This window comes from Cetorhinus maximus, chromosome 10 (genome assembly GCF_964194155.1).
Source record: "Cetorhinus maximus chromosome 10, sCetMax3.hap1.1, whole genome shotgun sequence".
NCBI classification, from domain to species: domain Eukaryota; kingdom Metazoa; phylum Chordata; class Chondrichthyes; order Lamniformes; family Cetorhinidae; genus Cetorhinus; species Cetorhinus maximus.
The window spans coordinates 19,513,637-19,657,815 of NC_135888.1; the positions used below are offsets into that span (position 1 = coordinate 19,513,637).

The 144,179-nt window shown below is 41.5% G+C and overlaps 1 protein-coding gene across 1 annotated transcript; it reads right to left on the reverse strand.

Moving 5' to 3' along the window:
• Positions 1-1,108: 1,108 nt before the first annotated feature.
• LOC144685505 (nucleus accumbens-associated protein 2-like) lies at positions 1,109-111,514 on the reverse strand. Its single transcript, XM_078550093.1, has 6 exons — positions 111,370-111,514; positions 43,791-44,702; positions 18,458-18,634; positions 7,029-7,134; positions 6,814-6,911; positions 1,109-3,590 (listed from the first exon to the last, which is right to left on the reverse strand). The coding sequence occupies exons 2-6, from the start codon at positions 44,644-44,646 to the stop codon at positions 3,097-3,099; spliced, it is 1,731 nt and encodes a 576-aa protein (XP_078406219.1). The 5' UTR covers positions 44,647-44,702; positions 111,370-111,514; the 3' UTR covers positions 1,109-3,096.
• Positions 111,515-144,179: the final 32,665 nt, after the last annotated feature.

The following is a 144,179-nucleotide window of genomic DNA, read 5'->3' on the forward strand; positions in this document are numbered from 1 at the left end:
AAGTAGAGTAGAAATAAAGGGCAGGATTTTCTGACTCCTCCCGCCAAAGTTAATGGAGATTTGAATGGCTCGCCGCATCTGCTGCGGGGGGGAACCCGCCATGGGGTGTGGGGGAGGGGGGATGGTGGCGGCTGAAAATCCCAGCTAGAAGGAGTTAAAGAAAGACAGGCAGGAAAGAAAATCTATTCTAAAATAAAAATGAAATGCTGGAAAAACTCAGCAGGTCTGGAAACATCTGTGGAGAGAGAAACAGAGTTAATGTTTTGAGTCCATTATGACGCTTCTTCAGAACCCCTAGATCTACTCCGTCACCACTGTGGATTTACTGTTCCAGTAGCTGACATTTCCATTGCAAGAAAGAGAACTGTGCCACTCCAGCCTGAGAAACTGTATAGGGAATGCTGAGGAAGCTCGCCCCATCCCAGTCACTAATTCATAACGTTAGGATTACACAGTGAATTCGTGCTGCAGAATTCAATACCACCCACTGTATAGCTCCAACAGCCTTTGGAATTACTGCAAAAATTGGAATACAAGTCAAACTTTAATATATCCTTTAAGCAGGGCATGCTTAGGGCTTTTAGTCAAAATGTAGTGGTAACTTAAGAGGAACAAATTGCACAATGAGTTTTGTTCAAGCCAAAACATGCTAACCAGTGGATAAATTCAAAACAAAAACAAAAATACCTGGAAAAACTCAGCAGGTCTGATAAATACAGTCAGGTGAAAATTGCACCCATCTGGGAAGAGAATGTTCAGCTACAGAGTGGACTTGTCCAGAGTGCTCTCTGGTTTATCCTCTCCAAATAACAAGGACATGTGAAAGCACAGCATTGAGAATAATCAAAGAAGGCACCTGTATTTGTCCGCTGATTTTCCAATGGAACCTTTTACGCTTCCAAACAGTGCGTTTAATACAGAGCCACTTCATAATCACCAAATAGGCAGTATGGAAATATCCCTGGTGGCTAGACGAAATGCTGCTGCAGTGATTTACAACATGAACACCAATTTGGCTCTAAAAAGAAGTAGAACCAAAGTATTGGGCAGCACAGTCACAAAAGTAACAAGACAGGATTGGGCAGATCAATTTCCCAGTGTCAAGGCTGCAGGAGCTTCTGAAGCTATGGGAGGAGGATCATAAATTGAAACATTTTTAGTTTTGAATGGTAGCTGTTGCCTCCCAAATGGGGCCAGCAAAATAAGGCAGCACTAGATCAATAATAGCTAACCATCGATCCTCTGAACAGAAGTTAACATGGATTGAACAATGGGGATAGGTTGTCTCTGAGTAAAAAGTATAGTTTTAAAAAAAAAACGAGCATTGATTACATGCAGGAACAGTTAATGGATCTTCTACAGGAAGAGAAGGGAAAGGGGAGAGGAAATTATATACTGGATTTAATCCACGATTCTACTCAGTAACATGAATTGGAAGAGAAAGGAAGGATCTTAATCACGTTAGTGGACCAATGGCAAAGTCAGCATTCTGAAAGCACATTTCAGGCAATGACATCACTGTTACTCTTGGAGGAACGTTCCTGTTTTAGTAATGCAGGTAGAAGTCTAGTTACTGCTTAATCAACTTGGCAATTCCTCCACAAAATTAACAAGTAGGAAAATATTAACTATATTAGAGGATTTATAATTGACGAGGATTTTTCATAACCTTCTAGCATGTACGATAAAGTGCATCGTTACAGTGTATCACGAAATGTTCAAGTTGTAAGGGTTATATGGCCAAGTTTTTGAATGGCACTTTCAACTTCTATTTAAAAATCTGTCAAGGGAATGATCAGTTTGGTCAGAAGAAAAACAAAAATATTTTCCGCAAAGTGCATTTAGCTAACAGTCTTATTAACAGCACTGTTTTTGTACCAGCATTGCTGAAACAAAGTAGGAACTATTTGGAAAATTCACATACTGGTGAATAAATCTGTATTATACATAAATACTGTTAAGTCACTTAAATACTATGGGCGCTCTTTTACACATTCACAAAAATAATTAGCTCAAATAGAATGGGATTTTTCTTTCCAAGGAGGAGGGAATAAATCAAATATCTAAGGCACATGGTTCTGCGTGTTTACAATCTATGAAATATTTTATGATAATCTACATCTCAAGCATGATCAACAATGCTCAGTCTAGTCACAGCATGCAAAAACCCTTGGTCACGCAAGTATTAGCTCATTCTAAGATTTTGTTTGGACTTTTTTCCCCCTACAGTAAGTATTTCTTACTTTAAGAAACAAATGAATGCTTAAAGCCCAAACTGCTTTCCTGAAACTGCTGCCCTCTGACCTGTAAAATGCCCAAAACATTACCAGCAAACATGAGCAGAATAATATCAAGACTTCTTACCAGGTGAAAAACAAATGCTTGCTTCATAGTCAAATATAAATCATATAATATATATAAATCATATATAATATATAAATCAGACATTATATATATATATATGCACATATATATATAAAATCTATATATATATAATATATATATAGATTTATATGTCTGAAAAAATTTCATCAGTCAGATTATGCTAAATATTAAATTCTAGCTAGATAAGCTAGCACACACTAGTAGTTTACTTGGCCATGGCGGTATGGGAAGAACTGAGCCAGGTTGACACAAGGATGAGAACATAATTTTTCTTTTAAAAAAAAAATTACACTTTGCGATCCCATTTTCCATCACAGTTAGTGTGTTTTTGTATATGCAGGTCAGTTCCATTTTAAGAGTTTGTTAATGGGCCAACAGTGCTAAAATGATCTGGACACTATTTACCATCACGAAAGGCAACTTTCAAATCACCCCAGTTGCTCCTCATTCCGGCCTTTCGATGGGAAGAGACTGCAAATTCTGTTGTCGCCTCCATAAGACGAGTTGAACTGGAAAGATCTGTTTCAGTGTTATAAAGGCGTCTTCATTTCTTCATGGCATACTGTATACAGGTGGGATAAAAGTTACGTCTTCAGGCAACGGGTACAGGTCAGTGGCTTAAGTAACACTGCCAAATGTTGAGAGTGTTAGTATGCATGCAAGCCATTTCAAATAACATGATGCGCTTCCTTCTGACCACAGTGAAAATCTTCACAAGGTCCCTGCATACGTTCCATCCAGTTTGCGCATGGGTGTTTCAGATCTATTGTTAGAGGAAGCTTCCTCTTGATCAAAAGTGTGGCCTGTGCTGGGTGTGTCAGGGGCCAAAATATTAGATCCAGCAGCTTCTCTTATTACCGACTCCATCATTTCATTCTGTTCACAGGACTGGTCGGATTTGGGGGACTCCACGTCTATGCTCACAGGATTTGTTCTTTCTCCAAGTACAGTCCCAGGGTCATTTCTCTTCTCAGCTTGGCTGCTTTGCTCAAATGTCGACCCAGTTCCATACAGCTCTGGGTCCAAGTTGCCTCCGCCACCCGCATCGCCGATAACTGTACGGTACACTTCCATCCCGTCAGGCAACATTGATTTGATCTTGGGAAGCCAGCGCTTGCGAACCCTTCGAGCGTTAGTGCACATGTCAGCAGCGATCACATTCATCTCACTTTCTTTGAAATTGGGAGCAAAATTCTGACAATATACTGTATAAAAAAACAAATTCAAACAAAAATTAACCATAAAACAAAATATTACCATCTATTAGAGAATTCCGCCTACAGAGTGCCAATAGCATTTATCACAATGCTAAGCACTAAAGCCTACTGGGATAAAAAGTTATGATTAAGTGACCAATTTAATAAGTAAAGAGGATTCACATTGAAAAGGTGAAAACTGCGTCAATTCTTGCAAAAGCGCAAAAAGAACTAGAATTTACATAGTATTTTTTACAACTTCAAGGCATCCCAAAGCACTTTACAATCAGTGAAGTACATTTTGAAGTGTAGTCACTACAAGTGTAATGCAGGAGGAGCAGAAGCCAATTTGCACACAACAAGATGCCACAAATAGCAATATGTAACAATCAGATAATCTATTTCAAAGATGTTGGCTGTGGGATAAATATTCTTCAGGACGCTGGAGAGAAATCCCATGCTCTTTGCAATAGTGGCATGGGATCTCTTACGTCCACCTGACAAGGCAGATGGGACCTCAGTTTAGCATGTCATCCAAAAGATGGCACCTTAAACAGTGCAGCTCTCCCTCAGTACAGTACTAAACTATCAGTCTAAATTATGTCCTCAAGTCTGTAAAGCAGGGTTTGAACGCAAAACATTCTGACACAGAGTTGAATGTGCTGCCAACTGAGCCAATGTCATTGGCAGGTAAAGCGGTTTCAATCTAAAATGTTTCTCTATAAAGTTAAAGACTTGCATTTATCGAGCACTTTTCATGGTCATCCCTTTACAGCCAATTAAGTACTTTTTGAAATGTAGTCACTGTTATATGTAGGAAGTGTGGCAGCTAATTTGTGCACAGCAAACTCCCACAAAAAAAGTGATAATGACCAGATAATCTGTTTTTGTGATGTTGATTAAGGGATAAATATTGGCCAGCAAGGTGGGGATAACGCCCCTGCTTAACTTCAAAATAGTGCCATGGGATCTTTCGCATCCACCCAAGCAGGCAGATGTGGACTCAGTTTAATGTCTCATCTGAATGGCAGCCCCTCCAACAGTGCAGCAATCCTTCACTACTGCAGTGGAATGTCACCCTTAATTTTTGTGCTCAAGCCCTGAAGTGGGACTTGAACCCAGAACTTTGTGACTCAAAAGCAAGTGTGCTATGAACTGAGCCACAGTTAAGACGGTCAAGTTCGAAACAAATTTATTTCTTCACTTTCTTCAAAGATTTCCACAGTTGAGCACCCTGTAGAGGCATCGATGGTTTTTTAAAATTCACATATATAGTCTTCATTGGAAATTGGTAGATTGCAATATTTCATTACCAGCCTCAATTAGGGTAATGCCTGACCTGATGTTATCATACATTTATGATAACAAGAGTACTTACGCCAATCATAGCATTGCATTCAAACAAACTGAACTCATTATTCCACTTGGGGAACTTCTGCCTGCACTTGATTCAAATTCCAGAATAAAAGTTAAATACATTTACTGATCACATGTCCATTCTGAAGGGCACGACATTCTAAGAGCCATTTTCCAATTTTCCATCTCTGCAGTTTATAGTTTATATTATTTAATAGATAGATATTACATATATATGTATATATATTTATATTTTGATGATGTGGCAGTATGAGGAGTCGGTCTCATATGTTTACGGTCTGAGACTCTCCCACTATAGTGCAGAATTCAACAAACTTGCAGAGACCAGCTCTTGCAAGCAACAGTAAGACTGCGGCACACAGAATCCTGTTTTAGAGGTTTGAATTCTAAAACTTGATGAAGAGTTAATGTACTTGGTACTGGTAAGGTTTCCATCCATGGTCTTCCACTAGGGAATTTTCACAGGAGTTGCACAATGAGTGCAGCCAATGGCTGCATTAATTTAAAAAGTTCAACAGATTTTCTTTAATTAAGTCCTTAGAGGGCATGGAGATTAAGCTTTGTGGAAGGTTGTTCCAGTCCTTAATTGGTCTTGGCAAAAAGGAGTTAGCAAAGGGAGCACATTGGGCGTATACAGTTGGATCTGCTGGTTATGAACTTTTGGGCTTAATGTTCTGCTTAGAAATATTTGATTGTCCATTCAAAATTTTATAAATGTAGAAGTGTTTTCTAATATTTGCCAGGAGGTGCAAGAGCAATTTCTCTACTTCTCTTCTGATTGAGACAGCTTTCCTTTGGATCATTTGGTATAACTGAACTTAAATTTCTCCATTTTGATAACCTGTTATTTTCAATCACCTTTGAACAGTGATGCCTTGCCAGAATAAACAAGATTATAAAACTGGTTTGGGACTATTCAATGCAGCAATAATGGAAGCTCAATGCAATTTTAGTTCTTAGTTTCTTTTATATGCAATATTAATTATTTTGTTCAAGTCACAAAATTACTTAAGCTTGAGAACCAAAAGGATATGCTTTTTCATCAATTTTCCTCGTTATTGTTGCTGATAACCAGTAAAATGCAGGCATTACCCTCACTTTAGTCACCACCAGGCTGGTATACTATCATGGTCATCCTCCCATCCACCAATCACCATAAAATCAGCTCATCCAAAAATCTGTTGCCCACATCTGCCCAGCTCCAAGTTGAAGTCCCACTTTTCAATCACCACTCCAGAATCCTCACTGGCCAATATTGGTTCTGGGTCACTTCAAATTTAAAAATGTTAGGCTAATGTTTACATTTTTCCCCAGTCTTTACCTTTTCCAACCTCTGAAACCTTCTTTAGACCTACAAGCCATTCCTCAAATTCTTCGTTCTTCTGATTCTAGCCCACCTCGTCTTCAGCAAACCAAATCCCACGCCCTGGAATTTCCTCCCTAGACTCCTTTACCTTCCTCTCCTCCTTCAAGGTTCTTCTTAGAGCCCATCTCTATGGCCATGCTCCTGGTCACCCTACCTCATCTCTCCTCCTTTGCCTTGCTGTCAGTTGTGCTCACATGTCTGAAATGCCTTGGCATGATTTACTACATTAAAACGTGCCAATTAATGCAAATTATTGGTGATGTATGTTTTCATGTTCATGATGCCAATCATCCTTTAGCTGTGGCCTAGAAATGTCTAGCACCGATTATGGTGATGGGAAGATTGCTAGGCGCCACCATGTTGTCTACATATTTCTCCAAGATCCTCAGGTGAACAGTACATTCTTTCTCATTGATTATCCTACAACTTCAGGACATGTGCAAAACTTCACTCTTCATCTATGATAAGAATAAATCACCTACAACTCACATTTTACTGCATTCAGGACCCTGCTATCCAAAGGCTTTCTGCTGGGATCACTAGTGGAGGAACGAATTCCAGTGCCACAGCTATTTGCCAAAGTGTTGCTGAAAAGATAATGAAAAGCATCATTATTCTTTGTGGACCCAGAGCACATTAGCTGAGCAAAGGACGCAATTTAAACCCAACTGGAACACTGCATAGTCAAGGCACTTGCCACTCACCGGTCAAAGAATGAGGCAAGTAGGCGGCGGAGGAGGACCTTATGTTTGACCCCTGCACAGAGGTGGCAGTTCATCAGCTGACCTCGTGTGATATAAACTCCTGAACCTGCAAAAGGATGAAAGCATTAAATGCCTGTGCTTTACAGTTGTACTTGTGCTGTATTGTTTTCACAATAGACAATAAAGATAATAGTTTAATTAATGGTAGACTATCTTTGACTGCTTCAGATGACTTCTTGAAGGAAAATTAGTGCCTCCTACATTGAGGGGGGTACACATTTTAATAACTGAAAAATATACATGTAAAGGAGTACCCTCCAAATTCCTGCCAGGGACAGCTCATTGGTTATATGTGGATACAGCCAGAAATGAGGTAGCAGAGATAGCCATCAGGTCAGGTTGCAAGGGGTGCCAGACTAGCAGCAGAAAAGTCGTCATTATAAGATGGGAAACAGTGCTTATTTTTATATTCTAATTCAAGCTGCTATGTTAGTAAAATCACAGATTTTCCGTTTTTAGCTGCTTACCAGAACATTCTCTAACATTTTCTAATATGTCGCATTTGCTAATCCCAATTCGAATACTCAGTTTTATTGCCACCTCTCCATCCAGATTCAAAAAGTACTGATTTTATTTGAAGTGAGCTTCATGTCTATAGAAGTACCCATACACACTAAAAATCAAATAATTAATAAATAAACAAACCTTGGTACATTTTTTTCAACATATGTACTTTACATTGTCTAATCTTTTGCTTGGCACAGAATCCATCACATCTCTGGAGGGATTGGTTGGACATAGAAACCCTTAAAGATTTGCGTTATTAGAGCACACAACTAGTCATGAATAAATGTAATTTACAAAAATGTTTATTCATTAGAAACCCTTTCATTTGTTCCATTGAGGAGCTATGTATCAACACTAGTTATGCAAGGTTGAGCATAAAGGACATACTGAAAGAATTCAGCATATTTTCAATTTTGCACATTGATGCGAAATGTTTTGAAACAAAAAAGATTATTCAATAGTAATTGATTTTCATGTGCAGAGTTTATGCATATTTAAATTGATGCATCAGATAACATGCTTAGAAAATCTGAGATCCATCATGGAGTTTCTTGTTAAAAATTTGGTACCAAAATATTCACAATGCTGGTTCTCAATTTATTTTATCGCCAGCAGTCCCATGTCTCCTGTATGAATTGAGCCTCTGAGCTCGGATTTTAGGTGCAAGGGTACAGGTATCTAAAATTCAGAGAATACTTCTTTTCTGTGGGAAATTTGAGGGTCAACATGCTCATAAAAATGCATTCAGAACTATTCAATATTTTATCAACAATCCATTAAAAGAAAAGTCCTCAGCATGTGGGCTTCTATGCCAAGGCCAGCATTTGTTACCCTTGTGAAAGTGGTGGCGAGCTGCCTTCCTGAATTACTACAGTCTATGTGGTGAAAGTTCTCCTAATAGTCCTGTTCGGGAGGGAATTACAGGATTTTGAATCAGCAACGTTGAAGGAATGGTAATGATATATCTTCAGGGTCAGGATAGTGTGCGACTTGGAGGGAAATTTGCAAATGGTGAAATGGGAAGATCATCTTCTGACCTTGCCCCCTAGATGATGGCAGTCATGGGTTTGAAAATGCTATGAAGCCCTGGCAAGTTGCTGTATTGCATCTTGTAGACAGCACACCTATGGTGCAGGGAGTGGATGAACTGATCAAGTAGACAGTTTTGTACTGTCAAGTGTAGCTGCAGCTGCACCCCTCCAGACAAGTGAAGAGTATCCCATTATATTAGTAATGTGTGCATTGTAGGTGTTGGCAAGGCTATGGGAAGTCAAGAGATAAGCCACAAGCTAATTAAGTTGTATTAGCATATGCATGTTGAAGAGATGCTAACCTGTTTAACCCTGCTTGAAAAGAGTGAACAAGGTAATGTCATATGAATTATAAGACTTCAGGCTGCAATGTAAGTAATTATCTACTTAATAGAATTATAAAAATGTCCTATTAGTAGTGTAAAACTTCAAAATATCCTTTTCTAAACTTCTCAAAGACTGTATTAGAACTTTAAATTAAACATAAGTTTTGCCCCATTGATTTGTGCGCTTTACAGGGAGTCACTGGTGCATATACCCCTTTACATAAACTACTGGTGTGGATCTAACACATTCTCAAAAACCAATAGGTCACAATGTCACTGATGGAGTGAGTACCAAAAAAGGATCATTGCTGAAATGTCATGCCTCCTTTAAATCATGAAAAATGTTGGTGGTGAACATTTGTGCCCAGGTTGCAAGTGAGGCAGAAAATGCAGTCATGTGTCAGGTCAAAAGGGGCAGGTCAGTAGCAATCTGCAACTGAAAACTGCAGAGTAAATTCCAAACTTCAGAATCAATTTATGTCATTCCAGCATGCATTAAACCCCAGAATGGCAAGTGTCTCTCTACCACCATTCCTACTCAAAAACAAACTGCAAAATGCTACTGGCAGGTAGAACAGCACATTGCAGTAGCAAAACCCATTTCATCGTGCTTTCACCACTGAATTCCTTCAGAGGAAAACTAAAAATGGGGGTTTGATCAAACAGATGACAACAGTGCAGCGTTATAATGTATTTAAAATTGCATTGAGCATTTTCTCCGCTTAAGACTACCATACACAAGTACCAGCAGAGGGAGTCTAGGAGAATAAAGGAATCCATGTTTTAACAGCATGTGTAGTTCTGATTCAGTATGTTCCTTACTGAATCTCATTCGTCCTTCCTAAGAACTTCACAATGGTGATGAATAGGGTGAAATATGAAACATTACTTTCAGGTATTAAATTTCTGGAAGATGTTTGTCTACTTTCTGGAGACAGCATTTTAAGTTCGGGATTTAGGGAACACGTTGCAGCTGTAGCCTGTTATTACAGCTCGAGATCAGCAACACACTGATCTTGCAAAAATAACCATCCAAAGAAATATTAATCTCAGATCAGTACAGAGACGTTTTTCTTTGAAAGGAATGTGATCCCAGATCCTTATCACGCATTATTGCTGCGCTGCAAATCAAGATGGCATTGCCCATTCCTAATCTACCACATTTTAATATGCATTTGGAACCATTGTCTGTATTCCCCCAAGCGGTTGCGATGTTTTGAAGGTGCAATGGCAGATTTTTCAGTCACAGATGACCAAAAAAAGAAAAGGTGGAGAATTGGAAGGTATATTTTGAGACACTTACACCTGAGCTATGGCTCAACCAAAAATGCACCAAGAACCTATTTCACATCCAAGAAAAATACAACATACAAAACAATCATCTCGCTACCCAGCAAAATGAACTACTAAGACCAATACCACCAAAGGGGTGCCACAGAACAAGGGCAAGAGGATGCAGCTCCTGTAGAAGCGATGACCCTGTATATATTTTTGTGCTCTCTTTTGGATAGAGCAGCCAGCCACGTGTGACAGTGACCATTGGCTGCTCGGGACGTTGCTGCTCTCATTGACAAATGCTCCTGTATCTATGTCATGGAAAACAAAATGTTCAACAAGCTTTAGAATTACCCCATTCTCTGCAAACCAGGCAGTACTAAAATTACCCTTACAATAATGACAAACCACAAAGTTCTCAGGACTTTTGAAATACCAGTCTCATGCAAATAAACTAGAACAAATGCTGTTTACTATGTCATATCTGGCAAATGTGACACTATTATCAGTTTCCAAATGGCAATAGATATGCACAATTACAGTCACGTACACGATTCCTATGGATACCAACAACATTCTAGAATGGTAGGCTGACCACTTCATCAACATCTGCAAACTGAAAGATGTTACATGCAAGCTGCATGTATACCTTAATGTTCCCCGTCACACAAAGTAGATGAATACCTTTGCATGTCAGAAAGCAGACAGAGAAGGAAAGAACTTCAGCACCTACTTGGCCTTGACATTATGAAAGAAAGTTGGGGGATAAGCCTACCCCACCCTTCGCTCTCACTCATACAAGTCATCAAGAAACCCAAGAGTGAGAACCAGGTTAGAATCTATGCTGAAATTTAGTCACCAAACCAAGCCACACAAGACAGACATCTCACACCAACAATCGATAATATCAGAGAGAAAGTAAATGGTGCTAACACTTTGCAAAACTTGACCTCAACGCAGGCCATCATCAAATCAAGCTTGCAGAGAGATTGATGTATCTTACAGTATTCTCTACTCATCAGATTTTTTCTATACAAAAGGTACAACTTTGGAGTCAACTCAGCAGCTGAGGTATCTCAGCAAACGATCCAATCTGCACTGCAAGGACTTGAAGGAACGCTGAACATCAGTGATGACATTCTCATCTAAGGTCGCCTGAAAGTGAACTCGAGACACACCTACATGTATGCCTACAATGTTTGAGAGAATGTAACCTCACCTTGAACAAAGGTAAGTGCTTGCTCAATGAAAACAGAATTGAATTCTTCGGTCAGCTGAGAAGGATATGACCTGATCCACGGAAGGTTGAAGCTATTGCAAACACTGCAGATCCTACAAACGTTCAGGAATCGTGGAATCTGCCATGACTCATCATGTACTGTAGTCGCTTCATTCCTGACCTTGCAACATCATCTGCCCCCTATATGATCTGACAGAAGAGATCAAATTGGGGTGGACTAACTCTCACAAAACAGGCTGCACACCAGATCAAACAATGGATGTCAGCAAGTTGCACAAATGCCTATTTCGATACTGAGAAAATCATCCTGCTAGTTATGGATGCAAGCCTGTTAACTTAGATGCAGTTCTCATGCAGAAAGACAAGATAGGCAGCCCATCAATCCTTGCGATGGCAAGCAGATCGCTAAAACCTATACAGCAATGTTATTCATATATTGAGAGGGAAGCACTCAATCACATGGGCATCTCACACTTGCATCTCTCTTTCTCTGGGTGCGAGTTTAAGGTAATAAATCATAGGCCATTAGTAAGCTTGTTTAACAATCCATATAGCGCCCACTGAATAGAATGAATACAAGAGTATGAGCTCCACGTTGAGCATCAGCCAAGCAAGCTCAACCCAGCAGCTTTTCATCTCATCTTTTAGAACCATAGAAAAGTTACAGCACAGAAGGAGACCATTCGGCCCATCTTGTCCATACCAACCTGAGGACATCCAGGTGCCCTTTCTAATCCCATCCTCCTGCACCCAGCCCATAGCCCTGCAGCTTACAACACTTTAGGTGCAGATCCAGGTACTTTTTAAAAGAGTTTTGAGTTTCTTCCTCTACCACCAACTTGGGCAGTGAATTCTAGACACCCACTACTCTCTGCATAAAAAAGTTCTTCCTCATGTCCCCCTACACCTTCTGCCACTTATCTTGAATCTATGTCCCCTGGTTCTAGAATTCTCCACCAAGGGAAACAATTTTATCCTGTCCACTCTATCTATTCCCCTCATAATTTTGTTCACCTCAATCAAGTCACCTCCCAGCCTTCTTTGTTCTAAGGAAAATAACCCCAACCTATCCAATCTCTCCTCATAGCTACACTTTTCTAACCCTGGCAACATTCTTGTAAACCTCCTCTGCACTCTCTCCAGAGCTATTACGTCCTTCCTGTAATGTGGTGACCAGAACTGCACACAATACTCCAGTTGTGGCCTCACCGTGTTTTATATAATTCCAACATTATATCCTTACCTTTATATTCTATACCTCTGCCAATGAAGGAGAGCATTCCATATGCCTTCTTTACAACCTTGTCTATGAACTGCTGCCTTCAGGGGCCTGTGTACTTGTACGCCAAGATCTCTCACTTCATCTACCCCTCTTAGTATATTCCCATTTATTTTGTAATCCCTGTAACTGTTTGACCTCCCTAAACGTATGACCTCACACTTCTCTACGTTAAAATCCATCTGTCACTTTACCGCCCACTCCACCAACCCATCTATATCGTTTTGGAGATTATGGCTATCCTCTACATTATCCACTACTCGGCCAATCCTTGTCACCAGTCAGTCCTACTAGTCGTGAAGAAAATATTGCCAAACACCATCTTAACTAGGTAAGCCTAAATACGATGCCAAAGTAACTAAAATTAGTTGACAAAGTGGCAACAAAACAAGATGAGGCATTGTAACCATGTATGACAGTCATGGAATCTCAAAACTGTAAAGATGAGATCAATAGAGTATCTACAAACAAAATTGCTCACACACTACAAGGTCTTTACAATGCTCGAAATGAGTTCACTTTTGCAACCACATCGGGTCTAGTGTTACACAACAACTGCATTGTCATTCCACAATTATTGAGGGAATGTGTTGTAGATATAGCACATGAAGGACACCAGGGAATTGGCAAAACCAAACGACTCTTAGAGAAAAGGTATGGTTCGCAGAAATTGACAATGGTAGTGCATAAAAATCAGTGTTTGCCACATCAAGCAATTGCAATGTCAAATCTTCATAATCCTCTCAAGATGTTTGAACTACCTCCAGGACCATGGATTGAAGTTAGCATTGATTTCACAGATTTGCACGCTGGTGAACACCTGCTTGTTGTCACTGATGACAGCAGCAGATTCCCAATCGTGGAAATAGTTAACGTCTACTTCAATGAAAGCAGTCATCCCAGAGCTTGACCAGGCTTGTGCTTTGTTTGGAGTCCCTCAAACGGTCAGAAGTGACAATGGGCCTCCATTCAACAGAAATACATTGAGTAAATTCTCTAGGCTTCACTCATTGAAAAAAAAAATCACACCCTTGTTGGCTAAGGGCTAATGGAGAAGTTGAGAGATTTATACACACCTTGAATAAAGTGATACGTACAACTACAGCTGAGTTCGTGTTGTGGAAGCAAGAGCTGCATCACTTTCTTCTCAATTAGAGAGACTCCTCACTCGTCTACTGGAAAACCTCCAGCTACACACATCTTTGCACATCCTATGTGCAGACATCTTCCTGAGCTATCCCATGGATCTAATGATTAACATGTATATGGATGCAATCAAGAACAGAAGGATCGAATGAAGTTAATTAAAGAGCGAAACATGAAATTTAGAGCTACACTGCTAAAGCCAGGACATAAACTACTTGTGAAGCATGATGGTAACACTGAAAAGTTTTTCCAGCATTTTCTGTTTTATTTCAGATTTCCAGCATCCGCAGTATTTTGCTTTTATCTGGTCAAATACATCCTTTGTCCAACACCCAGGAGGAGAACTGGGAGGTATATCATATGACCTCCCCAAAGCTGCTAGAACCTGTAATATTGCCGTCTGGAACTGAACCCAGGCAGTCTACCATTTTACCATCTAACAAGCAGCAGCAGAAAGAGCTCTGTCCAAGTAAGTCGCCTGGCCCTCATCTACACTCTGATCCACTGGAACATGTGACTTCTGCATCTGTGCCTTCAAGTCTAATGCATCTCTATGTGTCGTCACCCATCGTGGAAGTCTGCACTTCTGGAAAGACTGATCACCCTGCAACAGTAAGCCATTGGACTTTTCATTCTGGACTCTAGACTCACGTGAAACCATAACTCTTTCTTACTGTGGTCTTGCCCTGCACCCCTTTCTTTCCCTTATCCCTCTTTTATTGAGCGAGTGCAAAAAGGGGCAGATGCTGAGAAAACCCTTTCCCACATTGTGTGTGGGGAATGAAATAAACCAACCCCCTTGTCTTACCTGATCCCGAGTTTGCTGTGGGGTTATTAATAGAGGATTGGATCACTCCAAACCGAAGGGTTGGGGAAAACACACCACCACTTCTAAAGGGCGGAGTCAGAAATCAAAAACACCTGCTTACATACAGGTAGAGGAGAAATCAGGGCTGTTTAAATTAATCCCCCTCCTGTCCATAACACACTGAAAACACCATTTGTAACAATTGAATCAGATTGACAACGACAACTCAGATGAAGAACACAAGTAAAATGAGACTATGCCTGATGTTAGTTGATATCCTACTCGTGAGAGAAAACTCGCACCATACTTAAGTGATGATGTTACGAAGTAAAGGTTAGTGAACAATTCTTACATCTTATTTTGTGTGACTAAGTGCATTGTTAAATTAATACAAAAGTTTGCATATGTAATTGGTGAAGCTGAAGATTCAAGTTATGCTTAAGTTTATCATTTACACAAACCATTGAAACGCATTACGCCTTGGAAGAATGCAGTGTATTGAAAACTGCATTGTGAATTTTGTCCACTAAAGGCTGCCCATAAATACGTACCAGGAGAGGGAGTTTAAAAAGGGAGCAAAGAAATTCATGTTTTAACAGCAAATGCAGTTCAGATTTTGAATACTCCTTACTGAGTCTTACCAAGGCTTGTGAAGTTCTTGGGATATGTCTAAATTAGCCAAAACGCACTGAGATCTAAGCTTATGTTGTGTTCAAGATATAGGTGCCTATATTTCTTAGTATGTAGTTGTCACTTTAATATCAACATCTGAAACATGAAATATTACCTGTCAGATTTTAAATTTAAAATATAATAGCTAAACCCTGTTCTTATACAATAACCTCCAGGCTTAAATGTTTAGATGCAGTAAACCAAATATGTAACAGGAGAAACACCATCAATCAGTACAGTAGAATGAACGAGGCATGAGAAGTTATGATAGTGGACTTCAGGAACCCAGAACTGTGTCCATTAAGATGTACTAGATGAATACAAACTATTAAAAGATAAAAGTAGGGAAGTATAAATGACTGCATAACTTTCGAACATTTATTTCACTGGAGGAAACTTTTTTTTAAAAACAAAAAGGCCTCTTCGGTGTTCTTTTTGGCCTGATCTCAAAACATTTTCTAACAAAATTGAGCCCTGAAATAAATAAGCATTAGCAACTGACGACCTAGAAGTATATAGCATTGGTGTAGGTGCTGCACTAGTGTGGTAGACAGGCTTCTAACTCAGCTCAGCCAGGCACTGGGAGAAATGTGGACTGAGATTATGCAACACCCACTGGGAAGAAAGAAAATTCATTTGAACAATTTGTTGGCTGCAAAGGCGGGGTTACAAACACAAAATTAAACACAGTTAGACAATTGAAGTAAAACAGTAGTCAGATTATTTATACTTTGCAATCTTTATACTTACAGGTGCCACTGGTTATTTCCTTTGTTGTAGCAAGTTTCAGTGGAAGTTGAACACTGTGTTCAGTGCACATTGCAGATATTTTAGAAAAAGTCAAGTGGCTAGAAACAGGTTTGAAACAACGCCTACTTGCATTTATACAGTGCCTATTAATGTAGTAAAAACATTCCAAGGCACTTCATAGGAACATTAGACAAAATCTGACACTGAACAATGCAAAAGGAGATACAAGGACAAGTGACAAAACACTTGGTCAAAAGAGAGACAGGGATACAGAGAGGTTTAGTGAGAGAATTGCAAAGCTTAAGGCCTAGGAGGCTGAAGGCATGGGCACCATTGGTGAAGCAATTGAAAATAATTGGGGTTGTACAAGAGGCCAGAATTGAAGGAATGAAGAGATCTAAGGAACAGAGCGCCATAGGCGGTTACAGAGATAGGGAGGAGCAAAACCATGGAGGGATTTGAACACATCAGTGAGAAGCTTTTTCTACATGGAGGCAGAAACAAAGTAAAGGTTCTACATGGGTAAGCTGGCAGGTAATGGAGTGGAGTTGGACAATAAGCAGAGGTCAACTTGCAGGATTTTGACTTGAAGTGAGGCAGGCCAGTAAATTACAGCATCAAACAGCCAACTGTTTGAAAATAATGATTTTAGCCTGCTGGACATAAAAATGTAAAATGTGTGCATTTAAAATGGCAGGAGTCTAATTAATTGATAAAACTGCTAACTGAAAGATGATCGCCTATGGCTCAGACAAGACTACTCTTGGATGTTGGCTTGGCATGTTACTTTTGGAGCTGCATTATCTCCACTTGCATAGCACGCTCGCGCACACACACACACACACACACACACACACACACACACGAAAGGAGGATACTGAAGGCGCTAAAACACACAATTATTGTTCATCAAGTGAAATAGCATTCTACTGATTGCCGGATAGCTCCAAGTGTTCTAAACCTACTGGTGTTTCTCAGGCAACTACTGTCCCATCATTAAAAAACATATTGAATATCTGTTTAAAAGCTACCAGCTAACGGTAGCTGAAAGCAAACATTTTGCCTTGCAAAATTTCTCTATGACGTACGTACAGGCATACAAGAAAGACAGACAGGAAAAGGCTGGCTAGCTCATTAAGCCTGTGCCAAACAGTTATAATACAACAAAGTATCATAACTCCTAGTATGTTCTCTTACATGTAGTCATGTAAACAAACCGCTTGATATCCATCCTGGTCCAATACTTAGAGCTCACTGATTGTTTCGGTAGGTATCAAGTCAGAGGTCACAGACAAAGCTTGAATTAATGCTCTCATGAATTTGTGTATAGCATAAGCTCCTGCTATGAACCGATCTTGGTGTTCTGAGGTTATAATGCCAAGAGAAAGCGTTTGCCCAACTTCTAGGACATTAACACTTCAACAAGCTTATTACAAAAAATACCAGAAATGCAAAAAAGGCTCAATTGTCTGGACTTTGAGCGCCAGATAATCAGGATCAAGGGGCAATATATCACAGGTCATGGCTTGGACATCCCCCAACTCCAATTAGATGAATGCAGCTTGGATGATGGTGATAGACACTCAAATTGGTTCCAGCACTCAATTGTGCCAAGATAGGAGGCAAAAAGAGAGGGAAGAGAAAAGAAAGGTGAGCAAAATATAAAGATCAGTCAAGGATCCTTGCTTCTCAATTGCCATCCCTGCTGATTGATGTATGTGGACATTGTCACAGTTCAACCTGATCCTAACATTGGATTGTCAACTCACTTAAGGCTATATTTTATTGCACTTCAGAAATATTCTACAGTACAGTATTTAAACCGAGTCAACAAAAGGTGCAGAAAAAGAGCTAGAAGGTGAATCACCACTAGAGCCAGAGCTATAATTTTATAGTGCACATACACATCACCAGTTCAGTGGCATACAGCCATTGACCATTAGGGAATTATTACCAAGGAACAACCCCTCCTTTCCCCATTGGGCTAAAAGTAATGCACTGGGAACAGATGTGTGCCCAGCACAGGATTCTCCTAGCTGCCCTTGAGAACACTATTCTCCAGGGTTTCCACTTCTCAGCTCTCCTGCCCAAGTGGGTTACAGTAAAGACCCATTCATCGCAGGCATTTAAAAAACCAAAATCAAGGAACTCAAATGAGGTATCAATAACACATGCACTTGGCTCAGTGGTTTCCTAGAAAAACTGCAGTGTGGAGAAACCCTCTGAAGTCATGAGTCAGGAGGCCCAGTCCATGGTTCATGTTTATTTTTCAGTAATTCGAGAGCCTTAGGCCTCTTTCACAAGTGACTGATCAACATTTTAAAATTATGTTTACCTGAAACAAGTTCTAGCTTCTCACCAGGATCACCCTCCGAGTACAGCTTCGGGTGACATCTGTAGCCAATCTGACTGATGAGACTAGCAGGAAGTGCGACCAGATCACGACGAACAAGCACACAGGAGCGATTTTCTACTGTCAAGTGGCTTGACAACTGCCCAACTTTCTCTTGTGCTAAAAAAGAGAAATATGTAAAAACAATGAAAACTACAGTAATGTATAATAACACAGCAGACATGACATTCAAATGAACAAACTGGAGTGGCTGGAGAGAAGGAAGTTTGGATTTACATTTCGTTACCTTGGGATGCAAGAAAATTTGGATAATTTTTAACAACTCAATAAAAGCAAGCAGCTGTTTCTCCTCAACAAAATGCTTTAACTGAAAATACCTGTGGTTAAATCTGCTTGTAAGTGGTGACTAATGTTCAGTCAGAAGCCTTTTTGGTCTTAAGTTTGATGTTGGCAATTAAGCAGTTTCATCAATCGTTCAGCACCTCCTGTAATTCACAAGTAACTTCCTTATAATGAAAAAACTGAAGGTTTAACACAAAAGTCTTCCCAGCATTGCTCTGAAGTATGTTACAACTTAAAACTGATAATTTCTGCCAATGCTAAAAAGATCAGATTTAAAACAAATGTGCCAAAAACAAACAAGTGAAAAATCTGACAGTGGAGTGATTCATAGACTAGGAATTGACCAAAGCTTTCATTGTGCCACTCTTTTGTGGAATTACTCTAATTAAAAGATGTGTGTGAAATAATAGAATTATAGAACGTTATAGCAGAGAAGGATGCCATTTGGCTCATCAAATCCCCACCAGCTCTTTGGAAGAGCATTCCAGTTAGACCTACTCACCCGATCTTGCCCCATATCCCTGCAACTTTTTCTCCCTCAAGTGTTTATCCAATACCCCTTGAAGGCTACTATTGAATCTATACCACCACCCTATCAGGCAGCGCATTCCAAATCCTAAAGGCCCGTTGATTAGAAAGGCTTTTCTTCATGTTGCCTCTTCTTTTGCAATCGTCTTAGTTTTACACACTGATCATGAAATTAAAAACTGCATGTTTATTGAATTTGAGGTTTAATTAGGAATTACAAATTTGAGAGCACAGATACAAAGTAAAATAATTCAGTTTAAAGAATAGGAAGCTTGCAATTTATTTCCCCTTGGAATTAGTGTTCATACCTCACAATGTCACTCAGTTATTTCCCTTAACCACTATACTAACATAAACGTGGCCATAATTTCTTTTTTAAAAAAATGAAAAAATCTGCAACATTCTTCCTTTAGTCAGGGCTTCTAAATGGAAAAGCATAAACCCTGCATTTAAATAGAGTCTTTCTCGACCTCCGGTTGTTCCAAATCACTTTACAACCAACTAAGTACTTTTGAAGTTCAGTTACTGTTGTAAAATAGGGATATATGGCAATCAATTTGCATAGTGCAAGGTCCTACAAACAGCAATGAGGAGGAACAATTACTTTGTTTACCGGACATGGGTATTGAATAATGTCACAAAACCAGAAGCCTAGTAGATTTTAAAAGACCACTGACGAAACGTGCAAAGCTACCCGCTAGTGATAATGAATAGATGTTTACAGCATAGGTGGCGACCATTCAGCCAAATATTTCTGTGCCAGCTCTTTGCTAGAATAATTCAAAACTAATTCCACTGTCCTATGCACACGCCATAGCCTGCATCTTCCTCTGCTTCAACACATTCCTTAAAAGATGCAATGGCCACTCTCATATAACTCCCTGCAGCAAAGTATTCCATGCTTCAACAAATCTCTGCATGAAGAAATTTATCTTCACCACAGTGACTTCTCAACCAGAGGAAATACTTTTACTTTTATTAACTTGCACTTACATATGCCTTTAAAAATTAAAATGTCCCAGCCACCTTACAGAAGTGCTATCAAACACAAGAGTTAGGTTTTAAGGAGCATCTTAAAGGAAGAAAAAGAGGTAGGGCGAGAGGCAAAGATGGAATTCCAGAGCTTAAGGCCTAGATAGCTGAAGGCCACCAATATGACAAGACAAAAGAAATCAGGGATACACAAGAGGTCAGATTTGGAGGAATGTAGACTTCTTGCAGGGTTGTAGGTCTAGAAGAGGTAAGAGAAATAGGAAGAAACAAGGCCACTGAGGGATCTGAAATCAAGGCTGGTAATTTTAAATTTGAGGCATTGCAGGATTGGGAGTCAATACAGATCTGCAAACACATGAAGGATGAACAAAACTTGCTGCAAGATATGGACAGCAAAGTTTTGGATAAGCTGAAGTTTGAGAAGGTTGGAAGATGGGAGGTTGGCCAGGAAAGCATTGGAATAGTCAAGTCTTGCGGTAACAAAAGGATGGGTGAGATCTTCAGCAGCATATTGGCTGCAGGAGGACAGAGACAGGTGATATTACAGAGTTGCACCTTGGTGATGGAAAAAATGAGGTTGGGAGCTCAGATTCAAATAGAACTTTAAGGCTGCAAACAGTCTGATTCTTAAGTGCAGTCTGATGTGGTCTAGCAAGCTATTCAGACAGGGTAACTAGGGATGGGTAATAAACACCAGTGATACCCAAAACAGGAGAATGAATTTTTAAAAATGATTAGATAATACTGAGTGAACTTTGTGTCTCAATAGTTTTCTATGGTCTAATAATGCTAGAATTTGAAATGAATTCACAAAGAATATCATCTTTAATTCATTTTTAAAAAATCTAATAGCAAAAGGGTTCAGATACTACACAAACCACCAACTTTACTCACAAGGTTTACATGGTCACCTTAACCTCTTAATTTTCCTGTAAATGATTAAATTGTATTATCCTCCCAAGCAAGCCACACAGAATATTTTTGGGACAGCTCCGAACAATGTGGACAAGCACAGGGCAACCTTCAACTGAAATGTCAGGCAAGGTGAGTGGAAATACTTGCAGGAATACTGTAAGTGAGACCTGGCACTCAGTGATACTGCATTTAATGCACTGTGGTGTCACAAGAGTACAGAACAGCTTCACAATAATGATTACCAATGCCACACGATTCTGATTGGCAGACAGGTCATTGAGGGACATGCTGAGCAACGGTTAGATATTTTCTTGAGAGAAGAACGTCACACCACAACCTGTGTGTTCCTCCCAAAGGCTACTTGAGGCACTAGCAGAGATCTGAATGACCAAAAGCAGGTTGAGAATGGAGGAGGAAAAATCAAATGGAAACAATCTACATGAAGATATACAATTCTTGGCAACTACAAAATTAAAAACAGAAATTAGTACCATATTCAATATTGTAAGACCATTTTTCCATTATAGGACTGTAGATAAGAGTATTTTTAGCCAAGCTCGTTTCCTTGTGCACGTTAATCCTTATATTTTCACTGCTTAAATTAAAGCAAATTGATTAGAACAGCACTTTCATATAAAAAGAAACTGAGAGATCAGTCTGAAGATTGAAATTAATAAAGCATGTCTAACAAGTATTGTACGGAGTTTCCATAATAACACTAATGAATGCTTGTGCAGTGGAGGTGGGATTAAGTAATCCAGGCCAAAACTACCTCCCTCTGAGTAACTTCCCCAGGTTCTCAATATTCTGACCTACTGAATATGTGAATATCTCTCTTTTAGCCTTTATTTCATTTAGGGCTCCCTTCTCTTTGCTAGATATGGCTAGGGTTAGCTATTAGAGGTCTTTAAATTTATGAAGCTATTTGATAGGGTAGACATGGAGAAAATGCTTCCTCTTGTGGGAAACCTAAAACTAGGGGTTATGAATATGAGATTGTCACTAATTAATCCAATAAGGAATTGAGGAGAGGCTTCTTCACCCCTGGAGCAGTTAGAATGTGGAACAACTTCTACATGGAGCAGTTGAGGCAAAATAGCATAGATGTATTTAAGAGGAAGCGATACAAGTACATGAAAGAGAAAGGAAATGTTGATCTGGTTAGATGAAGGAGAGTTGGAGGAGGCTCATGTGGAGCCTAAATACTGGCACAGACTAGTTGTGCCAAATGGCCTGTTTCTGTGCAGTAAATTCTATGTAATTCCAAGCAAGTCTCATTTTAACAGTTTGGGTAACTTTCTTTGCAATCCAAAATCCAGAGTGATATTTCAATAAAGTAAACTGTCACTCATAAGCTTCTCAATGCAAGAACTTTGCATGTAAACAGACTCTACATACTTACATGGGTGTCCTCGTTGCTTTTTTGCTAGGTCATGTGATAGCAATTTTATTCAGGAGGTTCTAATATCTAGCCACAGTCCTTGAATTAAATGTTATTGGATCGCTGCAACTTCATTCCTGTCAAAGATTCTAGGGCCTATTTTTGTGCCCTCAAATTAGGTTCTTCAAATATTAACTCTCAATTTTGCAAATTTCTTCATCTACTAAAATCAACAGGAATTAATTTCACGCAACAGTTATACATCAATATTCAATTAGTCTAAATTTAAAGCAGTGATGTTAAGGTAAGGGATGTGAATAATGTGGAATTAACATTTTTCCCACTTTCAGCATTGACAGCATTACTTCAACTGTTTGTGTACTTTATACAGGAACAATCCAAGTACAGTGAGTCTTACATGAAATGCAGAGAAGCAAACATCCCTCAAATTGCTTATTTGTAGTTTTCATGCTTTGTAAGTGCAATGTATAAAAATCTTCACTGGGGTTTGATGGCAGATATTACTCTATTTAATTAAACCAATGAGTGCATAGGATACCCATGGTGACATTTGAAACCATGAATTCCTCAACATAATCATTAACAAAACAAGGCTTTTCATTCTGTTAATTAACCTTGCCAGATTAGAAACTTTGTGTAGCTTTGCAATCACCGAAGTGGCTATGTTCAAAAGTTCCCAGGATAAAAGCAGCTAGACTAGAATTTAAATATTTAATAATCATAGAATCAAGTTAACAGTTTAAATCTCAAGTAACTTTCATTTAAAATTCAAGGGTAAAAAGCTCAACCAGGTTGCGGTGAAATGGAAGTGGCTTGGCAGTTTTCCTTGCAAAATAATTTGATCCTTGTGCTGTATTTTGGTTTTCAAAGCTAATTCTACTTTGTGCAGTGATTTATTGTGCAATTATAACTTCTTATGCAAATTCAGTCATTCCTGGGTAAGTGGCCTACTGACATTTTGGTGGTTTTCTGAAGTTCCATTGGGCTCCCCTGGCGAATAAAGGAAATATCAACAACTTGAATTTATATAGTTCCTTTTTCTGCGGTGTGACAACTCAAGGTGTTTCACAGGAGTGCAATGAAACAAAATCTGACTGCCACCCACATAAGGAGATATTAAAGCAGCTGACCAGTAGTTTGATCAAAAAGGTAGGTTTTAAGGAACAAAGGCAAGTGGAGAGATTTAGGGAGAAAATTTTGGAGCTTGGAGCTCTGGCAGCTGAAGACATGAAGCCAATGGTGGGGTGATTAAAACTGCAGCCAGAACTGGAGCATATTTCAACAGATAGGCAAGTGGCAAAATACGTTCTTTTTGCATGGGGTACAATATCCTGAGTGGGAAGATAAAAATAATACGAGAAAAAAGAGACCAAGCCCCGGAAAAAAATCAGCACACTATGCAATGAGATGACAACTTACACAAGACTTTGACGAATAATTATTCTTGCATTTAATTTGGAAGGCTAACAATTGAAATGTGGATGATGGCAGTTCTACGGGATATCACCTGCTGTTTGACAGTAAGGCAGAGTTTTTTTTAGTCATGATCTTTCTTTTGCCAACTGTGGCATGGCTGTTAAAACAATCACAGTGACAAATGACACTGGCATCATGAAGTATAATGCAATGCAGCAGTAGTCAATTGGCTTCAATGAGTTGGCAAATAGTAAGGCAGGTGGTTATAAATGGAAAACATGAGAAAATCCAATCAGGGTGAATGGTGTGACATTTAGAAAGGATTGTGCCATAAACAGAGGTTTAACTAGCTATATGAAACCAAGTTAAATAGATCAGAACATTTCATTTACTGGATCACTGGGCACAATGGGGAAGGCATAAAAACAGAGGTCAAGTAGAAACATCAGCTTTTTGACCTTTAAATGGAATAATTGACCTGAAGTTACTTCTAATTCAGAAGTGGCTATTATGCCCATAGTAAAAACACTGCATGAAGAAATGGAGCCAGAAGTACCCTCAAGATTAACTATAGTTGTTTTTAAAGCTACTGTACAATACAGGTAACAAAGGGTACTTCAATTTAAAAAGTACAATCTGGCCTGATGGTAATACAAGCAGCCAATTAGTGATATCTACACAGAGCTATGCTATTCATTGATGTATGTAAAGTAAACCATGGTCTCATCATTACGTCTGCTGGAATAAAATAGGCATGCAACAGTTAGTCAGTCAGAGTCATTAACAGCACAGGAGGGCGGCATTTGCCCATCGAGTTCATATCAGCTCCCCTCAAAGCAACCCATAAGTCCCACTCCCCCACTTGATCCCCATTGCCCTGGAAGTTTACTTCTTTCAAGTACCCATCCAATTTCCTTTTGAAATCATTGATCGTTTCTGCTTTCACCACCCTCATTACCACATGCTACTTAAAAAGGTCTACCTTACATTCCTCCTGCAACGCTTGCCCAAAATCTTAAATCTGTGCCTCCTTGTACCAGCAGCTAATGCAAAGAGATTTTCCTTGTCTAGCTTATCTAATCCTGTCATAATCTTATGCACTTCTATCAAATCTCCCCTCAATTTCCTTTGATCCAAGAACAACAACGCCAGCTTTTCCAATCTAACCTTGTAACTCAACCCCTCATCCTTGGAACCATTCTCCTAAATCTCCTCTGCACCCTCTCAAGGACCTTCACATCTTTCCTAAAGTATGAGACCAGAACCGGACACAAGACCCTAGTGAGGGCCTAACCAGAAGTTTTATAAACGTTCAGCATAACTTGGCTCTTTTTGTACCTGATGCTTCCATTTATGAAGTCTAGGATCCCATATGTTTTGCTAACCATTCTCGCAACATGTCCTGCTATAGTCAAAGATCGATGCACGTGCACCTCAAGGTCCCCTGCTCCTGCGCACTTTAGAATTTTGTCATTAAGTCTACATTGCCTCTCTGCATCCCTTCTGCCAATCCAGAGAGCCAGGGACCCGAGTTTGAATCCCACCACGGTAGATGGTGAAATTTGAATTCAATAAGAAAAATTCTGGAATCAGAAGTCACTCGATGACCATGAAGCCATTGTCGATTGTTGTAAAAACCCATCTGGTTCCCTAATTTCCTTTAGGGAAGGAAGTCTGCCATCCTTACCTGGTCTGGGCCTACATGTGACGCCAGACCCACAGCAATGTGGTTGACTCTTAAATGCCATCTGAAATGGTCTTGCAAGCCACTCAGTTCTCAAGGGCAATTAGGGATGGGCAATAAATGCTGGCCTAGCCAGCGACGCCCCGACTCCATGAACGAATAAAAAAAAAAAATCCCCTTCAACCTTCTCTGATACTGCATCAAAAATATCAATTAGATTAGTCAAACACAATCTGCCTTTTACAAACAATTAACTCAAACCTCTCCGAGTGCCTGTTGAATATTTTCCTGATTATGGATTTCAAACTTGACCCACCATTGATGCTAAACTAACCAGCCTGTAGTTGCAAGGACTATTCTTAAATGATAAAGATCAAGCAACAATATATGATTCAAATAAACAGGTCTCAGGTGAAAAAAACATCCAAAGATGAACGATTTTATCAGAAAAAGTTTTTTTTAAAATAAAAAGTTGTAACACCACATAAGATTTAGAAACCTCAGTCAAGCTACCAAATATTGGTAATACAGAAATATTGGTCGTGATCATTCCCAACACCAGATTCTAATATTAAGGCACCCTGGCCCCCTTAAGGTTTAAATATTTTGATAGAACAGCTCCTATGACAACTCAACTATAAACTGATGAAAGGCCCACTGAAGTCTACTCCTTTGACAAGGGTCCAGAATTTGTTGGGAAAATAACAGCAAGTTTAATACACACTCCTAGTGGAACATAAATAACCTAGCAATTTGCAGCAAAGAAAAGACACTCCCTGAATTGCAAATTGCTGCAGGATTTACACCACTCAACGTTGCGAAAACTGAAGCTCAGCATCAACCTCCCTGCCATTTAAGCAATTACTGCATTTTCACCATAAATACAGCTTAAAATCATTGCAGAAAGTTAGTGCTGCTCTATCTCACTGCATAAAGCCTCTGTTAATGGAGTGATTTATAGTTTTGGCCTCAACCCTGGAGGCCCAGAAAAGGAACAACTGTGGTGTCTCACTCCTGCAGGTAGTAAACTGTTCCTAGAGACTTATAAATTTTAAAAAGATGCTTTCTTACATCTCCTGATTTCTCTCGCAATTCAAATTTTGCCTGTCTGTCTTTATTTCTCTTTATCTAACTTGACTCCAATTCACCCCCATCGCCTTTGCTGTCACTCAGTTTCTTTCTCAATTCTCATAGGACGACATGGGTTGTTAGCTCCTTTTTGGCGAGAGGAATAAAAAAAATCTAAATTGTAAGAGATTACAGAGCTCGAAGATGCAGAGGGATTTGGGTGTCCTAGTGCATGAATCGCAAAAGGTTAGTATGCATGTAGAGCAAGTAATTAGGAAAGCTATTAGAATGTTATAATCTATTGCGAGGGGAATTGAATACAAGAGTAGGGAAGTTATGCTTCAGTTATACAGAGAATTGGTGAGACCACATCTGGAGGACTGTACACAGTATTGGTCTCCATATTTAAGGAAGGATGTAAATGCATTGGAAGCAGTTCAGAGAAGGTTTACTAGACTAATACCTGGAATTGGCAGGTTGACTTATGAGGAAAGGCTAGGCTTGTATCCGTTGGAGTTTAGAAGAGTAAGAGGCGACTTGATTGAAACATACAAAGATCCTGCAGGGTCTTGACAGGGTGGATGTAGAAAGGATGTTCCCCCTTGTGAAAGAACCTAGAACTAGGGGTCAATATTTAAATATAAGGGGTCACCCATTTAAGCCAGAGATGAGGGGAATTTTTTTCTCCGAGGGTCTTGAGTCTTTGAATAATTTTAAGGCAGAGGTAGATAGATTCTTGTTAAGCAAGGGGGTGAAAGGTTATCGGGGATAGGCGGGAATGTGGAGTTGAGGTTACAATCAGGTCAGCCATGACCTTATTGAATGGCGGAGCAGGCTCGAGGGGCTGAGTGGCCTACTCCTGCTTGTAATTCGTATGTTCGTATGTCACTTATCAAGGTCACAGATGTCACCTCAGCCTCACCTATTAACTTGCACTTCCAACAATTTGTGGTGAAAAACAAAAGATTGGTGCTGAAAGGTGAGGGTGCCTGGCTCCAGTAAATTCTAGGCAATTAAAATAAACATCTAATTTAAAGGGAAGCTGTTGAGAGGATTCAGAAAATCACATTTTTGTTTTCTTCACACCCACTTTTGAAATATTTTTCCACATACAATTATAATTGATATGAACTCGAATTCAGAAAATCATCCAATGTTGCTGGGATTATAGCGTGGCACTATGATAATGAAAAATTTATGCCCAACGACATGGGACTTTTGGCTATGGTATCCAATATCCCATTCTCAGCACCAAGCATTTCATCCAGCACCTCTGTAATTTCCATCTCATTCCAGCAATACAAATCTGAAAATTCTGGATTAACATTAAAAACAGATTGATTTGAAAACAACAGTTTAAATCAAAAATAAACAAATAAGGCTCCCAAATACAATACCCCGAGTCCTTCTATGTCCTACTGAGGGATGTGAATAACGGAAAGGAAAACTACCAAAAGGGAAAAAAATCATTACCATTCTAATCCGGTGAAATCATTCGGGTATTAACCCAGTCACAATCAGGCCTTTTTTACAAATGCAGTCATGGGTTGTTGGCATTGCTGGCTAGGCCAGCATTTATTGCCCATCCCTAATTGCCTTTGAGGAGGAGGTGGTGAGCTGCCTTCATGAACCGCTGCAGTCCATGTGGTGTAGGTACACCCACAGTGCTGTTAGGGACAGAGTTCCAGGATTTTGACCCAGCGACAGAACAGTGATATAGTTCCAAGTCAGGGTGGTGTGTGGCTTGAGGAGTACTTCCTGCTGGTGGTGCTCCCATGTGTCTGCTACCCTTCTTCTATGTGGTAGTGGTCGCGAGTTTGGAAGGTGCTGTCTAAGGATCCTTGGCGAGTTCCTGCAGTGCATCTTTAGATGGTACACATTGCTGCTACTGTGCATCTGCGGCAGAGGGAGCGAATGTTTGTGGATGGATTGCCAATCAAGCAGGCTGCTGTGTCTTGGGTGGTGTCAAGTTTGAGTGTTGTTGGAGCTGCACACATCCTGGCAGGTGGAGTGTATTCCATCACATTCCTGACTTGTGCCTTGTAGATGGTGGACAGGCTTTGAGGAGTCAGGTGGTGAGTTACTCACCACAGGATTCCTAGCTTCTGACCTACTCTTGTAGCCAGTGTTTATATGGCTAGTCCAATTAAGTTTCTGGTCAATGGTAACCCTCAGGGTTGATAGTGGGGGATTCAGCGATGGTAATACCATTGAATATCATGGGGCGATTCAGATTCTCTCTTGTTGGAAATAGTCATTGCCTGGCACGAATGGTACTTGCCACTTGTCAGCCCAAGTCTGGATATTGTCCAAGTCTTGCTGCATTTGGATATGGACTGCTTCAGAATCTGAGTCATCACGAATGGTGAACATTTGCGCAATCAGCAGCGACCATTCCCACTTCTGACCTTATGATGGAAGCAAGGTCATTGATGAAGCAGCTGAGATGGTTGGGCTTAGGACATTACCAGGAGGAACTCCTGCAGTGATGTCCTGGAACTGAGATGATTGACCTTCAACAACTACAACAATCTTCCTTTGTGCTTGGTATGACTCCAACCAGCTGAGAGTTTTCCCCCCCGATTCCCTCTGATTCCAGTTTTGCTAGGGCTCTTTAATGCCATTCTCAGTCAAATGCTTTCTTGACATCAAGGGCAGTCACTCTCACCTCGGGAGTTCAGCTCTTTTGCCCATGTTTGAACCAAGGCTGTAATGAGGTCAGGAGCTGAGTGACCCTGGCAAAATCCAAAATGAGTAATAAATGTGCTCGCTGATGCTAAGCAAATGCCACTTGATAGCATAGAACCATTGAAAGGATATGGTGTGGGAAAAAAGCCATTCAGCCCATCATCTGTGCCGGCCAAAAAGAGAAATAAAGAAACTAGCCACTCATTTTAATCCCACTTTCCAGCACCTGTTTGCATCCTTGGAGGTTACAGCACTTCAAATGCAGATTCAGATTCTGATGAGTTGCACGTTTCAGCCTCAACCACCAAGTTAGGCAGTGAGTTCCAGACACCCACCACCATCTGGGTGAAAAAGGTTTTCCTCATGTCCCCTCTAATCCTACTACCAATCACCAAAAATCTGTGCCCACTGGTAACTGACCCCTCAACTAGGGGAAAACAAGTCTTTCCTGTCTACCCTATCTAGGCCCGTCATCATTTTGTACACCACAATTAGGTCACCCCTTAGCCTCCTCTGTTCTCAGGAAAACAACCCTATATATCCAATCTCTCCTCATAGCTGCAATTTTCAAGCCCTGGCAACATTCTTGCAAATCTCCTCTGCACTCTCTCCACAGCAATTATGTCCTTCCTAATGTGGTGATCAGAACTGTACACAAAATTCCAGCTGTGGCCTAACCAGCGTTTTATAGAGTTCCATCATTACATCCCTGCTTTTGCCCAATAAAGGAAAGCATTCCATATGCTTTCTTGACCACTTTGGCCACCTGTCCTGCTACCTTCAAGGACGTATGGACATGCACTCCAAGGTCTCTCACTTCCTCAATCCCTCTCAATAACTTCCCATTTATTGACTATTCCCTTGCTTTAAGTTTGCCCTTCCCAAATGCATTACCTCACACTTTTCCGGATTGAATTCCATTTGCCACTTCTCTGCCCATTCAACCAAACCATTGATATCACTCTGGAGTCAACAGCTATCTTCTTCACTATCATCTACACAGCCAATTTTTGTGTCATCTGCAAATTTCCCAATCATGCCACCCACATTTAAGTCTAGATCATTAATATATACAACAAACAGCAAGGGCCCCAACCTTGAGCCCTGTGCAATACTACTGGACACCGTTTTCCATTCGCAAAAATATCCATCAACCACTACCCTTTGTTTCCCGTCACTGAGCCAACTTTAGATCCAACTGCCACCATCCCCTGTATCCCATGAGATCTCACTTTCCTGACCAGTCTGCCATGTGGGACCTTGCTAAATGCCTTACTGAAATCCATGTAGACAACATCCACTGCACTACCCTCATCAATCCTCCTTGTTACTTCAAAAAATTCTATTAAGTTAGTAAGGCACGACCTTCCCCTAACAAAACCATGCTAACTATCCCTGTGTCTTTCTAAGTGACAGCTTATCCTGTGTCTCAGAATCGTTTCCAATAATTTGTCTACCACTGAAGTCAGACTGACTGACCTATAATTTCCTGGCTTACCCCTTGCACCCTTTTTAAATAATAGCACAATGTTCACAGACCTCCAATCCTCTGGGACCTCGCCTGTATTTAGTAAGAATTGGAAAATGATTCTCAGAGCATCCGCTGTTTCCTCCCTGGCTTCCTTCAACAGCCTGGGATACAATCCACCTGACCCTGGTGATATATCCACCTTCAAGGATGCCAGTCCCTCCAGTACTTCCTCTCTCACTATACTTATTGTATCTAATATTTTACACTCCACTAACTAAAATGTGTGCACCATCCTTCTCCTTAGTGAAGATTGAGACAAAGTACTCACTGAGAACCCTTCCCAAATCTTCTGCATCAACCCACAAGCTACCATGTACATCTCTGATAGGCCCTAGCTTTTCCTTAGTTATTCTCTTGCTTAATGTGCTGGCAAAACATCTTAGGATTTTCTTCGATTTTACCTGACAATATTTTTTCGTATCCTCTTTGCTTTCCTAATTTCCATTTTTACTTTACGCCTGTACTTTCCAAGTCTTTTGTGACTGTCATAAGCTTTCTTTTTCTGCTTTATCTTGGCCTTTATGCTTCTAGATTTGGCAGTGTTACCCTTTCTCTTTTGTAGGGACATGTCTACACTGTGCCCACAGAATCTCGCCTTTGAATGCCTCCCACTGATTTGACAGTTTTCCATCTAATAGCTGTATCCAGTCCACTCGTGCCAGCTTACCCCTCAGCTTTGTAAACTTCATCTTCCCCCAATTTAGAACTTTTACTCCTGTTCTTTGTCCTTTGCCACAATAATGCTAAATTTAACTGTATTATGGTCACTGTCGCCAAAATGCTCTCCCACTGCTACTTCATCCACTTGCCCAGCTTCATTTCCTAAGACTAAATCTAGAATTGCGCCCCCTCTCATTGGGCTTATTACGTGCTGGCTAAAAAAGTTCTCTTGAATGCAGTTCAAGAATTTTGCGCCCTCTGTGCCCTTAACACTGTTTGTATCCCAATTGATATTAGGGTAGTTGAAGTCCCCAACGATTACTGCCCTAATGTTTTTACACTCAAATCTGTCTACATATCTGCTCTTCTAACTCACTTCCACTATGTGGAGGTCTATAGTACATTCCTAGTGGTGTGGCTGCCCCTGTTTTTATTTCAGTTCAACCCATATGGCCTCATTTGATGCTTCATTTAGTATATCATCCCCCCCCCTCACAGCTGTATTTGATTCCTTAACCTACACCCCCACCGTTTTTATTCCGTTCCCTGTCCTGCCCAAAAACGCAATATCCAGGGATGTTGAACTGCCATTTTTGCCCCTCAAGACAAATTTCTGTTATAGCGATGATATCATGCTGCCATGTATCTGCGCCCTTAGCTCATTGGCTTTATTTACTATGCTCCTTGCATTAACATATATACCTTTTGACACTGCCAAATTCCTGTGCTGTGCACTTTTGAACCTGTGCTGCTTCTGTCTTTCAGAGCCACTCACTAATTCTCCATCTCCTGTTTCCTGCCCTGAATTTGCCCTCAGGTTCCCATTCCCCCTACCAATCTAGTTTAACCACCCCACCTCCCTCCCCAACAGCATTAGCAAATCTCCCTGAAAGGACATTTGTCCCAGTCCTATTAAGGTGTAGATTGTCCAGCTTGTACAGGTCCTACCTTCCCCAGAACCAGTCCCAATGCCTCAGGAATCTGATGCCATCTCTCCTACATCAGCTTTCCAGCCACGTATTTATTTGCTCAATTCTCTTATTTCTATACTCACTTGCACATGGAACTGGGAGTAAACCAGAGATTACTGCTTTTCAATCTCCTTATTAACTCCCTAAAGTCTGCTTTCAGGACCTCACCCACTTTCCTAGCTAAGTCACTGGTACCAACGTGGACCATGACCTGTGGCTGATCACTCTCCCCCAGAAGAATGCCCTGCAGCCGCTCAGTGACCCTGGCATCAGGGAGGCAACACACCACCCTGGAGTCACGTCTACAGCCACAGAAATGCCTGTCAGCTCCCCTAACTAATGAATCCCCTATTACTATTGTTCTTCCCCTCCTGTTCAGCCAAGCTGCCTGTAGTGCCAAAAACCTGGCTCTGACTGCAATTCTCCGAGGAACCAACGCCCTCACCGGTATCCAAAATGGAAAATTGATTGGAGACAGGACCCCAGGGTACTCCTGGACTACCTGCCTAATTTTTTGGACTGCCTGGCAGTCACCCATTCCCTTTCTGACTCCAGGCTCCTAAGCTGTGGTGTGACCACCTCTCTGAATATGCTATCCACATAGCTCTCAGCCTCACAGACACACCACAGTGACTCCAGCCACCGCTCGAGCACCAAAACCCGGACCTCAAGGTTCTGCAGCTGGTGACACTTCCTGCACACGTGGTCGTCAAGGACACTAGTAGCGTCCACAACATCCCACATATTAAAGACAAGCATTCCACACAACTGAGCTGTTCTGCCATGGCTTCAATTTACTTCCCTTGAGTTGAGTTAACTTTATTTTACTTTGGTTTACATAGACAGCTTTATCTTACCTGGACTCGGCTTAAACTTTATTTCCCTATTGCTTGTATTTCTTACTTAAATGTAAGTAGCCCCTTCTTTTAAAAAGGATGTGTGTTTTTCTAATTCTCAGCCAATTGATATTCTCTAACGGCAGCTTCTCACCAACCAATGAACTTATGTTTCTTCAGTGATGTTAAGTGCTAGGTGCTGCTGACTGCCTAGCTTAGGGTCCTCCTCTCGCACTCTCCTCCTGTTGATGGCCCCTTCCATCACTTTACTGATGATTGAGAGTGGACTAATGGGGCAGTAATTGGCCAGGTTGGATTTGTCCTGCTTTGTGTACACAGGACATACCTGGGCAATTTTCCACATTGCTGGGTAGATGCCAGTGTTGTAGCTGTACTCAAACACCTTGGCTAGGGGCACAGCAAGTTCTGGTGCACAAGTCTTCAACAAGAGAGAATATAACCATCTCAATCCCCCACTATCAACATCCTAGGGGTTACCATTGACCAGAAACTGAACTGGACCAGCCATATAAATAAAATGGCTACATGAACAAGTCAGAGGCTGGGAATCCTGCAGTGAGTAACTCACCTGCTGACTCCCCAAAGCCTGCCTACCATCTACAAGGCACAAGTCAGGAGTGTAATGGAATACTCCCCACTTGCCTGGATCAGTGCAGCTCCAACAACACAAGAAGCTTGACACCATCCAGGACAAAGCAACCTGCTTGATCAGCACCCCATCCACAAACATTCACTCCCTCCGCCACCAAAGCACAGTGGCAGCAGTGTGTCCCATCTACAAGATGCACTGCAGGAACTCACTAAGGTACCCTAGACAGCACCTTCTAGACCCACAACCGCTACCATTTAGAAGCACAAGGGCAGCAGATGCATGGGGACACCACCATCTGCAAGTTCACCTCCAGCCACATACCATCTCGACTCCGAAATATATCACCGTCCCTGCGCTATCACTGGGTCAAAATCCTACAACTCCCTTCCTAACAGCACTGTGGGTTTATGTACACCACATGGGGTGCAGTGGTTCAAGAAGGCAGCTTCACCAGGTTGACACCTCATTGTTTGGTATGCCTGGTGCTGCTCCTGGCATGCCCTCCTACACTCTTCATTGAACTAGGGTTGATTCCCTGGCTTCATAGTAATGGTAGAGTGAGGGATATGCCAGGTCTTGAGGTTACAAATTGTGACCAAGAACAATTCTGCTTCTGTTGATGGCCCACAGCGCCTCACGGTTGCCCAGTTTTGAACGCTAGATCTGTTCGAAATCTATCCCATTTAGCACGGTGGTAGTGCCACACATCACTATGGAGGGTATCCTCAATGGACCCACAAGGACTGTGGGGTGGTCACTCCTACCAATATTGTCGTCATGGACAGATGCATCTGCAACAGGTAGGGTGGTAAGGATGAGGTCAAGTATGTTTTCCCTCTTATTGGTTTCCTCACCACCTGCCGCAGGTCTAGTCTAGCAGCTATGCCCTTTAGGACTCGGCCAGCTCCATCAGTAGTGGTGCTTTTGAGCCACTCAATAATGGACCTTGAGGTCCCTACTCATAGTGCATTCGGCAACCTTGCCACCCTCAGTGCTTCCTCCAAGTGCTGCTGCTTGACTAGTCTGTTAGACAGCTCTCCCAATTTTGGCACTAGCCCCCAGATGTTAGTAAGGAGGACTTTGCAGGGTCAACAGGGCCAAGTTTGCCATCGTCTTTTCCGATGCCAAGGTTGATGCCAAGTGGTCCGTGTGGTTCCATTCCTTTTAGACTTTGAGCGGTTTGATAGAACTGAGTGGCTTGCTAGGCCATTTCAGGCGGCATTTAAGAGTCAACCACATTGCTTTGGATCTGGAGTCAAATGTAGGCCAGCCCAGGTAGGGATGGCAGATTTCCTTCCCTAAAGGACATCAGTGAACCAGATGGGTTTTTACGACAATTGACAATGGTTTCATGATCATCATTTGACATTTAATTCTGCCATGGTGGGATCTGAACCCAGGTCCCCAGAGTTTTACCCTGGGTATCTGGATTACTAGTCCAGTGACAATGCCACTAGGCTTCCCAGTGGCATATTGATTGAATATTTCCATTTCACAAATTAAAACATTTCCTTATATTTGAGAGATGACAGTAGTAACATTATTTTTGTAATGTAAAACTAATTTTTTCCACACTTCATTTTGCAAAAATATAACGGTTTGTAGTGGTTCACTGCGTTCCCATCATTTTCTGCGAAAGGTTTTCAAGAGGAACAGTACCTATAATTTTAAAGGAATGGTCAGACTGTGTTCAAACAATATAGAATTAAATGGCACCTTACTTAAAAAAAAGGAACCATGCCTGCAAGAACAAGAAATTCTGAAGTGATTTTGTAGAGGTGTTTAAAGTAATGAAGGGACAGAGTAAAGTGGATAGAAGAAGATGGATTCCAATGGTTGAGAGAACTAGGACAAGAGGGCCAAGATTAGATGAAAAAGCTTTAGAGCAGAGAAGATTGTGAGGTTGTGGAATACATGAACACAGTTATTAATTGAAGCAGAGACCATGTCATCTTTTAAGAATTGGTTAAAATAGGTGATTGAAGCAAAGGGAGATACGGGAGCAGGATAGGAAGGTGAGATTAGAAAAACTGCTTGTTTAAAGGATAAGTACTAACTCATTGGGTTGAATGGCAGGTTCCATGTTTATAATCTCTATGCAATTTCTATTCAACCGAAAGGGCAGATATATTTATACTTTGTTTCATTGGGTTGGACAACTTGTATTAGCCAAAAAAGGAATCCAAACAGAAAAGTTGTGTTATATTTTAAGATGCAGAACATGCATTTAGCCAAGAAGTGCCACAGATGGCTTAGGGGTATTAGAATATTCAATTAACTTTGTTTCAATAATTTATTACAAAATCAGCATTAGAAGTTTGCAAACAGCTTTACACAATTGATATCTGTTTATAGAAATTTAATAACTCTATGAAGTCCAAAGCACATTGGTATTTCTATTGCATTAGTTTTGATAAGCATAGAGAGTAGTTGGCCACAATATTCAAACCTGAACAGACATGGTGTTTTAACTAATTGCCTTGTTTAAACAGGCTTTTCAAAGCTTTTTGCTTGACTTTTAATAGATCATTGTTTTAAAGAATTTGCGACAGCATAACACCACAGAGGAAACTGACAAAACTGTACGTAGTTCATGTTTAGTGTTTGTTAACGGCTATCGGTATAATTTAATAAAATGTTTGAGAATGGATAGGAAATTGACTTAATGGTGCGAAGCCGCAGGTACTTGAAGCACAATGTCAAAATAGGGGCAGGGCCGAATGGAACAGGTTGGGATTGCTGTTGGTATCTATACTATTCCTCATTTACATTATAACCTTGGATTTAGTAGCTTCGTACAAACTGGTCAGATTTGCAGACAATATCTATGAGTGGGGTTGGTGGGACAAGTTGCATAAGAGAAGGCAATGGGAGACCTATAAAATAAGTTAGATATGTTAGCGAACAGAAGTGGTCAATTAAATTTGATACAGATATCTTTAAACAATTGAACACAATGAAAAATGGACTCTCTAAATTATCTTTGAATAGCCAAGGATCAAATTGAGAGAGATCTAGAAATGTTAACAGACCCTGAGTTCAACATGTCCAATCACTGTGAAGCAGCCATTAACAAAGAAAACGGATTACTGCTTCGTCTCTACAATCCAGCAGAGTGCAAGTCAAAGGAAGCCATGCTTATACCTGGATAGTGCTCTACTCAGACCACATCTTGAGTACTATGTCCTGTTCTGGTCACTGAGACACAAAGCCGACCATTGAGCCTTGGAAGTGGTGCACAGTAGAGTCACAGCACTGAGCCCAATTATCAGGGGATGGAGCTTTTGGGGGTGGTTCAAAAAACTTGGGCTTTCAGCCTTTAAAGGGCTGAGGTGGGTGGGGGTGCAGGGGGGGTTTGAAGGTTATAAACAGCAAAAAGGTGAAAGCCACAACACTTTTGCAAATGAACTCATGACAACAGGTTCAAACTACTGAAAGGCAAATTTAAAATTGATATCAGGATATTTTTTCAGTGCTTAACACATAGAATGGACTTCTGCATTTAGCAGTAGAGGCAAAACTCTGGAATCTTCAAGAAAATCTGGATGCTGATATGGTGAGGGAGTAGGAAACTGGAAGCATCATCTAGATAGATAATCTAGGATGGGCCAATCGGCCTTCTGTATGCATCATATCATCAAGAATTTCAAGCAACAAAGTAGTCATTAAAAGGGCACCTAGTGTGGTTAGACCACACCTGGAGTACTGTGAACTTGGGAGACAGTCTAATTAGAGCAAGACCTTTCAGTGGTGAAATTGGGAAACACTTCTACACATAAATCTGGAACTTTTTGGAAAATGAAAATTGATGCTAGATCAATTGTAAATTTTAAATGGGATCAATAGATTTTTGTTATCCCAAGATATTAAGTGATATGGGGCAAAGGCAGGTATATGGAGTTAGGTTTCAAATCAGTCATGATCTCACTGAATGGCGTGAGCAGGCATGAGGGTCTACTCCTGTTCCTATGTTCCCATTAAAGTTTTTTCCTCTGATGCTTCAACTCCTCTGTCACAATATCCCACTAAATCCTTCCACATCAGCTGTCTTTCTGAACTGTAGAACTTACTTTTTTAATGTTTTTCACACTCTAGTTGAGTCTTTTCCTTCTATACCTTTTTTCAATCCATATCCTATATTTTTAATATTCATTGCTGGTGTTAAAGCCAAAGCTGAAAATTATTCGAAGTGTGGTCTGATCAGTGCACTATAAAAGCTCAGTGTGACTTCTGTAGTCTATAATTCTATGATTCTAGCTATACATCCGAGCATTCCTTTGGTCTACAGGATTAACAATAAAAGTAATATATCTATTACCCCCAGATTTGGTTTTAAGTCTCCCTCTGAAAATTTAATTCCGTCAATGTTTTTTTTTACACTGATCACTGTTAAATTCAATTCTGCTCAATTATGTATCACATAGAATTTACCAGCACTGAAACAGGCCAATTGAATCAGAGTCATAAGAGGTCCACAGCACAGAAAAAGGCCCTTCGGCCCATCAAGTCTGCGCCGGTCAAACAAGTACCTAACTATTCTAATCCCATTTTCCAGCACTAGGCCCATAGCCTTGTATGCCATGACATCGCAAGTGCACATCCAAATACTTCTTAAATGTTATGAGGGTTTCTGCCTCTACCACCCTTTCAGGCAGTGAGTTCCAGATTCCTACCACCCTCTGGGTGAAAAAATTCCTCACATCCCCTTTAAACCTCCTGCCCCTTACCTTAAATCTATGGCCCCTGGTTATTGATCCCTCCACCAAGGGGAAAAGTTCCTTCCTGTCTACCTTATCTATGGCCCTCAATTTTAAACACCTCAATCATGTCCCCTCACAATCTCCTCTGCTCCAGGGAAAATAACCCCAGTCTATCCAATCTCTCCTCATAACTAAAACTCTCCAGCCCAGGCAACATCCTGGTAAATCTCCTCTGTACTCTCTAGTGCAATCACATCTTTCCTATAATGCGGATTCCAGAACTGAACGCAAAACTCTGGCTGTGGTCTAACCAGCGTTTTATACAGTTCCAGCATAACCTCCCTGCTCTTAAATTCTATGCCTCAGCTAATAAAGGCAAGTATCCCATATGCCTTCTTAACCACCATATCTATCTGTCCTGCTACCTTAAGAGACCGGTGGACATGCACACCAAGGTCCCTCTGATCTTCGGTACTTCCCAGGTTCCTACCATTCATCGTATATTCCCATGCCTTTTTTGTCCTGCCCCAGTGCATCACCTCACACTTACCCGGATTAAATTCCATTTGCCACTGATCAGTCCATCTGACCAGCCCATCTATATCCTCCTGCCATCTAAGGCTAACCTCCTCACTATTTACCACCCCACCAGTTTTCGTGTCATTCGCGAACTTACTGATCAACCCTCCTACATTCAAGTCTAAATCATTTATATATACCACAAACAGCAAAGGACCCAACATCAGTCCCTGTGGAACCCTACTGGACACAGGCATCCAGTCACAAAAACACCCTTGACCATCACCCTCTGCTTCCTGCCACTTGGGCAATTCTGGATCCAATTTGCCAAATTGCCGTGGATCTCATGGGCTCTTATCTTCCACATCAATCTTCCATGCTAGACCTCATCAAAAGCCTTGCTGAAGTCCAAGTAGACTACATCAAATGCATTGCCCTCATCTACACACCTGGTCACCTCTTCGAAAAATTCAATCAAATTGGTCAGACATGACCTCCCTTTAACAAAACCATGCTGACTGTTCTTGAATAATCCCTGCCTTTCCAAGTGTAGATTAATTCCCTCAGAATTGCTTAAAATAGTTTCCCCACCACTGAGGTTAAGCTGACTGGCCTGTAGTTCCCTGGTTTATCCCTTCCTCCCTCCTTGAATAACAGTACCACATTGGTTGTCCTCCAGTCCTCTGGCACCTCTCCTGCAGCCAGAGAGGTGTTGAAAATTATTGCTAGCGCCCCTGCTATTTCCTCCCTTGCCTCACTCAATAGCCTGGCATACATTTCATCCGGGTCTGGAGATTTATCTACTTTTAAACCTGCCAGACCACTTAGAACCTCCTCCCTTTCTATGCTAATTTCTTTAATTATATCACAGTCCTTCTGCCTGATTTCCATACCCACATCGTCGCTCTCACTGGTGAACACCGACACAAAGTATTCATTTAGAACCCTACCTACGTCTTCCTGCTCCGCACATAAATTATCACTATGGTTCTTAATGGGCCCTATTCTTTCCCTAGTTATCCTCTTACTCTTAATGTACTTGTAAAATAACTTTGGATTTTCCTTTATTTTACCTGCCAATCTATTTTCATGCCCCCTTTTTGCTCTCCTAATTTCCTTTTTAAGTTCCCCCCTACACATTCTATACTCCTTTAAGGCTTCTGCTGTTTTGAGCCCTCAGTGTCTGCCATAAGCCTCTCTTTTTCTCTTTATCCAATCCTGTATATCCCTCAACATCCAAGGTTCCCTGGATTTGTTGGTTCCACCCTTTGTCTTTACTGGAATATGTTGGCCCTGTACTCTCCCTGTTCCCTTCTTGAATGAGTCCCACTGCTCTGACACAGATTTACCTAAAAAGTAGCTACTCCCAGTCCAGTCTGGCCAAAACATATCTGACCTTATTAAAATCGGCCTTCCCCCAATTTGGGACTCTGATTTCTGGCCCTTCCTTGTCCTTTTCCATAACAACCTTAAATCCAATGGAGTTATGATTACTATCTGCAAAACGTTCCCCCACTGATACCTCTACCACTTGCCCAGCTTCATTCCCTAAAATTAAGTCCAGGACCGCCCCCTCTCTTGTAGGGCCTTCTACGTACTGGCTTAAAAAGCTCTCCTGGATGCATTTTAAGAATTCCGCTCCCTCTAAACCTATCACACTATGACTAACCCAGTTAATGTTGGGGAAGTTGAAATCCCCCACTAATACTACCCTATTATTTTTACACTTCTCCGAAATTTGCCTACATATCTTCTCCTCTATTTCTCTGACTGTTTGGGGGCCTATAGTACACCCCCAACAATGTAATTGCTCCTTTTTTGATTTCAAGTTCTACCCATATGGCTTCATTAGAGGAGCCTTCTAAGATGTCACCCCTCCTTACTGCTGTAATTGATTCTTTGATCAATATTGCGATACCCGCTTCTCTTTTACCTCCTTCCCTGTCTTGCCTGAAGACCCTATATCCTGGAATATTGAGCTGCCAATCCTGCCCCTCTTTCAACCATGTCTCTGGGGCAGCAATGACATCATACTTCCATGTGTTAATTTGTGCCCTCAACTCATCTGCCTTATTCGTCAGACTCCTTGCATTAAAATAAATACCATCCAACCTTGCCAAACTCCCTTGTGCCTTAACTGGCCTATAATTTCTATGCATTACAGACTCACTTGCTCGCTCTTCTAATTTTGGCTGTGCATCTCCCCCTGCTGAACCTCTTCTCAGGATTCCATCCCCCTGCCAAGTTAGTTTAACTTTCCCCAATTGGTTTACGCAGTGTTGAAGCTTCACATAAGCCTCCTCCCATCCTACTTTGTCGAACCCTATCGACGTATCCTTTTCAGGTTATTTTTGTAAATATTTAGCTGTATTCCCCATCTCTTTTGCCCTCAATTTGTTACCAAATTTAATCAAGTTATTTTTAGTAACTCATGTAGATTAGGAACACTACAGTTACACTACACTCCCTCCCCAGTTTTATTACATACAAGTTCATTTTTATTAAAAAAGCAAAATACTGATGCTGAAAATCTGAAATAACAAACAGAAAATGCTGCAAATACTCAGCAGGTCTGGCAGCATCTGTTATCAAGAAAACAAGAAATTGTAATATTTTTCTTCTGTTAATAACCCTGTCATATGTCTTCTGTATTGGAAGTCAGGCTGTTGGGGGATGTAAATATGATAATTGGAGTAAGAGCCAGAGTGACTGCAAGAGTTTAGAGCCAACAGTAAGAAGTGGTTTTGATATGTTAATGAACCAAGAGGTTCTGATGAAGAGTCATATGGACTCGAAACGTTAACTCTGTCTTCCTCTCCACAGATGCTGTCAGACCTGCTGAGTTTTTCCAGTAATTTTTGTTTTTGTTTCAGATTTCCAGCATCCACAGTATTTTGCTTTTAACTTCAGAGTTTTACATAAAACAACAACAGTAGTTTTGAATCAAGTTGTTTTAGTTCAAAGGGGGATTATATGCAGGCTATAAAAGATAGGGTAAGTTTATATTTTTTTAAAAGCTTAAGGGCTAAAGTAGAGTCTAATCAAGTCTGGGAAGAAAGCATTTCTAAAGAGACTGGTTGGGACAATAGAGAGATCAAAGGAAAGGAACGCATTCAAGGAAATACTGAAGCCTATGTTGGGGGGTAGCTGCTTAGATCTCCCAGAAGACAGCAGGATAGCTGGTCAGAACTCCCAGAAGACAGTGTGAACAAGGTCAGACCTGAAGACCCAGTTGCTGTCAGCCTCAGAGGACACCCCAAGGGAAAAGGCACTGTGTGGTAAAAATTACTGGAATTCTATAGATTTTGAAATCTTTAAGAATAGTTGCTGAACAGAAAAAGGGACAGTTAGCTCTGAGGGTAGTTAAATTAAGATCTTTTGGAACTGTTTTAAAGTACTGTTTACTGTGTGAAGTCATTCTTACGTTTAAGTGTAATTGTATTTTTTTTTGCTTTATTCTTTAACAAACATTTACTATAAAATCACCACAAGTAGTCGGAGACATCATTTTCTGACTTCAGAACCTCTCCTCATACTAGGCAAATTGCAAAAACCATTTTGGCAACTGGTTCAAGTCTCACTTTGGGAATTGGGCAGCTCAGCATTTGCCGTCAACTGTGCCAAAACACTGTGGCGAGGGAAACGGAGTTAACATTTCAAGCTGTTGATCTTTGCCAGTTCTGATGAAAGGTCATCAACCTGAAACTTTTTAACAGTTTCTTTTGGTACATATTCTATCTCATCTGCTATTTCCTGCATTTTCTGTTTGTTTTTATTTCTTTTTTATTAAATTAGCTTCTTGCTCAGTTGCATGTTCTACCCTAGACTTGTAAGGCTTTCAGTTTAATTAGGTCTTTCATGTCTTGGTTTCTGGAAATCCAAATCAACTACATTACAGTGAGTACTGCTATTTGTCTGTAATGATCTGAAGGAAATCGAGGTGGTTTGTCAACCAAAATCCTCCCTTTCTAAATCCATGTTCAGTGCTTATTAAGTTATTGCTACTGCGCAGGCCCTCAGAATGGATTCAATTACTTAATCCTCATTGATTTTAAATTAATGGAGCTTTAGTTGTTTGGAACAGATATGAAATCCTTTTTAGAACATAGTTTTTCTGCTTCCAGTCATGAAAACTGCTCTATGCTAAATCTGGGAGCTTTCAAAATTGGATTAACACTGTTTGAATTGAAGATCATATTCTTCACACAACCATTTTTTAAACGGACTTTTATTGGAGCAGTGGTGTAAAAATTATGGCCTGGGACTTCTCACCTTTATCCCTCAGACTGCAGCTCTATATGTGTTGCTAGGACTCTATCCTCAACCCAATTCTAGGAAGAGGCTGAAGTCAAATTCAGGGAAGGAGGGCTGGAGATAATGCGAGTGAACAAATGACCAAGGGAAAAATGTATAGTTAGTACTGGATCAACACAAGTCAGCATCTCTTACCAGGGTATCCCGTTGATGCCTTGATATACATCTGTCCATATTGATCTTCTGCCATTGTCTCATATGCTTCATCGTCATCATCCTCTTCCTCGTTATGGTATGAAGTTGGACTGTCTGTGGTTTGATTACTGCTTCCGCCTGGGCTTGTGCGCTCTGTTTGAACATAGGTTACCGGGTGAACAAAAGGTGTGGCGCCCCAAGATCCAGAATAAGAAACTCTGGGTAACTTCAAAGGTGTTGCATAGTTTAGGTGGCTGGCACTCTCACGCTGGCTAGCCTCCAGTGGACGCTTTGTTGCAAGGGCATGAATGCCAGGCATCGTCAGATCTTGCTCACAGTGTTCACTCTTCACCCGAGAAAGCAATGGAATAGGTAATGCTGGAGACACAACTGTCGGGGTGGCAGTTAGCTGTAGGGGGCAAGGACTCTGTGGCGCGGAGCCAGTGTCTTCGATGGAGGTCGTCTGAGAGTCACAGTGTGGGGAGCTCACTTTGAACATCAGTTCAGTCCCTTTCTCGACAATGCGCTGTATTTGCAAGAAGCCTGCTGTGTACATCACCACCAGCTGCTCGCTGGCTGCCATGGTGAGCTTGCCGGTGTAACAAAAGGAGAGGATCTGCTGAAAGCAGGCAGGCGGTACCGTGGCGGGCAACTCAAATGCACTTTTGCTGTTGCCACTGAACAGGTCCCGGAAATAGAGGCTGTTGGCAGCCAGCACGGCACGGTGTGCCTTGAAGGCTTGACCTTTGACCACAATAGAGACATCACAAAATAACCCCATTAGCCGCTGTTCGTTCAGGCATCCCAGGACATTGTTCCCAAAATTCGGAATCTCGAGATGAAGGATCTGAGCCATGGCTAAGATGAAGTGCAGGTCCTTGCAAGAGTCACAGCGACAACATCGAAACACAGCTGCAAACAACAAAATATAAAGGGTGGTGGGGGGGTGTGAGAGAAAGAAAAAAAATCAACAGGTCAGAGCTGGCTCTATTCCACAACCTAATGAAAAGCAACGAGAACCATAAACAAAACTCAAAATCGTGCACATTTGTTTCCAAACTAAAGCCATTAAGAATGTGTCAGCACAAATTACCTGTTTTTTAAAAAAATGCAGGATCAAATCCCTGCTTTAGCCAGCTCAGACTGTACAAGTCAAGTCCCTGTACTGCTGTGCACTGAATGTAAATGAACAGGAGGGACAGCGATTAACATTCAGGCTACACACTTGAATGAATGGAGCTTTTGACTGACGGCCCTAAATGCCCACCAGCTTAGAAACGAGACTTCCAAACACAGTACTGTTATCTTGTTGCTAAAGTGAAGTTTTGCTTTGGTACAAGCTGTAGTTTGATGACTCACTGCAAAGATGGCAGTGTATGCTTTGTCTCACCGTTGAGCAATGCCTGGGAAACGGAGATCGTTTTGAATTATGTATGTACCCAAGAGCTCCCACTGCAGTTTAGTCAATAGAGCCATTCACAATGCTAAAACATTTCAATCATTCCAAGTATTCAGCCCTGTTAAAACTACAGGTTGTTACATTAAACGTTAAAACTAAGTTACAATAGCCGATGTACCCACCTATCAACGAAGATTAATGCCACAGCCTTTTCTGTATTAATGCAAATACAGTATGTGGTCTGACTAAATATTCCAACACACGCTAGTCTACAGCAGTCATGTGTCATGTTAGACAGCAAGCTCAGTGCAGGAAATGTGCCAATAATTTGAACTATTCAGTGACTATGCAGTACTGCAACGTTAATGAAATTGTTTAGACTGAGTTTAAAGCTGAAAAGGCACCACTGGAATTTCGAGGTAAAAATATTTTTAATTTTACTTTTAAGCATATGATCAATAAAATCTTTCAGGACGGGTGGTGGTCATTCGACTAAATACTTGTACTGTTGAGAGGGCTGTTCAATTATTCCTACTTCCTATTCTTTTCCCAGAACCCTGCAAATTTTTCCTTTTAAGTGTACATCCAAACTACTATTGAACCTGCTTCCACCATCATTTCAGGCAGTGCATTGCAGATCATAGGTCGCGGAATTTAGAAATAAAATCTCATCTCCCATGTGGTTCATTTACCAATCATCTTAAATCTTTGTTGTCTGGTTACATTGGAAACAGTTTCTCCTTATCTACTCCATCAAACCCCTCAATTTTAAGCACCTATATTGATGAACGGTCACTGGTCTAAAACATTAACCCTGTTTCCCTCTCCAGAGATGTTGCCTTACCTGCTGAGCATTTCCAGCACTTGCAAAATTTTGCTTTTGGAACTGGGTAAATCATCTTGTAGATGGGAAGGAGAGAAATTAATACACAAGCATCGCATGGTGTCAGTTCACAAGACATAAGTTATCCCACTGAAGGAAGCTCTAAAGGGTGCTTGCAAGTCAGTACATTATCAGGGTCAAATCTCGCATTAACAGAGTAGGTTTAATTTGCAAAACGTGCGAAAAATGTGTAGGTATTTACTGGACACCCAATTTCCTTATAAATCATCAACAACATATCACAAGAGATCATGTAAGTTTTCAGAGTATGTAGCTTTAAATGATCAAACACATTAAACAATTTACAACAGTATATTGTTCCTGTTTCATGTTGTGTACAGCCTCAATGTAAGATAAGTGAGGAGATGAGATTGGAGAGATGAAGTGACCAAATCCTAATGTCCAAAATTTTTTTTTAAAGCATAAAAAAATTACATGGACAATGTTTCTAATTGACATGAAAAACTCTGCTCTTGGGCCTATGGAAACCATGTCTTTTTAGGTTTTTGGATAGGCATTGGCTTTAATACAGAAATTGATGAGTATTTGCCATGCCAAATAGTTTGAGGTTTCCTTTTATTAGAATATAGAAAATAGTCTTCAGCATCACAACAAAGTCATGAATGTTAGAACATTTGTCATACTGATGTAGGGCATCAGTATAATGGCACTGATGCTGGACTTGGAACTCAGATGCAGGGAGTTCAAATCCCACTTCAGCAAGCTGTGAACTTGGAATTCAATAAATTTGGCCATGTATGGACTAGCACCTGGAAAACAGCCATTCTCATGCTTTGATTGTTCTCTGATGTCCAACAGGGAAGGGAAACTGCCACTTCTATCTTTGCCTGATCTACACAGCTCCAGTGCCACATTAGGTGGTTGACTCAATGCCCTCAGTGGCTGAGCAAGCAATCAAATTGTAAACAATCATAACAGAATGGAATTAAAGGCCACAATGGTTGAAGTGGATTCAAAAAGCAGCTTTTCCAGCAGTGCTGAATTTTGCAACAAATTAAATAAAACACAAGCCAAAGCAGAGATTGCAGAGCTTTAGTGAGCTCATAGACAATTAAAGTAAAACTGATCACTGCTTCTTAAAATGGGTGCAACTTCCTGGAGCAAAATGCCTCAGGACAGAATAGTCTCCTCAAGGGATCTGATGAAATAATGTACAATTTCTTTTGTTGGTTCACAATAGAGTTTACATTGCTGATCTGCATTATTTGGTGTTCCATTCTTGCTTCGAGTCAAAGGTTTATCGGGTTCAAGGTCCATTCTAGGACTTGAGCACAAAATTCAAGGCTGACTCTCAGTGCAGTACCAAGGGAGTGCTGCACAGAGTGCAGTCTTTCAGAAGAGAAGTTAAACCAAGCTCCACCTGCCTGCTCAGGTGGATGTAAAAATGCCCATGGCAGTATGTTGAAGAGGAGCATGAGCATTATCCAAGGTGTCCAGGCCAATACTTATCCCTCAATCAACAACACAAAGAGAGATTATTTGGCCATTTTCACATTGTGCACAGCAAACTCCCACAAATGTCAAACTGGCTGCTGCATTTTCCACATTGCAAGTCATTACATTTCAAAAGTACTTCATTGGGTGTGAAGCACTTTGGGATGTCTGTGGGTTGTGAAAGATGTTATATAAATGCAAGTCTCTCTTTTTTACTAGCCTGTCCAGCTAAAACAAATACCATACAGGTCAAGTCTTACCAAAGGGTTTTACAATTATGGTTCTGCAACAGTCCACAAAAAAAAGGATGAAGATCCTAATTAAATTTACCTTCATATTAATTTTAGTTTTTTTTACACCCAAATACCCAGTTTTAACTGGGAACAAGTTAAGGCCACCTGATCTTAGGGCAGTGAAACAGATCTGTATTATATTATAGTTAATTTTTAATTGGATGGAAACCAGTGATACTTCTCAACATGAATAATCAAGAGATGAACATAACGAGGCCACATGACAAAGCTTCAGATTCAAATTTAGTCTCAATAAAATCAATCTGTGAAGCATTTGCAGTTAGTTATTTTGATCTCACTTCTTAATGATTTCTGCCTTTGCCACACAAGAATCAAGCACTAAAAGAAAATGAATGTCTTCACACAATTTTAATAAGCTCTGCAAAGAAAAAATATATTGCCTGCATTCAGTATGATTGAATGGAAAATTCTTCATCCTGAATACTTCTAGCAAGAGAATTACTGTGCTGTTGGATCATACTCAAACTTGACAGCAGCCAAAGCCGTCTCTGTTTCACTTCAATATCAATGAATTCTGAATGTCATGCCACACACGTTCACCTGCTCTTGTCACACTGTTCCCACCCCACCTTGTTTCTCAACACCCCTTGCTCATGTAATATCTGGTATTCACACCACCAGTGTGGTATGAAATTCTGCAAAGAAAATCCCAGCATTGCTTGCTCATCAATAATAATAAAATATCAATGCTTTCTTAACCTAAAACAGTACATCTTGCATGACTCATGAGACTGGTTTCCTAAAGTTAGTTCTAAAATGAGTCAATACCATAAAAAGTCAATTAGTGACTAGCTTCAGTGAATCAGATTCTGTCACTTTCATTGCTTCATTACCATTTATGGTGGCACAGCTTGGTATTTTATTAGCAAATCAGTTCCTGAGTCAGCATTACTCGACATGAGAACATCAGGACAGAGTGCCCATTTATTTTGCATCGAATGTTGTGAAAACAGAGTTTAGCTGGGACATGTGCCATGTACTCATTTCCCCCTTTGTGCTCCTAACAGATTACTGTTTCTGCCAGTTTGCAGATTTACGACTGAAGACATGTTAAAAATACCATTTCCCCTTCGGGCCCGTTTCTCTTCTCAAACTATGCAATGGTCAGCAATGCTGGGGAAAAGACTCTCATGAGCTGGCTGAGCCAATTCTAATCTACAGTACAAGTATCGCCGAGCAGAACACAAAGCAGCCCAAATAAACACTTCAGCATGCTGAATTTTTAAAAAATTACAAGTATTTCAGCTGTGCTAATTATATCATACTGAAGCAGAAATTTATAACAAGGTGTTACTGGTTAGTGACTTATGATTAGTAGGCTTAAATGATACAAGTCACCATTTTACAAAAACTGTCATGCACTACAGTTAATGCCATCCCAATGTTTGCTTCACACAGATTTAACATGCCAGGCCTCCATGAAGTAGCTCTAAATGAAAAGAACTGGCAAGAGTTGAAGAATTCACGCCATGTTTGAACTCTATCGGCACTTATTAATCAAAGAATGGATTCGGACAGAGGTTTATTTTACTCAAATAAAAACAGAAAATGCTGGAAAAACTCAGCAGGTCTGGCAACATCTGTGGAGAGAGAAACGGAGTTAAGGTTTCAGGTTTCTGGCCTTTTACCTATGCTTTGGTCTTCCGATTGTTCAGCTGGAAGGAAGTTAGGGTCATCCACAGCTCAAGTAAAACAATTCTGAAGAGTCATACAGACTTGAAACCTTAACTCTGTTCCTCTCTCTACAGATGCTGCCAGATCTGTTGAGTATTTCCAGCATTTTCTATTTTTATTTCAGATTTTCAGTATTCGTAATATTTTGATTTTAAAAACAGGCAAGTCTAGGCAATAGGACTAGCCAGATCACTATTTTTTCTCTACTCCTTTAGTAGGCTGTAGTTATAGCACTATATGAGGTTCTGGGAAATCTAGTGATGGGTTAAAAAGAAAATCAATAGGAAAGTTGCAGCATAGATTCACTAAGAGGCTACCAAGGATGAGGAGTCAGTCATGAACTATTGTGAAGAAAGCAAATTGGCAAGTTGGGGATCTCTTTTTCAAGTTGAAAAAGCGAATGGGTGGGCAGAGAGCGGTTTTCAAAATTTATGAAGGATTATGATGAGCCAACTAGTGTTGGATTGTTTCCTTTAGTGGACAAGATGGCAGCCAGAAGGCACCAATCTAATATAATTTAAAAGAATTAAAAGGGGAAGTGTTATGTTTTAGATTTCTTTGCCACAGAGATTTTGGAAGCATAGGTAAGCATCAAAATCTCAATATTTAAAAGTGTGTTTTCACACAAGCTTAGAAAAAAGAACAACACAAAAGATTAAAAATATTAATAGAAGTAATTTTCCATTTGTCAGCTTGCCTTGGTAATTGAAAAACACCTTACAACATTCTGCCAGGAAGTCTCTCGTCCAACCTATGAACAGAAGGAATTTTAAAAAAATAACAGAAGCAGATACATGGGCAATCAGCCAGATCCAGTAAACGATGCAAAGTGAATTCGGCTTTTAACAGAAATAAAGCATGTTCATTTTTTTGGAGAATATTACACAAGAACAAGGAGTACTCATTAAGTCAAGCAAGTCAAATCATCTTGCTCTGTACATTCACCAATGAAATATCACAACTTAACTATTTATACCTGGCCTCGCCTCAGCAGGTATTCTCTTAAGTTTGCTTTTGAAAAGTTTAGAGGCACCAATTATTGGCATATGTGAGAGGCTCAAATTTCTGGTTCCAATCACAGCAAAGTACTATTATTACATCCAAGTGTCATGCTATAGTTAGATATCAGGCAGTACAGATGTTCAGACTGTTTTATGGAAGTGAATGGCACTGCTGGGCCCAACAGAATGTCTACAGCAAGCACGTAAGTTGTAGATGGGGAAAAGAACAGAAATTCTTAGAGGATGGCTGAAATGCAGAACCTTCCACCACAGAACATTGCTGAAGCACAGTTCAGAAATCCCTTCAAAACAGAATTAGTTGTTCAGGTTCCTCCAAATAAATATTGGGAAGACTGAAGCCATTATTTTTGGTTCCCACTCCAAACTCTTTGCGAGCCACTGGCTTCATCCTTCTCCTTGGCAACAGTCTGTGATTTAGCCAGTCTGTTAGGAACCCTGGTGTCACAATTGACCCCGGGATGAGCTTCTAACCTCATATTCATACCATCATTAAGACTGCCTATTTCCATCTTTAGAACATCGCCCGACTTCACCCGATCTCAACTCATTTGCTGCTGAAACCCTCATTCATGCCTTCGCTGTCTCTAGACTTGACTATTCTATGTACTCTGGCTGGTCTGCCACATTCTACTCTCACAAATTTGAGGCCATCCAAAACTCTGCTGCCTCTGTCTCAACTCACAGCAAGCCTGCTCTCTTATCACCCCTGTGTTCGCAGGCCTACACTGGCTCTGGTTCAAGCAACATCTTATTTTTTAAAATTTCAGTCTTGTTTTCAAATCCCTCCCTATCTCTGTAACCTCCTTCAGCCCCACAAACTCACGTATCTGCGCTCTGGTTCTGGCTTCTTGAGCATCCTCGATTTTAATTGCTCTGAAATTCCCTTCCTACATCTGTCTCTCTCTGTGACTCCTTAAAACTCTTTGACCAATCTTTTGGTTACCTGGCCTAACAAATACCACCTTATGTCATATTTGTTTTATAATGCTCCTGTGAAGCACCTTGGGGTATTTTATGATGTTAAAAGCAGCTATATAATTTGCTATTGTTGAAAAAGAGGAATTTTAAAAAGAGTCCCAGGATTGACCAGGTGAGCGTGAGTAGACAAGTTAACATGGAGAAAAATGTCAATGTTACTGTGTTGGAACATTCAGGTTCTGGGTTTCCTTGTCATCTGCTCCATATCTGAGAAACACCTTAGAATCTTTCATTGTGCTAAAAGCACTATTTATTCTAGTGGTCCTTGTTACACAATGTTACAGCTTTGGAAGAGGGTTTTTACTGTGAAATTACAAAACCGTAAAGAATCCCATGTAAATATTGAGTCAAAGCCCTACTTGCCAAAGGCTTAAAATACATGCAAGAACTTTTCCAACCACAAATCATCAAAAACGACTGTTGATAATCTCATGATATAACATTAACAACAGGTATGTCTCATGGAAGTGTTCTAAATCCACTGTTCTTTCACTGCTAGGGCCTGGACTGAATCCAGCCGATATGAAATGCTCATCTCTCTGATAATTCCGAATAGGCAGTTTCAACATATTTCCCATTGACAACAACTCAGTTACAAAATGGACAGGAAGAATTGCAAGAATGGGAAATGCAGTGACCCAATGTCACATTTCTCTTCAGAGGCTGGGATGGAGTTATATCCATACAATAGAATTGAGACAGCTCTTTTATGCATCCAGTCATGATAGCTCTGGATATTAAGAGTATTTAAGCAGAGTCAGGGTATAAAAAACACAAATATTTCACTCCAGGGCATAGGATTCACTTCCAAAGTGTCCAAATCTACTTACTTAAATTAAACGTCAAAAAATGTAATACCCAAGAGTTTTCATCATTTTACTGCACAAGTTTAAAATCTAGATGAGAAATGCACACAAGCAGGCAGGTGGAAGAACGCTAACAGAATTATAGAGAAATTTAACCTTTACAACCACAGCACTGAACATGCTTAATGGGATCATTATCAAGGTGGAAACTATTGCTGAATAATTTACTTTTAGTTGTCGCAAGGCTGTAACTGTTTGAAGTACCACAAGAGTACATTTGTAAATATGCCAATGCTTGTTTAAAGTTTGCTGCATTTTTCCCACAAGCATAGTTTTCCTGTAAAAGTGTTCCTTGATCATTTATTTGTGGGAAGCATAAGCCAAAGGAAAACAGCTGCATAATTACAGATTTGGTCAAAATCTGCAGCAACTCTACTTCATAGATTCTGTAAAATGATCTTCAAAAAGGTGATAATTTTCCCAAGTGTGCTGGGCATGGGAAGATTTTTTTCCTTTAAAAAAGTTGCCTCAAAGCCATGAGGAGTTTCAGAGTAAAAACAAATGTCATCGATCCAGTAGCAATAATTCTTAGAAGCATAATAGGAGTTTGATTCTGTTGTTTCTCCAGAAGGCTAGCATGAAATAGCACCGTAGTGTAATTTTTCAGCGAAATACACTAGCTGGTCTCAATTTCCTTTAAAACATATACTTAAATATATTTCATATATTACTAATAATAGATCTCCAGTGAGGCATAAGATCAGCTGTTTTCTAACAATGGGGGTGTTTAATCAATGTTGGGCAGAAGATTGATTTACAGGGACTGCATAAGCTGAATTCCATTTTTATTAAACCATAGGTGTGGGTTTTTAATGGTGCTTTGGGGACTGAATTCCACAAATCAGGCCATCATTCTGTGAAAATGTTTTAAGCCATTACAGGGTAAAAGTTAAAGCTGACAAATATAAAAAGTTGGTATGCAGGATATACCAGTTGAAGGTCAGTAATTTGGTATTGAGTAGTATGAGAGTGGTGAGGTGGGGGTGGGGAGGGAGCTGGGATTGGGGGTTGATTGGGAGCAACAGGGAATAGCAACTAACTTCCCTCAGTGGGCAATCCAGCACTTTGGTAGCATGTGGGAATAATCCTCAGGTTTTGCAGAAGTAGCATGTGTGTCTTGGAGGTTGACACACTAGTGGACCTAGAGATACTTGGCAGCAAACCTGAGGTTTGGCACAATGGCGTGTTGAATGCAAGGTCTGGTGCACTGAGATTCCTGATGCTTGAAGACAGTAAACAGAGGAGCAGGGCACTGGGTGGGGTTGAAACCTAGATCTGGCAGCACTGCACTGGGATTTTCTAAGGAATCGCCATAAATGTTGAATTTTGAAAGCTTTAATTATCACAAGTTTTGTTACAAATTGGTCATTAGAATGCTTACATTGTCCTATAGCTGACAGAGACAGATGCACACAGAACTAAACATAGAATATGCAGATGCTGAAAATCTAAAATAAAAACAGAAAAATGCTGGAAATACTCAGGTCAGGCAGCATCTCTGGAGAGAGAAACAGAGTTATGTTTCAGGTCGATGACCTTTCTTCAAAGTTAATGAGAACTGATGGACTGCGGAGATTCAAGAAGGCAGCTCACCACCACTTTCTCAAGGGCAATTAGGGATGGGCAATAAGTGCTGGCCTAGCCAGTGACGCCCATGAATTTTTAAAAAAAAATCAGTTCTGATGAAAGGCCATCGACCTGAAACGTTAACAGTTTCTCTCTCCACGGATGCTGCCTGACCCGTTGACTATTTCCAGAATTTTCTGTTTTTATTGCGCAGACATAGAAATTGGCTAGAAGTCAATCATAAAACACCAAATTCAGGTTTGGCATAGCTGAGTTTTGAGGGAAAGATGCTCAAAAAATATTCCATCAGTACAGCTGACTGAATAGTGTTAATCTATGCTGTACTAGAAATTTAGCTCAGACTAACAACCCATTTCAGTTTAGAGCACCACAGATGTGGACAAAAATATCAAATGCAGGCTTTACAGAAGACTAAGGCTTTCAAGTAAAAACATAAGAATTAGGGGGAGTAGGCCACTCGGCCCCCTCGAACCTGCTCTGCCATTCAATAAGATCATGGCTGATCTGATTATAACCTCCTGCCTACCCCCGATAACTTTTCACCCCCTTAATTATCAAGGATTTACCTCTGCCTTAAAAATATTCAAAGACTCAACTTTAATGAAGATAGCAAAACACCATAAAATTATGTTCAGTGGTTAAATGTAATCATTGTGAAATACATCATTTTTTTAAATCCTTAAATTTGGACATCAGAAATTTTATTTACTGACAAAAGATAGAGAATGAGTTTTCAGACTAAACATTTTTGAAAGTATCTTCAGTAATCTGCTGGGAAAATATAATCGGTGTCAGGTTGAGTCAGAGTCATCATTATGGCATAGAAAGAAGTCATGCAGCCTATTGAGTCTCTGTAGAGCAATCCTAGCCTGCAAGTTTATTCCCCTCAATTGCCTATCCAACTCTTTTTTAAATCATTCAGTCTCTGCTTCCACTACCCTCATGTGTCATATCCAGGGCATTATCATTCTACCCTGCATCTCTTACACAAAAATCTTAAAGTTGTGTCCCCTAGTCCTTGTACTATTTTTTGTCTACTTTATCTAAACATGTCCTAAACCTGTCCACTTCCATCAAATCTCTCCTCAACATCTTCTGCTCCAAAGAAAACAAACCCAGCTTTTCCAACCTAACTTTGTAGCTAAAGTCCCTCATCCCTGGAACCATTCTGCTGCATTTGTCTTGATGATTTGCATTCTGAATGTAGACACGCTAACTTACAATGGAAGCTGACTTGAAAGTGTGACAAAAGGTGATGAAGAATTATATTTTAGGGAGAGAACGTGCAAATAGAAGCTGGATTTTTCATCAAACACTGATAAACTCTCTGTAGTATTGCACATGAAGAGTGAAAAATAGGCGGTTCTGAGTATAATCTCAAGGCTGAGGTGCTACAGCAGTACCCGAGGAGTTTCCATGAGAAACGTGGACATATGAACTTTCTTATGGAAAAAGTTTGCACAGGGAGTGCACAGACATAAAATTTTGAATGAAATATAGATATATCCATTTCCTGTTCCACTATTCATGAAAGAAATAGTTCATCCTCCATGTCACTTATCAATGATACCATTCATAGTTAAGACCAATAACAGGGGAGCCTTTTTAGTGATCCTGTTTCTGTATACTGATCTTGAGTTTAAATCCAATGAGCATGGAAAAACCATGTCCATTGCCAGGGACAAAAATCAACCTTTATCAAATAAATTGAAGCCTATTAAATCCCCTCAACTGCTTTAAATAGAATTGGACCAAAGTCCTGTCAACTAACAAATCAGCCCAGTCACATGGTTACCAACAGCTGGTGAAAATTGCTAAAAGCTGATAGCAATTTCTAAATGGCCAGTGAAATTGCTACAAAGTTTGATGATCACCATTGCTCACTGGGATTCCTAAAAGACTGACACTAAATGGAAAGGTTGTAAGATTTTTAATGGGATCCAGCTTCATTTTATGTTATTATAGATAATAGTCAGGAGTTATCTATCAGTTGCACTGGTTTTTTTCTGCACAATTTACCAGAAATCTGCCAAACCAGCGCAAACGATAATGGAATTTTAAGCGCAGATTATGTTCAGCACAATTCAAGTGTTCATGACCTTTTGCTCAAGTTTAAAAACAAAACTTACTATAAGACAAACCCATCCACAAAACTGGCCACATCCAGATCAGCTTAGTCACCACTGAGTTTTCACTAAATGCCCTTGTTTGCAGGTCTTCCAGAAGGCTCTAAAAAGTGATTTTTTAAAGTCATTTTCAGTTCTTGGAAACCAGCTTAAATCACAGCTGGTGATTTAACACTGATTAAAATACTTATTTTGCAATAAACCCATTTTCAGGTATGTTAATCAAGCTGCCCTACTCTGAAATATATCGAGAATTTTTTTTAAAGCAAAATATTTTAAAATTTACCTTCCAAATAGCTGCCTGATTCAATGTAAACTGTCACGAATTGGTGCAATGCTATGTAAATGAGCTCGAGCAGACAGGCAAGGGAAAAAATGCACTTCTGAAAACCAGCTCAATTTTGGCCACAATTTGCATCCAGATTGCCAACTGAACCCAAAGGAGAAACTTCCCCAATATGGTTCTGCATCCACAGACAAGGCACACATTATAATAAAACCTAGCTGTATGATGCAGCCTTCTATTGAGTCATTGAGAAGCTGGAATCTGACGACTCATTTCTAGGAAGAGGAAACGTATATGCCAAAAGGCACAAACCTCCCAGTGTGTCCCTGCTTTTCATTCTTGATAATTTACACAATGTTGAAGCTTCATTGTGGGCAGCATATTTTTCACTGGCAGTCCTCTGCTCTTTCCCTGCATCCTTACCTTGGAACCTTTGCTTCTCACTATCCCTCAGCAAAGCACATTACTTACTCCTGGTTTTAGGCACTAACTCAAAAATACAAGCATTGTGCAATTAAATAGTCATTTGGTAATACAGAACTTCAGTATTGCTGAAAAGAGGCATGTCAAAGCTTTTCAACTTGCACTCATCAGGACACGTGCAATCAACATGAACACTAAAAATTCAAGTCTTGGCAGCTCAAGATACCAGGTGAAGGCAACTCAAAAAAATTCCACTAATAATTCATACAGCAGAATACAAATAGCCAACATGTGCTAAATACTCTAACACTTCATTTCTGGTCACCTTTCGTCAGAGGCATTCTGCTAAGCCTCAGTTTACACATCTGTTACGTTTGCCTGCACTATGTAAGCAAGCTGCATTAAATATCACTCCATTACAGCAAACACCAGAAATAGATATGTAGCACATTACTGTAGCCCTCGCATGCACCATGACCTGGAATTTCAAAAGACATCTGAATGGCTAAAGTGCACAGCAAAGGTAACCTGGTCGCACATATTAAATTATATGGGGCCAAGGGCTCTGGTAACTAGCTTTACAACAGTATCATGTGTATCTCAACATGCACTGATTGTGGTCAATGGTTGGCTCCTGTTGTCAGATTCAATACTCTAACTAATGGAAATGCCTATTCAGGGGTCTCTTTAAAAGCTCTGCAGCTGAAGCAGAATGCAATTCAGCCATTTTCACGCTGAATTTGCACCACCACAAGCACAAATCTGGCTTGAAAAATCATAGAATGACAACAGGATTAATTGTCAATTTGGTCATCAGTGTGCCAACATTTTTTGATGATATTCTCTTACCATCTTGCCCCAGCAATGGACCTTAGTACAATGATGTTTCGTCCCCCATTTCCCATTCCAGCTATCCTGTGCTCTCTGTCTTTGAGCACTCGTGTCAATCAGGCAGCATTTGTGATACATACCCACTTGAAATAAATGAGCTAGGGCAATCTTAATTAAAGGTAGGGCCCTGAAACAACAAAGTGATAAAATGATCACAGTAACATCAGTCCAACCTGGAATCTAAACACAGATGCCAGGGGTGAAAGGGCCTTACAAAAACTGATGCAGCCTTCTGGATTTTAGCATTCAACTAATCGGGCGCAAACAGTGCACCCAACACATTCAGTCATCTATTTTGTGTGTCGGTGTTACGTATGTTGTACAATGTCCACCAGTCCAAAAAACTGCTTCCGTTTCACACTGTGATAATTCAATTAAAGTGAAAATTCACTGCTAATAAAATAATTTATATTGCAATGATTTGACAGTTCAGTTACAAAAACAACTCAATGAAGGGAGAGTTACTGTTACTCAGTTACTGTAATATTTGAGAGTCTGATCGACTATGAAAGCATCACATTTGGATCAATACTCAAGTCAAGGAGCTGCTCCAGAAACCAAATAAGACAAACATTTCTAGTAGCAAGTACAAAAATATTTAAGTCTGTCGCAAGGCATCAATGAGATTTAACCATACTGTACTGTGTTTGCAGCAGGAAACCCAATGGTGCGAGAGAGAAAAAGTTTCCACATTCAGGCATTCTGCAAACCAACAATTCTACACACACTGAAACCACAAGACCAGAATTTCTTTTTAACATTCATTGCAACATCAAAAGATTTTTTATGTACTGTAAATCCTGCTGATTCAGAAGAGAAAAATGACAGTCATTCATGAAGCACAAAGAGGCTGAAAATTAAGTGTGCTGTATTAAACAGGCACATTTTTATTTGCTCAGCACACTGTCACATTTGGATGGTTTTGAGCCAAGGATGAAATTAAGCTCGATAATCCTTCTCCGCTTCTAAGTGCTCCATATTTCTTAACAGGGAAAGGCCTGATTCAGTGGGTGAGACTGTTAAATTTCACTGGCTGTCAGATTAATATTTCTAACATGTGACAGTCAAGTACAATAACTCTCGGGTGTGAATCAATTAATGATCAGTGGCAGGACAAAATGATCCTGAATTCATTTAAGATGTGTGCCAGGTTCTATCGAGACTTGCACACACACCTACACAAACAAACAATTTGGCACCTGGGTTCCAATCCAGCCCTTATAGGATAAAAACTTCATATGCCTGTCAAGATGCGACACCAAATTAGAGAGATGGTGGGCTACAACACAAAACTGGCATTCTCATTGAAAGAACATTGCCTCAGTCCTTAGTAGATGTCTAGGTTCCATAAAAAAAAGTATTTCATCACAATTATTTCATTATTCACCCCACCGTGTGCATTAGAAGACTTAAATTCCACCCATTAAGTTGTGGAAAGACTATCATAGCTCAGCTACCAAATGAAAATGAGTTGTACAGCTCTTGCATTCCTCACTTCAGATCAACAAAAATTCCAGTTGTGATATAGGCTTTGTAATGTCAACTGTGGCTCAGTTGGCGGCACTCTTTGAGTCAAAAGGTTTCAGATTCAAGTGCCACTCCAGGATTTGAGAACTAACCTGAGGGAGTGCTGCACTGTTGGAGGTGCCATCTTTTGGGTGAGACGTTAAATCGAGGTCTCATCTGCCTACTCAGGTGGATATAAAAGTTCCCATGGCATGATTTTGAAGAGAAGTCATCCATGCTGTCCTGGTCAATATTTATCCCCCAATCAAGATCATAAAAGCAGATTATCTGCTCATTATCACATTGCTGTTTGTGGGAGCTTGCTGCATGCAAATTGGCTGCTGCATTTCTTACAACAGTGACTGCACTTCAAAAATACTTCACTAGCTATAACATGCTTTGAGAGGTCCAATGGCTGTGAAAAGTACTATATTAATGCAACCCTTTCTTACATATAAATTCAAGTCTTCTGGCATTGTGAAAAGAGGCAAAATTAGTGCCTAAGATTTAAAGGAGAACATACATATACAAATCAGCGTCCATTAAATTTCCTTTGACATGAATTGCCCATTCTGGCAGGTTGAGTCACCAAAGTCTCCGCCCACCAACACATCAAGCCAAAGGAACCAAATGCAAATTACATCGGCAGCCTTCCATCTTGCGAGACGGTGGCTTGCGCCATGGTGATCAAGTTAACTTGACCTTAAACGCACACAGACTCCAATATGCATAGACAGCCACAGCAACCCAAAGGAGTCTCCTGGAATCAGAATACACAATAGTTTCATAAATTGAAACAGAAACTAGGAGGAGTAGGCCATTCGGCCCTTCGAGCCTGCTCCGCCATTCATTATGATCATGGCTGATCATCCAACTCAATAGCCTGCTCCCGCTATCTCCCCATACCCTTTGATCCCTTTCACCCCAAGAGCTATATCTAACTCCTTCTTGAAAGCATACAATGTTTTGGTCTCAACTACTTTCTGTGGTAATGAATTCCACAGGTTCACCACTCTCTGGGTGAAGAAATTTCTCCTCATCTCAGTCCTAGGCGGTCTACCCCATATCCTCAGACTGTGACCCCTGGTTCTGGGCTCCCCCCACCATCGGTAACATCCTTCCTGCATCTACCCTCTCTAGTCCTGTTAGAATTTTATAGATTTCTATGAGATTCCCCCCTCATTCTTCTGAACTCCAGCGAATATAATCCTAATCGACTCAATCTCTCCTCATATGTCAGTCTCACCATCCCAGGAATCAGTCGGGTAAACCTTCGCTGCACTCCCTCTTTAACAAGAACATCCTTCCTCAGATAAGGAGACCAAAACTGCACACAATATTCCAGGTGTGGTCTCACCAAGGCCCTGTACAATTGCAGCAAGACATCCTTGTTCCTGTACTCGAATCCTCTGGCTATGAAGGCCAACATACCATTTGCCTTCTTTATCGCCTGCTGCACCTGCATGCTTACCTTCAGCAACTGGTGTACAAGGACACCCAGGTCTCGTTGCACATTCCCTCTCAAAATTTATAGCCATTCAGATAATAATCTGCCTTCCTGTTTTTGCTACCAAAATGGATAACCTCACATTTATCCACATTATACTGCATCTGCCATGCATTTGCCCACTCACTCAGCTTGTTCAAATCACACTGAAGCATCTCTGCATCCTCCTCCCAGCTCACTCTCTCACCCAGCTTTGAGTCATCTGTAAATTTGGAGGTATTACATTTAATTCCATCTAAATCATTAATATATATTGTGAATAACTGGGGTCCCAGCACCGATCCCTGCGGTACCCCACTAGTCACTGCCTGCCATTCAGAAACAGACCTGTTTATCTTGTACATTAGTATAATATTCTGGATGTTTATTTAAAAAGGGGGGCATAAAAGCATTTGCCTTACCCCAATGCAAACTGTCTTAGCTAAGAACTCAAGCCATACAGTTGAAGTGGTCACACTTTCAGTGCCTGGTATATGCTGAATCAGCAAATCTAGATCAATCAGCAAGGAGAGATATCCTGCAGTGTTATTATTTTCTTGGCTGGAGTCAAGAGGGTGAGCAGAGAGAACAATGAAGGGGAAAAATAAAAGCTCCTGTACCTAATGGCTACCCGGTGATAACAGGTGCAAAAAAAAGTGTTCATTTCCACAGATGTAAGGTCAAGATAGAATTGAGCTCTGCTGTGACACCCCCTGGCCAAATAGCCTGCTGGAAATTATTTAATTTTGTACACCATTTGGCCAAGATAGGTGTGGAAAACCAACAAAACACCAATGGATGGCAATAATTTCAGGGCTGGAAACAAATTATTCTTAAAAAAAGAGGAATTTTTTCTGGATCTGCCTGCTGGGCACAGCAAAAAAAATCAGACTGCGCAGCTACAATGGAACCCACATCAGTTAATGCAGGAAAATCAGACAGGTTTCTTTCAAGGCAGGCGCTCCAAATCGCCCAATTTTTTGCACTTTGGAGCAGTGCAGGAAAATCTGCCCCAAAATCTTCAAAATACATTGGTCGATTAATAACAGACAAATAAATGCTTTTAAATTAGACCAAACAGCAGATGCATACTTCTGCCACTTAAGATTTATCTAGCCTAATTTCGCTAAACGATTTTCCATAATCCATTGCTCATGTATCCTCTATTATACATGCATATAATGCCTAAAACTGTCCAGTTCACAGCACTACACCAAAATGAGATCAGAACTTTTTTTTTTTAAAAAAGCCTTCAAGTGACAGTGGATTTATCAATTTAACAGGAGGGGGTGATAATTTCAGTGCTCCAACCTCCAGTAATACTATACATTACCATGTTTTTGTTTTACCCAGAATGATGGAAATTTCTGCATATGATCTGGAGGAATGCCAACTTCATTATGCCAGCAAGTCGCAAAGAACCCCTAGCAGGTTAAAGTGATGGGGAAGGGGCACAAACAAACCAGATACAATTGACAGTAGGTGGAAGCAAATTGCAAATAATGTGTTAATACAATGGAAATGATTGGAAAAGAAAAATAACCAAGTTAACTCTTTATGTTTCAATGTGTGCCAGGTTTCTTTCTCCGCCAACTGGAACCTTAAAGTATAAGTAGAATCCAGAGGAAGGGTCTTCGACATGAAATGTCGACTCATCACTTCTGTTTCTTAGAAGATAGCGCTTGATTGACCTGCTTAATATTTCCAGCTTTTTTGTCTTTAATTGTGTTGAAATTCAGCTGAAGATAATCTAAAGGATCCAAGTACAGGATATGGTAGAGATGTGTGGAACAATGGTAGAAAAATAATTTTATTATTTTGCAGCTCAGATTATTCAGTGCTTACTGTCAGACAGGTCAGGCGCTCAAGTGTGAACATGATACACAGAGGTGAACTATCAGTACTCTGGGTAGGCTATTAAAAGCAGCAAAACCAGATGATCACCTTGTACTACTGCTTCTATCGGGGGGGGGGGACAGTCAGGGCTGATGGGATGAAAGAGAGGGGAGGGTTATAGAGGCTATTTGTGGCAGGCATTGTTATGGGGTAGATATATTTTTGTTGCATTGTCTAATAAGTTTGAGAAATTTCATTCGTTTCAGGTGGTGATGGGGGGGTATGCCTAGTGGGAAAGCAACCATAGGAGTATGTAGAAATTACAACCTGGAAAGAGGCCCACATTGGTGTTTAACATACAGACCATAATCTCACATCCATCCTTTTCTCTTATCCCTTTGACTCCTCTTTCCTTCAACCACACCCTTTAATTTGCCTATCCCACTGCCACATTGCTAGTCTATTCTCCAATGTTTACTCGTCTGTTTCAATTAGTAACTCCAAAGTGGATTCCACAGCCTCAATTTTCAGAGAATATCTCTCAGGGTCCAGATCTTAAACATTGAACATTTGATCTTTGTTGTCCTGTTCTAAATCAACCACTGGAAATAGTCTGTCCCATCCCCTCAGTTTTAAACATCTCTACTGAATCACTCTTCCTGCACTAACAAGAACAGCAAAGGCAGCAGGGTCTGGTTTTTTTTCCCTTCAGTGCAATATGATTGGAAAGAAACTATGGAGTGTGAAAGAATCTGTGTAATCTGTTTTCATATTCAGTCTTTCATTAATGTGGGAGAAAAAAGTTGACAACTTCACAACAGACACTAGAGTTAGGGTTATCAAAGGATTATTAGAATAGGGATGATGAGGGACCAAAATGGGAATTTACACCTGGAGGCAGAGGGCATAACTGAGGTATAAAGTTAATACTTTGCATCTGTGTTTACCAAGGAAGATAATGCTAGCCAGGCCATGGCAAAAGAAGAGGGAATTCCGGCACAAAGGGTTTAAAATTGAAAAGGAGGTGGCATTAGACAGTTATCTGCACGTAAAGTAGTAAGGCGCCGGGACCGGATGAGATGCACCCAAGGAGACTGAGGGAAGCAAGTGGAAATTGCAGAGGCACTGGCCATCAGGGGTGGTGCCAGAGGACTGGAAAATTGCAAACGTAACCCCCTTGTTCAAAAAAGGGTGTAAGGATGAGCTTAGCAACTATGGGCCAGTCAGTTTAACATCAGTGGTGGGGAAACTTCTACAAACAATAATTCGGGACAAAGTTAATAGTCACATGGACAAATGCAGGTTAGTTAAGGAAAGCTAGCATTGATTTCTTAAGGAAAAATCGTGTTTAACTAACTTGGAGTATTTTGAAGAGGTAACAACAAGGGTTGATGAGGGCAATGCTGTTGATGTGGCATACATGGACTTCCAAAGGCGTTTGATACAGTGCCGCACAATGGACTTGTGAGCAAATGTTATAGTTCATGGAATAAAAGGGAAAGCAGCAACATGGATACAGAATTGGCTGAGTGGAAGTAAACGAAAAGTAGTGGTTAACAGATTTTTTAGTGCTGCAGGAAGGTTTGTAACAGAGTTCCCCAGGGGTCAGTGTTGGGACCCTTGCTTTTCTTCATATACATTAATGACCTAGATCTTGGTGTACAGTGCACAATTTCAAAGTTTGCAGATGATTCAAAACTCCGAAGCATTGTGATCTGTGAGGAGCATAATGTAGAACTTCAAGAGGACTTAGACAAGTTGGCGGAATGGGTGGACAGGTGACAGATGAAGCTCAATGCAGAGGAATGTGAAGTGATTCATTTAGGCAAGAAGGACATGGAGAGACAATATAAGATTGGGGGTGCTATTCTAAGGGAGGTGCAGGAGCAGAGGAACCTGGGTCTATATGTGCATAAACCATTGAAGGTGGCAGGACAGGTTGAGAGAATGGTTAATAGAGCATACAGTATCCTGGGCTTTATTAATAGGGACATAACGTACAAGAGCAAGGAGGTTATGTTGAACTTGTATGAGTCACTGTTTCAGTCTCAGCTAGAGTATCATGCCCAGTTCTGGGCATCATACTTTAGGAAGGATGTAAAGGCATTGGAGAAAGCCCAGAAAAGATTCACAAAAATGGTTCCAGAAATTAGGAACTTGAGTTACGAAGATAGATTGGAGAAGTTAGGACTGTTTTCCTTGGAGAAAAGGCAGCCGAGAGGTGATTTGATAGAGGTATTCAAAATCATGAGGGGTCTAGGCAAAGTAGATAGGGAGAAACTGTTACCACTCGTGAAAGGATCGAGAATGAGAGCGCACAGATTTAAAGTAATTAGTAAAAGAAGCAATAGTGATACGAGGAAAAACATTTTCAAGTATGAATGGTTAGGATCTGGAATGTTCTGTCCGAGAGTGTGGTGGAGGCAGGTTCAACAGAAGCATTCAAAAGGGAATTCAGCTGCTATTTTAAAAGAAAGATGTGCAGGGTTATGGGAAGGAGGGAGAATAGATTATTTGGAGAGCCAGTGCAGGTACGAAGGGCCAAATAGCCTCCTTCTGCACTATAATGATTCTGTGATTCACAAATGACAGAAAACCTATTATACAGAAAGAGAGCTCTGCTTAGAAAGCTAAAACCCATGTAGAATCACAGAACCTTACAGCACAAGAGGCAGCCATTTGGCCAAACAGGCCTCTGCCAATTATTTGAAAAAAAAACTTACTTAATGCCACACCCCAGCTTTCCCCCTATAACCTTGCAAATTAGTCCTCTTCAAGTACATGTCCAATTGCCTTTTATTTGGAATCTGATTCCACCATCCTTTTAAGTAGCGAGTTCCATACTTTAACCATCCTCAGAAGAAATTTCTCATTTCCCCTCCTAGTCCTTTCGCCCAAATACTTTAAATCTAGGATCTTTAGTTACCGACCCATTTGCTGGAGGAAAGAGTTTCTCCTAGGTTGCTTTATCAAAACCTCATGTAATTCTGATACACCTATTAGTGGAGAAGGAAGTCACTTATTAATTCCTCTGCTCCTGGAACAAAATTCTCACTATTAAAGTGGAAAGTAGAAGCTGGCAACAGCTCAAGGAACCTGAAAAATTGCAATTCTACATTGCCGACAGATTTCTAGAGGTCGTTGGTCTGGAGTGCGCCATTGGCAAGGGGGCAATCACACACATACCAATAGCATTCAGTGTTAAAGTGCAGGTAAAGTAGGAATACAGTGGCATAGTGGTTCTGTTGTTGGACTAATAATCCAAGAGGCCTGGAATCCAGAAACATGAGTTCTAGTCCCACCACAGCAGTTGGGGAATTTAAAATTTAGTTAGCTGAATAAATGTGGAATAAAAAGCTTGAATTAGTAAGGGTGACCATGAAGCTACCAGACCGTAATAAAAAAAACATGTGGCTCACTAAATCAATTATCCTTAGCCAAACTGGCTCAAATGTGAGTCCAGATCCAAGATAATATGATTGATTCTTAACTGCCTTCTGAAATTACCTAGCAATCAACTCAATTGTATAGGGGTGGGCATTAATGGCAAAGCAGCTCGATTGTATAGGGGTGGGCAATAAATGCAGGCCTTGCCAGCAACACCCACATCCTGTGAATGAATTAAAAATTACAATCCAATCTAGACTAATGAGGCAGGAGCTCCCTTATGCTGTACAGTTCTGTCAATTAAACAATTCAGGCTTTCAATGCAATGTCCAATGGTCACAAGTCCACAGCATAGAATTGGCCATGAATTGCCAATGTGACTTTGCAAGGCCAGCTGCTGTGGGAAATGGAGAGGTGCAGAAGGAGCTTTCATCTGAACTCGGGGCGGGGTTAAGGCTCATTGTTGGGGAGTTGCTTTTCATTGTGCTTCATGTGGGTACTTGGAATTTCCAGGATGAACAATACTATGCTTAATGAGGATAAAGGACACTAAACCTTTCAATCAGCAAGCTCATAATTGACTGATAAAACCACCTATGCAATGAAATCACAGAGCGGTTTACTTTTTTCCAGGAATGCTAGAGCTTACTGCATCCAGCTGCCAGTTTATTTCATAAAAGTAGAGGATAATGACATGATAAAGCACTTAAAAAATACAAACTATAACTGTAATCCAGTCTATATTTAAAATATGTATTTTCACTCCAATGGTGAACCTTTATATCACATTACTGCCTTTTAATTCACTTCATTCCATCCATCACTTATTTGCCAGTTCAGAGATATTAAAAATTCCTTGGCAATTTGATAATTTTAGGATAAACAATGGCCATTGGTTAGTTGAGTCTGATTTATTAAAAAAAGTGGCTGACATCAAAAAAGGATATTGTGACTATGACAATCAAATATCACCTACAGCAGTGACCAATGAAAAGAAATTCCCCTTGTAGAAATTGAAGCTTATAAAAACTAATTCTCACATTACCACTGGTTTCCTTCAAGTCCTCCTGTACATTAGAGCAAAGGTGCATTTATAGAGTTCATGTGTCAATGTATCATAATGTATTCACTTAAGTGCAAATGGCTACCATGTAACACCCATTCTGTACATATTAAGATCCCACAAACATCATCAAGATGAATAGTTTTCTTGGAATTGGTTAATAGGACTGCATTGATCAGGGCAACTCTTTGTTGTTCTCACTCCCCCTCAATGATGGGGGAGCTCAGCACACCAGTGCAAAAATCAAGGCTGAAGCATTTACAGCCACCTTCAGCCAGGAGTGCCAAGTGGATGATCCATCTTGGCCTCCACCTGAGGCGTCCAGCATCACAAATGCTTGTCCTCAGCCAATTCGACTCTCTCCACGTGATATCAGGAAACGGCTGATGGCACTGGATACTGCAAAGACTACGGGCCTTGAAATCATTCCAGCAAAAGTACTGAAGACTTGTGCTCCAGAACTAGCCGCACCCCAGCCAAGCTGTTCCAGTACAGCTACAACATTGGCATCTACCTGGCAATGTGAATGATTGACCAGGTATGTCCGTCCACAAAACGCAGGACAAAACAGTGTACTCTTGATCAAAGTGATGGAAAGTGTTGTTGAAAATGCTATCAAACAGCACTTTTTAAAATTCATTGAGATGTGGGCGTCACTGGCTTGGCCAGCATTTATTGCCCATACCCAGTTGCCCTTCAGGTGGTGATGGTGAGCTGCCTTCTTGAACCACTGCAGTCCATGTGGTGCAGGTACACCCACAGTGCTGTCAGGGAGGGAGTTCCAGGATTTTGACCCAGCGACAGTGAAGGAACAGCGATATATTTCCAAGTCAGGACGCTGAGTGTTGGAGGGGAACTTCCAGGTGGTGGTGTTCCTGTGTGTCTGCTGCCGTTGTCCTCCTAGATGGTAGTGATCATAGGTTTGGAAGGTGCTAAGGAGCCTTGCTGAGTTCCTGCAGTGCGTCTTGTAAATGGTACACAATGTTGCCACTGTGCATCGATGTAGGAGGGAGCAAATGTTCATGAATGGGGTGCTAATCAAGTGTGCTGCTCTGTTCTGGATAGTGTCAAGCTTCTTGAGTGCTGTTGGAGCTGCACTCATCCAGGCAAGTGGAGAGTATTCCATCACACTCCTTACCTGTGCCTTGTACATCTTGGACAGGTTTTGAGTCGTCGGGAGATGACTTACTCGCCTCACGATTCCTAGCCTCTGACCTGTTCTTGTAGCCACAGTATTTATATGGCTGGTCCACTTCAGTTTTTGATCAATGGTAACCCCTAGGATGTTGATAGTGGGCGTTTATGGTAATGCCATTGAATGTCAAGTGGAGATGGTTAGATTATGGAGATGGTCATTGCCTGGCATTTATGTGGCACAAGTGTTACTTGCCACTTGTCAGCCCAAGCCTACATGTTGTCCAGGTCTTGCTGCATTTGGACATGGATTGTTTCAGTATCTGAGGTGTCGCAAATGGTACTGAACATTGTGCAATCATCTGCGAACATCCCCACTTCTGACCTCATGATGGAAGGAAGGTCGTTGATGAAGGAGCTGAAGATGGTTGGGCTTAGGACACTACCCTGAGAACTCTGCAGTGATGTCCTGGAACTGAGATGATTGACCTCCAACAACTATAACCATCTTCCTTTGTGCTAGTTATGACTCCAACCAGCAGAGAGTTTTCCCCAATTCCCACTGACCCCAGTTTCGCTCGGGCTCCCTGAGGGAGCATTCTGTCAAATGCTGCCTTGACGTCAAAGACAGTCACTCTCACCTCGCCTCTTGAATTCAGCTGTTTAGTCCATGTTGAACCAAGGCTGTAATGAGGTCAAAAGCTGAGTGACCATGCTGGAACCCAAGCATCAATGAGCAGGTTATTGCGAAGCAAGTGCCACTTGGCAGCAATGTTGATGATCCCTTCCATCACTTTGATGATGATTGAGAGTAAGCTGATGGGCCGGTAATTGGCTGGGTTGGATTTATCCTGCTTTGTGTACAGGACATACCTGGGCAATTTTCCACATTGCCAGATAGATGCCAGTGTTGTAGTTTACTCAGCAATAATCTGCTCACTGATGTTCAGTTTGATTTCTGCCAATGCCACTCACCTCCTGACCTCATTACAGCCTTGGTCCAAACATGGACAAAAGAGCTGAATTCAAGAAGTGAGCCGAGAGTGACTGCCCTTGACATCAACGCAGCATTTGACAGAATGCTCCCTCAGGGAGCCCTAGCGAAACTGGAGTCAATGGGAATTGGGGAAAACTCTCTGCTGGTTAGAGTCATATCTAGCACAAAGGAAGATGTTTGTTGAAGGTCAATCATCTCAGTCCCAGGACATCGCCACAGGAGTTCCTGAGGGTACTGTCCTAGGCCCAACCTACTTCGTCTGCTTCATCAATGCCCTTCCCTCCATCATATGATGAGAAATACGGACATTCACTGATGATTGCACAATGTTCAGCACCATTTGCGCCTCTTCAGACACTGAAGCAGCTAGTGTGTGTAACCAGCAAGACCTAGACAATATTCAGACTTGGGTTGATTAGTGGCAAATAACATTCATACCACATGTGTAAGGCAATGACCAAGGGAAAATCTAACCATCTGCCATTCATATTCAGTGGCATTACCATCACTGAATCCCCCACTATTAACATCCTGCAGGTCACCATTGACTAGAAACAAAACTGGACCAGCCATATAAAGACGGTGGCTACAAGAGCAGGTCAGAGACTGGGAATTCTGTGGAGAGTAACTCACTCCTGCCTCACCAAAGCCTGTCCACCATCTGCAAGGCACTCAAGTCAGGAGTGTGATGGAATACTTTCCACTTGCCTGGATGAGTGCAGCTCCAACAACATGCAAGAAACTCAACACCATTCAGGACAAAGCAACTCATATGATTGGCCAATCACCATCTTCAACATTCACTCCCTCCACCACTGACTGCAAGTTCCCCTCCAAGCCACACACCATCCTGGACTTGGAACTATATCCCTATTCCTTCATTGCTGCTGAGGCAAAATCCTGGAACTCCCTTCCTCACAGCACTGTGGCTGTTCCTATAAAACATGGACTGTAGCGGTTCAAGAAGACAACTTACCACCACCTTCTCAAGGGCGATCAGGGAAGGGCAATAAATGTCAGTATCTAGCCAACAATGCCCACATCCCATGAACAAAAATTTTTTTATTTTTTTTTTAAAACATATTTTATTGAGTGGACACCAATTCAAGTCAACAAAGCACCAGCATTTTACAGCAGCATCAGCCCAGATCACGTGCTCAGTTCCTATTTTGGCACTACAACCAGGGTTGATCAAAAAAACTCTTACTTTAAATCAACTCAGCACATTAAGTAATGCCTGTACATTTCTTGGGCCACCATTTTGTTAGCACTAAGCAAGGCACTTGGTCACGAGCTTCTAGCAAAGCAATCTCTTCCGTAAGCCGGTTTCAGTTATACAAATAGTGGGTTGGTAGTACAAAATTTAATTTCTGTAAAAGAGACATGCTGTTGAAACTTTTCATCTTGCACTTACGAGGACAGATGCAAGAATGCCAAATTTCAAGCGGAACGATATTTTATACTGCATGCAAAAAAAAAGGGTGTGCTTAGCTAGGTCAGCTCCGATTGGTTGAGACATTGCCATGGCAAATGCACCAGGGAGCTACAGTCCCCCATGCTTTTCCTTATTCAAAAAAGATGCAATATATGGACATTATTCCTTTTGCCTGGAGAGGACGGGTCCCTGCATTGGAATATATGGAGCTTCTAGCATGCGTATGTGAGCTTTGTTGCAAGCCCGACTGATAATCTTAAATTGATTGTTAGTGGCAAGTAACGTTCACGCCACACAAGTGTCTGGCAATGACCATCCCCAACAAGAGAATATCCAAGATAAAAGCAAAAAACTGGGGATGCTGGAAATCCAAAACAAAAACAAAAATACCTGGAAAAACTCAGCAGGTCTGGCAGCATCTGCAGAGAGGAGCACAGTTAACGTTTCGAGTCCATATGACTCTTCAACAGAACTAAGGAAAAATAGAAGAGAGGTGAAATACAAGCTGGTTTAAGGGGGTGGGGTGGGACATGTAGAGATGGATAGAGGGCCAGTGATAGGTGGAGATAACCAAAAGATGTCACAGACAAAAGGACAAAGAGGTCTTGAAGGTGGTGATGTTATCTAAGGAATGTGCTAATTAAGGGTAGAAAGCAGGACAAGCAAGGTACAGATAGCCCTAGTGGGGGTGGGGTGGGGTGGGGTGAAGGAATCGAAGAAGGCTAAAAGGTAGAGATAAAACAATGGATGGAAATACATTTAAAAATAATGGAAGTAGGTGGGAAAAGAAAAATCTATATAAATTATTGGAAAAAAAGGGGTTCGGGGGTGGGGGGGGGGTGGAAATCGGAAAGGGGTGGGGATGGAGGAGAGAGTTCATGATCTAAAATTGTTGAACTCCGCATTCAGTCCGGAAGGCTGTAAAGTGCCTAGTCGGAAGATGAGGTGCTGTTCCTCCAGTTTTCGTTGAGCTTCACTGGAACAATGCAACAAGCCAAGGACGGACATGTGGGCATGAGAGCAGGGTGGAGTGTTGAAATGGCAAGCGACAGGGAGGTCTGGGTAATGCTTGCGGACAGACCGAAGGTGTTCTGCAAAGCGGTCACCCAGTCTGCGTTTGGTCTCTCCAATGTAGAGGAAACCGCATTGGGAGCAACGAATGCAGTAGACTAAATTGAGGGAAGTGCAAGTGAAATGCTGCTTCACTTGAAGTGAGTGTTTGGGCCCTTGGATGGTGAGGAGAGGGGAAGTAAAGGGGCAGGTGTCACACCGTCTGTGGTTGCATGGGAAGGTGCCGTGGGAGGGGGTTGAGGTGTAGGGGGTGATGGAGGAGTGAACCAGGGTGTCCCGGAGGGAATGATCCCTGTGGAATGCCGCCAGGGGGGGTGAAGGGAAGATGTGTTTGGTGGTGGCATCATGCTGGTGTTGGCGGAAATGGCAGAGGATGATCCTTTGAATGCAGAGGCTGGTGGGGTGATAAGTGAGGACAAGGGGGACCCTATCATGTTTCTGGGAGGGAGAAGAAGGTGTGAGGGCGGATGTGCGGGAGATGGGCCGGACACGGTTGAGGGCCCTGTCAACCACCGTGGGTGGAAAACCTCGGTTAAGGAAGAAGGAGGACATGTCAGAGGAACTGTTTTTGAAAGTGGCATAATCAGAACAGATGCGACGGAGGCGAAGCAACTGAGAGAATGGGATGGAGTCCTTACAGGAAGCGGGGTGTGAGGAGCTATAGTCGAGGTAGCTGTGGGAGTTGGTAGGCTTGTAATGGATATTAGTGGACAGTCTATCACCAGAAATTGAGATAGAGAGGTCAAGGAAGGGAAGTGTCAGAGATGGACCATGTGAAAATGATGGAGGGGTGGAAATTGGAAGCAAAATTAATAAATTTTCCCAGGTCCAGACAAGACATGAAGCAGCAGCGATGTAATCATCGATGTACCGGAGAAAGAGTTGGCCTCGAGTTCCTTGGCCCCAACCGCCTCCTCTTCACCATGGACTTCCAATCCCTCTCCACCTCCATCCCCCACCGGGATGGTCTGATGGCTCTCCGCTTCTTCCTCGAACAGAGGCCCGAACAATCCCCATCCACCACTAATCTCCTCCGTCTGGATGAACTTGTTCTCACACTGAACAATTTCTCCTTAAACTCCTCTCACTCCCTCCAAATAAAAGGTGTGGCTATGGGTACCCGCATGGGCCCCAGCTATTCCTGTCTCTTTATGGGGTATGTGGAACATTCCTTGTTCCAGTCCTACTCCGGCCCCCTCCCACAACTCTTTCTCCGGCACATCGATTATTACTTCGGTGCTGCTTCATGCTCTCGTCTGGACCTGAAAAAATTTGTTAATTTTGCTTCCCATTTCCACCCCTCCATCATTTTCACATGGTCCATCTCTGACACGTCCCTTCCTTGACCTCTCTATCTCAATTTCTGATGATAGACTGTCCACCAATATCCATTACAAGCCTACTGACTCCCACAGCTACTTCGACTACAGCTCCTCACACCCCGCTTCCTGTAAGGACTCCATCCCATTCTCTCAGTTCCTTCGCCTCCGTTGCATCTGTTCTGATGATGCCAATTTCAAAAACAGTTCCTCAGACATGTCCTCCTTCTTCCTTAACCGAGGTTTTCCACCCACGGTGGTTGACAAGGCCCTCAACCGTGTCCGGCCCATCTCCCGCGTACACCTTCTTCTCCCTCCCAGAACCATGATAGGGTCCCCCTTGTCCTCACTTATCACCCCACCAGCCTCCGCATTCAAAGGATCATCCTCCGCTATTTCCGCCAACTCCAGCATGATGTCACCACCAAACACATCTTCCCTTCACCACCCCGGCGGCATTCCGTAAGGACCGTTCCCTCTGGGACACCCTGGTCCACTCCTCCATCACCCCCTACACCTCAACCCCCTCCCACGGCACCTTCCCATGCAACTGCAGAAGGTGCAACACCTGCCCCTTTACTTCCCCTCTCCTCACCGTCCAAGGGCCCAAACATTCCTTTCAAGTGAAGCAGCATTTCACTTGCACTTCCCTCAATTTAGTCTACTGCATTCGTTGCTCCCAATGCGGTTTCCTCTACGTTGGAGAGACCAAATGCAGGCTGGGTGACCACTTTGCAGAACACCTTCGGTCTGTCCGCAAGCATTACCCAGACCTCCCTGTCGCTTGCCATTTCAACACTCCACTCTGCTCTCATGCCCACATGTCCGTCCTTGGCTTGCTGCATTGTTCCAGTGAAGCTCAACGCAAACTGGAGGAACAGCACCTCATCTTCCGACTAGGCACTTTACAGCCTTCCGGACTGAATGCGGAGTTCAACAATTTTAGATCATGAACTCTCTCCTCCATCCCCACCCCCTTTCCGCTTCCCCCCCCTTTTTTTTCCAATAATTTATATAGATTTTTCTTTTCCCACCTACTTCCATTATTTTTAAATGTATTTCCATCCATTGTTTTATCTCTACCTTTTAGTCTTTTTTGATTCCTTCACCCCACCCCACCCCCACTAGGGCTCTGTACCTTGCTTGTCCTGCTTTCTACCCTTAATTAGTACATTCCTTAGATAACATCACCACCTTCAACACCTCTTTGTCCTTTTGTCTGTGACATATTTTGGTTATCTCCACCTATCACTGGCCCTCTATCCAGCTCTACTTGTCCCACCTACCTCCTTAAACCAGCTTGTATTTCACCTCTTTTCTATTTTTACTTAGTTCTGTTGAAGAGTCATACGGACTCGAAACGTTAACTGTGCTCCTCTCCGCAGATGCTGCCAGACCTGCTGAGTTTTTCCAGGTATTTTTGTTTTGAAGAGAATATCCAACATTCTCCCTTTAATGTTCAATGGCAGTAGCATAACCGAGTCCCCCACTTTCAACATCCTGGGGGTTACTATTGACCAGAAACTGAACTGGACTAGCCATATAAATGCTGTGGCTACAAGAGCAAGTCAGAGGCTAGGAATCGTGCGATGAGTAACTCACCTCCTGACTCCCCAAAGCCTGTCCACCACCTACAAGGCACAGGTTGGGAATGTGATGGAATACTCCCCACTTACCCGGATGAGTGCAGCACAACACTCAAGAAGCTTGACACTGTCCAGGACATAGCAACCTGCTTGATTGGCACAAATATTCACTCCCTCCACCAGCGACACACAGTAGCAGCAGTGTGTACCATCTACAAGATGCACTGCAGGAATTCACCAAGGCTCCTTAGGCAGCACCATCCAAACCCATGACCACTACCATCTAGAAGAACAAGGCCAGCAGGTAGATGGGAACACCACAACGTGGAAGTTGCCCTCCAAGTCACCCACCATCCTGAATTGGAAATATATCGCCATTCCTTCACTGTGGCTGGGTCAAAATCCTGGAACTCCCTTCCTAACAGCACTGTGGGTGTACCTACACCACATGGACTGCAGCGGTTCAAGAAGGCAGCTCACCACCACTTTTTCATGGGCAACTAAGGATGGGCAATAAATGCTGGCCCAGCCACCGAAGCCCACATCCCATGAATTAATAAAAAAAATCTTAACACATATGGGATTGTTCAGCAAGTGCTGCCTAATTGCAGAATCACAGCTAATGTTCTGAGTTTTGCAAGCACGGGTTGTTTTGAGTACGGTCAGTATTCTGCCTATTGCGAACAGTCAAAGAGGCATGCTGTTTGATTCAATTCACCACTTGTTGGGACGTATGGCCAATGTTCCTGGCATCACACCAGCACTGAAATTCATATAGCTTATTATTTATAGCTTATTATTTATTTGTGTGGTAGGCAGAATGTCTTTTTAGCTCAAGTTTGTGATACTTTATCCTTCCAGGGCAATTTGAGGTAGACTGGGCACTTTTCAGGGCTGAAAGTGGTGGCTTTAGGCTCAGTTGTAAGTATGCTTGCATCGTGCAATAATCTGATTGGGGTAGCCATCATCACGCAAGATAGCTTTGATGCATCCTATTTCAGCGTCAAGCTTACACTGAGTAAATGGCTCAGGCCATATTTACGAGATTGCCAATAATTTGAACAGGTGAAGCTAACCATTTCACGCTGCTACTATGGAGTGGCAATTTGAATGGTGGTTCCCACTAACAGGATGCTGCCGTCAAGCCAAAAAGATGTTCCGCCTACCATGCCAATGAGTAATGTGGCATATGAATTTCAATGCTGGTTCAATGCCAAGTGGCCAGGCTGTACACCCCAACAACTGGCAGATCGCAGCACATCCCTTAAGCTGTTCGCAATAGGCAGAGTACTGACAATACTCAACCAACCCAAGCTTGCAAAACTCAGAACAATATCCAACATTAGATTGGGCAACGTTTGCTGAATTATCCCAAGTGTGCCAAGAATTAAACTAAATCAATTTAAGATCAGTTGGGCTTGCAATTGTGCTTGCTGGAAGCTACACATATTCATGTGCAGGGACCCATCCTCTGCAAGCACAAGGAATATATCCAGTCGTTGCATTGTTTTTGAATAAACAAAAGCATGAGGGACAATAGCTTCCTGGCGAAATCGTCATGGCAACATCTCAACCAGAACCAACCTGCCGACCGATCAGCACCCCTTTTCTCATGCAGTATAAATTGTTGTTGCCTTTAAAATATGGCGTTTTTGGATCTGTCTTGATGAGCGGAAAACAAAAAGCTCCAACAGCATGCCTTTTTTTAAACAATATTCCAAGTTTTGGTTATCTTTACTACAAAACCAAACCACTGCAATAGCTTCTTTCAAACCACCTCAGAAACACTGCTTGCATCTTGTCCAACCTCTATGAATAATTCTGTCACCAATAAGACACACCAAGATCTTTTATATTGCTGAAAAAGAGAGACACATATGGAGACATTTCATCTTGCACTCATCAGGACACTTCACAAGAATACCAATAAGAGGAAAGCAACAATTTATATTGTATGAGAAGAGAATTCTGATTGGTTGCCAAGTGGACTCTGATTAGCAGAGATGTTGCCATGGAGAATGCACCAATTGATGTTGACTCAGAGTAATGCCTTGACCAATCAGCGTCAAGCTGCCTGGTTTAAATGTCAAACAATGCTTGGCAGTTAACTGTCAGCCACCAATCGGTGCATTTTCCATGGCAATGCCTCTACCAGAGTCCATTTGCCAACCAATCAGCACTCTTTTCATACAATATAAATTGTTGTTTCCCCTTATTGGTATTCTTGTGAAGTGTCCTGATGAGCGCAAGACAAAAAGCTTCAATGTCTCTTTTTTTCAGCAATACTCAAGTTCTGTATTACCAAATGACTTTTACATTGGTGGAAAAAGAAACTCTATTCCAACTTTTAGGAATGGGTAACCAAATTATGTCCTGCAGTCTATGGCTATCCATGACACTTCATTTCTTCGGGTGAATTTTGCAGGTCTGTAGGTTTGGTAACGGTTTCTCTGCACTGCTCCCTCGATGGTCCATGTAGTGATAGTACAGCCCCCTCATTCACAGATAAATACTTACTAAGCCTTTACATTCACTTTCCCTTGCTATATTGATTTTTGAAATCCATTTTGTTGTATGTTTATCCAAAACGCTGACTTTTTTAAAAAAATGTTCTTGGGACGTGAACAGCACTCTCTCTGCTGAGGACATTAAGACTGAACCATTGTGTGGGACTGGGTCTGGGTACGGCAGGCAGGAGAACATTAGCAAATCAGCCCACAAATTATCAGATTTATTAAATTGCTAGTCCAGGATGACAATACGGTACTCTTGATGTGAAACACAAGAAATGAGATGCAGGTTGAAGATTACATAGCGCAGAGGGAGAGGATGCATAAGCTGAACAAAATTAATTTAAATAGTTCACAGATTAAAAGACTTGCATTTATGCAAGAGGAGATCTAATAGAGGTGTTCAAAATTGAGGAGGCTTTCTTAGTAATCAAAGGAAAGAGATTTAAAGTAGCTAATAAAAAGAATCAGAAGGGAGACAAAAAGACTTTTTTGTATATGCAGCAAATTATGATCTGGAGTGCATTGCTTGGAAGGGTGGTGGAAGCAGATTCAATGGCTACTTTCAAAAGGAATTGGATACAGACTTGAACAGGTAAAACCTACAGGACTATGAGGAAGAGCAATGGAGTGTAACTAATGCAATAGTTCTTTGAAAGAGCCAGAACAGGCAGGATGGGATGGGCTTCCATCAGTGCTGTATGATTCTATATTTCTTATGATCTTATAGCACCTTCACAGCTAATAGAGAGACAGCCAAGGTGCCTAACTGCTTGAAATGCAGAATGTAATAAAGTCATGGCCAGGCACAGAAATTGTGTGACATTGCAAAAAAAAAAAGGGTTTCTTCAGCACTACAAATATATGCAAGAGTTCAAGTCCCTGCCTCAAGCTCACAGAGAAATACCATGTTTTTAAAAGGTGCAATATGTATCCGAACGGTTGAACAGAACGCTGGAGGTTGCCCATACCCTAAAAAAAAGTTGGAACGAATTCAAATTCTAAGGATACAGGGTTGAAAAGTAGTGTAAATGATGTGCAATTTGGAACATGATAGTAAGGCTCCATTGCCCCTCCCTGCCATTACAGGGGCATACTTCTCTGCCAATATTCTGAAGTTCCACTCAACAGGTGAAATCTGACCCAGGAAGTTCGCTTACCCTAAATGTCTGAAGGCTGAAAAATTCCACAAAGCTTATTCAGAACATCTAGGCCCAAAAATGAAGCGCACAGTTCAACCTAGCTTTGTCAAGCAGATCTTCAGTTAAAATCAAATCATAAGCTGGCTTAAGGTGCAGAGGTAATTTCAATAGAAACATAGGAGCAGGAGTAGGCCCTTGAGCCTGCTCCACCATTCTGCTAGATCATGACTGATTGTCTACCTCAATGGCATTTTCCTGCTTTCCCCATACCCCTTGATGTCATTAGTATCTAGAAATCTATCGATCTCTGTCTTGAACATACTCAATGACGGAGATAAAAACAAAAAACTACTGCGGATGCTGGAAATCCACGGAGCCTCCACAGCCCTCGGCAATAGAGAATTCCAAAGAATCGCCATCCTTTGAAGAAATTGCTCCTCGTCTCAGACCTAATTGGCTTTCCCCTTATTCTGAGTCTGTGTCACTTGGTTCTAGGTGTCCCCAGTCAGGAGAAACATCTTTCTGCAACTACCCTGTCTAGCCTTTAAGAGTTTAGTAAGTTTCAATGAGATCACATCTCATTCTAAACTCTAGAGAACACAGGCCCAGTTCTCCTCAATCTCTTGTAGGGCAGTCCCGCTATCCCAGGAATGTGTCTGGTGAGCCTTCACTACACTCCCTCTATGGCAAGTAAATTCTTCCTTAGATAAAGGGGCCAAAACTGTACACAATACTACAGCATACTATGAGAAATTACAGAAGCTGCCATGGGGCACTGGCATCACTACTGGGGTAGAAGGGAGCTGTTCTGGTGGAATGCGCTTCACTTGAACTGTGCTGGGTCCAATGCCCTGGCGAATCAAATAAGTAGGGCTGTAGAGAGGGCTTCAAACTAGATGCTGGGCGGGGGCGGGGGGGAGGGGGAGGATTCTGGATGGGGGAATACGTAAGCTTACAAAGCAAAAGGATATGGCAGCATTGCAGGGCAGCTATTTAGGCAATAATACCCAGAATGTGACAGGAAGGGAGAGTGTACAAACATAAAAAACAGTAGAAAATAGGGTCAAAGGGGGGAAAAAGTGGTAAGAAGGCAAAATTAATGGCTCTTTACTTAAATATATGTAGTATACGGAACAAAATAAATGAATTAACGGAACAAACAGAGGTTAATGGGTATGATATTATAGCCATTACGAAGACAAGGTTACAAGGAGATCAAAGCTGGGAACTAAATATTCAGGGATGTGAGACTTTTCGAAAGGGCAGGCAGGAAGGAAAGGGTGGTGGGGTAGCTTTGTTAGTATGAGATGGAATAAGTACGATAGCATGAAGTAATCTTGGATCAGGAGATGTAGAATTTATATGGGTGGAGATAAGAAATAACAAGGGGGAGACAACACTGGTGGGGGTAGTCTATAAGCTCCCTAACAGTAGTTACACTGTAGGGCAGAATAAATCAGGAGATAATGAGGGCATGTAAAAAATGCAGTGCATTAATCATGTGTGACTTGGGATAATTAAACTGGCAGAGGTAGTCATGAGCAAGAATTCATGGAGTGTATTCGGGACAGTTTCCTAGAACAAAATGTTGTGGATCCAACCAGGGATCAGACTATTTTGGATCCGGTAATGTGTAATGGGACAGGTTTAATAAATGATCTCAGAGTAAAAGATCCCCTAGGAGACAGTGACCATAACATGGTAGAATTTAACATTTAGTTTGAGTGAAAGAAACTTGGGTCCAAAACTGTGCTAAACTTACATAAGGGTAATTACAAAGGAATGAAGGCAGAGTTGGCTGGAGTGGACTGGGAAAGGAGTTTAGCAGAAAAGATGGTTGATGAACAATGGCAGACGTTCAAGAAAATAGTTCATGACTCACAAAGATATATCCTAGTGAGGAATGAGGATTCTGGGAAGAGGATAAACCAACCATGGTTAACCAAGGAAGTTAAGGATAGTATCAAATTGGAAGAAAAAACATACAATGTGGCAAAGATTAGTGGTGAGCCAGAGGATTGGGAACATTTTAAAAACCAAAAGATGACCAAAAAAAATAGAGGGAGAAAATAAACTTTGAGGCTAAAGTAGCAATTAAAATAAAAACAGGCAGGAAGAGCTTCTTTCAGTATATAAAAAGGAAGGGAGAGGCCGAAGTGAACACAGGCCCCTTAGAGAACGAGGCTGGAGAAATAATAATGGGGAACCAGGAAATGGCAGGGGATTTGAATAAATACTTTGCATCAGTCTTCACGATAGAAGATATTAATAGCATTCCAAAAATACTAAATAACCAAGGGGCAAAAAAAGAAAGGGGGGGGGAGGAAATAAACACAATAACTATCACTAGAGAAAAAGTACTAGGGAAACTAATGGGGCTAAAGGCTGATAAGTCCCCTGGACCTGATGGGTTGCATCCTAGGATATTAAAGGAAGTTGCTACAGAGATAGCGAATGCGCTGGTAGTAATCTTCCAAGAATCCTTAGATTCTGAAAAGTCCCAGAGGATTGGAAAACTGCCAATGTAACACCCTTATTCAAAAAGGGAGAGGGACAAAAAACAGTTAACTAAAAGCCAGTTAGCTTAACATCCGTCATTGGGAAAAGATTAGAATCTATTATAAAGGATTCAATAGCAGAGCATTTAGAATTACACAATCTAATTAAGCAGGGTCAGCATGGTTTCATGAAGGGGAAAATCATGCCCCACAAATTTATTAGAATTCTTTGAGGAGGCAGGATAGATAAAGGGGAACCAGTAGATGTAATATATTTGGATTTCCAAAAGGCATTCAATGAGGTACTGCACCGTAAGGCTACTTAATAAGAGCCCATGATGGTGGGGATAGTATATTAGCATGGATCAAGGATTGGCTAACTAATAGAAGACAGAGTTGGGATAAGGGGGGCATTTTCAGGATGCCAACCTGTAACTAGTGGAGTGCCACAGGGATCAGTGTTGGGGCCACAATTATTTACAATATATATGAATGACTTGGATGAGGGAAATGGATGTACTATCACCAAGTTTGCTGATGACACAAATATAGATGGGAAGGCAAGTGGTGAGGATGATACAAAGAGTCTACAGAGGGAAATAGACAGGTTGAGTGAGTGAGCAAAAATTTGGCAGATGGAAGATAATGTGGGAAAATGTGAGGTTATGTATTTTGGCAGGAAGAATTGTCATGAAAATATAATTTTCATAATATTGTGATTTATTGTAAAGGTAGGTTAATAGTGGGTTCTGTTGAAGGGTCATTCGGACTCGAAACGTTAACTGTGTTCCTCTCCACAGATGCTGCCAGACCTGCTGAGTTTTTCCAGGTATTTTTGTTTTTGTTTTGGATTTCCAGCATCCGCAGTTTTTTGCTTTTATCTTAAGGTTAATAGTGGGGTTCAGATTAGTTTCTCTGTGTGGTTTGTGTGTGGAGGATTTAATTGAATTAGAAACAGCTAGTCTGGAGCTTTTGAGTGTTCAGAAGGGAAGCTAGGTTTAAAATACTAAATACGTAAACATGGCTGAAGTTTTAGAATGTGAGGTGTGAGGAACATTTGCATTTTTAGATAAACCAGAGGACTGAAGTTCAAAGAGATGGTAAGGTGTTACACCTCGCCATAAGAGGCTAAGCCAAACAGTGTGTTTATTTTTCCCCAAAGATTACTGATAATATGAGTACTATGAAAGATTTATATTATGGAAAAAGCAAAGCTGCAAAGACATATTGCAACTACGGGATTTACATTAAAAAGGAAAAAACATGTATAAAGGAGCTGAGGTTACGTGTAAGGAGAAGGAATTCTAAGATCTAACAAGTGTGAAAAGCCTCTAGCCATCAAGTTGCTGTCCACAGGAACCAAAGTTAAGAAAACTCACTCTGAATATCACCGCCCAGGGTATTATGTGCTTTGCCTGGGTCTGTTGAAAGATATTTGTTTTTACTGTTGCCTTAATGGAGGTGAAACTGGGAGTCAGATTAATTAGGGGAGCTAGGAGTTATCATAGTAGTAATTTGTAGAACTGTGCACTTAAAATCATTTCTTTTATTAAGAAATGATTAATTCAGTTTTGTAAAAAGCCTCAGACTTGGTGGACTCGTTACTACAGAATTCAAGGCACCCATGTCAAAATAAAAATAGAAATTGCAAAACAGTTGTGGCAGTTGTTTCAAGTTTCCCTCCGGGATTTGAGCAGCTCAGCACTTACCATCAGCTGCGCCAAAACAGGATAGAGGAGCTGAATATTATTTAAATGGAGAAAGACTGCAGAAAGCTGCAGCACAGGGGGATTTGGAGGTCCTTGTGCATGAATCACAAAAAGCTAGCAATCAAGTCAGCAGGTAATGGGGAAGGCAAACGGAATGTTGGCCTTTATTTCAAAGGGAATGAAGTAGTAAAATAGGAAAGTTTTGCTTAAACTATACAAGGCACTAGTTAGACCACACCTAGAATACTGTGAACAGTTTTGGTCCCCTTATCTAAAGGAAAGATATATTAGCATTGAAGGCAGTCCAGAGAAGGTTCACTAGGTTGATCCCAGGTATGGAGGGATTTTCTTATGAGGTGAGGTTGAGTAGGTTGAGCCAGTGCTCACTGGAGTTTAGAATAATGAGAGGAGACCTTATTGAAACATAAGATTCTTAGGGGGCTTGACAGGGTAGATGCTGAGAGGTTGTTTGCCCTTGTGGGAAGAGTCTAGGACCAGGGGGCATAATCTCAGAGTAAGGGCTCGCCCATTTAAGACAGAGATGAGGAGGAATTTTTTCCTCCGAGGGTAGTGAATCTGTGAAATTCTTTACCACAGGGGGCTGCAGAGGCTGGGTCGTTAACTTTATTCAAGGTGGAGAAGAACAGATTTTTAAATCAGTAAAGGAATCAAGGTTTATGGGGAAAAGGCAGGAAAATGGAACTGAGGATTATCAGATCAGCCACGATCTCATTGAATGGTGGACCAGACTCAATGGGCCGAATGGCCTACTTCTGCTCCTACGTCTTATGGTTATGGTCTTATGGTGCTGGACAGAGTGGATAGGAATGACCTATTTCCCCCCGTAGAGGGAACAAAAACCAGGAGGTATAGATTTAAAATAATTGGAATAAGAATTAGAGGCGAGTTGAGAAAGTTTTGAACCAGAGGGTTGTGGGGGTCTGGAACTCACTGCCTAACAGGATGCCAAAGGCAAAATCCTTCGTTGTATTTAAATAAATAACTTGGATATGCACTTGGTCTATAGCCCTTTAGGGCATTCCAAGAGCTGGAAATAGGGATCGGGCTGGATAGCTCCTTCTATCTGGCATGGTCGGGATGGGCCGAATGACCTTCCTCTGTTGTAAATTTTCTTGAAAGTTAGTTGTCTGTGATGGCTCGGAACTATAAAAGAAACTTTCCCAAAAGATGTTTTGTCCAGTCTCCCATGTTCACTTAAGGCCATGTGGGATGATGAGGCAATGATAAGCCTCTTATTCTTCTCTACACACCAGGCAAACAGAGAAATGAAGCTGCATTGCCGAAACAGCTGTACTGTCCTGGAATTGGAACCCAGCCAAAATGCCAGACCTGAAACAAGGAACAGGAATATTTTTTCACCTTGTTTTGTTAATTAAAGCTTTTTGATTTGTGAAACAAGACACAGAAGTGTACTTGGAATGATAGGGTATATTAAGCAACAGGACACTAGTGACACTGCAGTCCAGTACTGATAAGAGTGATTTGTTGGAGGTCTCAAGGTTTGGAAGTTAACCTGAAGCCCTATGTACTTCATCAGGGGCGAAGGTAGATACAAGGTGACAGCACATTTCAAAAAGGAATTTCTCTCAATATTTTGACCATTTTTTCTTTCATTCAACTCCTTCTCAAGGGCAATTATGGATGGGCAATCCAGCAACTCCCACATCCCATGAATGAATAAAAAAGACTCCAAAAATTCATCAACTGCTCACACTTATCATTGCTGTCTGCAGGACTTTGGTGGACAGTTACTAAATGAGGGCACACAAAAGAGCACTGATCAATCCTGTGCTCGCTGACATACATTGGCTCCGGGTTGAGAAATGCCTTGATTTTTAAAATTCTCATCTTGTTTTTAAATCCCTCCGTGGCTTTATCCCTCACCATCTCTGTAACCTTCTCCAGTCCTACAAGCCTCCAAGATCTGGCAAATGCATTCAAGAAAGGGTGTAAGCAACTACAGTCCGGTTAGTTTAAAAATCAGTGGAGGGTAAGGTTTGGAAATCCATTATCGGGGGGGAAAAAAAAATCAACGAGAAGTTTAAGTTAATTAAGAGCAAGTGCAGATTTGTAAAAGAAGATTCGGATTGACTAATTTAATTGAATTTTTTGATAACGTAACAGAGAAGGTTGATGAACGCGATGGATGTTGTCCATATGGATGTTATGAAAGCATTTTACAAGGCACCACATAAAAGGCTAACTAACAAAATGAAGGCTTATGGAATAAGTGACCCAGTGTCCAATTGGATTAAAAACAAAACTGGCTTAAGAAAAGAAAGCAGCAAGTCATGGTCAATGGTTGTTTTTTTGAACTGGAGGGAGGAAGAGAGTGGTGTTCCCCAAAGGGTCAGTGCTCATTTTGCTATACCTATATATAAATAACATGGATCTTGGAATACAGAGTGAAGTTTCAAAATTTGAAGCTACCAAACTTGACAAGCAGTGTGGATTACAAGTTTACCTAAAAGTCTAGGTAAGAAAGACTGGAGTTTATTTCTTTGGAGCGAAGAAAATAGAGGGAAGATTTGACAGATGTGCACAAGATTATGACAGGCTAGGATAAGGTAAACAAGAAAAGATTCTTCCCACTAACTGATGGTATAAAGGACTAGGGGCAAGGTTAAGATCTTGGACAAGAGATGCTGGGTGTAGATGAGGAAGAACTTTTTTTATTTTACGCAGCAGGTGGTAATGACTTGGAACACTCTGCCCACGAGGGTGCTGCAACCAGAAACAATGATTTCAAAAGGAAATTGGATTGGCATTTGAAGGAAATAAACTTGCAGGGCTTCACGGCTCAAGTGGGTAAGCGTGACTGACTGGATACTCCATGGGGAGCCGATATGTACTCAATGGGCCAAATGACTCCCTTCTACGTTGTAAATGGCTCTGACTATCTCTAATGTTCTTCTAACTCTGGCAGAGTTTCCCTGGTTTTCTTCACTCCACAATTCATGGCCACACCTTCAGCTTCCAAAATCCTAAACTCTGGAATCACTCCCTAAACCCTTTTGCCTCTCTCTTCCCTCATTTACGACACTCCTCAAAACTTCTCTTTGACCAGGCTTTCAGTCATCTCCCCTAATATCTCCTTACCTGGCTCAAAATCATACAAACTTTGACAATACTTGTGTGAAGCTCCCTGGGGTGTTTTACTACATTAAAGAAATTACATAAATTCGTTGTTGAGAGAATGCAAAAGGGAGGGGAAGAGAGAGAGATGATCAGTTTCTATTTAAAAAAAAGTCCTCATATCCCTCCTAAATTTGTCTTTTGGTTTGTACCAGGCAAGCACATGTATAAAATGATTTCTGGTGATAGACTGTCAACCTCTACTACTAGCTTAATGACTCCAACAGCTACCTTGATTATCTTTCTTCCCATCCTGCTTCTTGTAAGACCTCTATTCCATACTCCCAGTTTCTCTGTTGCATATGTTCTGACAATGCCACCTTTCATGCCAATGCTTACAGTGTGTTCCTTTTACCTCAACTAAGCATTCCCCTGCTCCGCAGTTTGCGGATCCCGAGTGTCCACCTTATTTATTTCCCACAATTCTGCTCTTGTCCATCCCCTGTCCCAAAACTATAGGCTTCCCCCTATCTTCATCTTCCACCCCACTAGCCTCCACATTCAACAGTTCATCCTCTGCCTTTCTGATCACCCCCAAAGTGATACCAGCATCAAAAACATCTTATCTTTAAAATCATCCTTATTTTTAGACCAGAACTAGGAGACAAAGTTTAAAAATAAGGGGTCTCCCATTTAAGATGGAGATAAGGAGAATTTTCTTCTCCAAGGCTCGTGAGTCTGTGGAACACTCTTCCCCAGAGAGTGGTAGAGGCAGGGTCATTCCATATTTTTAAGGCAGTGGTAGATAGATTTTTGACTAACAAGGGAGTCAACAGGGGTAGGCAGGAAAGTTGCACTGAGATCAGCCATGCTCTTATTGAATGGCAGAGCAGGCTCGAGGGGCCAAATGGCCCACTCCTGCTCTTAACTTGTATGTTTTTATGTATGTTCATATCTCCTCCCCTTTCAGAATTCCAAAATGACCATGCTCTTTCAAAATCCTAGTCCACTCTTCTATTCCCTCCACCAGCCCAACCCCTTCCCACCATCCAAGGTCACACTCACTCCTTGCAGGTGAAGCAATGTACTTCTTTCACTTTATATACTGCATTTCCAGCTCACATTACAGCCTCCTCTACATTCGGAAGACAAAACGCAGATTGAGTGATTGCTTTGCTTAATACTTGCTTTCAGTCACAAGCATGCCCCTGAGCTTCCAGTTGCTTACACTTATAACTCTCCACTCCACTCTGACCTTGCTGTCCTTTGCCTCCTACACTGTTCTAATGAAGTTCATTGGAATCTAGAGGAAAAGCACCTCATATATTGATTAGGTGCATAACAGCCTTTTGGACTAAACATTTTAGTTCCAACAATCTCAGATCAGAACCACTGCTCCCATTTTTTCAGATGCAGGTGTTGGTAAGGATTCTGCTGTTCATCAAATCAATTCTGCCTTCCACCCTATTGCAGACCTTCCCCTTCGATCTTTCCCCATTCTCTCTTCTTTCCCTGATTCCATATTTGCTTAAAACCTGCTACATCTATAACATTTTCCAATTCTAACAAAAGGTCACACACCTGAAAGTTACAGGTACCTGTTGCACCTCAAAGTTACAGGTACCTGTTTCTCTCTCCTCAGATGCTGCCTGACTTGGTGTTTCTTCAGCATTTTCTGTTTATACTTCCTATTTGCAGCATCTGCAGTATTTAGGCTTTTATAAAAGGAATGAAACGGTGTTGAAACAACTCCATGAGGCTCAAAGACAAGTACTAAAACCCAATCTCTCATCAAATGGAATTAAAGAAATTCTTTAAAATCTTTTGCGATTGAAGAGATTCAGATACTGTATCCTTCTATCTGACCTTGCTTGCTGGTCCAAGATTCAGACACCTGGTTAATTGAGCAAAATTCAATGATTTAAATTATCATTCATCTCTCTGTGCCTCTGGATCTGGTTGGACACCATATAATTGGGATTATTTAACTGAAACCATAACATGAAATCTATAATCCAAAGCAGTATTTTTCAATCCCCTTCGTGCTCCACCTGGCAGAGCCCTGCCTTTTTAGCAGGAGGCAAGTAAATCAAATGGAAAAATTGGCATGATAAAGGGGATTTTTCTTATTCATAGCAAATTTCACACAGGGAAATTTTATACTTCTTTATTCAGCAGCCACCACGCCAAGCAAAAAGCTTCCATTTTATGCAATTATACTTGTAATTTCCATCTTATTCAAAACTAATAGTCCTCAACTCATAGTGAAATGTTTGTGAGCACTGCAGTCATGAGTCATATAGCTCCTAGATCGGGGGAAAAAAAGACTTCTGTTCCCAAGTATCAGATTAGTGGACTCTAAAGAACTGCATTGCTTTGTTAATAATCTGGCAACTGATCTTAAGTTTTGGCCATATTCATTAACATTGCAATTGATGCACTGCTAATATATACTAACAAATGTCCCAGTGGTGTTCTTCTAGAGTACGCAGTTTTAGAATGAGGGAGACATTATTTGCAGCTCCATCTTTCCAGAACAACAGAAGTCAGAGACCCCCAGACAGATTAGGCTGACACGTGGATTTCAACTGAAATTCCATCCCTCATGTTTCGAACCCACCCAGGATTACAGGTATCTCCGGGACATACAACGCTCCTCGGACTGCTGTTCTCGTCGCATTCTGAGATCCACACTCAGTGCCATGCGCCGCCATATGAACACACTCGCCCTCTCCCTCCAGCAGCACCGCCAAACCCTTTTTCAAAGCTACGCGTGCCCCCAGTTCCATTTTATTCTTCGTCTCATCCGACGCCTCAACAAGAAACTTTTTCTCTTTCTCAACAATTTTAGATCATGAACTCTCTCCTCCATCCCCACCCCCTTTCCATTTCTTCCCCCCTACTTTTTGTTTTTGCCAATAATTTATATAGATTTTTCTTTTCCCACCTATTATCATTATTTTTAAATGTATTTCCATCCATTGTTTTATCTCTACCTTTAATTAGCACATTCCTTTAGATAATATCACCACCTTCAACACCTCTTTGTCCTTTTGTCTGTGACATCTTTTGGTTATCTCCACCTATCACTGGCCCTCTACCTAGCTCTTCTTGTCCCAACCACCACCACCCTCCACCCCGACCCTTAACCCAGCTGATATTTCACCCCTTTTCTATTTTTACTTAGTTCTGTTGAAGGATCATGAGGACTCGCAACATCAACTGTGCTCCTCTCCACCGATGCTACCAGACCTGCTGAGTTTTTCCAGGTATTTTTGTTTTTGATGTGGTAGATGTTGTTTAATGTGTACAAACATAAAAGGTGATAAGATCGCTTAGAAGAGATAAGCAGTAGAAATACAAGACAAATGCTGGTAGACTACAGAACGTACCACAGTAAGGAATCAAAGGTACTGATAAATATCTTCAGCAGAGATGGGAAACAAGATCTTAGGATGCTGGGCCAGAGGGGGTATAACATAAGCATCAGAGTAAATAGCAGCATCAGTCGTGGCTCAGTGGAGTCACAAAATACCAGGTTCAATTCTCATCCCAGGATTTGAGCACAAAAATCAAGGGCACCACTTCAGCACGGTACTGAAGCCCTGTTTTCCCTCTTGGGCAGATGTAAAATATTCCATAGGTCTATACTGAGTTATCCCCAGTCTCCCGGCCAATATTTATCCTCCAAATCAACATCACACAAAAAATTCTGTAAAAAAAATTCAGGTAATTCTGTTTTTGTATCACACAAAAAAACTTTGGTCATCACTACATTTGCTGTTTGTGGGAGCTTGCTGAGTGCAAACTGGTTACTGTGTTTCCTTAATTACAATAGTAATTTCACTTCACTGGAGATGTCCAGTGGCAAGAAAAGTACTATATAAAAAAAACTTGCTTTTATATGGAGGACACTTAACCAGAGAACTGCATGTAAATTCTGGGCAACGTGGACATCCAGCTAGAAAGGGATAGAGGAAGCAGTTAAACTGATGAAAAGAATTAGATGCCTGAGCAATGAGCAGAGGTTAAAGAAGTTGCATTGTTTACATTTTGAGAAAAGACAGCTCAAGATTCTAAAAGCTACAAATAAACTGATCTGACATAACCAATAACATGGACTGAAGCTCGAAATAAGGAAAGTTAGCAATTTAGGTTTAACTGAACTGCTCCTAATAATGATTTTTGGTGCTATAAATTTGAATTATCCAATAACTTGAATTAACCAAATGCAAAGAAAATGGCAAAGTGGGAATTTGGAGCTTAAAAAAATGTGCAGAATCTTTGAATTAAACAGTTTTGAAACAAGACCATGTTGTACTTCTGGCAGCTTGGTGAATGTGTCAAACTGACAGCCAAATGGATAGTGCTGGTAAATTCAAGAGACAGCTGAAGTTATTTTTGGTGAAAGGAACAATCAAGGGGTATAAGAGATTGAGCAGTATAGGAATGTTTGAAATGCATTTGAACCTTAAGTTGGCCAGATGGACTGAATAAATCTTCTACAGTTTTGTGCAATGTTCCATGGGTCACAGGTCACACAAGTGGGGGAATGGTGGCATAGCGGTAATGTTACTGGACTAGAAATCCGGAGGCCCAGGTTAATGATAAATAAATCTGGAAATAAAAGCTGATCTCAGTAATGATGACTATCAGTTGTTGTAAAAACCCATCTGGTTCACTAATATCCTTTAGGGAAGGAAATCTGCCATTCTTACCTGGCCTGGCCTACACTTGACTCCAGACCCACAGCATTGTGACTGACTCTTAATTGCCCTCTGGAATGGTATGGAAAACCATTCAGTTCAAGGACAACTAGGGAAGGGCAACAAATGCTGGCCTTGTCAGTGATGCCCACATCCCATGAAAGAATAAAATTAAGGCAAAATGTACTAAAATATATAACTTGTCGATGACATTTTTATATAAGATTGATCTCTAGCTTTGTTACTCTTTCATAGCAAATCATGCTCAAGTTCTACCCAACAGAACAGTGGCTATTGAAGGAGAGAGAGGGAAAAGGAGTACGAAATATTCAATAGTCCTAGTCCTCCAGTGAAATATATTTTGTTCCAAGTATACATTTCACAGGGCTTCAGTACATGTGGAGACTAGGTCAGAGATGGACTAGATCAGTCATGGACAGAGGTGCAGGAAGAACAGGAAATTATTTTCTGACTCCAACCAAAAATGTGCTCTCAAAAAACATTCCCTTGCAACAACCATTACTATGCTTCAAAAGTATGATAATGATGATGGTGATGATGATGATATCAGGAGCACCATTATAAATGCATGTTTATTTTGTTTAAAGGACAATTGCACAGCACTAAAAAATTCCCAGATTGTTTAATCTAGCTTTCCAATTGATGGAATCATGCATGTCTGAATGAACACCAAGGCAAGGCCAACATTACACATGTATGATCTTATCAGAATTAAAGAGAGAAAAAACCCCACTAAAACCAAATTTGCCGAACAAGAATGAGAATTCAAGCAAAAGAAGCAATGAAATCTGTTGAGCAAAACAAAGAACCTTTAAGGGATGCAATCACCAGTGTATTGAGTCAGTGTACATGCGTGAGTAGATCGAACTTTAAACTAGGATAAAAAAGCTAAAAATCCCTCAATTCAGCAGTTCACAGAAAGCAGCAAAGCCCTAGGCCATGTACCTAACTTAAACTTAAGGGGAAATGCAACAAAAGCAGCCGAGAACTGAACACCATGGAAGACCTCTAGACTCTAGAGGGAAGAAACATGAAAATTTAAAACATCAAAAAAGCACCTTTGAGGAAATTTAAAGATTTTGGTCTGGATTAAAGTTGAATCTACTTGCTGAAAGTATTACTTATATGGGTGTGTACTCCACTGGATAAGAGGCTAAAGGTGGCTGACAAAAGAAACTTGAAAATTTACTTCAGTGATTTGATTGCTCAAATTAGCAATTAAAACAAAACCAAACTGATTAAAACACTGAAATCTGTAACAGAAAACTGAACAATTTGTCTGCATTTCAGCGTGGTGAAATAAACAGGATCATTATCTGAGCCAATCTTAAAACAACATTGCACACTTATGGAGATAATGGATTCCCACATACAGAGAGGCACAGTACATACATTTTTTGGATGCAATGCCCTACAGATGCACTCTACACAAAAAGGCTTTAATTAAATTTTAAAATCACAGAGTTGCAGTTAGCAGGTTTGCCTTTCAGTGGAATAGGTGCAGCAGCTGGCACCATGCCATCAAACTCCATGCTCAGCCATGGCCCGTTCAATGTTTGCATGAAGAAAAACTCAAAACAAATTACACAATTATTCATGAACAAGGCGCTTTTTCTAAATCATAAACTTAGGCAAAGGTCCAAAGCACTACCACAGATAAAAAGTCACATGTGGAAATAAATTAGATGGCACCGAGGTGGAGTTTTGAAAGCCTGTGTTTATGCAAGGAAGGAATGACTGAGGCAGCAAGGAACTATACACTATAAAGATCATGAAAATAATTGAGTGTAGGAGATGAGTTACCAAGTTTTAATTTCAACATATTGCTACACAATCTTTATTTTTAATAAAAGTACATTACCTGAAGATCTTTATTCAGTCTCTATCATACGATCTATACTTCTGTTTCTGAATCTGTCATTAAGTATTATCCTCAAAGTGTTTTATGCTGGAGCTACCAAGTGGCGATACAATGGAGTGTATTTTACAGATCTGAGTTGGACTGAAAATTGTCAGATGAATCCATGCTACCCCTCTGGAAATTATGACAACTAACACCCTTTAAAAGCTTTCTGGAGATTTAAACTATTATTCTCCTAACTATTAGAATACTGGAACCAAAATTCTTTTCCTATCAGCCTTGACCAGATTTAATGCTGAACTACAAAGAGGAAGCCGCTTCTATAACACAAGGAGTATGTGTGTTCAAAAGTGTATTAATCCAAAGAGACTGGCATAATTAATGTGGTGAAAGTCTCTTGCATCAAATTCAGGACACATGCCCCCTCTCAGGATCATAGAACATGGAGGGTGGTCTAGTGAGTCTGCCCACAAATGGAATACCATTTGCCTTCCATTTACTGAATTATTGGGAAAATTGAGATGCAGAGTAGTTGGAATTTAATTGAAAATTTATATTATACAGACTATGATTGACACACTATGTTTGTGCAGCTTATGGTTCAATCTAAGAAATAACATTTCATAAACGCTGCAGGCTTCACTGCATTTCTGTTGTCATCTACACAGACAAAAACAGTGCCCAAACAAGTGAAGAGGGCACTCAGTAGAGAACGAGGCAGATGTCAAGTTTCTGGTACCAAAAATGGATGAAATTGGCAAGGCTGGTTCCCACGCAAAGCTTGGATATCACTGGACAGGCAGAATTATCTTTTCTCATTCCCTCATACTTACATATCATACAATGAAATCATACTTAAATTACAGTACATAGACCTAACTCAATTCTAAAGTTACCTTGACTACAGGAGGAGTGATTGGGAACTAGCAGTGAAAGGAATCAGTATGAAGAGCTTTTAAAAATGCTCCAGTGCTCATTCTCCTGAATGAAATAGCAATCACACCAATGCCTTTGTGTGAAGCTCTCAATTCAACATCTCAAATTGTTCCCACCACCACCAGCAGGCGAGAATCCACCAGGCCATCACCTTGGTGACAGACAGCTCTAAACACTGTCTCCAAATGCATCCCAAACTTGGATTGTAAAAGGCTATAATTCCACAGCTAGATGTTTCTCAGAGCTCAGTTAGATACATGCTCAGTATAATGTTTCACTCTAATCTTGATGATATGCACATAATTTTCCCAATTAGTAACCAGTGCCCAACTACAGTCTACTCCTGGCAATTCCAAGTCATTTTTGCACTCCAAATTGGAAATCATCCAACACAACACAAGGGAGAAAATGAATCCATTGCTAAAAAAATTAATGATCAGATAGTGTGGGTTTAGCAACTTTGAATTAAGGGTAGACTTCACCCGGAATGTCCAGTGAGGCAAATTGAATAGACTTGAGACAGGTAAAAAGTAGCACGATAAGCTAGATCCTAAAAATACATTACATTACATATCTGAATTTTATCAAATGTATGCATTTAATATTGCGCATTTCAGGTTTAACGAGGTCATCAGGTGTCAAATTTGCAAAAGCTGTGATATTTGAGCAACTACATGAATTATCAAGCGCAACTTAAATTCTGCATTTATAATAACCAGAGTTCTCCTACAAAACTACCTTATGATTCGAAACATAACCAATAATATTCTCAAAGTCACTCATTGGGTTTTTTTAATGAATAAACATAGAATAGGTCCAAAAATTGAGATGAAACTCAAATGCTTATCTCCTTTGGTTCATAGGTCAGGAACTCTGGTTCCCGACAAACCTCGGGCCTCTTGCGCATGTGCCGGTTGGAAAATGGCCACACGTTTTTTTTTAAGAAACGTTCTTCTGGCCAGGGACCTGCCCTCTGTGCCTGTGCAGAAGGGAGAAGAGAAAGCAGTGCGGAGAGGCAGGTCAAATGACCTGATACGGAACGCCATCATCTTGTAGATACTCCAGGGAGAGGTCCCAAAACAGGGAGGGACACAGAGAGAGGTCCCAAGAAGTCCCAGGTAAGGGATAACAACAGGGATCAGAAATGGGTCCCATTAATTCAAGTTAAAAGAAAAAAGCAGAGACATAGGCTCCTAACTAAAGAGAGAGCTGCAGGGAGCAGACTTTAAGCAAAGTGGGCCTGAGAAAAGCCCTTAAGATCTGAGAAGGCAACTGTTGGTAACTCCGTGCTACAGGTGATTGAGGCAAAGGGGTGCCCCTTTGGGTGCAGTGGTGTTCCGCTTGGCACAGCCGAAGGTCTGAAACTGAGCTTGGAAGGTGAAGCTTGAACATACTCCGAGATCCAGGGGATAGGCGAGATTGAAATCCTGCGAGGTGGGTCATTGTTGAAACTGTCCGGCTAGGAGCAACTTTGAGAGAATTCCAATGCGAGATATTCAAATGTGGAGATTAGAAACCATCGTGAGAAGACGAAGTTTCAGTGAGATTGGTCGGCTCACAATGTGACAAACATCTGGGTAGGTTAGTGTGAAATCCACTGAATCTGTTTTGGTCTCATCTGTCATCTATTGTGTAGTGTACTGCATCCGATCACCGTTCACCTGTTAATTCACATGTATCTCATACCTACCCTGAATGTTAGAGCATAAGATAGATATTATAGATTGTTTTATTTTTCTGAGCTTGTATAGTAAAGTTCATTTTTGTTTATTCCAAACCCGTGGAATCTTGTGGCTTTAATTACTTAGCAAGTATCTTGACACTCAAACTTTGTCTACTTTAAACAAAACATTACTGGTCCCTAATTGGGTCTCTCTCCACATCCCAGGGTCTGGCCAAAGATCACAAAATTAACACCAGTGTGCTGACCAAAACCAATAGTTTTACCATTAACCAATTAAGTCTAAGCCAATGCACCAATGAATGCTACATCACAGAAGTGACAACACTTCAAAAGTAATTTAATTGGCAGTAAAATGTTTTTGGGAACCCTGAGGTCATGCAAGGTACTATATAAATGCAAGTTCTTTCCTTTTGCACTTCAGGTGTCAGCCCCAACACCTGGAACGCAGCACAATGCTCAAATTTCCATCATGCATTTTTTATGTATACAAGTATTCAGAACAATGCTAGAGTTTGTCTTCCTCAAGTCACTACATACTTAAATGAAACTACAGCAATAGAATTACAAAAATATAATAGTTATACTGTACTAAAGCATCTTCCTACAGATATGATCTACTCAATGACCGGACATTCCCAGACAATTTTGTAAAGTAATGGTTCCTTTTCCAATATTGAGTGCATTTGTTTTCAAAAAAAGTGGCCTCTCTAAAACAGCAAGACAAAGCAAAATTTCTTGAAATACAACTTATATGCAAAATTTACAGGATTGAAAAAACAGAAATGAAAGCCCCTTGTCATAGAAACACTGGTGTCACAGAGCCTGCTGAGATTGGCACACACCAACATATTTTTCCTGAGAGAATAGTATCCAGCATATAAATTGTGAAATCTTGCAACTGTACCGTACAAAAGGTTTAAAATCACGGAAAATACCATTTCCTGTTCCAGCCTTTATAAGTATCTTTTGTAATAGATACAAACTGATCAAAGCTCTCCCTCAAAAGTGAAAACATTCTATCCATTTATCCATTACAAAATACAACGCCTTGAATCAGGTGTCCACATGTAATCGCCATCAACCTTCAAACAGTCAGCGGCTTTTTGAAGATTATTGGCTTTCAAACAAAGTATTCAGATTTCCTCAAGCCAGAACAGTATTTGACTCCCAAAAATATACATTCCCAAGCCATAAAGAACAGTCTGTAAATTACAACTTTTCCACTCATCCTTTATTCAGAATTCCCATGTCAGCTAGATCCAGCTTACAATACCTCAACTATCCAAATTTTTATATCCCAAGTATAACCCTAAGTATTCAACTGCACCAGTGTAAACTAAATCAAGTTTATAACTGCAAGTGAATTGCAGAAATAAAATCAAATTAGTCAATGAGGAAGTAGTGCAGGTTTTATATGCTGTGGCAAGGTCATCTCAAAATAACCAAGTCCACAATGGGTCTAATGGGAAAATAATTTTACTTATTAAAGACATAATCCAGAAATGATAAGTGAAGGATCATAGTCCATTGCAAAGGACATTACCAAAGCCAATGAGAGAACAGATGGTGTACTACAAAGTGACAACATGGTGATACCAACCTCACTGCTTGGAGCCCTATAGGTAACAGTAGGAAATGCTGATTAATGGGAGGTAAGGGACTCCATTTGTCAGATCTTGGAAAAGAACAAATTGGTGTAGGAGACTGTTGATTGCGCAATGATTTCAATCACATGCAAGATCCCTTTTTGCTTTGCAGTCTTGGAAGCAAAGAAAAAAATGACTAATTTATATACCACTTTTCACAACCACAGGATGTCTTACAGCCAATGAAGTACTTTTGGAGCATAGTCACTGTTGTAATGTAGGAAATGCAGCAACCAAATTGCACAGAGCAAGTGGCCATAAACGTCAGGGTGAAAACAATCAGATTAGTTTTTGTGACTTTTACTGAGGGCGAAATATCGGCCAGGACCACAAGGAATAATTTCCTCGTTCCCCTTCAAAATCTTGTCATGGGATTTTTTGCATCTTATCTGAAAGACAGCACCTCTGACAGTAGTGCTCTCTCAATACCGCACCACAATGTCAGCCTTGAATTTTGTACTCAAGTCCTGGATTGGGACTTGAACCTACAACCTTCTGATTTAGACAAGAGTGCGCTGCCAACTGAGCAATGGCTGACAAGCCATAAAATGCCAACAGTGCTTTATACTTGTGTGATCAGTGTTATCGTAATCTATATGTAGATTTCTCCCAACACTCTTTTTGCTTTAAACAGCACCTATAAGATAATGAAATGTCCCAAGGTGCTTCAAAGGAGCATTATAACGCAAAGTATGGTACTGAGCCACATAAGAAGATATTAGATCAGATGGACAAAATCTTGGTCAGAAGTATGTTTTAGCAAGTGTTTTAAAGGAATAAAGCGAGTTAGAGTGGTGGAGGTGTCAGAAAGGCGGGGATATTCCAGAGCTTAGAGTGTAGACAACTAAAGGCGTGGTGACCAATGTTGGAGCAATTAAAATTGGGGATGCACAACTCGTATGACAAGGGATAATTGAAGCAAAACACAGGTGCAGTTATAGAGAAGTTAAATAATGACAGGAGAGAGAAAGGTGTTGATAGGGTTGGTGAGTAGAATGGAGGAGGGTTGATCGAGTATAATGCCAGCATAGAGCAGTTGCGTCAATTTTTTTTATTCTTTCCCAGGATTTGGGCATAGGTGACCAGGCCAGCACTGGTTGCCCACCCCTAATTGCCCTCGGGACTGATGAGTGGTGATCAGTCTTGTTGAACCACTGTATTCCATGTGGTGTAGGTACACCCACAGTGCTGTGAGGAAGGGAGTTCCAGGATTTTGACCCAGCAACAGTGAAGGCATAGTGGTATTGTTCCAAGTCAGGATGGTGTGTGACTTGGAGGGAACTTGTAGGTGGTGGTGTTCCCATGTATTTATTTCTTTATTCATTCATGGGATGTGGGCATCACTGGCTAGGCCAGCATTTATTGCCCATCCTGAATTGCCCTTGAAAAGGTGGCGGTGAGCTGACTTCCATTAGTGAGGGAGTTCCAGGATTTTGACCCAGTGACAGTGAAGGAACGTCGATACATTTCCAAGTCAGGATGGTGAATGGCTTCGAGGGGAACTTCCAGGTGATGGTGTTCCCATGTGCCTACTGCCCCGTCCTTCTAGATGGTAGTGGTCAGGAGTTTGAAAAGGTGCTAAGGAGACTTGGTGAGTTCCTAAAGTGCATCTTGTTGATGGCACACAATGCTGCTACTGTGCATCGGTGGTGATGGTGGCAGTGACTGTTTTAGATGCTGGATGGGGTGCCAATCAAGTGGGCTGCTTTGTCCTGGGTGGTGTTGAGCTTCTTGTGTTGTTGAGCTGCACTCATCCAGGCAAGTGGAGAGTATTCCATCACACTCCTGACTTGTGCCTTGTAAATAGTGAACAGACTTTAGGGTGTCAGGAGGTGGGCTAATCGCTGCAGAATTCTCAGTCTCTGACCTGCTCTTATAGCAGCAGTATTTGTAAGGCTGGTCCAGTTCAGTTGCTGGTCAATGGTAACCCCCAGAATGTTGACAGTGGGGGATTCAGCAGTGATAATGCCATAGAATGTCAACAGGAGATGGTTAGATTCTCTCTTGTCAGGCATGGCTATTGCCTGGCACTTGTGCAGCACAAATGTTACTTGCCACTTTTCAGCCCATGTGCGAAGGTTGGCCTGACCTTGCTGCATGTGGACACTGACTTCCTCAGATAATGAAGCATCGCAAATAGTACTGCACATGGCACAATTGTCAGTAAACATCCCCACTTCTGACCTTATATGAAGGGAAGGTCATCGATGAAACAGCTGAAGATGGTTGGGTCTCGGATACTACCCTAAAGAACACTTGCAGTGACGTCCTGGGACAGAGATGACCAACCATCAAACCACAACCATCTTCCTTTGTGCTAGGTAAAACTCCAACTGGTGAAGAAAATCCAGCCCCCCACCCCCAAATTTCACCTAGGGCTCCATAATACCACATACGAATTAGGAGCAAGAGTAGGCCACTTGGCCCCTTGAGCCTACTCCGGCATTCAATAAGATCATGGCTGATCTGAAAGTAACTTCAACCCCACATTCCTAAATACCCCCGATAAGCTTTCACCCTCTTGTTAATCAAGAATCTATCTAGGTATGCCTTGTATATTCAAAGACTCTGCTTCCACCACCTTTTGAGAAAGACAGTGCCAAAGACTCACAACCCTCAGAAAAAATTTCTCCTCATCTGTCTCAAATGAGCAACCCCTTATTTTTAAACAGGGACCCCTAGTTCTAGATTCTCCCACAAGAGGAGACATCCTCTCCACATCCACCCTGCCAAGACCCCTCAAGATCTTAAAAGGTATCAATTAAATCACCTCTTACTCTAAATTCCAGTGGATACAAGCCTAACCTGTCCAACTTTTTAACCAGCCTATCCCTGGTATTAGTCTTGTGAACCTTCTCTGAACTGCTTCTAATGCATTTACATCTCCCTTTAAATAGGGAGACCAGTACTGTACACAGTACTCCAGATGTGGTCTCACCAATTCCCTGTACAACTGAAGCATAACCTCCCTACTTCTGTAATCAGTTCCCCTCACAATAAATGATAACATTGTTTGTTTTCCTAATTAACTGCTGTACCTGCATACTAACGTTTTGTGATTCATGCACGAGGACACCCTAGTCCCTCTGAATCTCAGAGCTCTACAATCTCGCCCCATTTAGATAATAAGCTTCTTTTTTATTCTTCCTGTCAAAATGAACAATTTCACATTTGCCCACATTATGCTCCATCTGCCAGATCTTTGCCCACTCACTTAACCTATGTCACTTTGTAGCCTCCTTACACCTCTTCACAATTTACTTTCCTACTCAGCTTTGTGTCGTCAGCAAATTTAACAACCATTCCTTCAGTCCCTTCATCCAAGTCATTTATATAAATTGTAAAAAGTTGAGGCCCAAGCACTGATCCCTGTGGCACACCACTCATCACCATCCTGCCAACCAGAAAATGACCCATTTATGCCAACTGCCTGCTTTCTGTTAGCTAACCAATCTTCTATCCATGCCAATATGTTACCCCCCAAACCATAAGCTTTTATTTTCTGCAATAACCTTTGATATGGCACCTTATCAAATGCCTTCTGGAAATCTAAGTACACTACATCCACAGGTTCCCCTTTATCCACAGCACATGTGACTCCTTCAAAGAACTACAATAAATTAGTTAAACATGATCTCCCTTTCACAAAACCATGTTGAATCTGCCTGATTGCCTTGAGTTTTTCCTAAGTGTCCTGCTATAACACCTTTAATAATAGCTTCTAACATTTTCCCTATGACAGATGTTAAGCTAACTGACCTATAGTTTCCTGCTTTCTGTCTCCCCTCCCTTTTTAAATAAGGGAGTTATATTTGCTATTTTCCAATCTAATGAAACCTTCCCCAAACCTAGGGAATTTTGGAAAATTAAAACCAGTGCATCCACTAACTCAGTAACCACTTCTTTCAAGACCTTAGGGTGAAGTTCATCCAGGCTTAGGGGTTTGTCAGCCTGCAGTCCAATTTGCTCAATACCACTTCCCTGGTGATTATAATTTCCTCAAGTTCCTCCCTCCCTTCCATTTCCTGATACGTCTATTTCTGGTATGTTACTTGTGTCCTCTATAGTGAAGATCGATGCAAAATACCCATTTAATTCATCCGCTATCTCCCTACTTTTTATTATCAATTCCCCAGATGCACTTTCTAGAGGGCCAACGCTCACTTTTCTTATTTAAATATCAACAGAAACTCTTCCTATCCATCTTTATGTTAATAGCTACCTTTCTCTCATACTCTAATTTTTCCTTCCTTATTAATTTTGTCATTCTCTGCTGTTCTTTATATTCTTTCCAATCTTCTGACCTGCCACCCATATTTGCGTAATTATTGTGTTTTTTCTTTAAGTTTCACACTGTATTTAACTTTGTTAACCACGGATGGTGGACCCTCCCCTTAGAATTTTTCTCTCTCATTGGAATGTACCTATTCTGTGTATTCTGAAATATCCCTTTAAATGTCTGCTACTGAACCTCCATTGACCTATCCCTTACCCTCATTTGCCAGTTCACTTTAGCTGGCTCTGCTTTCATGCCCTCATAATTGCCCTTATATAAGGTTAAAATGCTAGTCTTGGGACACATTCGTCTCTCCCTCAAAATGAATGCAAAATTTAATCATATTATGATCACTGCTACCTAGTGGTGCCGTCAGTAGGAGGTTATCAATTAATCCTACCTCGTTACTCAATACCATGTCTAGTATAGCCTGCTCTCTGGTTGGCTTTAGAACGTGCTTTTCTAAGAATGTTTATGGGATAGTTTCCATCAGCTCCTCATCTACGTTACCTTTTCCCATCTGATTTCTCCACGTCTATATATAGATTAAAATCCCCCATGATTATTGCTGTACCTTTCTGGCAAGCTCCCATTATCTCTTCTTTTATACCATGTCCTGTGTAGTTACAGTTAGGAGGTCAGTACACCACTCCCACAAATGACTTCTTGCCTTTTATCAATCCTCTTCTCAACACAAACAGCTTCTACATCCTGGCTTCCTAAACTTAGGTCACCCTTCTCTAATGTGCTAATACCATCAATTAACAGAGCCACTTCCTATCCCTCCTAAATTGACGTTGAGCGCGGCAGACATGGACAGATCAGTGCCTGTCCGATGGCCGAGAGTGTCCCGGCCAAAGTGGACATCCCCGTACCTGCTCCTCCCAATTCTGCCGCCACCCCAGCCGCCAAGAAGGCCGCCTACCAGCTGCAGAAAAGCGGCAGCGCAGCAGTGGCCGAGCAGATCGTGGAGGCAGTGGCCGCCACCAAGGAGCACCAGGTGGCCAAGCTGAACGCCCTGAGGAAACCATTTCGGCCTCCGGCTACGAGCTGGAAATGGGCAGCGGCGCCTAGCCCAACCAGCCGCTCGGCACCTTAGCCAACCAGGGATCCGCGAGCGAGAGGGGGGCAGGCACCTCCTCGGCCTCCCTCCACCCAGAGTAGCAGGAGAGGGAGGAAGGGGGACCAGTGAAAGGAGAGGGCAAGGACAGCATCAAAGGAGGAGCCAAGAGGAAAGCACTGATGGCCAAGAGAGCTGCCCAAAGAGAGTGGTGGCCAAACAGGCCAAGAAATCATCAACCAAGAGCGCCCGAAAGGGGATGGTGGCAAAGCCGAGAAAAGTCCCCAAGCAGCCAACAATATCCAGGCCTGCGGGGTGTAAGCAGGTGGCGGGGAAGAGGAGGTAGAGGCTCAAGGAGCAGAGAAAGATCTAAATGTCACATACCCTTTGATATTCAGGTCCCAATCTATGTCACTCTGTAGCCATGTCTCTATAATGGCTAGCAGATCGTACTTATTTATTTCTATTGGCACTATCAGTTCATCTGTTTTGTTTTGAATACTACGTGCATTTAGATACAGAGCCTTTTATTACTTTTGTAGCATCTAGCCTTAACTGATTTACTCTTAGATTTGTATTCTCTGTCCCTTCCTGTCACGGTCTGTTTATCATTTCCCATATTAATACACATCTCTCTTGCCTTGTATCTACTCTTTGGTTTACCACATCTTCCCAAATTTGATCCCTTGCCCCCACTATTCAGTTTAAAACCTTCTCTACTTACCTATTTGGCGGCTCGTAACCCCAGCACTGTTCAGGTGTAGGCCATCCATGGTACAGATCTCACTTTCCCCAATACTGGTGTCAGTGCCCCACAAAACTGGAACCCACTTCTCCCACACCAGTCTTTAAGCAACGCATTCAGTTCTCTAATCTTATTTGTCCTACATCAATTTGCACGTGGCACAGGTAATAATCTAGAAACTATTACCTTTGAGATTCTGCTTCTTAATTTGCTGTGCAGCTCATCATACTGACTATGCAGAGCCTCCTTCCTCATCCTGCCTATGTCAATGGTACCTACATGGACCGTGACCACTGGATCCTCTCCCTCCAAGCTCCTCTCCAGCCCTGAGCAGGTCCCGAACCCTGGAACTGGGCAAGCTGTGTGGATTCTCACTCTTTGCTACAGAGAACAGTGTCAATTGCCCTTACTATACTGTCCCCTACTACCTCTACATTCCTTTTTGCTCTCCCAAATCAGATGGCCTCCTGTACCACAGTGCCATGTTCAGTTTACTCAGTTACACTCACCCAAACAAGCTGAGAGAACCTCAAACCTGTTGGACAATTGCAGAGGTTCCCACTCCTATCTTCTGCATCCCCTCCTATCCCTGGCCACTGACCAAATCAGAAGACCCTATCCTAAGTGGTGTGACTGCCTCCTGGCATAAAGCATCCAGGTAACTTTCCCCTCCCTGATGTGTCGGAGTCTGCAGCTCAGCCTCCAGCTCAGTGACTCTGAGTCGAAGTTCCTCAAGCCTCAAACACTTACTGCAGACGTGTTTGTCCTGGATCACAATGTTATCCAGGAGCTCCCACATGCTGCAGGTCACCTTTCCTGCCATCCTTAATGTGTTTAAATAATTACTTAATGGTATTAATCACTTATTTGTGTTGTTTTCTTATATATTTTATTAACTTTACCACCAAATTGTGTACTATTTTAAACATTAGGGATAGAATAAAAACTTACCAGACTCACCAAACAGCTAGCTTCTTTCCCCTTAGTAGAGCAAGAACCAATTTTTATATGGTGAAAAAGATAGAAAGAGGAAATGAACGAATTCCTTCTGCCCCTTCACTGAATTTCCCTCTCACCAAACTCCAAGTCTTCACTCAGTCAGTCAGCTGCACTCCATTTGCCAAGGTTGCACTCAAGAACCCTGAATTTATAGTAAACTGAGACTATAGTAACCAGATTCAACCATTTGGCTAATTAACTACTCATCTCCTACAACTGAGAGTGAGCTCACCCTGTCTAAATTGCAAGAAAGAACTTAGCCTGCTTACACAGTACTTTCCAGTTACTGCTAATTACAGACTAGATCAGATTTTAAGAGCAAAATTTAGGAACAAAATCAACACTGAAAACTCCCCTCTCACAAAACACCAAGTCTTCACTCAGTCAGCTGCACTCTGTTTGTCTACACTCAGTCAAATGCTGTCTTGATGTCAAGGGCAGTCACTGTCCCTCACCTCTGAGTTCAATTCTTTTGCCCATGTGCGTCCAAAGCTGTAATGAGGTCAGGAGCCAAGTGGCCCTGACAGAACCCAAGCTGAGCGTAAGCAAGCAGATTATTGCTTTGTAAGTGCCCCTTGATAGCACTGTTGACAACACCTTCCATCATTTTGCTGATGGCCTGTTTGTGCTGTAAATTCTACATAAAATTAATTTTCTGGAAACACAGCATTCTATAAATAAAACCTTCATTGGGGTTCTTCAGCCATTTTACTGAGTGTGTGGAACACTTGCATAAATCAACCATTGCTATATGTGATGTCAATGTCAAAAGAGTATGCTTTGCTGTCATTCTTCCCAACATTCAGCTTTAGCACCAATCAGCAGCTCATTTTAAAAACAAGATTAAAATCACACTTCCAGATCATCACTCACTGTCGAACTTGCTCTCTGTGCCCTCCCTGCCAGCCTCACCGTCTCCTCCCTAATAAAATAGACTCAATTGTTTAGGTGACAGAGATATTGACAAAATAGATTAAATAAACGGGAGAAAAATGCGAATGAAATGGGAGTGTCAACATTTAAAAAGGAAAAGGAAACAAAGAACAATTTATGGGGATGAAAGGAAAACAAAATGCTAAATCTTGAATACATTTCCTGGATAACCAATAGCCAATTATGAATCTTCAATCCACGATGCAACATGCTGGTAGTTAAACTGCTTACAGTAGTTAAGACTTGGATGGATCATGTTGTGCATTAAAAACATTAATTAACAGTACCAACAGCAAATGGTATTTTCAACCCACAGACTGAAACCATGCTGTTACTTCGCATCGATTTGGGAAGTTGTGAAATGACTCAGGAAGGCATACGTTGTGCTCGTTACATATTATCATAGCTATTGCCTAGACCTGCACATTTCACTTAACCTTCTATTCCAGGTCATGTAAATAAAAGATATCGTGAGCTGTTAGTTTAATCAGCGATGAAACAGCTATCGCACAAACTCACTTTAATATCAACAAACTCAGATGAGTCCCTACTGCTTGAAGCACTGGGTGAATTAAAGGGGCAAGAAACTGCAGCATGGGGCAGAGATGTAGTTTCCAACCCATTGGACTCTCATTGTAAAGTAACCCATCTAATATACCAGATTTGAACACTTTTTAAAGCTAGTCCTATAATTATGAAGGCTAGGTTTACTATGCAAGAGCTGTAGAATTTTTATTAGTAGTGGAATTAGCCACTTTAACTTCTACATAAAACCCTAAATATTCTTAGTGCTAGTAGCTGGATTCTACTTCATGGGTCCCAAGGGCTGCTATTTAAATCAGGTAAAGTGGGGTCCAGCAGGTTAGCTGTAATTTTAAAATACTGTCACTAGGACAATGTGTGTTTTACTATTATCTATGATCAAAGTGTTTTTAATGGGTGAAGTTAGTATGTTTTCCTTTCCCTCAGTGTTGTCCCAATTTAAATAATTTCCAGCAGCAAGTTATTGTGAATTTTAAAAATAAGGATGATTATTTGTCACACACTTGCCTGAGGTTTTAATGCAACATCTTACACACACTACCACACACAAAAAGTTGAGATACAGATGAAAAAAAAGCAATACAAGTTGTAATGATTTCAGTCTTTTTCATAGTAAGCCTGTAGTTTCTCAGTTGAATTGATACTTTCATTGTAGCAGAGGTCTTGAAAAACACAGGAATCTCAGTAAGCTGCGATGCTCCTTGTTGTTGAATTTCTAGGAGGCTGGTTCTCAGGTGAGCTTGAAGTCAGAAAAGGTTGGGGCAAAGATTCTCCCTCTTTCAAGGTAGATGTTCGACCCTGGCTGCATTGTCTTGCAGCTGCTTTGATGGATTTTCAAATGCCATTTCAAATCTGAACAGCTTCTGCTATTTTTAAAAAGAACAGGTAGCAAGCATGGCTGCCTCAAATCATGTGACCAATTACAAGTTCAAAGTCCCACTTCCAAAAAAGGATAGTGGGTAGCTTTTCTTCACATCCTGTGTTTTAGCCTTTCAAACGTCCAAGGCTTTTGAGGTCATCTTAATTGAGTGACCCATTCAATTCAAATTACCCTTTGAATGCCTCTCACGAAAAGGACAATGAGTTTCAATGGTTCTATGGCCCAGGATGACGAGTCATTGGATGTGATAGTCTTGTTCTGTTTACAGTTCATCCTTAATAAAAGGACTTTTCACAAGTGCCCGGGATTGTTCCTATTTTAATGAGGTATTTGCTTGAGTTTCAGTTCTGTCTGGAGTCGATGATGCCAAATTCATTATGTTGTCAGCCATCTTAAATATATAGTTTTAAGATCTGTATTATCTCCATGCTTGTACTGGACGTGACAATACTATGCCATTAGCCTTTTGAATCACAATCTGCTATTCTCTCATGACGTCGACACTTTTGACATTAATGTGCACATTCTTTCACAATACTCACAATTCTGATTATATCTGCATTCATGTAAAGAGAATAAAAATCAAATGTAACTTAAGTAATGCTGGTTGATGGATAATTATTATATAACCAGGACACCAGTTAGAGCTCCCCTGCTCTTCTTCAAAATAGTGCCATGAAATTTGTTTTACATCCATCCAAGAACACAAACAAGACCTCACTTTAAAGGCTCATCCAAAAGACAGTGTTTCCGACACTGGAGGGGATGAAATAAGTCAGTGACTTATTTCAAAGTGACATCTTTCAAAAAACTATCTACTGACTGAAGATAGAATTGGATTTGCTAAGATGGCTTCCATGGTCAAGTAGTTTACACCTGGCCAAATAATTGAGATAGTTACTGCTGAGCATGCCAACACTTTCAGCAAAGGAAGAAACAGCATAGGGTGGGGAGCTGTAGAAGAAAAGACTGCACTTAACAGCAATAAGATCACATAGAGCTAAACTTGGCAAATGACAGACATTATAAGCAAGTAGCCAGAATGGTGCCCAATACAGATAATCTCAGTTAATACCACTCAAGGACTCATCCACTATAGGGAAATTGAAATTGCCAACCCATCAGGCTCAATCACACATACAAACATTAGATCTGGCTTTGCTAAAAATACACAGGTTAAATCAATACTGCCTAATATTCCCACACCTCCGGGCTAGGAAAGATTTGTACTTCTTAGAAATCCACAATCAGTGCAGCATGCTCCTTCTGTACAGTAATTTAAGACTTCATGAATCCATCACCAACTTTTCCCACAGGCTCTCAGACGATAACTTAAAATACATCGCAAGACATCTCTGCATTTTGTTTCTCCGTAGAAGACAAAAAGCTACATTTTGGTGGAGTGAAGATTCCATGTTAACTAATTGCCCTGGATAACAACCAGTAGGCAAGGGAACCAGTGCTTGTCAGTTATCTGCCAAGTGGGTGATGCCAATCCTGGTCTCTGCCAGAGGGCTGCATAATGGGTATGCAGCATACCCATCTCAAAGAAAATCACTTTTAATCTTTTACAACAAAGTCTTTAGAGACTAAGAAAGATTCATGTTACCATAACATGTTAAAAGGTGACATTCAAGATTTAGAAAATTCAATAAAATTATTTGGAGAGTAAGCAGCAGAACTAGCAGTGGTGCATGGTATCGTCATCTTACACTCTAGACATTGGAATATTGGGGTGATACATATTATATTTATACAGCTCATCGAGCCACCATCATTTTACTGGACTGGTTTAAAAATTACAAATTCGGAAAGGTTGTACCATTAATCTATGTTAAGGCAATGCAACAGCATGTTTCTTCTCTATTACAGGACACATATCCACACTCTACTACTGCTGACTTTTAGTTTTAATAACAAACGATGAACAAATATTTAGGAAGCGGAAGGGATAAGGACTGAGAAAGAGATGAACTGCCCTTTAAACTGTACTGCACGTTCTAGTGATGAAAATACATTCTTGGGAGACGCAGTTATGTCACCTTCTAGTCCTCAAGAAGTTGTAACCAAAATATTCAGAAAACAAAATCAGACTTTTACTTGAGGAGGCTCCACAAATATCCCCATCCTTAATGGCAGGGGGGCCCAGCACATCAGTGCAAAAGAAAAGCGGAAGCATGAAAAAAACAAGCGAGGTTCAAGGGAATACTGAAATTCAGATTTGGACCCTCGAGTACCAGTACCTCAGGAATTGTTTTGCTGCTTTACAATCGTACTTCCTTCCCCTGTGCATTCCTACATATTTCTAATTTTAGACTATCTGTATGAAAACTGTATTGAATTGACAGAGAGAATTATGGCATTTTCACAACATTGAGCTATAAAAGCATCACAGCTAGAACAAGGTGGCAACCATGTTAGCAAAAAAGTGCCAGAGGCAGGTAACTAAGCCACCTCACATCAAATGCCTTTCAAAACATGTGCCCAAAGTTCAGTTTTTCAGAATGAAAAATCTGCATGAAAGTACACCTTAATCATCAGGATTTAAGGCAAATGAACGCAGGAATTGTTAAATGAAAAAAAAACCATGGTCCATCTAGTTCACTGGATGGGACAGAGTGCATTCATAACTATTTGCAGAAAGATTATCAGGTGAGCACACAAATGACAAGACAAAGTATACAATGAAGGAATTGAAATAGCATTGGGAGACTCAAAGGGTCTTGCGAGTAACAGTAGACTCAGCACTTCCAAAGGTGAGACAAATATACGAAGACATAATTAAAAAGGCATAAAGAATGTTGGATACACAGTGGAACAATGCAGTACAAGTACGCTGATAGGAGCACACTCGAGAGTGATGAATGGACCCTGGTGTAAAGAGGAAAAGATGTGAGAATATATTTGTAAAAGCTGAGTTTTTAAAAATTCATTTCTTGAGACGTGGGCACCCTCAGCAAGGCCAATATTTATTATCCGTCTCTAAATGCCTCCAAGAAGGTGGTGCCGAGCCACCTTGAACGCCCCAGCTTGTGTAATGTTGGTACACACACAGTGCTGTTAGGGAGGGATTTCCAGTGTTATGACCCAGCAATGGTGAAAGAACAGCGATATAGTTCCAAGTCACAGTGGTGTAACACTTTGAAGGGAACTTGCTGGTTTGTGTTCTCATATGCTTGCTGCCCCTGTTTTTCCAAGAGGTAGAGGCAGCAAGTTTAGAAGGTGCTGTCGAAGAAGACTGGCAAGTTGCTGCAATGCACTTTATAGACAATGCCCACTGCAGCCACAGTGTGCTAGTGGTGGAGTGAGAGAATGGTTAATGTGATGGATAGGATGCCTATCAAGCAATGGGAAGTTGGGGTAAGAGCAAAGTATAACTGTATAATTTATAGAAGCCTGTGTATACACACACTTCCAGCCCACAATTCTGATTCAATGCCAGCATGTGTAAATATTTATAATGGAAAAAACCCCACAGAAACATGTCAGCATTTATAATGGAAAAGAAAATTGCATAGGAAATTGTTGAATATTTCAGAAGTGAAAAAAAATGCCTCACAATTTGTTTATACACTAAATGAATAAGTCAAATTTCCAGTTGAAAAATGTTCATTTGCCACATTTCTTATCAATAATTGAAATTTGGAATGCTCAAAATAAGGTTTCAAAGACAACTTTAAAACTCTAACAAATTGTGTGTTTTACAACAGCAAGTTTACCCTGTCTTTTGTCTCTCTTAATGCCCTTTGGAAGGCTTCAAATCTATTTCAAAAGCCTTGGCCTTTAACTGGATTATTTTTAAAACTTCTGAATGATTCTGACCATGCCTTTGCACTTTGAGCATATGCAGTCTGCTGGGTTTTCCAGCTGAAATTTTTAAACCTTTACTTCAAGTGAGTGAAAACACTCGCTTCACTTTCACACGAACATTTGCTTTTAGCAAATAACTGATTCAGTCTTTACAAGTAGCCAATACAACCTCCCTATCCTCAAAAACCAGAAGGCTGGTAACTGAACATAATTCCATTGCAGAAACACAACTGTGCAGTTATCAGCTTCATAAACACATGCAAAATTGATAACCCAGTTAACACAGTGCCAAGGAAAATTCTCTGCTGTGACCTCCAGTTGTACTTTTTACTTCCACTAGAAATACCGGACCCAACCTATGGCATTATGCCACATTACATATAAAACGGCAGAGATAATATTAGTAAACTGAAACTAACGTGACTCACAAGCAAATTTTGACACCATGTCACAGCAGGGTTATCCAAGTTTTGTTCCTTGTTGTCTACTCAAGGTATTGTGAAAGTCTTGGAGGTCACACTTAAAGATTAAATGTCAGTTCCATTCATTTTCACATTTCAAACTGCTGACACCAACATCTCAATGCTCCGATTCACAATTTACTCAAAAAGGAAACCACAAAGGATCATCATGCCCCACTGCATCAATATTACAGAATAACTTGGGGAATTCAGATTAATTTATGTTACATACTTAAGAACACATTCACAGCCAAGCTCACCCAATATTTTCATTCTAAATTTACAGAACTGACCTACTGGAGGGAAAATGCCCAATGTGCTGTGCCCCATACAAACAAGCTTTATTAGAAGCCTCAGTAATCGACTGGCAAAAGGTAAAAGTTAAATCTAGAAATCCTGCATTTTACATTAGCGATTTGACATGGCAGTTAACTTAAAATATTTCAGTCACAAGAAGTCACATAATATAAAAATTTATATAATAAATCTAGGTGCCACTTTTTAAAGTTTTCTTACCACTTAGACATTACAAATACGGGTTTGATAGCTGAAATACATGCATTGAAACGTATAGACGATTTCAATCATATCTGCAAAAATACGAATCATTTCTATCGCAATGAATCTCAACAAATGCAAACATGTACAGTTCCTGCATCTGAAGCTGCTGGCGATGTTCGGTTCCTCGCAGTTAAAACAATAGTATTATGCAATACATGTATAGATATATCATAGGCGAGTGTTAACTGCGACTTCAAAAAAAGGCATTTATTAAATATTGCTATTAAATAGAGGTTTAGGACACCAGCAAACATTAAGAATTTTTTTTCCTTCAAAAAGCCTGCTTCAAATTTACACTGATGAGATGATTAGCAATCTACTCATGCCCAGCATGGAAAACAAGCCGATTTCACTGGAGCAGAAAGCCTCTGGGGAGGCAGTTTCTACAAAAAGGGTGAAAAGGGGAGGAGGAAGGGCTGGCAGAGGGACACGGGAGGAACAGAGGGACTGGGTATTATTCAGGATTGCAACTTCCACGCCACCCTCTCTCCAACAGAGCTCGCAGAATACGCGAGAAGGGGCTGTTGAGTATTTGAAGAGGAAAGTTTTGCTGATTTTTTCTTTAAATTTTCTGCCCTGGGTTGCAAACTTCCCAGACTTGAAGCGCCCGCGCGCTCCGACGATGTCCACCCCAACCGGCGCGCATGCGCGGCCGTGCCCCGGAGAGCGGAGTCCCGTCCGGCCGTCGCTAGGCGATTGCCCGGCGACTCCCGACCCTCACCCCGCGGTCAGAGCCCCGCCGGGCTGATAAAATCGTCAAAAAATAAACCTTCTTTACCTGCACTTTATCTCCATTGAACGGCAACGCCCGCAGTGTATGTGTCTTTCTTTCTTCCCTTCACTCACACACTCTTACTCTCCCTCTCGCTCTCGTTGCCCGAGTGCAAGAGAAACAAGCGCAGCTTTCGACCGCACCGGAAATCAGCCCGCTTAGCAACGGATGTGACGTCACCGCCGGCCGCCGATGACGCGGTATCCCAGCAACAGTCCCCGCCCACTGGTAAACAAAGCAAGGCACCTGTTCCTGCAGCACCCCACACCATTCCCATTCCCAGGAACAGAACAATTGGGAGCAGGAGTAGGCCTATCAATTAGATCACGACTGATCTTCCACCTCAATACCATTTTTCTGTACTAGCTGCATATTTTTATTTATTCTTTCAAGGGATGTGGGTGTTGCTGGCAAGGCCAGCATTTGTTGCCCCACCCTAATTTCCCTTGAATTGAGTGATATGCTAGGCCATTTGAGAGGGCAGTCAACCACATTACTATGGACCTGGAGTCACATGTAGGCCAGACCAGGTAAGGATGATATATTTCCTTCCCTTTGGCGCATTAGTGAAGAAGATGAGTTTTCATGACAACCGATGATACTTTCATAGTCATCTTCACTAAGACTAGCTCTCAATTCCATACGTTATTAATTGAATACAAGCTGCCATAGTGGGATTTGAACATGTACCCTGCAGAGCATGAGACTGGGCTTTTGGATTACTAGTCCTTTGACATTTCCACTGCAACACCATCTCCTCCCCATTATCCCTTGATGCCTTTAATATCTAGAAATCTATCCATCTCTGTCTTGAACATACTCAAAGACTGAGCCACTGTAGTCCTCTGGGGCAGAGAATTCCAAAGATTCATCAATCTCCAATTGAAAGAATTCTTCCTCATCTCAATCCTAAATAGCCTACTCCTTATTTTGAGACTGTGTGCCTGCGTTCTAGTCCCACCCCACCCTCCCCAGCCATATTCCTGCATCTACTCTGTTGAACCCTGTAAGAATTTTGTATGTTCCAATGAGATCACCTCTCATTCTTCTGAACTCTGGAGAATACAGGCTCACTCTCCACATAGGACAATCCCACCATCCCAGGAATCAGTCTGTCAAGCCATCACAGCTACAAAAATTAATTTAAACGCTAATAAAATGCTGGTCTTTGTCTCAAAGGGGCTAGAATCTGAAGGGTTTTGTTTCAGCTGCAAAAGCCCCAGTTGGACCCATCTTACGAGCATACGAACATGTGAATTAGGAGCAGGAGTAGGCCTCTCAGCCCCTTGAGCGTGCTCCACGATTCAATAAGGTCACGGCTGATCTGATTGTAACCTCATTCTAACCTAACATTCCTGCCTACACCCAATAACCTCTCATCCCCTTGTTAATCAAGAATCTATCTAGCTCTGCCTTAAAAATATTCAAAGACTCTGCTTCCACCGCCTTTTGAGGAAGAGAGTTCCAAAGACTCACGACTCTCTTGAGAGAAAAAAATTCTCCTCATCTCTGTCTCAAATGATCGACCCCTTATTTTTAAGCAGTGACCCCTAGTTCTAGATTCTCCCACAAGATGAAACATCCTCACCACATCCAACCTGTCAAGACCCTTCAGGATCTTAAAGGTTCAATCAAGTTGCCTCTTACTCTTCTAAACTCCGGTGGATACAAGCCTAACCTGTCCAACATTTCCTCATAAGGCAACCCGCCCATTCCTGATATTAGTCTAGTAAACTTTCTCTGAACTGCTTCTAATGTATTTACATCTTTCCTTAAATAAGGAGATCATTACTGTGCACAGTATTCCAGATGTGGTCTCATCAGTGCCCTGTAAAACTGAAGCATAATCTCCCTACTTTTGTAATCAATTCCCCTCACAATAAATGATAACATTCTATTAGCTTGTACCTGCATATTAGTGTTTTGTGATTCATGCAGTAGAACACCCAGATCCCTCTGAATCTCAGAGCTCTGCAATCTCTCACCATTTAGATAATAAGCTTCTTTTTAATTCTTCCTGCCAAAATGGACAATTTCACATTTACCCACATTGTACTCCATCGCCTGATCTTTGCCCATTCACTTAACTTATCTATGTCCCTTTGTAGCTTCCCTATGTCCTCTTCACAATTTATTTTCCTACCTGTCTTTGTATCATCAGCAAATTTAGCTACCAAACCTTCGGTCCCTTCATCCAAGTCATGTAAAAATTTGAGTCCGCAGCACTGATCTCTGTGGCACACCACTCGTCACATCCTGCCAACTGGAAAAAGACCCATTTATGCCAACTCTCTGCTTCCTGTTAGCTAGCAAATCTTCTATCCATGCCAGTATGTTACCCCCTACACCATGAGCTTGTTTTTCCCACAATAAACTTTGATGTGGCACTTTATCAAATGCCTTCTGGAAATCTAAGTACAATACATCCACCAGTTCCCCTTTATCCACAGCACATGTGACTCCTTCAAAGAACTCCAACAAATTGGTTAAACATGATTTCCCTTTCACAAAACCATGTTGACTCTGCCTAATTGCCTTGAATTCTTCTAAGTGCCCTGCTATAACATTTTTAATAATAGCTGCTAGCTATTCCCTATTTTCCCAAAGAGACATAGGCTAACTGGCCTGTAGTTTCCTGCTTTCTGTCTTTTTGAATAAAGGAGTTACATTTGCTATTTTTCAATCTAATGGAAAATTCCCAGAATCTAGGGAATTTTGGAAAATTAAAACCAATGCATCAGCTAACCACTTCTTTCAAGACCTTAGGGTGAAGTCCATCTGGACCCAGGGATTTGTCAGCCCGCAGCCCCAACAATTGGCTCAATACCACTTCCTTGGTGATTGTAATTTCTTGAGTTCTTCCCTCCCTTCCACTTCCTGATTTACAGCTATTTCTGGGGTGTTACTAGTGTCCCCTATAGTGAAGTTCGATGCAAAATACCTGTTTAATTCATCCGCCATCTCCCTACTTTCCATTATCAATTCCCAAGCACACTTTCTATAGGACCAATGCTCACTTTGTTAACTCTTTTCTTATTTAAATATCTATAGGAACTCTTATTATCCGTCTTTATATTACTAGCTAGCTTCCTCTCGTACTCTAATTTTTCCCTCCTTATTAATCTTTTTGTCATTCTCTGCTGTTCTTTATATTCTTTCCAATGTTCTGACCTGCCACTCATATTTGCACAATTATATGCTTGTTCTTTAAGTTTCATACTGTCTTTAACTGTCTTAGTTAACCATGGATGGTGGGCCCTCCCCTTGGAATTTTTCTCCCTCATTGGAATATATCTATTCTGTGTATGCTGAAATATCCGTTTAAATGTCTGCCACTGAACCTCTATTGACCTATCCCTTAACCTCATTTGCTGGCTCACTTTAGCTAGCTCTGCTTTCATGCCCTCATAATTGCTCTTATTTAAGTTTAAAATACTAGTCTTGGACACACTCGTCTCTCCCTCAAAATGAATGTAAAATTCAATCAAATTATGATCGCTGCTATCTAGGGGTGCCTTCACTAGGAGGTTATCAATTAATCCCATCTCATTGCACAATACCAGGTCTGGTATAGCCTGCTCTCTGGTTGGCTCCAGAATGTGCTGTTCTGAGAAACTATCCCGAAAACATTCTATGAACTCCCATCTATGCTACCTTTGCCCATCTGATTTTTCCAGTCTATATGTAGATTAAAATCTCCCATGATTATCACTGTATCACTGTACCTTTCTGACCAACCACCATTTTCACTTCTTTTATACTCTGTCCTACTGTGTAGTTACAGTTAAAAGGCCTGTACACCACTCCCACAAGCGATGTCTTGCCTTTATCATTCCTCATCTCAACCCAAGCCACTTCTATATCCTGGTTTCCTGGACTTAGGTCATCCCTCTCTAATGTGATAATATCATCGTTAATTAACAGTGTCACCCCTCTCCTTTTTCCCAGCTTCCTGTCCCTCCTAATTGTCACGCAGTCTTCAATGTTCGGGTCCCAAACTATGTCATCCTGTAGCCATGTCTCTGTAATGGCTATCGGATCGAACTTGTTTATTTCTATTGGTACTATCAGTTCATCTGTTTTGTTTTGAATGCTACAATTGCATTCAGTCCAGGGCACCATAGCACAAGAAGTGCAGTAAGGATATATTAACCATGGAGGGGGTGCAATGCACATTCACCAAAATGGCATCAGGATACTAAGATTTAAATCACGGAGTTAGGTTCTATAAGCGAGTCTCGTATTCCCTTGAGCCTAGAAGATTAAGGGCGAATCCAATTTTAGTGTTTAAGATGTTCAAAGGAGTTGACAGGGCGGATAGAGAGAAACTATTTCTTTCGGTGGAGAAGTTCAGAACAAGTTGACATAGACTTTAGAATTAGAACTAGGCCATTCAATGGTGATGTCAGAAACCATTTCTTCACACAAAGTGGATTTGAAATCTGGAACTCTCTCCCCCAAAAAGCTGATAAGACAGAGGTCCCATGGAAAATTTCAAACCTGGGATTGATAGATTTTTGTTAGCTAATGGTGTCAAGGGGCATGGAACCAGAATAGGTAAATGGAGTTGAGATACCAATCAACAATGATCTGATTGAATGGCAGAAAAAGCTTGGGGGGGTGCTGAATGGCCTCCTCATTCTTATGTGCCCCTCATCAGTCCGAAGGCTCAGAGATGAGGGGAAGCTTCTAAACCACATTTGCTCTTCACGGATGCCTTTTTCTAAAAAGAAGATCCATGAGTGTAGTACAGGAGCAACAAAACAAACAAACTTGCATGTATTCCCCCTTTTTAATGGACGTCGTAAATAAGAGAACTTAAACGTCGAGTGTACTTTTCCGCATAACAAAAGCAAACTTCTAAATTTAAATCATAACTTTGTTGTTTGTGTCTACGAGACACAGTGCTGTGTCCTAACAGCACGGTGGGTGTACCTACACCACATGTACTGCCGCAGTTCAAGAAAGCGGCTCACCACCACCTTCTCAAGGGAAATTAGGAGTGGGCAATAAATGCTGGCCTAGCCAGCCCACATCCCAAGACAGAATGAAAAAAAGACACTCTTTCCTATCCGCCAGTCATGGAAGGGCTCCTCAATGATGCTACTGACCTGTTGTGTATTTGCAACATTTTTTCATTTTTATTCCACCAATCAATTTTGGCCAGTTAAGAATCTCAAGAATGCTTTGGTGCTGCCCCACCCGCCCGCACCACCCCCTCCCTCATCCCAAGCTTGGTGAGGGGAAAGGGGGCAAGACTTTGCAAAAATATACTCCGAAACCCACCAATGATATCTGGAATAAACTATAAGTATTTAACATTCACCATTACCCTAAGCTTCGGCAAAGTAAATCCATTTACAGAAAAATGAACGATAGAACCACAGAAAAGTTACGGTGCAGAAAGAGGCCATTCAGCCCATCATGTCTGTGCCAGCCAGAGAAAGAAACTAGCCGCTCATTTTAATCCCACGTTCCAGCACCTGGCCCATAGCCTTGCAGGTTACAGCACTTCAGGTGCAAATCCAGGTACCTTTTAAATGAGTTGAGCATTTCAGCCTCAACCACCGATTTAGGCAGTGAATCCCAGACACCCTCTGAGTGAAAAAGTTTTTCCTTATTTTATTTTTTATTTATTATTATTTTTCCCCTCTAATTCCTTCTACCAGTCACCTTAAATCTATGCTCCCTGGTAATTGACCCCTCAACCAAGGGAAACAGGTCTTTTCTGTCTTCCCTATCTAGGCCCCTCATAATTTTGTACACCTCAATTAGGTCACCCCTCAGCCTTCTCTGTTCTGAAGAAAACAACCCTAGCCTATCCAATCTTTCCTCATTACTGCAATTTTCAAGCCCTGGTAACATTCTTGTAAATCTCCTCTGTACTCTCTACAGAGCAATTATGTCCTTCCTGTATTGTGGTGACCAAAACTGTACACAAGATTCCAGCTGTGGCTTAACCAGAGTTTTATACAGTTTCACCATTACATCCCTCTTTTTATATTCAATACCTCATCCAATAAAGGAAAGCATTCCATATGCTTTCTTTACCACCTTAACCACCTGTCCTGCCACCCTCAGGGACCTGTGGACATGCACTCCAAGGTTTCTCACTTCCTCAACCCCTCTCAATATCCTCCCATTTATTGAGTATTCCCTTGCTTTGTTTGCCCTCCCCAAATGCATTACTTCATACTTTTCCAGATTGAATTCCGTTTGCCACTTTTCTGCCCACTCAACCAAACCATTGATATCGTTCTGGAGACAACAGCTATCCTCTTCATTATCAACTACATGGCCAATTTTTGTGTCATCTGCAAATTTCCCAATCATACCTCCCACATTTACATCCGAATCATTAATATATACAACAAACAACAAGGGCCCCAACACTGAGCCCTGTGGAACACTACTGGAAACCGTTTTCCATTCGCAAAAACATCCACCAACCATTATCCTTCGTTTCCTGTCACTGAGCCAATTTGGATCCAACTTGCCACCTTCCTCTGTATCCCGTGAGATCTCACTTTTCTGACTAGTAAATGCTAACTTGTCTGGAAAAGTTTTAATATCTTTCTGTGATTTGGAGATTTTCTCCACAGCCATGAAGTTCCTGTCATGTACTATCACACGAAGTGATTAACACATTGATGAATGGAAAAGAGGGCATGAATCTGAACACTAAATTGTTATACATTTATGGTCCTAATCTTTTAATTGTAAGGAAATGGCCCTGATTGTAAACAAGGACATTTTACACTGTCTGCACATTAAGGGTTGTCTATATGGAAAAAATAAATTATAAGTGACTTTTTATTGGTATGATTTATTGGTATATATAAATACAAGTTGTTGTGTGGAATCAGTCAACTGTCTGTTCTACAATATGTTTTACCTAAACTGCTGGCATCAGCTCAACCTGTGATCGTGTATTAAAATAGAGATACCCTTGGGTATTCATTTGTTCCATTCAGAAACAGATCTACCCTCATTACTTACTATTTACTCCTAGCAATCTTAAAATGGTTCCTGTGCTGTGAAGTTGTTAGTACCAATTACACAAGAAGAATCAAGAAGCAAAATGCTGTGCTTATTAGCAGTATTTAGATATAGCAGTTATCAGAGAACCTGTCATTTCAGAGCCCTGCTTTGTATAGTATGAATGTTGCATTCTCCAATACTCTGCCTTGCAGCTTAGCATTTATGAGGATTGGCAGCTCGAAGAACTGACATATGCTGATCTCACAGAGAACAGTTTCACATGAATTCAACTTTAGGTGCCTCATTCATTTTAAGTCAGTTAATTGAGTAATACCAGAGGAATTGTATTTGCGAGCAGCAACTGTCAGTACATTACTTTTTCGCACATTTCTGAAGAAATTGTGAGTGGGAAGTGGGAATTTTATTTATACATTCTGTGTAACTTGTATTTGAAAACACATTTTCTCTTAGTTTAGAAAAAGTGATTAAATTAATTCAACATGCTTAATGAAGACAGCAGCCAGGCAAGATCGTTTTATTCAACCATTGCATTAAAGAGAAGTGGGTTGTTCAGTTGTTAAATTTTCCTCATTATTTGCTGTGTAAAGGTAACATGGGAACAAGATACTTGGTACAGAATCTTCTCTCCCCTTGTCCCACCTGCAGTGATGCCAAGATTTAAAGTGCTCCCTGTAAGAATAAAGAATGACGAACATGTTTTGGAATTCTTTTGACCTCTCTTTTGCACTGAAATGATTTAGAAAGAATGTTCAGTTTTCAAGCAAATGTAAAAGGCTCATAGACAAAGGGTAGCTAATATATTAATGAAAGTTGTTTTCCCCAAGGAATAAAAAATAAGTAATTTGTTAACTTGTCTTGGTAATGAATATATCTCTCACACATTGAAAGTCTCCCATCCCAACCCAGCCATAGACAAAGGAAGACGGAACACAGAAACAGGAAGAAAGCAGTATTTAAAAATACATCAGGGCTTTTGCCGAGACTAAGAGGTTAGAAAGTGGAGGAACAGCTAGAAATCATTTTGTTCCATTGAAGCCAATGTTGTGGGGAAATATGGCCTGTTCTTCATTTTATATTGTTGCATGAAGAAAAATTGAAGTGATTCAAAACAGTAGCCCTGATATTTCCAGGGAGCCGAAGAGGAGCCGGGAATGAAGGGCAGTCTTGTGGAAGCCTGGAAAACGTGTTACCCTCAGGCCCTGGTAAATTTGACAGCAGGACCTGATGACCATTTTGGAATCTGTTTCCCGGTTGCAGCCGGACCATAGCCCCAGGCTGCAGCTGGGGAGCATAGAGGAGGGAGGTAGGGCTGGGAGAGATCACATGCGGAGGGCTGGCAGAGATTGAGGGTCGCGGGATGCACTAATGGGGATGGGGTGCTGGGACTGATCAAATGTCAGTGGAGTTACACTGACGGGGTGGCTGGGTGAGATCGGGGAGGTGTGGGGTGGAGGGCATGGAGGCAGGCATCATATTGCAGGGGCATGGAGGCGGGCTGATCACTGGGGATGCTGACAGGTTTGCTTGGTGGTTGTGGGGAGCAGGGGATGTGGAGAAGCACTCCTGTGCCTCCCGCGACAAGCAGCACAGGAAAAGCACTTATCTGTTCCATGTGGCAGCCCTAGCCTCCCTATAGCTACCAGATTTTCAGTACCCCAGGAAACCCACCAGCCAATGTGAAAATTCTGAAGCACACAGTCTCATTCAAATAATTAAAAGAGGGACCCACCTCTTGGGAGTGGGTTGTTTGCTCGCTCCCCTCACACATCACGCCCGGCATGATTCCATTAAATTCAGAAATGGACAGGTTGGGCTCGGGTTCGAGTTCTTTTACTTCCCACCTGACCTAAATCCATCCATTTTAGGAGCAGGGGGAGGTGGGTTAAAATTCTCCCCATTGAGTCTGGCCTTTACTGCCATTGTAAAAATTCAACCCTCCTAAAACAGGACATCAATTTGTATTCAGCGTCATCTCACCAAGTGTCTGTTCAGTCTGCTTTCAGAGAGATTGAAGAACTACACATGCGGAAGATGAGAATGCCCTATTGAATTAAAAAGGAAGGCACTGTTATAAGATGGTGTTACACTTTTCTACCAGTAGGTACAAGGCAAAGTGAACCAACTCCCATAAGAGTTGGAAGACTTAATCAGCGAATGATATCAGTGAACCCAAGAAAGCCTCTATGACAGATCTTAAACTTGCAAAAGTGACTTAGGATGTAGTTACACTATCACTTTTACATGAGTATGAAATACTTTTTGAGAACCAAACAACCAACAAGCATACTGAAGCCATGACATGTTGTGAGCCACACTGAGCATTCAAACACCAAAATTAAGGACGCAAGCAACTTCTCTTTGCAGAAGTTGAGAACTCATAGGAATTCAGATCAACGTCTAGATGTGAGTCACCACTCTCTTCACAGCATTCCCATTAGCTGATGTACTGAGTGAACCTTAACAGTGGTAAATGCAAGGTGTCATGGATCATTTCATTATTCACTATATTTCTAACTAAAGAAGCAGACAGTGTCTTTTGATCCAAAGATAAAAGTGTTTTATTGACTTTTCTGATGGCCAGACTTATTCAATGTGTCTGGATCTTTGCAGACAGGAATGTATTTCAAACAGTCCAGGCAGTCTTTTGAAATTTTGTTTTTCAGTCAGCTAAGGACTCCATTTCTGCTCTGAAGCACAATCACAGAATCATACAGCACAGAAGGAGGTCATTCAGTCCATCCTGCTTACACTGGCTCTTTGAAAGAGCTGTAGAATAGTCCCATTCTCTCCCCTCCACCCCCTCTAACCCTATATCCCTGCAATTCTTTTCATGGTATTTATCCACTTCTACCACCCTTTCAGGCGGACATTCCAAATCATAACAACTTGCTGAATAAAAAAATTCTCCTTATCTTATCTCTGGTTCTTTTGCCTATTGCTTTAATGCAGTGTAGGAACATGGAAAATAGGAGCAGGAGCCATTCAAACCCATCAAGCCTGCTCCACTATTCAAACAGATCATGGCTGCTCATCTACCTCTATATCATTTTTCTCCACTATTCCCTTTTCCCTTGATATCATTGGTATCCAGAAATCTATCAATTTCTGTCTTGAACATGCTCAATGATTGAGCTTCCGCAGCCCTCTGGGGTAGAGAATTCCAAAGATTCACCACCTTCTGACTGAAGAAATTCCTCCTCATCTCAGTCTTAAATGGCCTACCCCTTATTCTGACCCTTTGCCAGTGCAACTTATTTCTCCCTATTTACCCAATGAAAATGCCACAATATTATGATATTTTGATAATGTAAATGATATAAAAATGAAACAAGAAACCATCTAAAACAGTTATAGTTCTTCAGAATCCACAAAGAGCAAATGGCCCTTTACAGGATTTGTCATTGTATGATTGTTCAGATAGATAGTACTTCAATATTAAACAAATACTTGTGCTGCTTATTATTATTTAATTGGAAATAATTATTTTTGTTCTTTTAGTCAACAATAAAAATTGCTCTAATCTGTGTTTGAAATCAATGATTTCCAGATATAGTCATGGTTAGTCCTAGAAAGTACAGCCCTGCTAAGAGTAGATGATCATGAATGTGTAGATATAGGATCACAGGAGATAAAGTTAGCTTACAGGATCCACTGAGAGAAAATACCATAAAAACCTAAATTATAACATAAAGTGATACCTCCATCTATAATAATTGAACTGTACAGAAAATGCAATTTTATAATATATTCCAACTCAGTTAATGGGCACACTGTTAACTGGAATATTTGATTAAAGAAAACATTTGATGAAGCAAATTTATTCCCTGTGCATGTTAATGGAAAATATTATTTTATAGTTCATAGTTTGAGATTATTGCCTTCTCAGCAGCATTCTTAGGCAACACCATAACTGATGCATTGCTACACAGTTTGATTTAAGTAGGAGGTGCATTGGAGCGCGAGTCCTACTGTTATAAATTTTGATTTTATAGGACTGTTTATTCACTGTAGTTCTCCTAAGCAGACCCCGTTCACTGCAAATCCTGCCAATTGTATAATCTGCTATTGCAAAACGTCACTGCTCAAGGAATTAACAAGTATTCTTACTCACAGTAATCTGTTTAAAGGGTTTATTCCTTCACACTACACTATTGTTACGAACAGGTGAGAAGGGGTGAACTGGTTCCCCTCTCTTCAACCTCCTTGGTTGGTCACAACTAAGGTTTCAGTTTCTTTTTATGAGGATATGCCTCTTCCAAATCAGAATGTATTTAACTATTTAAGCTGTGAGTAATAAGAAGCCAATGAAACAGTTTTCTTGAGTTAAAGAGCGAGCAAACCACTAAATCTGAGAAAAATAATAAAAACACGACGTCAAGCATTCAACTCATGCAGTCATTAGGGCACACAGACACACACACAGACACAAACACATGGTATGATAAATAAGGGGAGTTAGAGTCAAATAAAAAAAGGTAAATTAATATACAGTTAAGTGTCCTTTGATTGTCCTTGAGGCATAGATTTTAAATGTTGTGGCCAATTTAGGTTAGCTGGTTTCTTGGATGTGGTCAGATGTAGAAGATGTTGCAATTATTATGAGATTTTTTTGCTGGTAGGTTTCTGGTAGTGTTGGCTTCTCAAACAGGGTGACACATTTATTCCAAAAGAGAGAGAGCCCTGAGCGTGTTTCCTATCCTGAAGACTTCTTGGACACCACCTATGTCACTTGCAACCTCTCTCTAGTGGCTGGCAGCCTTGCCTTGAAATATTCATCCATTGTGTATTTCCAAGAGGTTTTTGGCAGCCATTGTTTCAATATCCAGTACTTTGCATTTTTAATGTCTCTTCCTTAGACTGTTACGGGTTTCAATGGATATCTGGATTATGGGAAATGCCTCTCTCTTCACACTCCCAAAAGGTGATTTGTTGGTTTCTCACCTTCAACTTGGAATGTGGGCCTTGCATTTGTAAGCAATTTGCTCTTTCTCAGTTCAAATTGTAAAATCTCCAGTCGGTTGAGATTGAAAAATCATACAAACATACGCATTAGGAACAGGAGTAGGCTACTTGGCCCCTCAAGCCTGCTCCACCATTCAAAAAGATCATGCCTGATCTGACTGTAACCTCAACTCCATATTCCCAACTACCTCCTATAACCTTTCACCCACCCCTTTGTTTATCAAAAATCAATCTACCTCTGCTTTAAAAATATTCAAAGACTCTGCTTCCACTGCCTTTTGAGGAAGAGAGTTCCAAAAACTCATGACCCTCTGAGACAAAAAATTTCTCCCCATCTGTCTTAAATAGGCAACCCCTTATTTTTAAACAGTGACCGCTAGTTATAGATTCTCCCACAAGAGGGGGAACAATCTACTCACATCCACCTTGATAAGACCTCTCAGGATCTTATATGTTTCAATCAAGTCACCTCTTAATCTTCCAAGCTCCAGCGGATACAAGCCTAGCCTGTCTAACCTTCCCTCATAAGTAAACTGCCCATTCCAGGCATTAGTCTAGTAAACCTTCTCTGAACTGCTTCCAATGCATTTACATCCTTCCTTAAATAAGGAGGCCAATACTATACACAACACTCCAGATGTGGTCTCACCAGTGCCCTATATAACTGAACCATAATTTCCCTACTTCTGTATTCCATTCCCCTTCACATTAAATGATAACATTACTATTAGCTTGCCTAATTACTTGCTGTACCTGCACACTAACTTTTTGTGATTCATGCATTAGGACACCTAGATCCCTCCCCTTGGTTCAAACATGGACAAAAGAGCTGAACTCCAGAGGTGAGGTGAGAGTGACTGCCCTTGACATCAATGCCCTGACATTTGGCAGAGTGTGGCATCAAAGAGCCCTAGTAAAACTGGAGTCAATACGAATCAGGGGGAAAACTCTCTGCTGGCTGGAGTCATACCAGCAGGAAGGAAGATGGTTGTGGTTGTTGGAGGTCAATCATCTCAGTCCAGGATATCACTGCAAGCAGAGGCTAGGAATCCTATGGCGAGTAACTCACCTCCTGACTCTCCAAAGCCTGTCCACCATCTACAAGGCACAAGTCAGGAGTGTGATGGAATACTCTCCACTTGCCTGGGTGAGTGCAGCTCCAACAGCACTCAAGAGGCTCAACACCATCTCGGAAAAGCAGCCCGTTTGATTGGCACTCCATGCACAAACATTCACTCCCTCCACCACCGACATACAGAGGCAGCAGTGTGTACCATCTACAAGATGCACTGCAAGATCTCACCAAGGCTGGGATTTTCTGTGCCCAATCAGGATGGGCATGTTCAGTAGCAAGATCGGAGAATCTCGCAAGAAGGCCCTAGTCACGTTTCTTGACGACGTAAATCCAGGACACGATTGATGGGGAGAAGGGAACCTCGGGGCAAGGGCAAATTTGCTGGGGGGTTCATGGCAGCCCTGACTGAAGCTTGAGCACAAACACATGCATGGGGGAGGGGGACAAAATGGCCAGGTTAATGGCAAAATATGTCAAAGATGAGCACTCCACCACAGCTGAGAGCATTTAGCTTGAGCTTAATTGACAGGCTCGGAGTCAGCCTAGTCAAGCAGTTGTGTCCACTCAAGCAGCACTAATTCCTCACAGTGCCAATGATTGTTCCTCTGCTGTCAACCCCTCATGTGCACACTTCAAACTCAAATGAGTGCTATAGTGCTGCAGAACCATTGGGCGACTGGGCAAGCCTGAGGATTCTGTTGGGAAGGTGGCCATCGAACACTGATGGAAGGGTGCGCTCCTAATCCCCTGCATTATGTTTCAGTTGACATTGAGAAGTCACCCTCATGGCACAAGCAAACCCTGAAGCCTTGGAGTCCAGGTTAGGAAAATGCCTGTGTCTGAGATGAGAGTTCAGGATGCAGTCGAGTGGCCAATGCTGTTGCCACTCGGTCATGCGGTGTGGGGTGGTGCTGGGTGTGGGTGTGGTGAGTCATCATGCGCATTAAACACTGGGCATCCATGTGGTGGCCTGGACTCTCCAGCATGCATTAAGGGACCTTGAGGGGCAGCCACAGGCGATGACTTGACCAAGAATGGTCCTTTGGAGTCAATTGCCGACCCTTGCATTCCTCTCTTTGATACTGCAATGAGGAGACCATCAGGAACATGGAGTCTAGTGATCTTGCTGTCTGCCTGATTGCTTATAGACAGGAGAGAAGAAGGAGAAGAATGTGACTGAGGCACCTGGCTCCCCAATGGGAGAAGCGGAACCCTGAAGACCAAGGGGCAGCACAGCCTCCTCTGCACGCTAAGGATGAACCCCATAGAGCCATCATTTGTAGGCTCATCGCTGGACCCAGGATCTATAGACGGTGCACATGGTACCTGCAGATGAGCAAGAACCAGTGTCGCTGACACCTGTACATGTCAAGGGAACTGGTCACGCACATATGGCACCAGGGGGTCTCGGAGGGCATCCACTGCCAGTGGCAGTTAAAGTTACCACCGCGCTCAATTTCTAAGGCAGTGGCATCTTCTGGGGATCCATGGGGGGCCTTTGTGGGATCTCGTAAGCCTCCACTCACAAATGTATCCAGGAGGTCACGGAAGCCCTTTTTGCCGAGGTATACAACTTTGTCAATTTCAACAGTGATCAGGCAAGCCAGGAAGCAAGACCACTGGGATTTGCTGAGATTTCAGGATTCCCACAGGTACAGGGTGCCATCGACTGCACCCACGTGGCTCTTAAACCTCCCTGGCAACAAGCAGTCCAGTGTGTGAACCGCAATGCTCCACTCTCTCAATGTTCAGCCAGTCTGCAACATTAACAAACAAATCATGCAAGTGCGTGAAAGATATCCTGCAGCATCCATGTCTTGTACATTGTCAGCAGGTCTCAGATCCCTGACATCTTCCAGGATGCAGGGTTGGCTTCTCAGGGAGAAGGGCTACCCAGAAAGGACATGGCTGATGACACCCATGCGGCAGATTGAGACTACTGGTGAGAGAAGGTACAACGAGGCTCATTCCGCAACCCAGAGTCTGGTTGAGCACACCATTGGGTGGATTGCTCCAGTACACTCCCCAGAGGGCATCACCCATCATAATGGCTTGCTGTGTGCTACACAATCTGGTGATGCAAAGTGGGTAGGATCTGGATGATGAGGAGATGCAAGAGCTGCACGTTTCCTCCAGTGAGGAGGAAGTTGAAGGGGATGAGGGTGATGAGGTCCTAGAAGGCGAGGGTGCAGGTGATGAGGCCATTGCACTGACCAGACGAGGCGGGTGTAGTCACGGGGCCCTTATTGCCACAAGATTCCAGGAGAATGATGACAAGATGCAGTGAGGACATTCCTGAGATCTTCACATTGCATCTGGGAATGTCTGACACCTGTCTGGCTGAGGGCAGCACACTTCCCTCTGTGAAGAGGCTCATATCATCGAAACGCTGCTGAGAAACAGCGGCCACATGAATTTTAAGACAACTTGATCCTTTGGCAGGATTCATCACCTGTTACTTTCAGCACCACACCTTCACCCGTCAGGAATAGTGTCGGGATTGGGGAGCAGCCCCGCCTCAAAGGTGCTGAGATCACACAGAGAACATCACAAAACCCAGTGAGACTTGGGTACGAGATTCTTACAGCAAAAACAAGCCACATGGTCGTACACGTATCACTAATCTGGACAGTGACTTTGAAGCCGGACAATCGCTGTGCTCAAAAGGTCACGCTCTGCACAGGGGAGAGGCCCTGGAATGTGACAGTAGCCTTCGTTTTGTCCAAGAAGTAAGGTTTCACATTGGATTGACATGAACACTGCTCAACATAACAAGGAGCCAGAGACAAGGAGACATTCTTGTGAGAGCGTATTTACAATGGTCAACAATTGATTAACACCCGTGCCCACGTTGTGAAACTAAATCTTCTTGACCTTTCTAACCCTGCTGCTACACATTGGTGCTCCCCCAACATCCACAGTGGAGGTGGAGGCAGCCTGCTGACTGCTACACCCTGTTGTCCATGATGACCTTGGCAGGCATCCTCTTGAGGGCCGAGATCTGGAGGGCCCCAGCCTGCTTTCAGGGCCCTGCTGTGTGGCAGCGGCACCGTCCTCGGCCTGTTGAAGCTGCTGGGGTCACAGGAAGAGGGGATTCGGATGGGACAGACACTCTCGGAGTCAGCTGGGCAGATGGTCCTGGAGTGTGCACCTGCTGATCCTGCTCCTTATGGGTGCCCGAGGGCCCCTGGCTGACTCTTTGAAATGAAGGGGCAGCTGGACTGAGCTCAAGATGCCCCGACCTCTCTCGTGTTGAAACTGATGGATGCCTGAAAGTGCCTCAGCGATGGAGTGCAGTTCCTGCAGCAGTGCAGGACCAATGTCTGGGACCAAGGTCTCCATGGTGACTGCCATCCTCCCAGTGTTGACCTCAGTGCATTGGCATGCCGGCACTATCATCTCAGACTGAAGGCGGAGAGATTCCCCCATCATGCTGTGCAATCTGAGGAGTGCAGCAGACATCCTTCCTGATGTTCCTGAGCTTACCTTTGCAGGTCCAGCAACTGGGGTATGACCGAGTCCAGAAGCTCCCCATCTGACTCGGACTCAGCAGATTTCTAGCCTCCTGCAATCCTCCGAGTGCTGGAAACTTGGGAGGTCCCTGCCTCCGCCTGCTGTGGATCAGATAGTGCGATGTGCTCACCAGATTGTGACCCCGAGTCTACTCTAGAACTAAGTCCCTCCGAGGTGGGTGCCTCTGCGCTGGTGGAGGGTGTGGGTGAGTGCTGTGACAGGTCTTCAATTTCAGTGTCTGTGGATTCCTCTTCCGTGGTGTCCTCAGAGCCGGAGTCAAGGACCTGACTCGTGGACCCCCTTGGCTGCTTCCCAGATGTGCCTGTGTAGCAAGGAGAGATAATTAGTGCGTGGCAGGGGGCTGCGGGACAGGCAAACTGACTCACAGCATTGTTGTCTGATGGATGTTGCACTGCTGGATTCTCGCTTGGTTGAGCACCACCAACCTCACCGTCAGCACAGGAACGGTCCAGATCGTCGCCAGCCAGCTGGATGACTCTATTTTCAAAGTCTGTGAGGACCTTGATGTCAGACATTCCTCAACCAGTCTGCGACCTCTCCCTTTTGTTGTGTGCCAGCTTGTCCTGCATGAATACAGATGGAGAGAGTGCAAGCAGGATGTCTGCCAGGCCAGATGAGAAGGATGCCTGGCGTGTGTGGGTGCTGACTGGTGAAATGGACGGAATGAGGGCATGATCCGCAGGGCAGATGAAGGTGTGTGTGTGAGAGAGTAAATGGTGATGTCTGTTGGACTGGCAGTGAGTGAGATCCCTGTGGATGTGTGATCTGTTTGTGAGTGTGAGTTGAGATTGATGAGAAGAGTGGCTTACCTTACCGGAACAGAGGAGATCATATTCGTCCTCTTTCTGCACTGGATGGCTGTCCTCTTTTGCAGGGTGTTGGTGCTGACCACTGCTGCCACTGCCTCCCATGTTAGATTGGTGATCTTGCTTGCTGGTCTTTGCTTAGATCAGGGCTAGGGGACTTCACAGCAGAGCTCCACTGCGTCTACTGGCACTTGAGGAAGGCGCCACTAAATTTAGGGGCAGCACGTTTCCTCGCTTTGGCAGCCATAACTTTCCAGCTGTTTCCTGTCCCTTAGAGAGTGCTTGCTCTGCACAGGGGCATCCTTTAAATATGGCACCTGGTTTACTAAAGGCCTGAGATCATGGCAGGGCGGGTGAATAAGAGGCTGCCCCACCAGCGATTTGACATGAAACCTATGCCTCTCCATTTTTTCAACAAAATGTTGCACGATACAGCAGAAAAAGCAGCCATTGCTGTCGGCAGGTCAAACGCTGCTTTCCCCACCCGATACTGGTCTTTGCCAATTTCTGGGATGATTCCACCCAAGGCTCCTTAAACAGCACCTCCCAAACCCACGACCACTACCATCTAGGACAAGGTCAGCAGACACACGGGAACACCACCACCTGGAAGTTCCCCTCCAAGCCACTCACCATCCTGACTTGGAAATATATCACCGTTCCTTCCCTGTCGCTGGGTTAAAATCCTGGAACGCCCTCCCTAACAGCAATGTGGATGGACCCACACCACGGGAGCTGCAGCGGTTCAAGAAGGTAGCTTACCACCACCTTCTCAAGGGTAGTTAGGAATGGGCAATAAATGCTAGCCCAGCCAGCGATGCCCACATCCCATGAATGAATAAAAAGTATCAGAGCTCTGCAGTCTCTCACCTTTTAGATAACGCGCCTCTGTTATGACGTGGCAGATGATGTGTGCCAGGCGGATCAAATCCACGAGGGAAATTTGATCGCACTATCACCATGGTTTTGCAATTTGCATTTATTTCAAGAATTCAGAAGTAATAAGTCCACCAAGACTTGAGATTTTTTTTTTAAATTAAAATTAAAATATTAACAAAAGAAGAGATTTCAAGCACATAGGTCTACAAATTACCACTATAATAACTCAAAAACTCCCTAATTAACCTGACTCCCAGTTACATGCCCTTTAAGGCAATGGTCCCTAAAATAGATTTTAGGTTTTAAACAGATCCAGCAAATTAACACAATACCCTGGACAGTGGAATTCAAAATAGCTTTCTCCAGCTTCAGTTTCTGTAGGCAGCAGTTTATGCACAGATGCCGGAGGCTTCTCACACTTCTGTTAGATCCGACAATGCCTTCCCCTGACACATAGCCTCGTTCTCCTTTATACATTTTTCTTTATTTTAATATGCAAATTCCATTGTTTCCATAAGTCTTTGGAACTTTTACCTTTCTCATAATATAAATCTTTTCATATTGCTACTATTTTCATTAACCTCTTTAAAATTCAAATCCCCTTTCATCAATCAAAAAATGCAAATTCCCTTTACACCTTACATGCTAAGACCTCAACCATGTTTACTCATTAGCATATTAAAGACATCTCTACACCTTACTTCTTTTGATAACTTCAACTTGCAGTTTGCTTGGCTACAAAATGTAATTAAATCACACACACAGACAGAAAAACACAAGCCCATAAACCTACTTCACAATAAACCAGAAAAATATTATGAAAATTATCATACTTTCATTATACTTTTTCCTGCCAAAATGGACAATTTCACATTTTCCCATATTATATTCCATTTGCCAGAACTTTGCCCACTCACTTAACCTATCTACATCCCTTTGAGCCTCCTTATGTCCTCATCACATCTTACTTTCCTACCTATCTTTGTGTCATCAGCAAATTTAGCAACCATACCTTTCGTTCTTTCATCCAAGTCATTTATATAAATTGTAAAAAGTTGAGGACCTAACACTAATCCCTGTGGCACAACATTCGTTACATCTTGCCAACCAGAAAAAGACCCTTTTATGCCTACCCTCTGTTTCCTATTAGCGAGCCAATCTTCCCTTTCCCTTTCACAAAACCATGTTGACTCTGCCTGATCACCTTGAATTTTTCCAAGTGCCCTGTTATAACATCTTTAATAAGAGCTCCTAACATTTTCCCTATGACCGATGTTAGGCTAACTGGCCTGTAGTTTCCTGCTTTCTGCCTCCCTCCCTTTTTAAATAAAGGAGTTACATTCGCTATTTTCCAATCTAATGGAACCTTCCCCAAATCTAGGGAGTTTTAGAAAATTAAAACCAAAGCATCAACTATCTCCCTAGCCTCTTCTTTTAAGACCCTACGATGAAGTACATCAGGACCTGGGGATTTGTCAGCCCACAGTTCCAACAATTTGCTCAGTATCGCTTCCCTGTAAAAATCATATTTGCAAAAGCAAAGGGTCATAGCCTCGTGACACTATCACAAATGGTAAACATTAAAATGAGATATACAGCAATATTAAGTATTATATTTATTTACAATTAAATAGATACAAAGAGGTCTTGTGGCACAGCGGGTAGTGCCCCACCTCTGAGCCAGAAGTTCCGAGTTCACGTCCCATTCCAGAACTTGATGGCCAATGAAACATGGCCAAACAGGTTGAGTATCAATTTATAAGTTCTTCCAGCTTTTACCAATGGCAGGTAGTAAGAGGAGAAATTTCTGATAAGCCATATGATGGAAAGAAACTGGAGCCTCTACCATCACTATCCATAGCTCCAGGACTAAATATACCACAGCAACTTGGGGGTGCTAGTTGGGTGGAATGAATCAAATTGGTGTCAACGGCACGGGGTTTGATCCCGTTTCTGGCTGGGGTGGATTCGGGACCTGCTTGCTTGCCCTATCTGTGGTGGAGATTGCGGCACTGTGTGGATTGGACCTGCCCTCGGGCAGAAAACTCAAGAAGGAGATACAAATCACGAAGCGTTCAACCAAGTATTAATGAATACAACCTAAATGACAACAACTATTTATATAGTAGCTTTAATGTAGTAAAACATCGCAAAGCACTTCACTGGAACATCGTCAAGCAAAATTTACCACAGATCCACATAGGGACTACTAAGGTAGTTGACTAACAGCTTGGTCAAAGAAGAAGGTTTTAAGGCATCTTAAAGGAAGGAAGCGAGGTGGAGAGGTTTTGGGAGGGAGTTCCAGAGCTTAGGGGACCTTGGCAGCTGAAGGCACAGCCACCAAAAGTGTACTGATTAAAATTGGGGCTGCTCAAGAGACCGGAATTGGAGGAACTGAAATACCTTGGAGGGTTGTGTGACTGTATTAGATTACAGAAATATAGGGAAAGGGAGAGGCCAGGGACGGATTAGAAAGCAGATGTGAGAATTTGAAAATTGAGGTATTGCTTAACTGGGGGCCAAGGTAGGTCAGCAAGAACAGAGATGATTGGTGAACTGGACGGTGTGAGTTAGGACTCAGGCAGCAGAGTTTTGATTTACCTCAAGTTTATAGAGGATAGAACGTGGGAGTGCATTGGAATAGTTAAGTCCAGAAGTAAAGAAGGCATGCATGGGAGTTAAAGCAGCAGATGAACTGAGGCAGGGGCAAAGTGGGGTGATGTTACTAAATTGGAAATAGTGGTCACAATGATGGCGCAGATATGTGGTTGGAAGCTCATCTAGGGGACCATATATGACACCAAGATTGTGAACTGTCTGGTTCAGCCTCAGGCAGTTGCCAGGGAGAAAGGATGGAGTTGGTAGCTCAGGCACAATTAGCAAGTCCATAAGGATTATTTATACTACATTAGGAATGCTTCCTAAGAACTAAATTAAACTCTTGGGATTTTTATGAGCAAAGTCCTGATTACTGAAGAAGGGTTGTCTTCTTGCATCACAATTCAAATCAGCATAACACAAATTAAATGATTTTCTTTGAGCAAACAGTTGAAAGTGAGTCTTTTAACCCCTCCAAGAACTGAAATTCTCAGTATTTTTTCCAATACGCTGATTTTTAAGTATTCATTTAATTTTAAGTCAAGTTTACTGACAATTTAATGGCAACACAATAATTTTAAATGCCACATACAAGAATTCGAATATATACATTTTGAATATATACAGATACAACTGGGGTGCAACTACCCTCACAATTCTGTCAGCAGAAAATGTAATTTTGTCTGATTGGCTATAATCGATATTTAAATTTCCAAATATTCACAATGAAACCACCTAATCCACATGAAAACTAATGCAGTTTACATTGATAGTCACTAGCAATTTCAGTCAATGAACCACTCTGATCTTAAGACCAAGAGTCCTGTCTTATCACTTTAGTGGCAGTCATGGTTTTAACACTAACATAAAATAATACACATAAGGTTTGAGGTTTAATAAAATTTCAATCATTAAGTTTGAAGCTTAATCATCAAAGCTTCCTGCATGAGTCAGTTCGGACAAAATAATGATTGATTGTTAAACTGTTTCGCTTTGCCTCTAAACTTCACGGGGAGAATTTCCTCCCTGTCGGGGCGGTGCTGAGCGGGAGCGGGCGAGGGCGGGCGTGCAGCCAATCGCCGCCCGCGATCGGTTGTGCACCGCCATTTTACGTGGGCGGGCTGAGCGCTCCCTGTGCGGGCGGGTGGAGGAGGCTGAGTCAGGGCCGTGTGAAAGAGCGCAGAAACCTCCCTGAGGCACAGAGCTGCCTCATGGAGATTATTTAAATTTTTCAAAATCAAACTAAAGAAAAAAAACATTTTTAAGACATGCCTCTCATGTGACAGAGTCACATGAGCTGGGACATATCTATGAATTTTATTAAAAATTTTTATTAAAGTTTAAAAACCTTCATGAAACCTCATCCCGCCCATGGATGAGGTTTCATGATAAATGCAAAGGCCGCCTGGACTCTTCACCTGCCCACCAACCTTAAGGTTGGACGGGCAGCTCTATTAATTATTTTAATTGATATTTAAATGGCCTTAATAGGCCTTTGACAGTTCAGTGGGCACGCAGCCAATTCCAGTGCATGCCCACTGAAGTGAAGATCTGAATGGTGCGCGGTGACATCGGGATGCATACCTGATGTCACCGCGCGTCGTTTTACACATTGGTGAGCGGAGCCCGCTCATAGGTTTAATCGGTCTAAAGGTTTTACGACTCTCCCTGATTGTGCCCTTGTGAGGCTTGGAAGATCAGTAGTCTCCCCTTGGACTTCTTTGCTTTGACTTGGTTGGTCTTCAGTAAGAGCTGCACTATCTAGTGCATTGTCAGTTTGACTCTCAACATCTGGTTCTTCCAAATGTGTAATGGAAGGTTCTCCTTGAGTAATGAGGATACGATTTCTCCTTTTCTTCCTTATGGTGCCTTCTGAGGTATGTATCAAGTAAGACTGTTGTTGCTTGTCATCCCTTTGGATGATGGTGCCTTCTCTGCCTTGGTCTCATATCCAAACTTTGTCTCCTTTGTTCAGGCTGGGCAGTTTTCTGGTATCTCCTATTGTAAGAGCAAGCTTGTCGTTTTCTGTGGGACTGTTCTCAGTCCTGAACCTTCTGATATTCCTGGACTGCTAACCCTGGGATTAATTTCTTAGACAGAATGGGAGCTGAGTACGAAGCTTTCTGCCCATGCACAGCTCTGACAGTGCCAATCCACATTGCAGTTGAGTAGACCTGTATGTCAAAAGTGCCATTGGAAAATCCTCATTCTTCTCCAAGAGGGTTTTAATAATGCAGATGTCCCTTTCTGCCTCACTGTTGGATTGGGGATACCTGGGGGAACCGGTGAGATGGAGTAATCCGTACTTATCAGCGAAATGGGTCAAGTAGTCACTAGCAATTGCAGGTCATTGTCGGACACCACTTGGTCTGGAATGCTATGTGTTGTAAGGATTTCTTTCAACAACCTAATGGCTGACTCTGTGGTCATTGTGTGTGAATGCTTCACCTTGATCCACCTGGAGAAGTAGTCGACAATGATGAGGAAGGATTTGCCATTGTACATAAATAGATTCATTCTCAGATGTTCCCACGGTCTGGTAGGGGAGTGAGTGGGGATAAGGGGCTCCCTCTGGAATGGTTTGTGCAGCACGCACACCCGGCTGTGTGAAACCATCTCTTTGATCGTTCTTGATATCTTCAGCCCCCACACTGCAGACTGGGCTGGTATTCTGCATTTTATGATGTCCATGTGGCCCTGGCAGATTCGTCGCAGAATGTCTGGTCAGAATGTGGCGGGAATCACCAACCGCTCATCGTACACCAGTAGATCATCAAATACGGTGAAGTGTTTCCATTGCTCGAAGTATATTTTCATGACTGTTCCACCAGGATGTTGCTGTGGCCAACTCTGCATGCAGTATTGACAGATGCGGATGCAGTCCTCATCCTGCATCTGTTCTTGGCGTATCTGTTGTAGCTTTTTAGAGCTTGCTGGCAATTGTGTTGCCACAAACTGGGAATAGGACTTCGCCTCCACAACCAGATTAACATCCTGTGTTGCCAGGTGGTCAGCTGTGGCCCTGGACAATGTGTCTGCAGTTGCTTGTAGCTTGCCCCGAACGTACACTGTCTCGCAAGTGTAGTGCATTAGTTGCTAGCGGAATCTCTGGATTCCGGGGTGGAGGGGGTGGCATTCTGGTAAATTCATTAGAGCCACAACCATCCCCCCCCCCTCCCCCCCACTGCAGGAAAAAACAGTTTGGGCTAGTACTCTTATTTCCCAGTTTTTACTGGTGTTCCATTTTAAGGTATACAAGTCCAGTTCAGACCAGTATTCTTATTTCCCAGCTTTTAATGTTTTTTCCACCAGGGCAGCACTGGCACGGTTTGCCGGCATCTTGAGCTTTTGTTCCATTGGATCCTTTTTGCCCTGGAGTGTCTTTGGCATTCTTCTGTTTATTGTCACTGGGGCTTTTCTGAACCAAGGTTTGTATTCCCCTCTTAGTATGGCTCTATTTTGCTGTTGGACTTCTGATTGTCTGACTAACTGCATCGCCTTCTCCAAGTTGAATCTTCTTTAGACTGCAGTCAATCAGAAAGGGTGTCATTGGTTACCCTGACTACGATGCAGTCTCGTATTAGCTCAGATTTAAGATCACCATATTTGCAACTTTCAGCCAATTGGTACAGGTCATTGATAAAAGTTCACCAGGGTTTCTAGGCTCTTTTATTAAACCTGGCTCTTTCTAATATCTTGCTACTCCATAGGTTAAAATAATTATCAAAAGCTTTTAAGACATCTTCAAATTTGTCTGATGTTTCCTGAATGCCTTGTCTTGCTGTCAGATCATCAGCAATTGCTCAAATAGAGTACAATAATGCATTGACTTGTTCAGCCTCTGAATTATTGTTTAGTCTGGGTGCAATTCTGAATCTTAAAAATCTCTTCCTCCATGGTGCCCAATTCCAGGTCTGATTTGGCCCTTCAATGTGCCCAAATCGGTCTGGCAAGATGAATCTAGCTGTTTTCAGTTCTTAGGAGGCTTTAATCTTCTGTTGCAGTAAAAGAATTTTCCCGCGCTGATCAGGCTTTTACTGATACCCGCTGTGGTCACTGATCCTCTTTGGTAGTTGTTCCTAAAGTTCGCAGAATTTTTTAAAATAACCACTGGAAGTAATTATTGAAGTCAGTTCACTGCTTTTCGCCCTTTGGGAAATCATTTTGAACAGCTGGTCTCTTTTTTTCCAATTGCTGCCATGCAGTCACCATGTGTAATGGTGCCGACCTCCGACCCAGGCTGCAGGGTGTATCAACCCGCGCTCGTTAAAATTGAATTTCTCCTGCTTACTGTGTGGTAAATTTGAAATTTTTAAGCCTTTTTCAAGGTCTCCTCACCCTTCCTCGATCATCACCAGGTTCTTTGACTCTGCTACTAGATCCGGATTTTTCACAGACCACCACATGCTATGGCGTAGCCCTTAGTGAGCTGAGCAGTTGATTTCTCCTCTGCCTCCCAGCCTCCATGACTTCTATGGAGCTCTTTTGGAAATTTTAACTGTCTTACCGAAGTATTCAGTTTTGGTGCCTTATTTCAATTCAGCCTAGCAAAACTTTTTTAAAGTTGATTTTCAGAAATTTCAGGGTCCTTCACCGCTCCCACCATGTCATATGTTGGTTGTGACTGGCTAAGGAACACTTGGGCATACATAGATATGTCTGAACACTAATTGATTTATTGTAAGAACATAATTATTTACAGATTAACAAGACTAGAGGTATTATACAGTTTAAGAGTATGAGCTTTTTCTTCTAGACTCCTAGATAAGTGACTCCCTTAAACCAAGGCCCCCACTACCATCTCAAGTGGATGTAAAAGATTCCATGACACTATTGCGAAGAAGGACAGGGCAATTAACCCCAGTTGTCCTGGCGAACATTTATCGTTCTATCAACATCACAAAAATAGATTATCTGATCATTATCACATTGCTGTTTGTGGGAGCTTGTTGTGTGCAAATTGGCTGCTGCATTTCCTGCATTACAACAGTAACTACACTTCAAAAGTATTTAGATAAAAGCAAAATACTGTGGATGCTGGAAATCTGAAACAAAAATTGCTGGAAAAACTCAGCAGGTCTGACAGCATCTGTGAAGAGAAAGACAGAGTTTATGTTTTGAGTCCGTATGACTCTTGTTCAGTTTTTCCTTTGTTTTTGCTTCAGAAGTACTTCATTGGCTGTAATGTGTATTGAAACATCCGGTTGTCGTAAGAGGTGCTATATAAATACAAGCCTTTCTTTAAAGAGGAACACCAAATACTGATCCCAATATCTCTTAGTTGTGCTTACGGCATTAGAATTTTACGGCTTTAGAATTTTTCCTTAGAGATAGCCTGGGAACAAACATGTATCGAATTTTTCCTAATATGGGACACTCTGCTCTTCTGGAGAGATTACAATTGGGAACGTTGGGCTAAGGGCTGCATCTGCTATCGATGGTACCATTGCAGAGGAACTCTGAGGTATTTGTTCCCAGGCAGCTTCTATTGGTATTCAACATAACAAGAAGACTAAATACATCACGAGTGTTAAATCTCCCTGAGATTGTGTGATTAAGGAGATTGTGAGGCAATACAGCAGAATATACAACATAAAAGCAGAAAATGCTGGAAAAACTCAGCAGATCAGGCAGCAAATGTGTAGAGAAAAACAGAATGAAAATTTCTGATCGTTGACTTTTCATCAGTCTGTTGGTAACCAGTGCATCCAGTTTATTCAGTATAGGCAGTATTTTGCCAGTAGAATATACTTTTCATTTAATTCAGGTTGTTTTATTGACCTTAATGTTCCAATTGTGGTTGTTAATCTTGGTCTTTCATAATGTTGGGATGGAGTCAGCCTGGTTTCTTCAGTGGTCTGGAAAGTCAGCACTGCTGAACCTTTTTTTGAAAAAACATTCAGAGTAGAAAGCTACTATCTTACATTCTCTCCTTTCACCTTCTGTCTCATGGAATGTTCAGCTGGTGTCACTGTTACCAGGATTGAAGTATAAGAGTAAAGAAGTCTTACTACAGTTATATAAGGCCTTGGCGATATCACACCTGGAATACAATGTACAGTTCTGGTCTCTTTCCCTGAGGATACTTGCCTTAGAGGGAGTGCAACAAAGGTTCACTAGGCTGATTCCTGAGATGAGAGGATTGTCCTATGAGGAAAGATTGAATTGGCTCAGCCCATATTCCCCAGAATATGAGAGGTAATCTAATTGCAACATATACAATTCTTAAGGGGCTTTAGAGAGTAGATGCTGGTAGGTTTCTCCAGCCTGGCTGGAGAGTCTAAAACTAGGGGTTGCGCTCTCAGAGTATGGGGTTGGTCATTTAGGTCTGAGATAAGGAGAAGTTTCTCCACTCAAAGGGTTGTGAATCTTTGGAATTCTCTACCTCAGAGAGCTGTGGATGCTTTTCCTTTGAGTATTTTCAAGACATGGGTTGATACATTTTTGGGTACTAAGGGAATTAAGGGATCTGGGGATAGTGTGGGAAGGTGGAGTTAAGGTAGAAGATCAGGGATGATTTTATTGAATGGTGGAAGTGGCTCAAAGGCCAATTGTCCTAGCTCTGATGCTATTGCTTAAGTTCTTACATCACACTATAATTAACTAACAGTAGGTGCAGGTTGGATCTTTCCTCCAAATTTCCACCTCTTTGCTGTAGGAAGTGGCTACACTTCACTCTACACCTTGTCACAGTGGTCTGACAGAGCAGAAAATCACTGTGTAGAAATCCACAAATGCAAGAATGCATTCTAAAACATAAGCAGTGTGGCCTCCAACATGCTAAGCTGCTCCACTGCTTCAGGGCAAGACAACCTCTTTATACAAACAAAGTATGGAAAGCACAATCACTGCAGCAGATTTTGTATAACCTATTGCCATAGGATAGACTTATTTCAATTAAACCCGATTGGCTAATTTCATCCTCAGTATATTCCAAATTTGCTTCTTGAAACAGCTACTGACTATTTTGTAGGCCTGTGTGCAGCAAGCTTTTGCCAATTGGAATCAGTAGTCATTCTTAGATTTATTTTAGTGTTCCAAATGAACATTGGATTTGCATACCAGCTACAAGAGCAGCAGATACATGGGAACACCACCACTCGCAAGTTCCCCTCCAAGCCACACACTGCCCTGACTTGGAAATATATCGCTGTTCCTTCACTGTCGTTGGGTCAAAATCCTGGAACTCCCTCCCTAACAGCACTGAGTGTACCTACACCACATGGACTGCAGCAGTTCAAGAAGGCAGCTTGCCATCACCTTCTCAAGGGCAATTAGGGATGGGCAATAAATGCTGGTCTAGCCAGCGACGCCCACATCCCGTGAACGAATAAAAATAAGTTCTGCCTAATCCAGTGTCAGTTTTTGCAAATTCCAGAATTCCAACTGCTCCAGACTAAGCTCAGCCATCTGTCTAAGGGCACAGCTATACTGTCACCTTTATATTAATGTAAAGCACTTCAGACTGTACATCAATGCAAAAATATTAAGGAAGGGGTTAAGTACATGAAGTGTCAGGACCATCTCCAAGAAGCCCTCTTATAAAGCTTCAAGTGGCGTTGAATGTGGCCTGAGCCAGACCAGTTTGAAGTTCTGAGTACTAAACCAATGTGTATGTTCCACTTTCAGGTTCCATTCATCTTAAAAAAATGTTCACCACTAGCCCTAACTGTAATCACCATCCCATAGATGACTCCTACTTGCACATTTAATTCTCCATTCCACTCCAAGTCTGACCTCTTTGTCCTTGGCCGCCTACACTGTTCCAATGTATTTCAACAATAAGCTTGAGGAACTGCACTTTGCCTATCGATTGGGCACTTTACAGCCTTCCAGACTCAATGGCTGGAATTTTCCAGCCCTTCTTGCCGGTGGAATTGTCTGGTCCCGCCGATGTGAATGGAGATTTCAATGGCTCGCCAGCCCCACTGCGGGGGAACCCTCTGCAGGGTGGAGGGGGCTGGAAAATTCCAGCCAGTATTGCGTTCAACAATTTCAGATCATAACCTCTGCTGCTTCTTTTTCATTTTCACATTTTTTTTTGGCTTTTGGATGGCAGCTGTTGGTGATGAGTCTGCTTTTCCCATTTATACCTCCTCTAGACTCACCTTGTTTCTTTACTTGTCCCATTACCATCTCCTTTTGCCTTGTGCCATCATCCCTTTAGTCATTTAATCTCTCTTGCCTTCCACCCTCTCACAGATCTTCACCTTTGTCCATTCTCCCACCTCCCTGCCTCTGTACTTGCTTAATAACTATTACATCATTATTTCTAATTGTGATGACAGGTCAATGAATGTTAACTCTGTTTCTCTCTCCATGGATGCTGCCTGACCTGCAGGGTATTTCCAGCATTTTCTTCAGATTTTCAGCATCCGTATTATTTTGCATTTCCTCTAACTTAGCCACTGTTTGTGATTGAATTGAAGAAATTTAATCTTTAAATTTGCATCTTTAGCTTAAATAAATCCATATGCTCCTAAACATGCTGCTAATTTTAGTAGCACTCCATTTAAACATTTATGTTCATTCTGCTCAATCTATTCATAAAATATTAATTTGGAATATTTGTTATTTTTGCATATTTGTGCAGTGAAACAGGTTTTTTTAAGGTGTAAGTTTTCTTTGAAAAAGAGGCAAACACACTATAATTTCATTAACATATGAAATGTGCAGGCTTGTCAGTAATGGTTAAGGGTGCCATCCATTATTCATGGTGTCAGAAGTTTGATTCCTCACATTTTTCTCTTCAGAGTGTTAGAAAATGTAATTAGCTGAAACAGATAAAGCAGAAGCTTCAATATATCCCCTAGCTTCTGTTCGTTTGACTGCATTATTGATCTAAGGGTATGTAGCAGGAAGCCAGCAATTGCAACATGGGTGTGAATTATGTAACATGATGAAAAAACATAGTACAAGTTGCAGATAGTCGGGACTGATGATAAACCAGTGATCTTGCCAGCAGGATTTAGATGGTGTCTTCTTGAGCAGCTCAAAACATTATATATTCACCTAACCTCAGGATAGGATTATTAGCCTTGAAATTGCTCCAAGCATTTAATTTTATAATAATTATTTATTTTGTGAACGACAGCATATTTTGCTGTTGTTGCAGGCTGTAACTAGTAGGTCAGATCCCAGTGTCACGCACTCCAAGGCACAGAGACAATTAATCCATTGAAGGATCAATAGTTGTGGTGTAATTTACTTAATAATTACTAATTGGTCACCAGGAAATATTCAGAAATTCATCAGGACCATTGGAAGTAGGTCAGGGAATAAGGCAGAAAAGCGGCAAATGGAATTCAATCTGGAGAAGTGTGAAGTAATTTGTTTTGGAAGGGCAAACAAGCAAAGGAATTTAAAATAAATGGTAAGATACTGAGAAGTGTAGAAGAACAGAGGGTCTTTGGAGTGCACATTCCACAAATTCCTGAAGGTAGTAGGACAGGTGAATAAGGTGGTTAAGAAGGCAAATTATATTTTTTTGATTCATGCATGGGATTTGAGCATCACTGGCAAGGCCAGCATTTATTGTCCATCCCTAGTTGCCTTTCAGAAGTTAGTAGAAAGCCGCCTTCTTGAACTGCTGCAGTCTATGTGGTGTAGGTACACCCACAGTGATGTTACATAGGGAGTTCCAGGATCTTGACCGAGCGACAGTAAAGGAGCGACGATACAGTTCCAAGTCAAAATGGTGTGTGACTTGAGGGGAACTTGCAGGTAGTGATGTTCCCATGCACCTGCTGCCCTTATCCTTCTAGTAGAGGTTGGAAGATGCTGTCAAAGGAGGGGGCTTGACATGTTGCTTCAGTGCATTTTGTATAAGGTACACACTGCTGCCACTGTGCACTGGTGGTGGGACGTGCGAGTGTTTAAGTTGATGGATGGGATGCAGATCAAGCAGGCTGCTTTGTTATGGGTTGTGTTGTTTCTTTAGTGTTGCTGGAGCTGCACTCATCCAGGCAAGTGGGGAGTATTCCATCACACTCCTGACTTGTGTCTTGTAAATGGCGGACAGGCTTTGGGGAGTCAGGAAGTGAGTTACTTATCACATACTTCCCAGTCTCTGACCTGCTCTTTTAGCCACGTTGTTTATAGACTGGTCTAGTTGAGTTTCAGTTCAATAGTAAACCCCCAGGATGTTGATAGTGTGGAATTCAATGGATGGTAATGCTATGGAACATCAAGGGTTAGATTCTCTCTTGCTGAAGATAGGCAATAGCCTGCCGCTAGTGTGATGTGAATGTTACTTGCCACTTATCAGCCCAAGCCTGCATGTTGTCCAGGTCTTGTTGCATGCAGGCATGAAGTGCTACATTATCTGAGGAGTTGTGAATGGTACTGAACATTGTGTAATCATCAGCAAATGTCTCCAATTGTGACCTTTTCTTTATCAACTGAGGCACAGAATATAAGGGAGGTTATGGCAAAACAACTCTATAAAACACTAATTAGGCCACAGCTAGAATACTGCATTCGGTTCTGGTCACTGCATTATAGGTAGGATATGATCACACTTGAGAGAATATAGAAGAGATTTACAAAGATGTTCCCAGGAATGGTGAAGTATGCCCATGAGGAAAGATTAGGTAGGTTGGGATTGTTTTCTTTGGAACAGAGGAGGCCGAGGGGAGATTTAATTAAGGTGTATAAAATTACGAAGGCCGTAGATAGAGAGGATAGGAAGGACCTATTTTCCTTGGCAGAGATGTCGATAACCAGGAGTACAGTAAGTAATTGGCAGAAAATGTAGGGGGAAGTTGAGAATTTCTTTCACCCAGAGGGTGGTCGGGGTCTGGAACTCACTGCCTGAAGGGGTGGTAGAGGCAGAAACCCTCATAACATTTAAAAAAATACTTGGGATATGCACGTGAAGTGCCATAACCTCTAGGGCCATGGACCAAGAACTGGAATATGGTATAAGGCTGGATAACTCTTTTTCAGCTAGCACAGACATGATGGGCCATATGATCTGCCCTGGGCCATAAATTTTCTATGTTTCTAAACTACACAATGCAGGTTTCTCCCTCCATTCCTGAAGGCAATAACCAATGCTGGGGTAAAGTCCTATAAGCATCAGTCACCCTTTGGCCCTATATCCCAGCAGCCGTTCTTCATGTATAAGCTAAGGTAGTGACAGTTACTGGACTACTTGACCATGAGAATCGTCACAGGAATTAATTACTTTGTCCTTCCCAAAGTCCATACAAACAGTTTTCAGCAGGGATCATGTATAGCAATCAGGGACTGAAAGATTTGCTGATCCTCCCCCTCCCTAGCCAAGAATGTGAAGACCAATTGTGGCATTCTTAATACCATCTCAGCTGAGAACAGTTAACTCAGCAAAGACCAAAAGTCACCAGGGCAAGTAAAGATTAATGAGAACACTTTGTGACAAGAACAATATTCCTTCTGAATTCAAAGGTTTCCACTAAACCAACAATGTAGAATGCGTATGGAATGAAACCAATATCTTTGTAATTATTCTGTGTAATTGGCATTTGCACATACAGTACTTGAATTTACTTCAGAGGTTGCTAACGCAAAGACATATGCACAGCTTGGATGGTGATTTGGCTCTGTGAATGTTGTTTTCTCAGTGGACTGGGTTCTCATTTCAACACTGATAAACAGTAACAAAGCAGCCAAAAAAACATACACCAGAGAGGTAATTACGTGCCTACATGTGCAGTAGCCAGCATTTTATAAAAGATACCCAACCTAGTCAGAGATATTATTGGGATATTCATGTCCTGAAAAAACTTGCAGGCCAGGATTATACACTTTTCCCTTCCTACATTATAAAAGCATCAATGCAGAATGTTAACAGTAAGGCTTTCAGTCCTATTTCCCCATGACAAAGTGTGATTTTACTATTTTAGATACATAAGACAATAACTTGCTTAATTTTCCTTGCTTATATGTAACAAACTCACAATTTGCAATACTTAAAGAAC

Coding starts and splice junctions, on each gene's coding strand:
- LOC144685505 (XM_078550093.1), bottom strand. CDS start 44,646: ATGGCTCAGATCCTTCATCTCGAGATTCCGAATTTTGGGAACAATGTC. Junction 18,635..43,790: donor GGCATCAACGGGATACCCTG/GTAAGAGATGCT, acceptor TCTCTTTTTTAG/CACAAGAGAAAGTTGGGCAG. Junction 7,135..18,457: donor GAAGCTAGAACTTGTTTCAG/GTAAACATAATT, acceptor ATCCTTTTGCAG/GTTCAGGAGTTTATATCACA.